This window comes from Numenius arquata, chromosome 3 (genome assembly GCF_964106895.1).
Source record: "Numenius arquata chromosome 3, bNumArq3.hap1.1, whole genome shotgun sequence".
Taxonomy (NCBI): domain Eukaryota; kingdom Metazoa; phylum Chordata; class Aves; order Charadriiformes; family Scolopacidae; genus Numenius; species Numenius arquata.
The window spans coordinates 63,798,009-63,942,187 of record NC_133578.1 but is presented as its reverse complement, the minus strand read 5'-3'; the positions used below and the strand labels follow the sequence as shown (position 1 = coordinate 63,942,187).

Genomic DNA, 144,179 nt, shown 5'->3' with positions numbered 1-144,179 from the left:
CTGTGAGGCAATTACATGACAGCCAACATGCATCCTGTTTCAGCACATGAGTAGGAAATGCACCCACATACCCTCTACAGACACCGCCTGCATAGTCTCAGTATGATTTATATACATCTTTAAGGGAAATGTAGACAGTACCCTACTATTTAGACAAATGCAATCAATAGCTCTAAACTGCACTATACTTTTTGATGCAGACTTTAATTTACACATGTAAAAAAATGAACCCTGTCGTACTGTAGTACTCCACGATGTTGAAAGGACTTACCATATCTCCAAAGTAGGAAATGCATCTGTCCCTGTTCTGCAGTACCTAAGAAATTGATGCTGAAGACTAACAGCCAGGGTCATGTTTACACTTTGTAACAGAGGATAAGTTAACTAACTCAAGGACTTCTATCTCTGAGCAGGCCAGCACATTCAGCAGGAAGAGTTTTGCATTAAACTTGGTTACATCTAGTTCAATCAATGTTTCGATATTTTACTGCACTGCATTGGAACCAAAAAAAAAAAAAAAAAAAAAAAGGTAAGTAAAAGCTTTAATTAAAAAAACAAAACATAAAAAAAACCAACCTCACCACTGATCTGCAAATAATACTCATGGGATTATCAAAAGTCACAAGATACTTCCCTGGTGACCTTGTGCTTTACCTATTATGCAGCCTCAGGCCAAGTATTTCAGTGTTTGTCTCTTGTATAAGTACAGCATAGACCGAGAAACTAAACATTAATTACAGGGGTCTCATCTTGCTGGTATCTTCCAAAATCAGCAACACATTTTTATAACTTGTAGTCACATTTTTATAGCTTGTACTTACTTCATAAGATGGTCTGTTGATAGTTGAGACTGGTGGGGGTTATTGCTTAGGGCGTAATGTGACTCATGGGATACAGGAAAGAGCATCTGGGGATTGTACAAGATTTAGTATGATATGTTCAGGAGAGGAACTAAAAGCAACGAAAGGGAGGGATCAAGATAGTTTGGGGAGGAACAAGCATGGAAAAAATAGAAGTATAAAAGCATAAAGGGGTCCCAGTTCCATCTATACATGTGGCTGGTTAGTACTTGTTTGGCCAAGCCCTGTGCTTGATCACCCCAGACCTATTGGGACAACATGCTCATCCTTGCTACTGGCTGCATCTGGGGGCATGAAGCTGGGACACCCTGCGTGCTTCTACCGGGCTACTGGATTCGGTGATCCCTAACACAAGACAAAAAAAGAAATCATCTCGACAGTGGGAGAGCCAAGTACTTTCTAATAAACTTTGCTTAGACCCTCAGATCACAGAAGCAGATTAACGCGTAAGGGCTAAGATAAGGACTGTTTAGGAAGCACAGAATGGCAGTGGGGGAAAATGCCCATACAGCATAGCCAAAATCTCTTTCCTCTGCTTGCTCATAATACAAGAGCTAAAGTGCCCTCCAGAAAGCTCAGGGAAACACTGCTAGTAAGGCCAATTATAGGTTGCGTACAGACAAAGTTAACGAGTTCCATAGCCTAGGAGTTCAGTAAGTAATAAGAAAATAGAAAAATGTCATGACTAAAACCAACATTTGCAGTTACATTAGCCAGGATGAAGTGAGTAAAACTATGAAACACAGCCAACAGAGCAGAAGTTCAGAAGGTATTCATTCCTGTGGTTTAGTCAAATACCTCATAGCAGTCATTTCACACTGTCTAGTAATACTTACTGAAGCATCTGACATTAACTAAACAGACCAGTTAATAAATTAGATAATTAGTCTCTTCTGCTGAATAGTATCTTAATATACCTCTCTGCAGATTTTTTCCTATTCCGCTTAAATAGTGCCATTCAACAGCTACGGAGTGAATGTCAAAGCTTATTTGCATCAAAGGTGATAGCAGTATTGGAAGAAAGCAAATCAGTGTATTTTTCAAGTTTACTGCACCTGTCATTTCTGCCACTATCCAAAGACCAATGTGACCTCACTTAAGAGTTATTATAATAGAAACCTCAGATATATATCACGTCATTTTGAGAAATGATATGCCTTTTGCATTATCTGATAGCGTGCATAACACTGGAAGAAAAAATACTATACAAAAAAAACATTCAGAAACATTTGCTTTGAAAGATTTTAGAAATAAAGTAAATAATAAAATCACTAATAATGTAAAATACATTAGGAAGGAAAAAAAATCAAAAGCTATCTCACTGCAAAACAGAACAACTTTGGATATGTCTACACAGTTTTTGCAGGCAGCTGAGAACTCCACCTGTTTTCTAGACATGGACCCCAGGAAGCTAAAAGCTACATTCAGAAGAAAGACTACAAAAGATCTAGCACCAAAGAGACATGGTTTCTGCATGATTCAGAGCACTGGCAGTGCACCCTCACCTGAAAGACACTGCAGGCATAAATACTTAGTAGCAGGTAAGTACCTCATGACAGATGGCTTCAGTTCTCTTTCTATGGAACTTTATGATACTGAACCGTGAAAGTGCTAAAAACTTGAATTTAATACAATACAACCAAAAATCTCTTCCCTGTGCAGCACTGACTAGTGAAGAAAATGAATAGAAGAGCAGAACCAGCATGTGTCAGAGGGAATTCTGACTGAGTGAGCAGTCACTTTTCCAGATATTTGTAACTTGTATGTATCCATATATATGCATAATAATAATAGCATCACTAATAATATTAAATTCACTAGAGATCACAAGTATTAAATTCTTTCAAATGAAACATTTGTTTATCCTTACAGGTTATTTTTACCTCCTCCTCAAAATCCTTTCTATTTAAACTAACATACAAACACAGGAATATTGATCAAGACACGTGAAATCACTATTCAATGTTTTTAACATTAGTTCATGTTATTACCTACATACAGATAATATAACCTGGCATCTGGACCCTTCTGTTATATTCTGTGGCAGACAAGGTATGGCATTACACAGCACATTAAAAAGAGCTTCTGCAGTTTTCTCCTATGCCTGAGGCCCACTATGATTTCTACATTATTTTTCAGTCACCCAGTGTTTAATTCTTCTATTCCGACATTGTCCTTCATATACCCATGATCCCAGAGATAAGCTATAAATTTTCTTTCCTAAACTTCTACCTGCTCCTCTGTCTTCCGTGATGAGAAACTCAGATCTAGCTTTTATTGACACTTGATTTATGCTAGAGTTTCCTCCTGTATACTCCATTTGGGCAGGGAACTGAGGGGCAATACTCCTTTTCTCAAGTCATCTAGTGCCCCCACACCAGCCCAGGCAGCTCAGGTAATGTTCTGCCAGTTTGGTTCCTGGCATGTGGTAAAGGTAGCTCCATGAAAAAGAAGCATCTAAGGGATTTAAAAAGCTGCAGTTCTCCCAGGATTTTTAAGTAGGCCATACGTCACTAGATTTTCATAGGAATCAGTAAAAAACACCACATCTGCCCCTAATGGACATGCTCCAGGGATGAAATGTAATTTGCATTGGGGAAGGCTGAACTAAGCAGCCTGTTTTGTGCCGTGAAGATCTCTGACCTCCCTACCAAGTCATACTTACTGTATGACTATATTACATGCCCTTCACGATGAGAACGTAACTGTTACATTGCATCATACATAAATCACATAAACTCCCATAAAAGATTATTTCTCATAGTTTTAATAGTCTACAGGCTGTAGAAGGCTTATCACCATTCAGAAATCTGGTCCATGCACGCTCTATGCTGTCCTAAATCATCCCAATTTGAGAGTCGTGTAAGGGAATTTCTGAACAGGACAGGTTTAAGACCGTGTAAATGCTTTATTCTAATAGAGCATTAGAAGAGCGCCTCTTGTAGTGGGTGTCTGTGTCCAGGTTTGGCAGCAGGGAGGCTGCAGGGGTGGCCTTTTTGAGAAGAGGCCAGGGGCTGCCCCGTGCCTGTGCACAGCCAAAGGCACCTCTGGAAAAACATATTTAAGGAAGGGCAAAAAATGCCAGGCAGAGAGGGAAGGAGGGGAAAAAAAAGAGTGAGAAACAGTAGAGGGAACCCCAAGGTCAGAGAAGAAGGTGCTCCATGGAGGAGAAGATATTCCCTGCAGCCTGTGGAGGACCCACACTGGAGAAGTAAGGAATGGCAGGGAGAAGCCACTACGTCCTGACCATTACCTCTCAACACCCCTTCCACACTGCTTTCTTCTTCTCTGAAGGGACTTGCACTGAATGTAACCTGCAGTGATAACAAGGGAAGAGGCAAGGAGTCTGGGAGGAGGAAGAAGGTCAAGTTGAGCCTGGGAAAGCAGAGAGGAAAGCTGTTGTTTTAATGTTTGTCTTTGTCCCACCACCCGCATTAGCAAATTTTTTAAAATTATTTTATTTGGCAATAAATTCAGTATTTTTTTCCCCATTTGCCTACCATGATAACTGGCAAGCAGTCAACCAGTCCTTATCTTAACTCAGGAGCTTTTTCATTCCTGTTCTTCCCATTTTCTCCCCCCGATCCTGCTGGGGAGGGGAGTGAGCAAGCAGCTAGGTGGGAGTCTGGCTGCTAGCCTAGGCTAACCCACCACATCTCTCAACTAAAAACCCCCAAAATAAAGTCCGCAAGCAAGAAAATAAAACTGGCCCTCAGTGTTTTGTTGTTTTTATTGAGATGGGTGGCTAAAACATTTCAGACACACAGAAAAATACTCTGCAGAGAAAGGCTATAGTCGCATATTTAGCACAGGACATAGTCAAAACACCGTGATTCTCCCCTCCCTCAAAGGGATTTGATTAGAGAATCACTCATAGAAGCTCTTTGAGAAACTGTAAAACATCTGAGAAGGTACAGAATGTATTAACCCCTGTCACTGTACAGAAAGGAGCTTTGTACATGAGGGAGTTGGAGAAGTGCCAGGGTACAAGTACTCAAATATCAGTGCGTGCTGAAAGAGGCTGCGTCTGTGAACTTTATCTCAGAGAGAAAGAGAAAAGGCTTCTGACATTATTAACATGAGTGTGCAGCAGCGATAAATCACTGAACTAAAAACTGACAGGTTCTGAAAAATATAGAAAGATGTTTCAAGACTTGAAAGTGGTTCTGCAGAAAAACTAGAGAAGGTTTCTGGAAATCAAATATAAAAAGTGAACATTTGATGGAGGAGTGCTAGACATTAAACCTGAATTAATTCAGCACAATGACATTACTGGATATACTTTGGAGGTTTGTTTGAGATAACAGCATAGTACTCAGAGCAGGAAAGAAAGGAGTAAATCTTTTCAAACTACTTGAATGGGCAGGACATAATAGATGGAAAATTTTAATCTAGGTTACTGAAGCTGCTGGAAAAATAACTACGAATCCACACAAAGCACTGTCAGAGTTCCATAAAAACAGAGCGAAACCCAAATGTAAGCTAATTTAAGGACAGAAGAAAAGGTAGATTTGGGAGGTTAGGAGACAACATCCACACCTCCCAACAATATCTACCACTCTTCAGAGAGTGGCAATCAAATAGAAGACAGCACTGCAGAATCAGTCTTCCAAACCACAGATGAAAATAGGGGTGAGACTCTTTGAAACCGTCAATATAGATATCTATCTTCTATTTCTTAGTGAAGAGTTTGTTTCTGTAAGTAGAAGGGCCATGGTGAAATCTTTGTCCCACTGAAGTTGAAAGTGAAATTTCTGGTCTTTATTATGTGAACCTGAATAAAATATATTAGCTAAGCTTTTATAAACAATAAATTTCTATGATTATGTACCTTTTATGCCTTTCAGGAAAATCATCAAGGTACATGTCTATCAGGTCACAAGAGTTATCATAATGCACAAACTGGACCTTGCATTATTGAGAGAGTCCACATGCTTTTTCACATGCTTTGACAAGTGTATTACTGCACTTTAATAGTTTTGTCCCAAAACATTGATTTCAGATCATCTGTCCTACTAAATGCCAAATCTGTCCTAGTAGCCACACCAGAGATTTTTGCCAGACAATCCTCCATATGCAGGAGACCGAGTGATGATCTTTGCCTTTCTAAGTCTCGCAAGGACACTCTAGGTACTTCTTATCTAAAAATCCTTCTGTAAGAAGGGTAAATGTTCACAGAAGGCACCTCCTTACATCAAAACTTGACTCTAATACTTGCAGAAATGGTGAAATAAGCTTTTGCTATTCTTTCAGTCAAGACAAGAGCAGAAGCCACAACCACTGACAGTACCAATCTGGACAATGGTTGTTTTCAATTTGTTTTGTAGGCAAAGACTGCTCTATTTTTTCAGATATTACAGTACCTAATGATTTCTTTCATACTGTTAACTCCTAAGGTCTTACCAACTCAATCAAGGACATAACACAGCCATAGAATGTATTAAGAGTTGCTATTAAATCCATCAAATTTAGCCATATATTAAATTGTTATGAAACCAATTAACTGCTGGCCTGAATTCATTTGGTCATACTCAAATCATTTCCTGTCAAACATCTGCAGAGGATCAAGTTATTCTTCATGGTTTTGCCATAAAATTTTGCTCTTACTTCTTTAATCCATTTCTTTCACAGACTCTCCCTGACTTTTTTTTTTGATCCAATTTCAATTTGAGGTGGAATGGTCTTTATACATTAAACGAGGAAAGTTTTTATACCATTACTCTCTGTGTATCAGTTCTGAATCCACTTCTATCCCAGCTATGCATTTTTTGCTGATGCTGTTATTTCTGCACAACGTTTTTGCTTGGACTCTCACCCTACTCCCACTGAAGTCATTCAGTTGGAATCTCCATCACTTCGAATAATCATTATACTGTGCAAAGGGAAGAAATATGCAACAGCTAGACAGTAGGAAAATAGTCTATTACTTTACATTAAAATACAGCTGGATTGGGAATAGGGCTAAACAAAATCAAGAATTCATGAAAACTAGCATTTTCTTTTTGGTCAGTTCTGTTGATCAAGAAGCTTGCAGGTTTTGCCTTTCTTTCAAATATATAACCCCGTTTTCTATTAAAACCTGCTACAGTAAACGTAAAGCAATAGCTTCTCACAAGTTCTAGACAGAAGTCTAGATACAAACTGCCCCAATGCAACTTAAGAAGTTTAGATGAGTAGAAGTTTAGCAAGGAGAAGGAAAGCAATTGAGCTAAAGACTTTGCAAGTAAACAAGAATCCTAAAAAGGAGAGACTGCAGATCCCATCTCTTCTTGCCAACTATATTTTTGCCCCTACTCCATGAAAAAGCATAAATCCTCTCCCACACTCTGGCAGACACTTTCCTCTGTCTGCATTTAATCAACATTTTCCTATTACAGGCTCAGTTTTCCCTCCTTCAACTTTTATCACTTGTCCTTCATTAAGAAAATAAATCAAATTTTCCTTATTCAGTTGTCTCATTTCTTCCAACTCAGTCTTCCTCCAGACATGAAAGAAAGATCACTTATCCGCTACGCCACCATGCACTAGCAGGTATAACTTGCTTCTTTAAGTGTTGTAAATACTAGCTAACATTTTCCCCAATGCGACGAAGTCAAGGGTGCCTCAGCTTGAGAAATGCTGTATGAAAACAAACTCGTACAGTGTTAACAAATACAACATGACAAAAGTATGTATGGTAAGAAGAAAAACCCACTGAAGTCAGAAAAATTTGCCCGGGCTTCAAGGAGCTTTGGGTGAGGTCTTTGATACTTGCATTAGTAGGAGACAGAGCTAAAAGGGACGGGAGAAATGGGATTCTTGAAACTGCCCAGTTTATTCACAGAGAGACTATTTAAGGTCATATCAAGCTATTCTCGTCTGTGCTTGTTCTGTACATCATAAATAACCACTGACGGGAATAATTACTGCTAGGGTTACTTCATAAAGAAGATACCATTTGAATTTTAGAATAACAGGAAATAGTGTTATATATTTAACTTGAAATAGATTTTACTGTCCACACTAGATGAGCTTCTCATGACAAGCAATATGTCATTTCACCAGAAGATTGGATCTTTGCAACCAGAAAAAAAATGAACTCCTCCTTTTCCCCTTAAAATATTTCAAATGCTTTCATATATATGACCTACATTAGGACAGAGTTATCAAGTTATTACATGCCTAATTATACAATAATACCAATTTGACCTTAAGTGGGAATTAATACTGCAAGTCTGTCTTGCAGCCAAGATGATATGAAATTATTATCACGTATATAGACACATGTGCAACTCTTGCACTACTCAACATGCACTCAGTGTGGAAGTACAGGCAATATGATTTTTTAATGCAGGTTCAAAGATTTCTTTTATACTATTCATGGTGGTATTTAGTGCTTACTGTATAAAGCGGTAAACCAGACCACAGAATTAAAAGCAATACCTCTGTTGTAGCAACTCTCCAATATTCCTGAAAATACCGATTTTGCCCTTCTGTTTAACTTAACCTTGGGAAGCAGATTTAAGGCACCGACTTAAAGAAAATCTATACAATAGCGAAGTTAAATAAAAAAGCTGAGTATTTTCAGAATATCACACAAGTCATACGTGTTATGATCTGACCTTCTGGAGCTGGTTTACTTGCATTTGTTTTTTCTGGATCCTTCACCTTGGATTTACTTGTTTCTTTTCTTCTTTCTATATCTTTAACTGAAAAGTAGAGGGGGGGAAAAATTAAAATCAATCAAACTAGAAACAGTGCAGTCAGAAGCATGTAATTATCTTCTTCCAGATAAATAAGTTGTATGCAACATCTTGCAATATGCTTAGGTAACAAACGACTGTTATTGGGTTTTCCCTTCCTCCAGGTTTATCCTTTTATGAATCTTTCCCAATCCTATCACCTTTAAAGTTCTCAAAAATTACTCTCCTCGCACAGGAGAGTCCAAATACAGTGACATCAGCACCTAAGCCCACACTGACAAGATCCAGCACCGGAAATATAGTCCAGAAAATTGGCAAAGCTAGCTGGGAAAAGTCCAGCATTGCAGAGTTCCACTTCAAGTCATTCAACACAAAAGCACATAAGCCAGCTGTTACATTATCCTCTTTAAAGAACCAGCTTAGATCCCATGCCCAAATTTGTGTTCAGGGCACCAAATATTCCCATGAGAGCAAAGTTGCTCCAAAGCTCAGACTTCAACAGTTTCCTGTGCCACAAGTGGGTGGGATACCTCCCTTATTACCTACCAAATCTCTCATAACAGCCAGGCAGAACCCAGATTGATTAGCAACTCCTAATATTACATCAGCAGCCAATATCACTCTACTCATAGTCTGAAAGATTCTGGCAAAAATCGTTGTTAAAGTTACATACTAGAAAAAAAAAATTCCTTTCAGAATTTCCTTAGAACACTAATTGGTGTCGACGCCCCAGCTGTCTACAATGGCCAGGAACAGATTAAAAGAATGAAACAGAGAATATCTTTCACAGAAAATAAAATTCTACTCCAATTAAAATCTTTAATTTATGTAGAGCTGGATTAAGACCAACACTCATCGAAGCAGGCACTGAGCCTTCGCCAGGATCAGAGTCTCTCAGTGCTACATTGTTAAAAAAAAAGAAATCAAACACCCATCGAGAGAGTGAAAGAAGGTTACCTGTGTTCGTAAACATACAATATAAAATAGACAAGACAGGTATTCTGTTGTACAGGAGTGGAGCCAAAGTCAAATAGATTTTGCTAATTTACCTAATGGTATATGGTCTCTCTCTAACAGCTCAGAGTGCTCTAAGTTCCAATCCAAAATATAATCACAAGACCACCCTAAGGTCTTTGGAAGACAACAAGCCATTGTCAAACATCTGAGTGTGACCTCAGCGTGACAACCCTCTGCAGAACTTACGACTCTTGCGCTCCAGATACAGAGGTAGGAAAACTGATGAAAAAATGACTGAAGTTTTAACTCCTCTCCTTACTAACACAGCACGTGTACCTGTATGTCACCTCTATCTTTAGCAAACAGTTGTGAAGCTGATTCAGGTCCACAAGCTGGTTGAGGAGTCAGCTTTTACCAAGGTAGACTTTGGTTATTAGCTGGGTTACAGAAAAAGCCATGAAAGTCATGATGACAACAGGTCTTACTCAGAAGTCTGGGTCTAACCCTTACCTAGACAAGTCTCCAACTAAAATAAAACAGGTAAAATTACCAGAATAATACTAGTCAAAAAGGTTGCCATTGCTTATCCTTTTAAGGGCATTCCTTTGAGAAAAGGCTAAGAGGAAGCTAAGGAGCTGCTTGATGGCCTTCTCTAATGCAGTGCTGTTGAGCAGCAAGTCTCCAAGAACACAGTACAATAGTCTGAAAATGCTCATAGGATACAAGTTGGTCACATCCTGAAAGAGATTTCTGGATTTGGGAAAGACATTTCTAACTGTGAGAATTCTCACCACAGAGGACAAACAGACAAGACGACAACAGCTTTACTCACATATTTACACAGACAAAAACTTATCTGGTGCATGTTTTTACAGCTGTGTTTTAAAAGGAAGAATTTCCCCAGTGATCTTTAATTGCATATGGTGTACAATAACTTACAAGCAGCACTAGAATAAGAAAGTATACCTGGCTATATAAAGAGGAACACTCTTTTAACAATAAAATTTTATTGTAGGCTCGAGAATTCTTTGTACATCAGTTACAACTCATCAGCATTAAAAACATACTTCCAATGCACTAAACCACAGGATATTCTCAAAGCTTTGTATATGTTTGGCCTTTTTTATCTTGAAAAATAGTGACTGCTTGTCAGCAAAGGGGAAAAAAAGCCATAGAATACAGGAGAGCAAAAAAAAAAAATTTATTTGTATGCATGCTGTATCTCGTTTTACTCGTGCAAGGCATCATATTGTCAAATGAAACTCCAGCCTCTTTAAGTACTAAATGTTTTCACCTGCAGCAAAGAAACAGCACACAAAATAGAACATAACTCCCATATTCTTAAATCAAGTTGCCAGCTCTACTTTTTCCAAATAGAGGTAGTTTTCTAAAAAAACAAAACAAACAAAAAAAACACAAACAAACAAAAAAACAAAAACAGCCACACATACTACAAAAGTTGGTGTAGCTTTCTGTAGGCTCCTCTTTAATGCTAAAGTAATCTGTGGTTTTGTGGGTTTCCTAAATGGGATAGAACTTAGAGTAGTAAACACACTAGAAGTGTGACGAAAAGCTAGAAGGACTTTGACACACACCACATCAAGCAGTCAGCTTATTTTATCTTGTGTCGCTTCTAAGAGAAAGGTGGTTTAGCAATGACAGTAGGAACAATTCAGCAGGCTTTCAACTGTACTTCCCAGACTGTAACATTCTTATCTTTAATCAACCAAATCTCCACTGACCATATTTAACTGATCTGTTTAAGATGCAGATCAAGATAAACCAGCTAAGACATATATATCACTATGATATAGACATTAAGAATATGTGTAGGTCAGATAAAGAGGTCTTAAGCATAATTTGCAAACATATTTGACAGCTGAAGACCAATAAGAATTTAGCCTTTCATGTACCATTGAACTAGCAACTAGTTGCCAGTTGGCACAGCTATAAGAATGTTTTAATAAAAAGTTGGACAAAGGGAAGGAAATTTTACAAGTATCGGAATTATAGCACTTCCCTTCTTGTTTCCACTCACTGAAGATTCTCTTCCATGAGATACTGGCAAATTTCATAACAGAATGAGGAGCAAAGGGATTCCAAACCAATGGAAACAAAAATAGCCCAAAGCAAGAATCTCCTGTGTAAAAGCAACTGGATCAATTCAGGCCTCCAGCTGTATCCGTACCAGTTAAAAATCTGTGGCTCTGATTAGCTTTACACCACAGAAGAAACTTTTTCCATTGTCCCCCTTTGTGTCAGACTTTGTTACAATTTTGTAAGTTATATTTAATAACTGACAAATTCTGCACATCAAGCCTACGAAGAGACTTACTTCTGAACTGGCCTTGTGCTGGCTTACTCTCCTTGTCTTCACTGAATGCAATGATCTGAAGGGCATAGTTTTGATCTGGAATAAGACCTTGAATAATTGCTTTGGTTGCAGTGTTTTGAAGAATTAATTGATTGGTTTTTCCACCTGTAAGAGAAAAGACAAAACAACCCACAAATACATAACTTTGGTTTTTTTTCATAGAACACTAAATGTAATGACTTAAAACTAACTCAAGCTCTACAATGACCCAAGCGTTCCCACTTTTGGGACTGCCCATACAGCCAGGCCAGAGGGCACCCCAGAAAAGCGAGAAGTCAGGCAGCCTGACACAGACGGTTTGCTTAGATAGAAACAAAACACTCCAAGATCAATCAATCATCCTGTGTATCAGGGCCCCCTGGAATAGCCACAGTGTCCAGCAAAACTATTAATTAAGAAAAAAAGAAGCATTTGACAAAAAGCCGTCAAGTTTGGTAACATCACACCCATAGGCTTTCACACTGCTCCATGATTGGCTGCCAGTTCTGACCCCATCATACCCATGTCATCTCTGAACGCTCTCTTTACCCACTTCCTTTGGGCAAGGAAATTCTCACGTATAAATATAAATATTAAACATTTATAGGTATGCATATATATAAAAATTGTATACACATATGTACAATATTTAGCTGTGTGTTAAAAGTGTATCTATTTCTAAGTTTAAATAGGTACAGAAGTAGTACCTCTACACAGATAGCTTGATAATAGCACTTTGTTGCCTATTTTACATTTCAAGTTTTCATTTAAAAAAAAATTTTTAATTGTTTTTTTTTTGTTGTTGTTGTTGGGTTGGTTTTGATGTGTTCTTTTTTAAGTTTGGTCTAAAATCTTTTTGGTCTTTTCTGAGGAGATCACTATGGGAGAAAGCCCAGGCTTTCTTTGACTGGAGGCCCAGTCAAAGCTCTTGACTGGAACACGGTTCTTATGTTCTCCCTTGAACACTTCCTCGACTTCCTTGCACTCTGCTGGAAAAAAGTAAAGACAGATGACACTGGCCTCAGAAACGCTGTTAAGCCTTAGGATGACAGTTCTTTCACCTTAAAAAAGAACATACAGACTTTTGTTTTACCTGAACTTGGAGTGACAAGAAGCTTATATCCACTGAATTGCCCTTTGGGGGCTTTCCAAGAGATCTGTACACTGTCAGGACTGACTACATTATATCTTAGTCTTGTTGGTGGGGACACTGCAAGTGGCGAAAGAAAACAACATTTTAAATTCAAATAAAAAGCAACTGTCAATTGTAAACAAACAAAAATAAACACATATAGGAAGACAACACAAAATTTTAATGATAAAGGATGCAAGTTATTCGAACTGTCACATACATCAGTTTATTAGTTTGTAAAATGACATCCCCAGGTGCACTACTTCCCTTAGAGGTACCTTTTATTTATATTTATCTCTTTATAAAAACAAACTAACAACCTAACAGCAGAGGACAGGAAGACAAACAGTGTTAGATGTTAAGACTCTAGTTTAGCAGGCAAAGCTGGTAATAAAAATGCTCTTTGTTAATGTATGGGAATTAAAATTGCTCTCCTTGCTTATACTGACAATATGCATTACCTGCCTCCTTTGCCTCACATTACCATGGGAGTTTCCCCACATTTAAGGTCACTCAGGGCCAAATTTTCAAAGCCTTGTGAAGACACAGTAATCAAGAGGAAAGATAGGCATGCACAAGGCAGAGGGAACATCAGCTGCTCAATTTGTAAACATGGTCTAAGCAGCAAACACCTGCCCAGCTGCAACCACTGCTTTGGTCTCATCAAGACTACAAGGCATGGACAGGCTAGTTGAGATTTAGGGAGGGGCAATCTGGAGATGGTAAGAAAATCTGCTTTATTTAAATTGTGCCATCACCTAGATTTCAAATAGAAACAGTAGGTGAAATGAATAAAAGCATGAAACGATTGAGAAAGAGGTGATATTTCAGTGAAGCAACACACAGAAGAACAACTGGAAAATCCACCCTAGGCTGTTAGGCACAATATTGCTGATATTGCAGTATGTACATTAATTAGCCTTTCACAGCTTTGTATCTCTCTGCTTGGGGAAGCTCTACTGATGTTGGACAACACTCTATAGAGGTTTTCTGCTCTGCTCCAGGGAGCCACATCCCTCCTTCACAGCAAGCAACCACAACAGAGCTGCTAGGTGTGTGACCTGTGATATCCAAGGCCGTCAATGAGGGGAAATCTTTATACATCTGAATCAGAACTAACTGCTCTAGAGGGAAAGCCTGGACATGCTCCTGTGCAACCTCCTCTAGGTGGACCTGCTCTGGCAGGGGGTTGGACTAGATGATCTCCAGAAGTCCCTTCCAACCCCATATCACTCCATGACTCTGTAAAAGGCAGCCAGGGAAGCTATCCAGAGGCTGAGCAACAGAAAGAGCTAGAAAATCTTAGCAAACTCCTCTATTAACCTTACACCTCCTCTTCCCACTACCTCCACAGCCCCCCTGCATTTTTCCCCTCATTTTCCAAACCCTTGGTGCCTCTACCATCACCACCTTTAAGGTTTCTGCTGATAAGTCCAAGAAATAAGGAAAACTATCTGAAGGCGAGAAGTGGCAACTTCTTCACCCTAGGGCTCTAGATAGCTCTTAACTGACTATGCTCATGCCCACAGTTTGTTAGCCTTCTAAATATTATATTTCTGAGATTTCAGGACTGCAGCACATGGAGCATCTGAGTCAACAGGCAGAACGTGCTATCCAACAGTCTCTGGCCTCTCCATTTGACCTGCTACAGTCAATGCAGCTCTGGCAATAGCAGCAGCCAAAGACATGATTACTTTTCCTGCGTGTTTCTTTTTCCAAGAGTGTGGGGGAAGAAGGAAGGAGAAGGAAAGAGGCAGGCTGTAGTTTTGAGATTTGGGGTGGTGCTTTTTAATGCCATCTAACATTAAAAAATATTTCAGGTCTTTGAAGTAAAAATCTGGAGGATGTATTCCCTCACATCCAGTCTCTCAATCCATAAGAGACAGTTTGCCAGAGCAGAGGCAGGTTCTGCAGTTCTCTGCCTTGAGGAACTTAACACCAGAACATAGGAAAGAGAGTACATGAGCACCAAGAACAGCTTTGTAACACCTCTGCACTCTCAAAGACTTCAGAGAACAAGGTCAAGAAGAAAGGCAAGGAAACAAAACAGCAGGTAGCACACCTACTCCGCACACTCAAAGCTGTCCTGATTCACAGCACTGGGCTTACACCCAAACAGTGCATTTCCCCAGTTGCTGAGCACAATCTTGTCAGACCTCAACCTTCAGATTGACTGTCACCTCCCTGAAGTTTAGAGAAAGAGAGGGTGCAAGTAAGAGTGTGTGCAGGAATCACTGCAAATACAAAATCAGTTCTTTGAAAATTTGGCCCTGGTACTGTAAAATGTTTTGCTGGACAGGTTTCTGCAAGAACATTCAGCATGCTATAATTGTCATAAAATTACGAAGACTATGGCAAAAATGTTTGAAAGCCAAGCAGACTGCAGTTATGAATTACAGCTTTTAATTCATTCTCAAGACTCATTCTGTCTTTGAGCTATACATAAATCACAATGAATTGGAGCTGAATGAACCAAGAGTAACAAATCATGCCTAGAAGTCTGCAAAATAGCAAACTTTTGAACAGTGACAGTATGCAAGTGTAAGAATGCTGCTCATTTTACCAGGATTAAGTGGTAAATTTGTATGGGGATTAAGAGGCAGAGCAGAGAGCAACAGACACCAAGGAATGACAAAAAAAATATCATGTCTTAATTTCAGAGTCCATTTTCTCTGCCATCTTCTTCCTTCCCCTGACATTCCATTCCATCCTACTTTCAACTTAACAGATTATGAAAGCACCTTCTAACAAAGAAGCATAGTTCTGGCCTAATTGCTATTAGCCATCACCAAACCAGGTAAATTTTGGGAGCCCCTAAAAAACAACCACAGATCTTACAAGCAAAGAAAGACACAATCACCAGAAGTTTTTCTGTTTACTACAGAGTTACAATGTGAAAGACTAGAAAAGCTTGTGCCAGAATAGTCTTTACATAACTAGTCAATTTGCACTGGGTACTTTTGTATCAAAGGTGGCAATGCAGAGGAATCGACATTCCCACACAGCAATTAACCATAAGGAAGAAAAGAATTATTCACCACACAGATACTCAACTGTGTCTTAGTTGTGCAAAGACTAACTTTCTGGCACAGAAAAGTACATATAGCTAAGGAAGTTAAAAATCTAACACTTGAACAGACAACGAAATATTGATGGGAATTACTACACATTCACCAACCTGAAGAGGGTATCTTTATTTCTTTGGACCTTTATTGTCTGTGGAACAAAATCTCACTTCTTGCAGAAAGGGAAAAAAATTAATCCAAGCTGAGTCAGTTAACTGATAAAAATCAGTATCTAGAGCTTGTTAAGTGGTTTTACAGGAATGCAAAAGTGAATGGCCGTCAGCAACATTAGAGCAGTCACCCAATACAAACAAGTTCAAGGCTTTGGTTTATGCCACCAGATAAACTAACACTCCCAATACATGACTCTTGTGGACAACTAAGGTAAAAGTGCTTTGAACTAGTCAGTATCTTAACGGAAAGGAAAAATACCATAACTTGCATATGTGCAGGTCTCCAAGACATCCAATACCCTAAGACTGCATACTAACTAAACCATGTGGCTTCCAATTTACTTTTGTCATAAGAATTGAACAGGTTAACATGCACTGCAATTACATTAGTAACACATGGAAATTATTGATATGCAAAGAAAAGTTTCCATCTTTAAATACAGAAGGAAAATTCTTAAAGCAAGTAACTTTATGAATAAATGGAAAACGTGAAAGTATTTTTCTTGCCCAGTATTATTTTTTGTGTGGTATATAACATAAATAGACAAAAGCTGGATTTTTTGTTGCTGTTGTTTAAGTGACATTACGTTGAATGAGGAAGAAATAGCAGTGCTGAGAGAATAATTGTTGTTAAGTAAAAACCGAATGGCACTATGTGGTTTATAAGGCGTTCAAGCAATAAATGAGATAAAACCACATAGCTCAACGCAGATAACTCCTCAGTTGAAGGAATAAGTTGTAGCTTCAGGCATGTTGACTTCAGTCTCCCAAACATATTCTCCTGTCCAAGAAGTCACGTTACACACCTTTACCTGAGCATCTTTGCCAAAGGAAGGAAACACAAGCTGGAACAAATACCAGCTCTTCCTACACCTTGGCAGAGTGTACAATTTCTTAAAACAGACAAACATACTGTTATGCTGTACTGAATTGTAAATAGCCAGCTGCATGAAGAGTTTGCTGCAAGGGGTGGCAACCTTGAGAAAAGAAAGGATTTGAGAAACATCTTATTACTTGAAGTGTAGCAAGAGATATTTTTATTCTGGGAACGTGGAATAGGGACTTCATATCACCTCTTTCAATAACATAACAGCCATCTTGAGCCAAGGAAATAGTCCACTTAGCTTTGCATCACACTGTTGACAACATTCATCAGCTGATGCTTGCTGAGAGTAAGGACAAGGAAAGTACTGGTTTTTATTCATCAAGTACACCAACTCTAGCTTCTGGGGGTGTGATGATTGTGGAAAAAAAACTCTCTCTGACCTTCATTTCATTGTATTAATAGTTTGACAGTTTTCTCCATTATATATGAGCGATTAAATCAAAGTTTAAAAAAAAAAAAAAAGAGAATGTTTTTCCAAGTTCAAGGAATTTTGCAAAACTTTCTGGAGATGGATCTCAATCCCCAGTCCTGTTTTGTAAATCTTAACCATATGCGTTAGGACTGAAATACACAGAGAAAGGACGAACCATATGCTTTGCTTTATTGGCTCATTAAGTCACAAACATTCTGGACCTCATTTCTGACCAGAATTGATGTGTTGAACATTGGGAACATGTATTTCTTCATTCACCTCACATCGCCCACACTAAATATTACTGCTTGCATATGTCCCTAAGCTCTGGAAGAGGCTTGTAGAATGCTTGCAGATTCTCAACCATCCAAGAAGATATGCTTCCCCAGCACGGGACAGCACTGCTACTTGCATTTACCAGAACCTGGAAAGCCTCAGGTTGCCCCTGCTCTCTGAATGTGCTCGTGAACAAGACGCGTTAGAAGAGACCCAGGATGAAATTCTGCTCCCAGTTATGTCTTTTCAGTCTCAGATCAAAGGGATCACATAATTATAAAGTTGAGAGAAACATCTTTCTTTAGAAATCACAAAAATGCATTGGCATACTTCCTCCCTTCTTCCCAAAGCAATAGGATAAATTTTCTCTAGAAGTCAAACCACTATCAATATGATCCAACAAGTATTTAAGCCTAACAATCTCAGCAGTACCTTCTAATACCCACAAAGGAGATTTTAAAAAAAAAAAATCTGCAGAAGTAGTCTATGACATTTAACAGTCTTGTGCAATGCTGTATGACGTAAGTGTTAAAATAGCTACTGTTCCAACAAAGAAAAAATATATCTTCCATACAATATTACTATCATATCTGGTCTTTCAAATTTACTCAATTACATAGAAGACAGTCACAGCAATTTCTGATTGATACTTTCATGTAAATAAGAGTAAAAAAGTGTTCCATATAACTCATTTTAAGACACCTGAATTTTCAAGAAGATTTTCACTAATGGAGATATTATGTTCAAAGAGCCCACATGAACACTTAATTCTTATCTCCCCCACCCCCAAGCTCAGCAGCAAAACTCCTGCTTCATTTCAGTAGTACTGGATCCATATCCTACTAAGCGGGCTAAGAAGGATGTAGCGCTTGCTCTTGGAATAAGAAAATCTATTTCTGCACATCAGAGTGAAAAGTTCCATCTTCTTATTTATGGCTTACCTTGGCCCTGGGCATCACTGATGAAGAGAGCTGTGACAGCTAAAAAAGCCAAGAGGAAACAGCTCTGTATCTCATACCGACCAAGCATCTTCTTCCCCTCAATACACACACTATCAGCAGGTCTGAAAACACATAGAACGAAAAGATTTATTAAACCTGCAAAGATAAGGCATCCACTTTAATGGAAAGGTGGATAAAACCTGGACTTCATTAAAAAAAAAATACGAATTTGCCACAGACATCAATGGAGCCAAGACTTCATCCTGACAGCAGTTTTACAATCAAAGCATATTTTACCTGAAAGAGACAAGAACCCAATTTGGGCTACTCAACAGTTCTAAAAATTTGGCCCATGTAAAGAGAAAATGGATATTCTTTGCTAAGCTTATATGAGTAGTGGAAGTAGAGTTTGCTGTGCATAACAAGGTAAAATGGGTGTCTCTATACAGTCCAGTGGTGCAAAAACTTTATTAAGATACCTGCGGTAGAGAACTCTGAAGCTTTCAGTAACAAAGTAGGACTAAAAGTCATCTACTTTATACCCAGAAAGCATCCAGAATGGGATGTATTTCAGGATTCTGTAATAAATAAATAAATAATTTTTAAAAAGAGGTAACTGCCCTGCAAACCTACCATAAAATAGCAAATATGTATACTCAATAGTCCCAGTGAAAATTATTGATCAGTTCAACTGAGCAATTTTGCACATCAGTTGTCAAAAAACGCAGAACTTTGTTCTAGGGAAACACAAGTCCTCTTCTCACTGTCCTCTACAGCCTACTCTGTTTTTCTTTTTTCTATCTTATTCAACTTATTCTGTGCTCTCTGTTTTACTACCTGGCACTTACAGTGACTAAAGCAGACATAGCTCACAAGGCAAGCAGACTATCAGCTGAGTAAGCACTAATTCTATTTGTAGGCAATGCCATGGCCAAAAATATTTACTCTTACTCAATTAGGCAATTAGGAACATCAACGCTTTGGAGTGCAGCACTATATGAGCACTCAAGGTAGTCCTAGGTGAACTAGTTGGGTTGAAGGAAGAAATTCCGATGCCAAAGAACAAGTTCCACAGGGGTAATTTGACTGCCCACAGAAGCTAGGTTAAGAACAGTACAAATTTCATTACCTGAACTTGGCCTTTAACACTTTCCAGTACAGTTATTCAACATACACAGAAGTACCTCTCAAGATACATCAACATGTTCATAACACCATGCTTATAAACATTTACCTATCATTCAACTTTACTGCACTAGTTTTAGTTGATTTTCTGGGCTAGGAAGAAGAATTTTTGCTGCCCTCTCCTGTTAGTATTTAACAGGAGAATTAAAGAGGTTTAATAGAACATTTCTTGCTGTCAACAAAGAGTCAGCATTTGAAGGCTTACTTTGGTAACTTTTAGTTCATGTAATTCTGTTTTGCAACTCCCTCCCATTTACCTCCCATGTCGTTTTCTCTAATATTCCAAAGATCCCATCATTGTATTTGCCTTCCATGTTTCCATTGTCTTCTGAGCAAGGCACAAAGCAAGTGGTTCAACCACTGTATAATACAAAAGGCAGACTGAAGTACCTGAACCATTATTAAATAGGTAAGAGGATAAGACCTACTTCTCCTTCTCTCTTCAAGTATTTACAGTTTGCCTGGACTTGGTAGGTCTACTGTTGCAAATCTGTTGTGAATGCTTGATATGCCACCTAGAAATATAAGGGGCTTAACCATTGTGAATTCTATCCCCACAGGAGATTACCTAAGTTTTAGCCAAATTATCAACAAATTTCACACAACTTAAACATATATTTTGAATTCATCTCTTGCAGTATAAACCTCTCAAGACAGAGGCAAACAGCTAAATCCAACATCAAAAATGTGCACCAAAAACTGTCTTAGGACACATCCTCCAGACGGAACTCAGAAACCTGAGCAAAGTGCCCGGGTTTCCTACTACGTGAAGGCAGAGCCAGACACCCTAGGACTGGATCCAGGCTAGCCAGCACAGTCAGCAGACAGTTGCCTAGTGACAGGCAGTAGGAAAAATTAAGATGGTTAAGTCTTAAACAGTCTGAAATGCACCCCTTGTGTATCTCACAGTGGGTATTGTATTCCTGAGTGAGGGGAGAAGCTTCAATCTGGAGCAAGTAAACACAGACTCTTCAAAGAACAGCATACAAGTCATTCTTCAATGCAGTCACCACTGACGATGTGTGGATTTCTTTCCACGTAATAACCCAGACATTAAAATATTCGCTCACAGTGGTGGCTCAATTCCCCATCTGCTACATTTGATATAAACCCTCATCCCAAATAAGGGCTACAAATACTAACTAGCAGGTAATCCTGTGTAGAAACATCCTCCCCTGCTGCTTTTAGAGACAAGCCATTGCACAGAGAAGGAAGATTTATTGGGATACATACAACCGGTGCTGGATAAACTAGGCACAAGTTCACCTCTGCAATGACCCGTGCTTCCAGGGTTCACTTAACTAGGAAAGGCGACCACCCGTCTGCAGCCACCTTGTGGCTGACATCATCTGGGAATAAAAAGAAATAGCCTCTTCTTGCTACTTTCTGTACATTTCACCTTTCACTAACTAGTTGGTACAGCAGCGATATGACAGAACAGCCCTGGCAGCAGAGACCAAACCCTCCCAAGCGAGAAGCCCTGCCCGTGAGGTGAGCCCCGCTCCTCCCTGTGCCCACAGCTCCTCTCCCAGCTGGGGTCCACGGTGGGATGCCAGGCAGCCACCCACCCACCGGGGTCTGGCACCAGGGCACCTTCTCCCCAGGGAACGACCTGCCTCTGAGGCCTCCCAGCCCGGAGGAAACCCCAACACCACCCCTGTGCTCCCCACCGCCCGGGCTGCAGGAGCGCACCCTGCCCCACGGCAGGAAGGGTAGAGCTGCCCTCCCGAATGGGAGCCCGGGGTTCATTTCTCCTGTCTCGGTAGCTCGTTATGAAGCGGGGCGACCCAGTTCCCGCCCCGCCGGGGGAAAGGAAGACCGCGACCTGCCCCGGCACCGCCGCGGCCTCGAGGGAACCACCGGGCCCGCCGCCATGGCCGCCGCCCCCACAGGAGAAGGGCGGGAAGGCGGCGGAGGGGGCCGGCGGCGAGGCGGGGACCCGCCGGCGGTGCCGCCACCCGGAGGGCGCGTTCCGTTCCCCTCTCCAGAGCCCTCGCAAAGGCGGCTCCAGCCCGGCCCGAGGGGCCGCGCCTCACCCCCCGCCTCGTCTTCGGACAGCGGCACCCACGGGCCACCCGTCGGAAAGCGCGTCCTCCCCTGCGCCAAGTTAAGAAAGGGGCAGCGGGGAGCCCGTTGTCACCGCCGAGCTGAGGCGAAGGACGGGCCCTGTGAGAGGCAGGGGCCGCCCGCCGGGAACCCCTGCAGCCCGCAGCGGCGGGGGCGGCCTCGCCTGCCCGGGCAGCCGCCGGGCGTGAGGAGCCGGGACGAAGCCATCTACCTCGGCGCCTTGCGGGAGGGAGGATGCACCCGCGGGCAGCAGCCAGGTTGTGGGGTTTGTTTTTTGGTTTTTTTTTTGGTTTGTTTGGTTTGCTTTTTTTTTTAATTAAAAGTAAGGCTTTTGTAGGAGTTTCCAAGGGGCTCCCCCTCCCTGCCTCAGGCTCGCCGCCCTCCACCCCTTCCGCACCCCGCTCTCCCTCCGGGGCTCCGCTCCGGCCGCCGCGGGGGAGTGCGGGCAGGTGGGTGGGAAGCGATCCCGCTCCCTGCCCCCGACCTCCGCGGGCTTTAACCCCCCGGAGCCGGCCAGCCCCCCGCCCGCCTGGCCCCAGCCCCGGAGCTCACACCGACCTGTGCGGGCATCGGCGGGGGGGCGGCCGCTGGGCTTCAGGCGGGGCTGCGGGCGCTGAGGGAGAGCCGCTTCCCTCCCCTCCGGCCGCTCGTCCCCTCGCCGCGCCGCATCTGATAAGGCGAAAGGGGTAGAGAGAGGAGGCGGGCAATTATAGAGCAGAAGGTGGAAAGAAGGAGGGGGGGCCAAAAGAGAAGAGGCATGAGCGATGCCTGCGATCCCACCCTCCGCCCCCGGGCCCGGCGGCGGGGGCCGGCCAGGTGCGCGGGGAGGCAGGGCCGGGGCGGGCCCGGGGGCGGAGGGGGATCCCGGGGCAGCATTGCATGGCAGGTGCTGCGCTTCCCGGTGTCCCCTTTCCTCTGGTTTTGCTACTTTTTAACTCATTTTCCTCTCCCCGCCGTTCCCTTCGTTTGAAATGATTGAGGAGGTGCCTGCTCCGGCTCGGAATGTGAGTATCCCCCGGTGCCAGGTATTGCGATGTGTGGATTAATGATTCATCGGGGAAATATTTATATTAAAGCGTTCCAGTAATTGTCTGGCTTAGTATAAACCTGGATTAAAAGCATCGTAGTACATATGCACGTTTTTGCCATATGCATAGATATTGGAATTGCAGAATCTATATTCATATAGAAATATGAGTTATCCTGTGGTATGCCCTACTGAAATTACAATTAAGACTGCTATTCACGAAGTTTCTAAGTCCCGAGAATTTAAGAGGTGAATGAAAATACTCATTACAATGTGCCTGGTCATCTGTATAAAATTATAAATGAAATCACTGAAGGACTGCAGTTAAGAAAGAGCAGGGGTGGGTGAAGCAGAGACGTGCATCCCTTTTTTTAATGTCAGTAGGAGCCCCTTTTTGGGGAGGGGAACACAGTCAGTCTCAGGGAGGTGACTGTGGCTAAACTCTGTAAAGCGGGACCTTCTGTTGCCGAGTAGGGCTCCCAGTCCCCCAGGCTCTTGTCCAGTCACAGCACACAGCTATCTTTCCACTGGAACTGCAGAAGCATTTGAGCTTTAAATAAACTATTTTAAGTTCATTTGTTTTCTATAGCAAAGGTTTAAAAGCATTCCTAGATCTAAAATCATCTCCCCAGATCCAGAGATTCTCTGCAGCTACTCGACTGCACCGCCAGCTGTGTGCAATGGCTAATTGTACCAGTCAAGAGAATAGCTTGCAAGATAACGATTCGTCTGAAGCAGTAGGATGTTCAGATCAATGATGCTAAATGTGATACATTTTGTACCTTTTCAGTCCCTAATTTATGTATTTAGCTAAACAATAACGTCCAGAAGACAAGGAAGCAGATGGATAGGTCTATTTCCAATGCCCTTGAAGCCTCAGTAAATGCAGAGAGACAAATCAGCCTAATCTATGACTGCTTGCTGGCTCATGTATTTCGGGGCAGGACAAGGGACAGCCTGCCAAAGGGAGACTTTGGCTCCCTATTTCTCTCTTTCTTCCCTCCCCCCCCCACCCCCGGCGTTGTAATGTAGTATGCAAAGTCCATGAGCACCATCCTGTGGCTGCATCTAGTCAGTGTACTGGGACTCACAGTAAAAAGCCTTGAGGATCTCACTGATCAATAAATAGATTCTGTAACTCTCTGCAGCCTTCAAATGACTTTAGTTTTTAATCACCCGTTTGCATCAGCAATGAGACTAATATTTTATGTAAGGTATATGCTTTCAAAGGTAACTCAGCTGATTTTATTAATATCACTTTATTTTCCTGATTTACATTGCTATTTTTACACTATTTGTCCAATTTTTACAGTGAATCATGCTTGTTACCATTGAGCTTTACTCAGCTTCCTCTGGAAAGCACAGTAGATTTCCTCTCATAATTACAAGGAAGAGCTCATGTTGTTCAAAAGTTCAAGCTAAAAGGTAAAGCTTCCTTAAAAGACTTCATGTAAGTTGCACATCTGGAAATAGAGTAAGATCACAATTTACACAATATTAATGTACAAATGATTTACCAATATTTCCTTCTTGTCTTTCTTTAAAAAAAAAAAATATCAAAACCACAAGAGTTTTGAGAAGAAATTTGCTGAATGTGAATTGGCCCCATGAATTTACCTTCCACTATTTTGAATTGTGATTTCAAAAGAGCAGCAATGATTTACAGCCACCACGTTTTAAAAGTATTCAAACCAACAAGATGTGAACTATCCTTTGCTTGGCTAGTGTAGATCCCACGAAATTTCCATAAATAGGATTACATGGGAATGGTATTGAAAACACAGCTGGAAACAATTCCACTAATCCAAGGCCAGTGCCACAAATAACAGAATTAGCGCGGGCTGGTGAGCTCCAAGTGAACTGGGCTGAATATCTAATAGTACAATTGAACCAAGTAATGGATCACTGACAGCAGTATTTGTGGGAACTGAACAGAAACCAAAACAATTTTGGGTGCCTGTGGGGAAGAATTGTGCTGTAATTTTCAATCCTCAGCTTTTTAGAATATCTTCTGCCTTTTAGGATATACTTAGAATATTTTTCTGACTTTTTATGATATTTTAATAAATGCAATGTTAATTGCGCCATTTTTCACAAGACTTTTAAGAAACAAGAATATCAAGTTTGGGGGCTGTTTTTAAATTGCATATAATTAAAAACTAATCAAGTTTTGTATTATTTTATTACAATGATGTTTTTAAAGGTGACTAGTGTTTACATATCCTAAACTAATGTCTCTTACAAAGAAATGTACATTTTTAAATGCCCTCTTTCCCCCAGCATGCAAAATCTCCAGTCACATTCAAAAATTTTGACTATGGATATCTATATCCATTTGACTTGAACTAGTCCCTAGGCCTAACAACAATTCCTAGAAATACTTCTTTTTTTTTTTTCTTTTTTTTTTTTTTGTTAAAAGAACTGACACAAAGATAGAGGTAATACTTGAGGTAAAGCATTGCTGACTTTTGCTTTAAATTTTGTAATTCTTATTAAATTTGATGGTACATACAATGGTCTTTGGTCTTTGCCAAGATCAGTCTGTCAACGCTTGCAATAATTAAGTGATTTCTGAAGTCATGTGCTGAGAGATCGGAGAAGGACTTAGTACTGTGTTGTTCCCAAATTAAAAACTCACAAAAAATATTTTAATGAAAAATGTAATTGTGATACACCATCTTTAACACATTAGCCATGCTTGCTTTTCAAAGTTTCTTGTCCTCAGTAGTTACAACGTCACAGTTATTTTGTGATATGAATGTGCAGTGAAATGACTTCTGAAAAGGGTACCTATTTTTTGTGAAATATTTTTTTCTAGTGACTTTCTTTGTGCTACAGCTGTTTCTCTGTTATCAACGCCACAAACGTGGCTTTTTACAGCTCTATTTTTAGGCAGGAACTGCCAGAATAGCCCAGCTTTGCTTCGTTATCGGTTGGCATGACTAATGAGTCATTTTCATTTCCTTGATACTTTTTAGAAGATTTCAGTGCTGTCAGCACTTCAGTGAGCTGCTAGGGTTATTCATCTGAAGCTTATTACACATAATGAGGTAAGTGAAAGGGATACGTAGGAAACCAGATTGATGCCATGGCCATTGAAGTGTAACTGTTCATGTTGAGGGTTGGTCCTGCTTCTTCAGTGAAAGGAGCAACACTAGCAAAGGGAGCATAGGGAGATGGAAAAATACAAGTATTTCTCAGTCATGTATTTTTTTGTTCATCTCTCGATATGAGGGTTCCAGAAGGTAATGGGAAGAATGACGAGTTTAGTGTTTTGTAAAGTTAGGTTTTCATTCTGCATTCAAATTGCATCCCTTTAGATTTGTGAGGTAAGATTCATCTACCCTGGGTTTACACTTCAGCCTCTGAGTTGGTTGCTGAGCCCTTTTCTGGCTGATGCTAAGGAACAGACATGTTACTTGTATGACCCTGGAGACGTGGGCAGGAGCTAAGCTCCCTCTTCTTAGCCTCTGGCAAGTGTAGCTTATCCAGATCCATTCAGGGAGGGACTTCAGCCACACGTTACAGTCCATGAGCAGCAGGGAGGCTGAGTTCAGCCTGCCAAGAAATCAGCCTCAGGCGCTAATTCCTACACCCGCAGCCTCCTTGCAGCTGCAGTGAAAAGGCAGTCCACCAGAGAAGTGATATTCTCCTCTCTGATGTTCATATGTGCTCACGCAGTAGGAACCCACATTACCCTGCTCGACACGGAGGGCTCATGTGTGCTCATTCTCCCTTGGGCTGCGAGGAGAAGGAAAAGTTTCCCGGTCTCCTGCTGGGCAATGTTCTGGATCCATGAGCATCAGACAGGATCACAGAATCGCTGGGGTTGCAAGGCACTCCTTGAGATCATGTAGTCCAACCCTCCCTGTTCAAGGACGGTCAGCTAGAGCAGGTTGCCAGGGCCATGTCAAGTTGAGTTATGAGTATCTCCAAGGACGGAGACTCCACAACATCTCTGGGCAACCTACTCCAGTGTTTGACCACCTTCACAATGGGGAAAAAAAAAAAGATAAAGGAAATAATGAAAAAATTAAACAATATTAGCCCCAGTCAACCCCTGGGGTACATCACTAGTGACTGACCTCCAGTTGGACTTCATGCTGCTATCACAACCCCTTGAGCCCAGAAATTCAGCCAATTTTCAGTTCACGCCCCTGTCCACTTACCTAGCCCGTGCTTCATCAGTGTGACAATGAGGACGTTATGGGAGAAAATTATTAATTTCTTTAATTTCTTTTTCATTAATAAAAATAAACAACACTGCAGTCAAAATGCAGCGTCTGTAATCACTGCTCCCACTTTGCTCCCAGACTGTATGCCAAGACTCCATCAACCGGCCTGAGAGAGCACTGCACTTGATGAGCAAATCCTGGGAGGCTGCGAGCACAGACGCAGGGGCTCCCTCAGGAGCAAAAGACCAGACTTTATGATGTTTTGATCTATCAGCATCTGGAGATAGGTAGGCAGAAATCCGGCATCAGGCCGGCAAGATGGAACACAGATTCTTTTTTTTTCACTGGGTTACGCTGCAGTGCAGATTAAGTTGCAGCCCACCAATGGTATGATAGAAAGAAGTGAGGGAAGGGTTCCCCCCATTTTTTACTGACTAAGCAGAAGACCTACAGAGTCCGGCTGTCTGTGCCAGAAGTAATTTTCTTTGGAATGAAATCCAGGCTGAAATGAATATATAAACCCAGTAAGAGCTGGAAGCAATACCATGGTGGTCTCTGTAATATATACCTTGAGTAATGAATGCAAGAGATGTCTGGAAAAAGGAGGAATTCCTTTCCAAGTAACATGTATCTTAAGCTATTACCTAAAAGAAGCAGAGCTTCTTGTTTGTCTCCTATTGAGCTTCTTGTCTGAGCTCCTACCCTATACACTCCTGAACAATCTAATTACCCATCTCTGGTCTGCCTCAATCTAAGCACTTTTCTAACACACGCATCCATGAGAGTAAAATTCTTGACAAGAGGAGCAAGATTTATTAAATGCTGTCCAATGATCGATTTTTTTAGCTTGTTGATTAAAGCAAAACTAGGAATTTTCAGTTTTTCTAATTTGCAGTTTTTAGGAAAGCATGTGTGTTCACTAGACTGAAAAATATAATTACGGAGTTGCATCCTAGAATAATATCACATGATAACACGCAAGTTATTTTTGGCACTGAACAAACACCTGAACAAAACTCTCCTTTAAGACAGCAGTTTATTCACAGATTTTATTAATCTAAACTGTTTTCTTTGTTCAGTTTTAAACAGCCTGGTTTTCTTTGCTGCTATTGTTTTAAGGGATTTGAAGTGGATGATGCGATTCAGAGATGGGTGCTTTTTTTCCCTACACGTTTTTTAGTGTTACAATTGGAATTTTCAGTAACATAATTAGTTTTCCAATATTTATTTAAGCATATGTTAAACATGTAAAGTTAGCTTTCCACGCATAAAATATTGAATTGATCTTAGCAGAAATTTTATAAAAGAGAAATGGTACTGCAATTTGTATTTGCCAAAGAAAATGCTATTATTGTAAAAAATTGCAGCCTGTATTTCAGAGTAATTTTATACAAAATGTGACTAGAGAAAGCCAAGAGAAATACAAACAAATTTGCTGCAAACAGCTCGATAAAATTACTCCCACTCAAATACTCACTGAAGAAATTCAGTATGCCTTCAGCTTTTGGATTTCAGGAGCATTTAAGCAGCTGAAATAATTGCCAGTAAATTAGTCCAATAAATATCAATACTAGGTATCAGTGTATTGGAAATCTCACTTTATCGAAGTATGAGAAGGAGAATTTACAGCAGTTTTAAACATATTTTTTCAGTTGTGAAGCAATAACAGATGGGGGCAGTCTTAGACAAAAATCTCTTTTGTGTATTAAACCTCTGTCTCTAGCTTCTGTGTATCCAGGGACTGTGCCGGCTTCAAAAAAACCCCAAAACTTGAATAGTCCCCTGCTTTGATCTACGTTGTGAGAGTCGAGTCAGCTGTGAAGAGCTGTATTACCCGGCTTCTGTGCAGAAGCGTCCCACTCAGCCAAAGCAACTCATGTAAAGCGCCCTTATAGAGAAGAAGGTGCTGCCATGGGATGACCTGTGGTGCTGCTCAGGATTTCTGTAAAGTCATAGAGTGGAACCTCCACTGCAAGAGTATGTGTGACTCTTGTCAACAAGCTGTCCCTGAGGCTGAGGTGGCCATTTGCTGTCTCAGGATTTGCCAAGAATTGTTAGTATAAAGAGAAGAATCATAGAATGGTTCGGGTTGGAAGAGACCTTAAAGACCATCCAGTCCCAACCCCCTGCCATGGGCAGGGACACCTCCCACTAGACCAGGTTGCTCAAAGCCCCATCCAGCCTGGCCTTGAACACCTCCAGGGATGGGGCCTCAAGGCGGCAAAGGTTTGTTTCTTCTCTGCAAGTGTTGCAGAACTAGCTCTCTGTGTTGCATATGCACCCAGGAAGTGCTTGGACGCTTCCCACTGAACATGATTTACGTGCCTTAAGTATAAAGCCAAAAATAACAGGAAATTACACAGGACAAAAGCAAGTGTATATACTAACCTTAAACAAATAGCCCGCAGTAATTGTGCTCCAAAGCGATTGATCTGATGACTTAAAGAATTATAGGGTATTGTGACAAAGAATGTGAATGCTGAAAAAAGGAGAGGCAGTAGTCTGCAACCACAAAAAGCAGATAACATCTCAGAAGCTTTGGGGTTAGGCTTTTTTCTTTTTTTTTTCCCCCCTCACTCTCAACACTCTGACACTGTATTTTATGCAGTTGTGCAAGTTTTTGCAGTATCTGGATCTTGCACTGAACATCACCTCAATCCATGTTCTTCAGAAAATGCAGTTAAAAATAGGACGTTCAGCAACACTCCATCCACGATGCTACTCCATTTCCCAGTGTCTGTTCATTGAACTGTAGTGACTGACTTTTCTTCTCAGGCTTTTTGACAAAGTACTGTAATCCACTTCATCTCTTTTTTTGCTGTTTCCTGTAGATTATCGCTGTTTGGGCCCTATTGTAATCCTTAATTTACTGGTGGCATCCTTCATAAATGCTAGTTTAAATGTTCCTGTAATATCGGCACTGACCGCAGTAATGTTCTTTATCTTACACTTCACAGAAAAAAGCTTGTCCAGGGCCTGTTTAAATTAGCACAGTGCTTAAGGTAAATCAGATTACAACAGGGCCTTGAGGAAAATAAAGCCTTGAAGAGAGCAGTGTTTCTTACAGCACAATCTTCAGAGACACTGGTGGAATAGTAGATGTTCTTCACTATCTAGCACAAACAAAATCGCTGTCCCAAGGTTTGCAGTCTTGGAAAAATAGCCAAAACATCTGCTTTAGGCCACTGGGCATTTCACAATGTTGATAATAATAATAACAACAACAATAATTCAGCACATGGGAAGGAGTTACTGCTGTTTGGGACATCTGCCAGCCTGTCCCTTCAAATATTAAGAAGGTTTGAATTGGAGCATTAGTGCTTAAAATCTGGAACTTCTGGATGCTTTTGCACTGAGACATGAGCATGTGAATCCTTGTAGTAACAAACCGTATGTTCCTATTGCTTTGCATATGCTGCTTTGTTAGAGCTAGTATTAGCCTGTGTAAGAGACTGAATATACAGACAATTAGACAGCAGATTAATTAAATCAAGATGGATCACGATCCTATTCTATCCTGTTCAGTTCTTTTTTCCCGATGCCAGCCAAAGGAATAACTTGCCTCCCTATCTCCCGTATAGCACAGGTAACTCTCCATAGGGACATCAGACTATTCTTTGACTGACATTAGTCTTTGGAAAGCTCCCCCTCTCCTCTTCCCTGCTCTCCATCATTGTTCAGACTCCAGCCTGGCAAGTCGACCTGGGAAGCTGAAGAGGAGGAGGGTGGGGTTTTGGGGCAATGAGCCTTCCTCAGTAAAATAATTCCTCACTGGACCTGAGATACGCAAACTGTAAGAGTCTATGATGAGGACTTGAATCTATGTAATGATAAAAGCAGCTTGGCTGGGATTTCACTGCATTCCATTAAAATCAAGAGCGAAACTCATTGGTAGGGAAGAGGGAGGATAGGATCAGCTTATTTCAAAAAGAGCTAGAAGCACCTTTGAAATTTGGGAAGCTTCAGGCTCAGCTCACACAGCAGCTCTCTATGAGAAGTTGTCCACCAGGTCGCTGTCCAGATGTCTGTCCATTAGCTGCCTCTGTGCTGTATGGGTACAAGAGGAGCAGGCAGTAACGATGCATTTTGTTGCTGACGCCAACTGTTAAGCATAAAGGTACATTTCCTAAAATCATGTTTCTGCTCTTCCCTACAGTCTGAAGTTCATTTTCTTTGCATTATATCTGCTGATAGTTTTAAAAACTTGGGTAGTTACTGCCTGCACTCTAAAGAAAGAAAGAAATAACTGGAAAAGGCAAAGAACAGCTTTGTTTCTCCAGAGCGGTACATTCTTCATGGATTTTATTTCCTAAAAAAAATTCCACCCATGGCCTTTTGCCATGTTCAGGAAGCATTACAACCACAAGATAGGGCAATTAAGCTCAGATTGCTTCTCTCCATTCTCTTTCATTTTCAAAAATTTTCCTCATAAAACTTATAAAATATTTCATAGTTTATAAAATTTTCTCAGCAGAGGAACAAACCGACAAACACCATCAGAGCGCAGTGCCGTGATTCCTTTCTGGGTTCACAGCATTAGGTGAGTGCCCAGCGTGCCACGCTTAAAGTAACCCATTAAAATAAGTGCCTGAATAAGACTTGGTGCCTTAGTGATGCCGAATAACCACCTCGTGTACCAGTGGAGCAGCAAAATTCTGTATTGGCATAGTCACAATGAGCATCTGCTCTCTTTTTTGTTGTCTTTTTTTTCTAGAGTGATTTAGAGAATTATCATAGTCAAATCCACGCTTCTCACATTGAATAATATTTCATATTAAACCAAGGCTGCATTTGGTGGGCAAGTCCAGTTCAGATTTACAAAATAATTTCCTAAATATGAGTTGACTTTTATCTTTCTGCTGTTAAAATCAACCTGCCAATAGAAGGTCAGACTGCAATTTTGCTTCTACTGTTATAGTCAAGTGCCATTTTTGTACAGTTAATGGAATTGTTCCTGATTTTCAAGTGGGTAAATAAAACAGAAGCTCACTGTAAATATTTATATTCACTATTGTCATTGGCCTCACTGCATTCTTACAGAATTTTCGGCACTATTTGTTAAACTAGTGTTAATTTTCTTCACTTGCCCAGTGAATGTGTAAGATTTATATGGCTTTCTATATGTGATTAATGTCAGTAATAAAATTAGAATCATTGACAGAGGTAAAATTAAACATCCAAACTCTTCATAATTCACAGTCTTTTCAGACGAGCGAAACCCACATTTTACAGTTGCCGTAGCTCCAAGGGTGCTAACCTGTCATATTTACTTATGAATTCCCACTTGTGTTATTTTACTAAAAATATTATATGATCTATAGCAATACTCCTTATTTAGCTGCGACGTTATTCCTCTGAAAAGCCTGTGGGCTTCCCGACGCTTGCTTTTTAGCCATAGGCAGGAATGTGCCGGACAAATCGAGCCCCGAACTGAATGTGCTATCGAGGGTGTTTTGTCCAACCGGCTTCCCCACCAACCGCAGACTGGTTTTGTGGCTTCGCTTGGGTAAACATGGCCCTGGCTGCGCGGCGCGGGGACGCTTGCGCAAGGCGGCGTTCTGCCGTTTGACCTCCACGTCCTCCCCCACGCTGGGCCGGGGGGTTGTACGGCAGCACCCCGGGGACCAACGCCCGATCCAGCCCTCCGCAAGCTCAGCCGGCAGCCTGGGGAGTTTGGCGCTGAGGGTCGCTGCTCGGGACGGCTGGGAGATAGGGGAGCTTGGAGAGCAGCTTGGAGAGGACCGTGGAGCCAAGGAGATCGCAGGTTGACTGCACACGATGGGAACCCGGCACACTGGTGACGAGAGCCTGCCAAAACTGAACACACGGGGTTGCAAACAACAAATTTACAGCTACAGAAGATTCCAAATACATAAGGGGTAATATTTTTCCACAGCCGTGGAGCCCAGGGATTGCAGTCGTTACAGGGGACTGCTGTGTCTCTATGTTAGAGGGTGTGTGCCTTGCTGCCCCTCCAAAGTCCATGGAGTAGAAGGGTTGTCCAGCGGGCAGCAAACCAGCCAAGGTCTCGAGAGAGCAAGTTTCAGCTCTGCTTCTCCACAGGGTTCCTGTGTGGGTTGTCTGTGGGAGTTTTACCTTCTCTGCCGTGGATGTAGGACCTCTGGTGACACCTGGAGAACAGTGGATGTGGGAGTGGAGCTCCTGAGGATGCGCTGCCGGTTGTAAAGCCTATTGAACAGGAAGATGTATAAGCCAGGTGGCAGGGCAAAGAGTCACAGCACGTTAGGTAACTGCTGGTGAAATCTTCAATGCTAATGGCCCTCTAAACACGTGTGGGTTAACAGGTATTTTTGATGAACTTTTTTTCTACGTTAGCACCTGAATTCCTCATTAGTTTTGGACACTGCCTCAGTCTCCCTTCTGCCGCAGGGGGTGAGCAGAACCTACCCTTGTACCAAGGGCTGAGATGTCAAATGCTGAGGTACATGACGGACCGTGGTGCAAGGGACACAGCAGGCAGAGCCGTCACTGAAGGGTATGGGGGGCATATAAATACCTCAGGACACCTACAATACTTGTCATATTGCAAGCAGTGGAATAAAACTCAGGTTTAAGTGGAAATACTCAGCTGCTGCTCCCTCTGTCCTCACCTGCTGTGGCTGCAGTAGCTGCTGCTCCTTCTTATGGGAGCAGGAGTCACTTGCTGGGACTCCTTGGGTGAAATTAGTACTTTTCAGGACAACTTGAAAACAATAACAGCCCAACAGCTGGAAGGGCCTGCTGAATCATGCAGAGAGTAATTATGTATGACCATTTATATATACCGATTACAGCTCAGCCATCTCTCCTCCCCTCGACCGGTGAGAGAAAATTCAGAAACAAAGCCCCCCTTGGGTGAGAGGCCACTTCACAGCTTGACAAAAAACATAAGAGGAAAAGAAAAGGAGATGCATTTATTGGCACATTTAATAATCGCACATCATCCCAGTCCATTCTGCATGATACAATTGTGGAACAACTTCTCGGAGAATTGGCTGGGCAGCCAGGAAGTTCTTTCCCATCAACGGTGCTAATTGAATATACAGCTGGGTAACTCCAATAAAATGCCCAGCAGTCAGACAGTTGAATTAGCTGATATTAAGTGGTGGTTATTAGGGATGTCGTTCAGTCGCTCACACATAGGTGTCTAGTGCCATTTGAAGCATCCTACAGTATTTAAGACATCCCCTGGGACTTGGTCTCTAGATGTGATTTCAAGGGGCATGGGCTTCCCCATAGGTCCTCTCTATGTCCCGTAAGAATGTCTCAAATACCCTAAAGCATCTCTGATGGCTCTCACCATTTACATACGTGCAACAGACCAAGCCCTTGGTTTCTGAGTTCAAATTCCAGTTAGAAAAGTAGAAGTAGAAGCCATCACCCTGCTGCGATGTTTTTTTGGATTATCTGCAGATAAAAGCACTGCATTAGCCCACGTGCCAAAGGTCATCTTTGCAATTACAAGCCCATTGTTAGGAGTTAATCATGATAACTACTGGAAAAGGGTATCATTGAAGAGCCTTTAAAACGTGGACAATTTGACCCTAATGATAACGTTTTCATTCCTGTATTATGCAGCTTCCTGAAGATCTGCACACGAAGACAGTGTTGTCTGTGTCTTGCGGAAGAGACGGTGAGAGTTAAGGCAAATCTTTTCTGTGCCTTCATCTTCTCAACACGGTTTCCAACTGAACCAGAAGAGAGGATTTTTTTCTGTGACTCTGTAGGAGATGAGGTCAAGAGGATTTATATTTAAATGGTCTCTGGAATGGAATTGTGATGCGGCTATCAGGAAGGTGAATCAGTAACCCTCGGAAAATAGTCTTTTAGGATAATGAACAATAATACCATCATGCAGATACATGTATAGTGGGTAAAGAAATAAAATTTAAAAAATGTAATACATATTTTATCATGAAAATCGAACATTTAAGAGGGTAACAGCACCCTTTTGTAAATGCTTCTTTTAGGTCTATTTTGTAATGGATGATTTGCCTGCTGGAGTGCAATGGAAAATGAAATATTAAGGTTTTTTAATATTCAACAGGATCTTGTTGATTCTGGCAAAACAAACAAAGCACACACACATCCCAAACTGCAGTAGCAAGCAAAAGGGTGCAGCAAGTTATCTTCAAAAAGCAGCTGGGCTGACAACGCTTATAAAACAGGCAACAGGAAAACGTAACACTAAGATCTTAAATACTTTCATGTTTCTTCCTTTCCAAGTTAACCCATAAAAGCAGTGGGTTCCATCTGCAATATTCAAATGAATTTTAAGAAAATCTTATCTTGTTTCTAGAAATACTTTGGAGTTAAAGCAAGGCTCTTGGAGAACAGAAATTAAATGGCTCCCTGATCCTGCAAACTACTAAGCACTTCTTCCGAGTGGAATCACTTAATATTTCCCAGCCTTTGCTCAACATCACGCTTAATTAAACTTTTGCTAATAAACGTGAAGAGCTCAGTTTAGCCCCGTTGCTGGACTCCATTGACAAAGCAGTGGTTCAGTCGTTCAGTCAAGAATGCTTATCTGCGTGTGTATTTATTTTTAGTCGATACACGCAGTGTTTGTGCATATATATAAATATTTTATAAAGATTTTAGAAATTGAAGATATGAAAAAAGTTTTAATTACTTCACAATGTAAATGAGAATTGCTTCTTTAAAGGAAATGTTTTGTTTGGGTAGTTGTTACATTTGAAACTGAAATATTTCACAAAAACATGTATCTATTATGTTCTTATCTACTGCATTTTATGCTTGAATGTTATTAAATGCAAAAGCATTAATTACAACTTTGTTTTTATTGAGAAGACAGGCTTGGGAATGTGAATTGTTAATTTAGTCATAAAATTATAACATTTTTCTGCTCTGTGATGCTATTAAGAAATGTAACGGGACAAAACCCTTTCCATATTACACCCTGTCACAGCACCTGCCTGATGGGAGCTCTTCTGGGTTCAACACTCATTTTCCTTCTGATTTAAAACCATCAACAAGAATTTTAAAACAAGCTAACAAGCTAACTTGATTTTTTTTTTTTTTTTGGCAAAAACTAATGGTTTGTACATACTATTTGTTTTCCAGCTACAATCTAGTAATAAGCATCATATTGCAGGTTTTACTCGGCTAAAATTTTCCTGGGGAGGCTCAATGGAGGTTCCCCTGAGAAGTGCAGGTAACAGCTAGTATTCCCTGAGGTATGTTTGGTTACAAACAGGAAAGCACAATTTCTGTTCATCACAAGTTCCACTGGAAACATAAGGGGGAAAAAGGGGCATTTCCTAATTGGAAAAAAAAGCACAGAATAGAGGGAATTTCTGTCTAATACAAGACACTCTAAAACCTAAAAGCATAAATGCTAATGATTCCATTCTCCAGTCATTTACAGTTTGGAGTAAAGACGTGAACTTATGTGGTTCTAAGGCCAGCTCTGGTTGGGAGGTTGTGCTCCAGCCGGGATGGGATGGAGGGAGGGAGCAGAGGGGCTGTGGTGGCTCATCCAGAGAACAGGAGGGAAACAACACTCTTTGGAGATCTCACATCTTTTCTCTCCGTAATCTGAGAAAGCCCATGAAAGCTACAGCCCATACTGAGTTATGAACCACATGAAGCTTTGTTAAGAATAGGTGTGGTGGTATTTATACCTCAAATGAATTTTATTCCCTTGGGAAAGAGTGGCTGGAAAGCTTCCCAGCAGAAAAGGACCTGGGGTGTTGGGCAACAGCCGACTGAATATGAGCCAGCAGTGTGCCCAGGTGGCCAAGGTGGCCAACAGCATCCTGGCCTGTATCAGGAACAGTGTGTCCAGCAGGAGTAGGGAAGTGAACATCCCCCTGTTCTCAGCACTGGTGAGGCCACACCTCGAATACTGTGTTCAGTTTTGGGCCCCTCACTACAGGAAAGACATTGAGGTGCTGGAACGTGTCCAGAGAAGGGCAACGAAGCTGGTGAGGGGTCTGGAGAACAAGTGTTATAAGGAGCGGCTGAGGGAGCTGGGGTTGTTCAGCCTGGAGAAAAGGAGCCTGAGGGGAGACCTTATCGCTCTCTACAACTACCTGAAAGGAGGGTGTAGCCAGGTGGGGGTCGGTCTCTTCTCCCAAGTAACAGGCGGTAGGACAACAGGAAATGGCCTCAAGTTGCACCAGGGGAGGTTTAGATTGGATATTAGGAAAAAGTTCTTCACTGAAAAGGTTGTCAAGCATTGGAACAGGCTGCCCAGGGAAGTGGTTGAGTCACCACCCCTGGAGGTATTTAAAAGATGTGTAGATATGGTGCTGACGGACATGGTTTAGTGGTGATTTTGGCAGTGTTAGGTTAATGGCTGGACTTGATGATCTTAACGGTGTCTTCCAACCAAAACATTCTGATTCTATGAGTATGGTAACCTTGTCTTATTTTGTTCTCTTACCTCAAGGCTTTGTTTGTATGATAGTTATCATTTGATAGTAAGGCAGCAGCCAGTTCACCCATTTTCCTGAAATCTCAGGCTTAATAAATAAGCACTGCTAATTTATGAAAAGCTAGTGATGATGGCCATGATAAAGAACCCCTCAAAAACAGACTAGTAAAAATGACAAAGAAAACAGGGCCACCAAGACCTTCAAGAATCAATTTTTGATCTGGAAGCAGAAAGTAGGACCATTGTTAACAAGGTGGCAAAAGATTTAGAAGAATATGAAAGAAAACAAAAGATGTCCATACATTCGCAGTTACTATTTCTGCTTTTATAAGTAGCACATATAAAAGTGAAAAATATAAGCCACATCACTCACCAGATAAAGAAAGACAAATTTAAAAAGTGTGATTTATGGAAACCTTTAATGGCGGTTTCATTGTAAAAGGTTAGAAGTTCTCTCACTTTGTTTGAAGAGTGGTGTGGTCTCGCTCTGCTTCCACATGTGACAGACACATGCTTTTTCACTTATACAAGTGGTCTAGTTGTAATTATGCACTGGGAAGAAAATACTCATAATTGCAACAATTGATTTCTCAGTCTGGCTTGCATTAGGCAAACATTTTTGCAAACCATATTGTCTCAGTTTTTCCTGTCTCTAAAATTAGAATAATTCTTATTTAGCAAAATTAAGATTAAAAATTAGTATTTAATTCCCAGTGTTACTTGAAATTATTAGAGCATTACCCCATAATGTGATCATTCCGTCTCCATCCACAGGGAAAAGGAAACCTCCATGCATCATAGCTGTCAGTGCAGATGAAGAAAGAAGTCAGTCACTCCCTCTTCTTCTTCCTCATCCTCAGACTTCTCTTTGGCGATGTCTATGTTCATACATCAAATGGGTACAGGGACCGTCCTCTGGTCCTAAGGCCAAGTGGCACAACAAAGCCTGCACCACTATCCCCAAATTCTCATTATTATTATTATATTATATTATATGTTATTCTCTGAAATACGCTCGGGCAATTTTCTCAGAGGTCTAGACCACGCTAAGGGGACGTGATGACCATTAAACCAGTAGCTGTGGAACGGCGTTTGACGCGTCCCTGCCACTCTGGAGTTATCAGCGAGGATATAATGAGTAAAGGAAGAAAACACCAAGAGAATAGTATACATATGGGATTTGATATTGATAATCAAATTACGTATCTTGCAGGAAATACAACTGAAGAAAAACAGGAGAAATATTGCACTGAATTAACGCTCCAATTAGCTTAACTGCTACTTGAATTTAATTAACTATTATATTGCTTGAAGATGTTCCATAAATGACTTGCAAATGTACACGTGTAGAGGAGTGGCACTAATCCATGTTATTAAGGCATAAAGATTTATTAGAGGATCTCACAAGATCTATAGTAGCCAAAAATGCGATCACATTAGAGACCGTCCTACAAAAACGCCTGTTTTTAATGAAGTTATTACTGCTGATGCCGGGGTTTTTTTTCCTTTCTGGTTTCTTGCTTCAGTCCACGCTGTGATATTCATGCACCTCTTGAAAATCCTCACTTCTGTGAAAAATCTCACATTTCCCCTGGTTCTTTGCAGGAAGGAAGGTGCTCTGTTATATTCCACATTCTGTCCCTCTGAAGCGCACGGGAGCTCGACAGTGACGCCTGTGGGCTGTCTCGGCGGGTACGTATCACTACGTGCAGCCAAACTGCAGTTTAATTGGAAATGACGCATTTCATAGCTTAATTGTTAACTTTGTATCCTTTCTTCCCAAAATACAAAATTTCAGTGCAGGGATAATTTGAATACCTTTGTCACACTGAAGAGGGAAAGAATTAATTAAATTCCGGGTTGCCGGAGAACACAATATGGAAATCCCCATTAAACAGCAGGCGAGTAACGGTGCTCAAATTGTGATAGAGACTAATGTATCTTGCAGATGAAAATGCCATCTCCAGTCTGTAACATAATGATACGCACAGATTTCTCCCTGCCCCCATTCCCACTCTTTTTCCTGAAGTCTAAAGTGCACTCTGTGATGCATTATTAAGCTAAATTCTGACCCAGTTTCTTAATTATCTGTAAGCTACGGGGAACTTGTAGCAGAATATTAACTAAGGCAAGAGATGTAAGACAGAGGAATCCACGATGGCATTAGAGAGAATCATTAGCATTTTGCTAAGAAAATCCTTCACATTTTAATATTTAACCTAGCCTAACACATAGAATTTATATTTTAAAGGGATACAAAGTATATATCCTGCCATGCCACCAAAACAAACCAGGCAAAAAAAGAAAAGAAAACAGAAGTATTTGGGGAAGCATTCCTGGATTCACAAAATCAAAAACTTTTAGCATAGCGGGACATTTCTGGGACTACAGGATGTTTTCCAACCATTCTTAGTGGATACGATGCACATTGTTACAACCTCATACAACATTATGTGCTGAACTACTTATTTTAGATGAACTCTGGAATATAATCTGCTATGGGTTATATATGTGTACCAAATTTTTGGGGGGTACAATGGGGATAAACCACTGTCACACTAAATGACACTTCGGAAGAATCTTTTGAACGCTTTTGTGCCTGGTAAGTATCACGTGAGCAGTTGCACTTGCGTACCTCCCTGCGCTGCTGCATATTAGCGGAATACAAGAAGTTTTCGTGGCGTAAAATCAACCGTGGATGTAGTGTGTCAGAAACAAAGAGCGTGGACTTCTGCCTACAAAGCTGCAGGCATGCGTGATTTTGAAGACTTGCTGTATCTCTGCTGTAAAAGTGCTTGAGTGAGTGAAAAACATACTGCAAGAGCAATATTTTTAGTGAGAACAATTTTTAATATAAAACATATTTCAAAATTATTTGAGGAAAAAATACTTTCCCCACCCCGAAACTGAAGGATTTGTGGTGTGCTCAGATAGAAAGTCAAGCTTGAATTGCAAAATTTAGACAGCAGAGAAAGTCTGCAATATATATTTATAATTTTGTGGACAAGGATGTGTGTTCAGTTCAAAGATCAAATAATACCCATGAAATCCAATTACCATCAGGCTGAGGAGTCACCTAACTCTGCAGAATATGCAATTTGGATATACAGTTTTAAAAAAGATTTGTTTCCTGAATTCCTCAGTGAAGAAATCCTGCTGTTTGAAAAAGAGTAAGAGCCAGTTAAATACAATGTTTTATTAGTAATAGTGTCAAACGCAACTCAGGTGGCAAGTCTGTAGTTGGCAAAACATTTGATGATTGGAAAGTGCTAACAAGCTTAATGTACATTCGAGTACATTGCTTCAATCTGAAGTGTACTTTCTCTACTGGAGCCTCTGGATGTATCATTGCTAATGCTAACACTGTGAACTTCCCACTTCAACCTGCCAAATATTATTCTTCTTCTCAGAATAAAGGTGTCCAAAATTTATCCCAAGTGATGAACAGCAAGGCTGAGACACCTTTCCTTTACAGATAAGGGAAAAACCCCAAATCAACATTTTATACTTGAGCACCTAAGCCAGCGCGTAGGCATCTAAATAAAAAGCCTGATTTTCGAAGGCAGATTTTGTACAAGTACCACACGCTTTCCCATTTGCATGGTTTTTCTTTCTAGACTAATCTGTGTATTGTTTCAGGCCCAAACATTCATACCAGGGTGCCCTCTACAGAGAACGGACACCTTTTTTTCATGCATTTGCAGTTCGTTTGTGTTCGATTGCAATCAAGCCAGCGTTTAGTCAGCTGTCCCTTGGCCCAAGGAGAGAGCAACTGCGACAGCACGTGCTCCTGGGACAAAGCTGGTCACCAGGAGGATGTTTACCAGCGTACACGTCATGCAAACCCCCTGTGACGTCCACCGTGTTTGGTTCTTTCATCTACCAAAGTGCTTTGAGCCAGTGGTGGGCTGTGAGGAAACCCGCATGTTCTCTTAGGTGGGAAACCATTCAGACCCATGCAGACATGGCTGGACAGACAACCTAAAGACCTTAACCTTGTCTCCGCCGGGCAAAGAAAAGTCCTTAGTGAAAATATGCTGGTATCTATTGTTCATTTCTTACCATAATCGCCAGTGCTATTACTGTTAAATGGAAGAGACCCCCCCCTCCCCTAAAAGCAAAATCATCTATTTAAGACACAGCAACATTCTGCCTCCTCGTGTCGTGCCGCTCCATGGTTGTTGCTATTTCTTTCACAAAAATATCCAGTAAGAGGTTTTTTTCCTTCTCAGGACTCTATTTCTTCCATCACTTCCATCACAATCGTTCGAGGGCCGGTCAGGATGAGATTGCTCACTGTCCTGTAATCCACGTGGAGAACATTGAGGCCGTTGACAGATACAACAAATTGGCAAACCTGAGGAGAAAAGCAAGCAGCAAAAAAAGTTATGTCCCAAGCTTTTTTTGCAGGGTTATTTACACAGACGTACGATCAACTCCCGGGCATGCGAACCCTTCAGAGCTCTTCACACCATTTCATTCAGCACTCAGGAAAAACACACGTCTTAGAATTATCTGGAAAGTTAATTTTCTGTAAAGTTTTTTGAAATATCACTGCAACTTTCAAATCTGTGGAATTTTGAAGTTCTATATTAATTATTTTTCTTATAACTGATATTTTTCTTGTAATAATGATATTTTCTGATATCAGTGGTATGCTTTTCAAATAATACGGGACGAGGCAGCTCTGGCCTTTGCAAAGAGTCTGTTATCCTTAGGTCGTCTTAAACATGTTCATAGAAAACATTTTAGACAGCTCTTGGTAGTCACGGTAAAAATATGCATCATGTTTCCAGGCTTAGGGTAAGGGCTGGGTGATGATTTCACTAGATTCAGCGCCAAAACCTCCACCGGTACAACAGGAATCCAAAGGATCCAAATTCTAGGAAATAATATCATGGAAGATTAAATCAGTACTAGGAAGGATTAAAATGTCACTGCCATTTTCAGGAGATATTCCTACACAGATTTAGTTCTTTTTACTTTTTATGTGAACAGGTTTTGGATTTTTTCGGCAAGTATGGCTCATTAATTCATTTCAAATATGCTAATATTTTGTTTTTAAAAGCCATCACAAATTCAAACAGTGAAAGTCTTGTATCATCAGAGGCCGTTTTCTGTCCAAAAACACTTGATAGAAATATTCTGACCAACAGCACTGAATATCTTAAAAGAGTTAATCACAGAAAAAGTCACATCAACATTGTAAAAAACTGACGGCGAAAAGAAAGATACCAATACCGATTCCTCAAAAACATGAAGCCTTCTCTGTATCTAATCACAATATTACAGTATTTGGTAAAAAGGCCAAAAATGTGTAGTGTCTAGATCTGTGTTTTTAATGATAAAAATATGGAGCTTAAAGCAACAATAATATCATCCTGATGTTTCAGTGAAAACAATACATTCACTAGAAGGTTATTACTCATAAGTCATCTTGAGTCTGTAAGAAAGAAGCTATGAAGTGAGTATCGTTAGAAATATTCATGCTTTATTTTATATTTTTACCTTTCCTATTTAGGCAGAAATGCAACACAGAAATGCGTGAGGAAGAGGTGGGAGGCAGCTCGGGTGTCTTCCAATGTGAGCTCTAAAACAGATTTTTCTCACAAGCCAAGTCATTTAACTTCTGTGCATCAGCCGCCTTCCCTCTCGAGTAAAACGTGTGGTGAAACTCAATTCGTATTTGTGCAAAATGTACAGAATGTAGCTATCGACGTTCCATTTAAGGAAAATTATAGAGGAAGCAAAGCCAATCCAAAAATGTAATATCTCATCAAAAAAGCCACTGATGATTTTAATCCCTGCTCCTGAGAGCCTCTGCACGGGACGAGCGGCGGCAGCAGCCCCTGCAGGGAGGGCAGACCTCTCCCTCGCGCCTTACCCCGTGCCCGCAGAACTCTGCAGAGCTGAAGATCCTGAAAGGCAGCTTTACTGGCGGCCTAAATGCTCACCAAAGTCATGCAATTAGCCATACCACTTAGCCAGCTTCCACGGCCGTATGGATGTGTCTTTCCTATACATTCATATGCTCTTTCAGCTGCAGGTAGCATTGGGAAAACGGTTCAGTTTTTGCATTTAAAGATATTGGTTGGAAAGGTAACCCATCATCCTCTGCAGTGCGCCTCAATTAGTACTGAGTATTAGTATAAAAGCCTATTCAGTTTAAAATGCAGATTATTGCAGTATCTATAGGTCTCAACTTCCAGCAGTATTTCCTAACGCTTTTTATGGCTTTCCAAGATTGTATCAAGTTTTACTGAATTATAGCTCTGGCTCCAGAATAATATTTGGGTTGATTTAAAACAGACCTGCAGAAATAACATTGTCTCTTCTGGCTTAATGCAATTTTTGGAAGTTGAATGGCTGACGTTTGTTTTACTGCTGCATATTCTCAGCCTTCTTGAGTTACTGGAATCCCAATGCATGGGACTCGCGTTTGGCCAGGGACAGGCATGTAAGTGTGTGATGGATAAATCTGCGTGCTGGATCACGTCTGGGGCATTCGGGGGTCTCCAGGGAACGTCCCTGGCAGAGGAACAGACTTCCCAGACCGGCCAGCCACTCACACCAGGGCTGCAGTGGTGTAAATGTGGATGGTACAGGCACCGCAGTAGTGAACAGCAATCCGGATGCCAAAGAGTGAATTTCTTACGCAAGACAAGAGTTGACACGTCTGCGTTCTCAATGTGTTTGTTTTAATGTATGCCCTTGGCAGTATTATTAATCAGCGATGGCTGAGAACAGCCCCCTTTGTGCCGTCCTTTGCGCTGGATCCAAATGGCTTATTAGTTTGACCATTTCCAGTGGACAGGAGTAGATGCAAAAAGTCCTCCCAGGCCAGACAAAAAGAGAAATGTAGAGAGGAGGACAAGGCACAGAAGAGCGTACCTCTGTCCTAAAATTGTATGAAAAGACCTATGAGGGGCAGGAGATGATAATAAAGAGCCAGTCACCCTGCTCTCTCCTTGGCCATCAGTTGGCCAGTGTCCCCAAGGGCTGAGTCTCTGCAAATTCCAGATCCAGCTCCCTCAGGGATAAAGAAATGTGGAGTCATTTCCTGCATCCTTCAGTCCTGATGAGGTTTGCACAGTCCTGAGCCCTTTCGTATGCTCAGTGCCTTTTTTCACCCAGCTTTCTTCTGCCCATCCCGGTTTTCCATCCCACACTGCATCCACGAAGGTAAATGGAATGCAGCGCTGCTTCGGGCATTTCGGCCGTCGCCAATCCTGCACCCAAAGAAAGCCCACATCCTGCACTGCTCTCTTGGTGGAGTTACAAAATGAGCGAGAGTGAGTGAGTACCCACAAACCGGTTCTGCCTGAGTTTATCAACATACGTATTATTATCTCAGGAATTTTCTTAAGGAGACTGGTTTACAAAATCGCACTGATTTAATGTTACATTTATAAAAACACATTTCAAAAAGCTCTAAGTGCTCAGCTCATGGCTACAGCTGTTAAGGGCTTTGTAACTATAAACACGTAAAATTTATCTGTTGGTTTCCACACATCAGTAACTCTAATAGATAATAAACTAAAGTTAAAAGAGCCTCAAAGAGCCTTTTATTGCTCATTTCCTCACAGCTCTCCAAGGGGCTTGAGAGGAGATAAGCATCCATTTTTATCCCTCAGACTTCAAGAAATGACAAAGCCCAGAATAAATTCCGACCATTTTGTTGGTCAGGATGTGGTGATCTAAAAACCACAGAAACAAAAACAGTTAAATAAAGTAACACTGAAATGAAAAGACTCCCTAAATTAATTTCAAATATTTAAATGCTACAGTAATAAACATTTATTGTTAAGTATTTCAGTTTCCCACCTTGGCATACAGCAGCCCACAGAAGCAGGGACAGCAGAAAAGGCACCTCTGTCTTTCTGCAGGTTTTCACTGGCGCATACAGGAGGTTTAACCAAATCCAGGTGTTCCCAGGAAAGGGAAAAATTCAACTTTGGGCTTAGTTTGAAAAGAAAGGATCTGGGAACCTATCACTTGAAGAAGTTAGAAAAGATTTCTCATGCCATTTATCATCAAACTGAAGAAGAGGAGGCAAGAAGAGGAATTATAATTAGCTGCCATAACGTCTAATGGCCAAAATCGGATTGTGCTGTACTTGGAGCTGCACAACCCTTCCTCCCCCTCACTGGTTATTGCTCTTCCCTCCTCTGCAAGCTTTGGCTGCCGGCCCCTCCTTGGTCTTGCCAAGATGCCCTGGAGATGTACATCCCCACTCCCCGATTTTCCTGCCGGGGCCAAACCCCATCCCCGCTCCCTCCCGGGGGCTGCCTGCACCGGGGCCGGGCGGCTGAGCCAGCGCTCATCAGGAGCTGCGGTGAGGATGACTGCGGGATGCTCCCCAGGGATGTCAGAGACTGGCTGCAGGCATGGCCGTGGAATTGCACAACTACCTTAAAGCCAATCAGTGAATAAAAACATTGCATACCTGCCACGGATTCTTCCTTAGCGTTCTGCCTCAGGATGACCTTAATATTTATGAATGCAACAGGAATATCATTTGAGGACAGGCAGTTAGCCTAGAGCAGATGCTGTTGGAGCTGTAGGCTTTGGTCACCCGTCCTTGGGGAGCCAGGCCTCGCTTGCTGGACTTTTTTCAATTTAATATTAAGAAAAAAAATCCCGAATAATTTTCCTTTCTATTTCTAGGCACACTTTTCACAAGAGTGCTGTGAAAGATCATGGAGAGATGGAAATTTCCTCCCCCAAGAGTTTGGTTTAAGTGATGATGGCAAAGTTCTTTGGGACAGCCCTAAAAAAGGCATTTAATTTTACAGATGCCTTGAGCCAAACCACTCATCGCTGGTTGCGAAGCAAGTAACAGCTACGCAGAGTCAACAGATAATGTATCTCAGAACAGTAGGAGAAGACCATGATTACACCGTCACTTTAATTTGACATGGAATTTAAAAAAAGCCTGAGAGGAAGAGGGACAGGAATGCCCCTGCCAGCACACAGTGGGCAGCGCGGCTGGGGGATTCTCCACAGCAGCAAACGCGTGCGCCCCGTTTCAGTGGCCATGGGTTAAGGCTGGAATTCTCAATGGATTTATCATTTACATTTCAGTGTCAGGATCAGCGTCTGGAATCCACTCTGCCTTTTTTTTTTTTTATTTGCTAACTTCTCTTTAAGAAAGAGTATAAACACAAATATAGGTCGAATAGGTACCAAAGAAATCAATGTTACCAAAAACAACGTAGGCTTGAAATTCTTGAATACAAAGCCAGATTATGCAATGACACATTAAAGATAGTGACAAAAATACTGGTTTTCAGCAGTACGGATATTTTACCCAATTATCTGGGCAGTAATGGGACCATTCAGGGTCTAAGAGTGCAAAGCACAAAGTCTCTACCAGCACACTTCAATTTTCTCCTCCATCAGCACCAAGGTCAACCAAACGGCAAGGTTTTCACCGGCTGTTTGACACTGATTGAGAGCTGCTCTGGCATCAGGTGTTAACAGCGTAGAGAGATGCTGAACACATTGCCACCGATTCATTTCCACTGAAGGTGCGAATATTACTGTACATGTGGCAACTGCATGAAGGAAAATCTTAAAAAACGCTGGAGAGAGAGAGTGAAATCCAGCCCTGCATTAATCTTTCAGTCCGGAGCAGCCAGGATTTCACCCCTGGACTCTGCACAGATCTGAAACAGATTTCTAGCTGCTGGCAGCTCAGACCAGGCCACGTCCTGCTGCAAAGCAGATCCCTTTGAAACCAAGGTTCTTCAAAAGTTATTAGGACATTGCAGAGAAACATGCAGTTGCTGGGAAAGCTGTGTGTGAATCAGGGCTGGCTCAGTCGTCCACTGTGAGACAGAGTGGAATTAACCCTTTGCTCTGTTCAGAATTTGCATGCGCACTGATTTACATACAGTTATTGGATAGTTTAGGACACGCTCCCTTGACTATTCTTTCTTCTTATTGTCTGGTGTGATGCCAAAGTCACACAGATAATTTTTACCTTAAGAAAAGCCATTCCCAAAATACATGGAAAAATGTATTGGGTTTTTTTTGGTCTTTTTAAAAATATCTTATTAGCATCAAATAGAAATGATGAATTCAAGCAAACGTAGGAGTTACTTTCAACCCTGGAAAGTTCTTCAGCAGTTTTCCTAAGAACTAAAATAAAAGCTTCTAAGTATAACTTTTTTCAGAGCTGTCTAAAGAAAAGCATATTTTGACAATTTTACAGAATAAAATTGATAGCAGAATTGACAATATAACTATTTCAAAAAGAAAAGAATAGTCCAATGTTAGTGTTTTTGCTTTTCTTCTTGCTAATGAAAATTAAATCCATTAGACAAACAGCCTGCTTATATTTCTGTTATAGAGATACCCCCAATAATTATAAATAAATGGGTTTTTTCATGTCCTACCAATCCTGCAGGGACAAGGATCAGCTGGCCAGTTTGAGTAGCTTGAGCTTATAATTGTTTCATTATGGTATTCTGAAACTCACTGTGATCTTCCAGAGGAAAGGTTCTCCACGTATGGTTAGCAAAACCATCTATTTTCTCTGTGTAATCTGCATGAGACCTGAGAGACCCTGATTCCTATGCTGTCGGTAAGAGCCCTTCCTTACAGGCACCTATGCAAAGTGGGGCTGAAGGATTAACATTTGGCAATTGTCAGTGACCAGGAGATGTCTTAAGCAGAATACCCAACAAATCAAGCTCTGCGCACTTTATAGATACTTTTTAAAACTCGGGGCCAGTTCTAAGATATAAAACTTACTGGTTGACTCCTGTGGTACGGCCACAGCTCTCACCTGTGAAGGTTACTGAACTGCTGAGACTGAGAAGGAAAAAGCAAAGGAAAATATCTTCTTTATCATTGTTTGTTTAAAAAGGCGATGTATCTGCTCTGGCTTTTCTTGTCTTGCTGACAGATTTCAGCAAAATTTGGAGAAGGCTTAGGTGCTGCAAGAACATAACATCTGAAACACAGCTTTCCAGCCTTCAGCAAGGAGGAAGAGGACATTCAAGCTTCCAACACTTTAAAGGAAGAGTTGTGCTTCCAATGTGATTTTCCCTCTCTCACATTCCTCTTGCTCCTCTGGGGATGCTGGGAACCGCTGCTCCCATTACTGCCTCCGGAGCACGACTGCGCTCTCAAGCAAAGAGATGGAAATCAGGGCATCATTTTTTAAATCTAATTTAAATATGAAATATGAAGGAGTTGAGAGATGAGCTAAAGTAAACACTCCCATCTGAGGCTGTTATTTTGTCACAAAGGGACAAAAATCAGCACTGTTTCTACTTTTTATTGCAGTTAACATTTGAAAAGGGGTATTTACAAGTGGGTAACCATTCAGGTTTGCTCTGCTGGTTGTGAGATCTCTTGAATAAATCTTCTGAGCTGATTACCACATCATCACCTTCTACCTCACACACTAAACCATGGGTTTGTACACAAACCACTTAGTGACAACACCAGAGAATGAGGTTTCCCTCTCCTTAGGGATTAAAGAACTAATCTCACTTTTAAAAGAAAAGTGGGCAAAAATGTTTGTTTATTAAAAGCTGGAGCAGTAATCTCATCTCGGACCCCACAACCCTTTCTGCCAGCAGAAAGGGACACCCTCAGCCTGAATTGCCAATGACTCTGGAGATCCTGGTATCAAACCTCTTCCAAAGGGGAGGAGGGTTCGCAGCAGGACTTGGTGCCTGCACTCCCACGAGGTGCTCCTGTCCCTCTGTGCCAGCTCTGGGGAACAACGCGCCAAAGCCAGGCACCGGTCCCTTTAATCTTGTGCCAGCAAAAATAAATAAATGGAAGGACTTGTCTCCAGGCAAAATAAGTCCCTGATATGCCTGACATGGTTGGAGGAAGGAGGCAATAGATAGTATCTGGTTGGAGGCAAAGGGAAAGAGGGAGATGAAAAGGAGGTGAAAATAGGATCAACCTCTCTGGCAGCAGCTTATACTCAGACCAGTAAACTGCAGCTGAAGTTTTCAAACAGCTAAAAGTCCCAGTGAAATCAATGGTAAGATGGATATTAGGGTAGAAGGAACAAGCGCAGAGGAATCAGAGGCAGAAGAACAACAGAGGAGGGCACAGGGCTCAACTTCCTTTACACTCATATACACAACCTGCAATTTACACTGATGCAGGGGCTCTTCTAATTTAATCGGTAGCCCTTAGCCATAAAGCAGAAGAATCTCCTGATCAGCAAAGAGCCCAGGCCACAGAGATGCTCAACGTGCTGCCACAGGAGAGCCTAAGACACAAGGCTAACCTCCTAAATAAAACCAAACACAGGCAGCACTGAAGTATTTGCTCCCACTCTGCTAAGATTTATATTGTCATGTTGGAATGAGGAAAAGAGATGAAAATCAGAGGTCCTAAAAGTTATGTTTCCAGTTAGATTTTTATCTTTTTTCTTTTTTTTTTTTTTTTTTAAGAATTTCTGCAATCTTGCTAGGATTAGTAAATCAAAGCTGGAACCTAACAATTCCAAACCTACTGCATGTCGCCGGAAGGTTAAAAAATCACGCAATGTTCTTTTCAACATAACTGAGGTTACTGGATGAAACAGAATAAATTGCAGCTGTGTGTTCAGCTCTGTAAATATCTCTAGCAAATGTGTAATTGGCTGTGGAGTGGGTGGTGTGGGAGTCGGCAAGTATCCAGGTCTTGCATAAACACTGGATTTTCTCTCTAGAGGGATGCATTTCTGTTCAATCTTTACACCAGTGTTAAGCTGGCCCACTGTCCCATCGGCGGGCTGGAAACTGGGTACCAGCAGAGCATGGTACAACACATAGCAGAGAAAACCAATTCCCTTTACAGAATTACAAACGTAAGCATATAAATCTGGGTCTCCATCTTGATCTGTGGCTGTGGTCTGGTATGGACGGTTTGCCTGAGCAAGGCTTCATTATGTACTTTCATTACGTACATTCATTACATCTTTTTTATTTTAAAAGAGGAGCTGAATTTTTTATACTATTGCAAACTCATAGGCATCTAATTTAAAAAATCAGAAATTAAACAACATAACAATAATAAATACATCTATAAAATATCTTTTATGACATAACATAATAATTCACATAATATAAAATTAAGTCACAGATTCTCAAAGGGTCTCACCATTGGTTCAGATAGTGTCTCCCTCCTCCCCCACTGATGGGAATCAATGGGAATTTCAGTGGGTTTTTTTTCACTGGGAATAGAATGAAACCATTGCTGTGCAAACTTCACAAATAGGAGTGGACAAATTAGAGGGGAGAAAGAGCTGACCTAATAGCCCATGAGAACAACTCGTTTCGGGGCAGGCAGCTTTCAGTCTGCACACGAGTCTCGGCTCTGCGGTGGCAGAGTTCCCCCAGCGGATTGACCGAGGGGTCAGACAAACGCCGACAGAGCAAATGGGAACTACTCACGTAGGTGAATTAAAGCTATCTGTAGATACCTGGAGGGTAATAACAGTAAGGACCTGATACCCTGAAATGCAAACCTTACATAAATAGGGAGGAGGGAAATATAGGTCACTGCTTCTCATGGCCCTAATTGGGAATTGGTGTGTAAAATGACCGACTTAATCTGAGCTCTAGTGGGAAATACCCACAGGTAAAGCGGAGCTGGACTGGGCTACATCACGAAAGCAAACCAGTGACTGCATCCTTAACTTTATAAGCATTTTCACTGTATACTGCAATTTCATACCTACCACAGAACAACTCTGAAAATGTTAAACGACTAGAATGGCTAAAGGTGGCTCTGGGTGAAATACTCCATCAGAAGCAGAAGAATATGGAGTCTTAGCTTAGAAATAATGTCTTTTTTATGTTTGGGTTGAAATTTTAGTTTGGGGGGCTTTTTTTCTGTGTTTTTCATTTTTTTTGATACCTATACCTAAACTAGAATTACTAAAAGAAAAACACACATAATGAATAAAGAACTTAAAAACTATATATCAGTTTACTTACAAGGTCAAATATAATTAGGCTAAACTAACTAAATGTAGTTCATTTAGAGCCAATATTAGTTAAAAATAGTCCCTAAATGAGCCCAAACAAGGGAGTTATGAGGGCAGCCAGACCTACGCGGGGCACCCTCAGCACCCTGCGGTATCAAGACTGTAACGAGCAGGGACGGTCTGTGCTGTTTCAGACAAACAGCTGCTCTCTGTTTGCACAGACAAAAGTGCAATTGTTTTTCCATGTGTTTGACCAGCTACACAGAGCCTTGGATTTAATGCGACATGTTTCCCGAATCATTCGCTTATATCATGAAAGGGAGCCAGCCTGTGTCTCGAGCAGCAAGAAGACAAGCCAGGGAGAAGGGCGGGGAAGGGTCTGCAAAGCAGGCGGCCGGGGAACAGCATCATCCCTGAAGGGCTCGGGACAGGGAGCTGTGACAGTCACGATGCTGCAAACCCAAGAGCTTCTGAGGAACCCTTCAAAGCTTCAAGCGCAATGGACATCGCAACTAACACTAATAATACAAAACGCTTTTCATCCTCAATTGAGGGCAAAAGCAGTTCAAAATACCAGCATTTTGCTGTACTGGCTTCTAATTTAATGTCTGTTTTATAGATACTTAGGATATTCTTTTTAAGGTTTCCGCCTGCAGCAATCCAGCAGTGGGATAAGTTTTTCAGCTGATGATCCTCTCCTTAGAGAGCCTGGGCTACCTAAGAGTGACCTGCAACAGCCAAAGAAAGCTCGAGCAAGGGTAAGATCCCAGCTGTTCTGGCTGGCACTAAATCTCGGCGTTCAATGGGCTACAGACCACGCTGGAATTTGGAAGCTGTATCAAAACACAAGCACAGCCCTGTTTTACAGTGCAGCTGAAACCAAGACTGCTTTCTCTCTCTCTGAATAGCTACAGCTGTAAGACTTCAGAAACAATCAAGAAAGCACTTTCATAAACGCAGAGTGTTCAGATATCTGGGTTATCCTGCTATACACCACCACTTACTTGAATTTTTAAACCAACTTTTTACTAAAATAATGGGGCTAAATTTAAAAAATCCACTGACCTTCAATTACAAATCTGCAGACATTTTTTTTTCTGAATTGTATTTGCTATTGATGAAAAGGAGCCAATGTACAGACGCAAGTACAGTAGGTCACTTGTTGCCCAACAGCATTTTAGGTGACCAGCCTAGAAACAAGTTCAATTCTAATGTCAGCTACACTGCTGTGAGCGCAGAAGAGCGAGCTCTGAGCTATTATGAAACTTTCTGTATTTGCATAAGGTTTCAGTTGTTGTAAAGAAAAAAAAAGTCAGTTTATTGCTCAGTAAAACTCTCTCTCTCTGTTAAAAGAGTCTTTAGAAAAAAATCACACAGAGTTATTGGAAATCTAATACTGTTCTGCAGGCCAAGATTTAGGTCTGGGATAAGCAAGCAAAACCGTGCTAAACCTGTGTCCTGTAAGTTTAGGGGAAAAAAAGGAAATTCGCTGTTAAAGGTGAAATTTATACTCAAAAAGCTAAACCAACTCCTTTTATATTTTACATAGGAATTCCCACTGCCTTAATTCCTTTCTCCATAGTGACTAACATGGGTCCTGTTGCTCAAAAACAGGATTGAAAATCAGAAAAAAATTTTCTCTGTTTTCTTTTGTGTGTGTAGTTTGTGGTTTACATCCTGCCGGAGCGATGTTTGAGTGCTGGCGCTGCCCGTCTGCATGGGAGGGGATCCGTCCCATGCTTTCTATACTTCAGGGCAGTGACTCTTCAGATGCAGAGTTTTGATTTCTTTATCATGTAACAGTCCCTGAGAGCCACAGCAAGCACCTCATCTCTAGTCCAATATAAAGCTGGCTGATTTATTTTAGGTTATTTTACGCCCACTGACTCAGAAGAACAGTAGTCCATTGAAGCAAGTGCAGTCTCGCACCCCATCTACTTGGTGGTGACTGTGCACTCAGAGATATCTGCACAAGGGTGGACTTCACTTAACCATCCAGCTGGGGCCTCGGAAGAGGTGTCTTCAACTTAAACATCTCTGTGTGGGAAGAGGCAAGGCAAACCAAGGAAACAAGCAGAAAAATGGAGATCCACCAAAAAAAGTAGGAATGTAGGATGAAATTCTGATGTCTGAAGACAACAGGAGCTTTATCATGGCTTTAAAAGAACCAGAATATCATATTTAGAGTATAATGATTTATTAATGGAAAACAGAACAAAACAGAGGAGAGTTTTGGTAAAGAATAGCAGAGACTGGAATATGGTGGCATTGGAAATAGAAAGTCTCTACCCCCAGGACAGTTACAAGCTGGGCAGGGGTGGCAGGGTGGTGTGTCACAAGGAAGTATTTGGAGTTAACACAAACACAAATTTCTCATCAGGAGAGGGAGGAGGATGGCTCAGAATGAGGACAGTTGTACAAGCTGTAGTCTGAAACTCAGTGGAGCCTGTGCCCATGTGACATTGCTGCATGGGGGTCAGTAGATCCAGTCTGTAAATTTGGATCTTCACGTTGCTCTGAGACTGGGAAACTTAGACCACACGCTGTGAACCTCAGTCCCAGGAGACACAAGGAAACTTTAGCAAACCTGGAGGTTTTTTCATTTGTACTGGTACCGAAATGGATCTATTCATCAGACTTTTCATTATGTCAGATTTGTTGGCATTTTCCATCCATCTAATCCCACTGTACTTTACAAGAATATCTATGTATTCTGGTAGGAAAATGGTCAATGTAGTTGCACAGAGGGTTTGTGACAGGGTAAAAAGAGAATCCAACTCCAAATTGTGTCTCCCATGTGTCCTCCCATGGGGAAGGTTCAATGAGCAGGCCAGTGGTACAGTTTCTAGGACTGTCCCCCCACTCAGAGAGGTCCAACAATGATAGGGCTTCTACCACGAAAGAGGAATAAAACAGACTGAGGAGCTGGTGCAGTGACGGGGCAGAAGAAAGACTGAAGAGCAGCTCATCCAATGCTGGGCTGGGATTCTCAACAACAAGGGGAAAGGAGGACTGCTGAGAAAACATTTAATGATTTCAATCAACCCAAAGACACTGTGCTAATGCAAAGGATGATCAAGGCCCTAAGGACTCTGTTGTTGCACTTGTAGTATTCTGTAATGAAAGCACAGGAGAGATTTGCCAAACCTTGTCTTCTTTTGGCAACCAGACAAAGTTCTGGCAGTGACACACAATGCAGCTCCCAAAATTACAATTTCCTTCAGCAAGAGAAGCCCCTAATTTGGTGAGAGGGCTGAATTCACAAAACTCCCAGACAAGAGAAGATGGTGCAGTATAGTTTGCTGCCCAGTACTCATAGAACTATGTTACTGTGACAATTTTGATGGCAATAATCACAGTATAGCTAGAGTAACACAGTTTTAGGATAGGTCCGACCTATTGAAAAGCGGTAACGGGACTCACTCGAAAAATTTGGGAACTACTCATTGAGATTAATTAAACACACCCTCTAGAAATGGAAACTTTGGGACAGTTACAGAGGCATCACCGCAGCTCACCAGCAAACTCCTTGAGCAAGTGATGACCACAGACCTAAAAGCGAAGGCAGGCATAGAGTAGGAACACCCAGGCACAGATTCATGCATCGATCAGGAAAGTACAGTGACTGCCATACATGCTGTTAAACAGTTGTCAGGGACAACCAACCACTAACCCATTTTTTTTGTGTCAATGGCAGAGTTGAGTATTTTCACATTCACAAATATTTGATCTCTTCCAACTGCTGTTGAATCATCATGCTACTAACACAGCTGCTTTACTAAATTTTTGTTAGTCTTTTAGAAAGATTTCTACTAAACATCAAATGGGAAGGAAAAAAAAAAGCATCCACACTGTTGATCATTATGTTTTTACTATGCTCTTAACACATCCTAATGTGACAACCACTCTTTTTGAGCATGACTTAGAAGATGTTCAAGGTTAATGGCTACCCTCCTCAGCTCACTCCCTCCAATCTCTGTGATGGACAGTGTCACATAAAGTCTGAGGTTCTGGGTACAGCTGCATAAAGTCAAGGACAGAGCTGCAACTTATTTGAATTTTCTTTGGTTTTGCAAAGCCAGACTTGATTTTACAGTAAAATATCAAATCAAATTTCTTAAAATTAGATTTCTCTAAAGTCATAGGCGCTTGAATACAGCTTCCATATTTCTATGGGGGAGAATGGACCATTATGTTATTGTTTATAATTAAATACTATCAGAAAATGAGGTAGTCATGGAGACATGTTTGAAACGTATATATACATTTATATTCAAGCCCTAGAGTAGTAGCATTCATTGCATGCAGTGCTATGCACATTTAGCTCTGCTGCCTCTCTATTTATGGACAAGCTATGAAAGCAGTTTGTCAGCAACTTTATTTGAGTGTTCACATTACCAAATACATTTCTTCTGAATTCACTCTAATGTAATTATCAAATTCAGCAGCACGCTGATAACACAGCTAAAGGAAAATACCAACCTGCCTCAGTGTTTTCATGCTGTAATTGAAAACAGATGGCAACTCGTGTAATTTATGCTTTTCTACAACCAGTAACATGTTGGTATAAGATAAGAATTCTAAGACTGAATTGCATCTGCTTCAACAACACCATATGCTAGTGCACAGTATAAATATTTATCCAAACCTACTTCATCTTCTCATTTAAAGCTCAGTCACATGAGACAGTGAAAGTACCCTTCGGATACCTTTGATTAGCACTGAAGCATGTCCCCAGTGCTTTAAAGGGTTACAGTCCCAGCACCAAACACTGAGGGATCTTCCCTTTCCTTACTAAGCTTCATGGAGAGGGTTAAATAGAGGATATTCGTTGTGCCTTCTTTCTATACTATAAATCCTAGTTTTCAAGCTCTCACTAGGCTGCCTTTGGGAGTTATGAAGAAGTTTCTCACTTGCAATGTCCAAGCTTCTTTACTATTCCCACTATCCTGTAATACATTGGAGATTGGCCACAGCCATAATTGGGATATTTTTTTCCTGGGGGAATAATTTATTTTATTTTTTAGGATTTTTAGACTGATTTATCTTGCTTGTCAAGCAGTTAAGCAATCACCATTTTTGAGGTCAGACTGGCAAGGACCACGGAATGGGTTTTGCGTTTCTCTGCAGCACGGGGTACTTCAGCCTCCCGAGAATCTCACAGTTCAAATATCTTCCTATTGCAGGAATTGAAGGAATTGGTGATTCCTCTGACATCACATGCTTTCAGGTTGCTTGTTCCCCCACTTGGCACCTTATAATGCATGCGTTTTAGTCCTTTATGTTACAAGCCTGTAATATTTTGTGACTGTGGCAGTATTTGGACTCTGTGAACTAATCAGATAGTACTTGTGTTCCTTTGATTGCAGGGAGACTGGGCTTGATTGATTGCCTTGATGGAACTGACAGTAATCTGCTCCATGAGACAGAGGCTACTCAATTACACTTGAGATTTGGCTCTTTTTCTGCTAGTGAAATCATTTGAGAACCTGGACCTGAAATAATAATTTGTGAATGCAGAGGATGATGGCACTGACACAAAATTTATGAGGCTCACCTCCTCCCTGAGCCAGCTTTTAAAGATCAGGAGATCAGAACCACGCTGAAATGATCCTGGCTGTATAGCCTAATCCCCAAGCAGAGCTCAAAGCAGAAGGGGTTGGTACCACTGACCATACGTGGTCCCCCAAGCACCCTGCTACTGACTGAAACGAAGAAGAACTAGAATAGGGTAGAAAAATGTGAGTGGCCATTGGCCGTTTATATGCCACAAAGACCTTAGGTGTAACAGCTATAAATACTAATTTGCTCATAACCAGTTTAAGGAGACAGACACTCTTTAGCATTCTGCAAAGGTTAGAGCTGGGCAATGATTTCTCCAGCTAAAGGGAAGAACAGATAATCAGCAAAAAGAGTGATTAATTTGTCTCTTTCACAAGCCTGACACTAAGCTAGGTCTGCTCAGTCTGTCCCACTCTGTTATAGTGATGTCCCACCAAATAACAACGTGCGATGCATAATTTGTTGTATTGGTCTCTTCTCCCAAATGAATAATGACAGGATCAGAGGAAATGGTCTGAAGTTGCGGTAGGGGAGGTTTAGATTAGATATTAGGAAGAATGACTTTCCTGAGAGGGTGGTCAGGCACTGGAACGGCCTGCCCAGGGAGGTGCTGGAGTCGCCATCCCTGGAGGTATTTGAGAAATGTGTAGACGTGGCACTTCAGGGCATGCTCTAGTGCCCGGGATTGTTGGGGGTTTTTTGTGCGTGTGTGTGGTTGGACTCGATGATCTCAAAGGTCCCTTCCGACCATGAAGATCCTGCGATTCTGTGATTTAAGTCACTAGTTTGAAGTCATGTAACTTTTCATAGAATACTTGTACCTTAAAAACAGAAACGAACTTACAGAATAAAACACTGAAAAGGGGGAAAAGGAGTTTTCCTGACAACAACTGGCAATATTTAGCAGTGTCACCCGCAGAGACCTGAATTTTGGAGCCAGTCAATACTGAATATTAAAGCAACCTGGGAACTTAAAAATCGTGCTGTTCCTGTCTTCCCCTGCTGACGACAGCAGACAGCAAAACAGAGCTGCAAATAACTTAGAAGAAGGCATTGCAACACTGACTCCTTTCATAGCCCCGCGTTGCCTCCAGCTCCCACTTGTTAATGCGCTTACAGCAACCACACTCTTCACAACGCTGTCACAGGCAACGGCACTTCATCAAACCGGGTCTAAAAATACTTTAATAAAGCTAATTGACAAGATATGTATTAAATTATTTGCTCAGCTTCATACTTGAAACCTCAGTTTGTATATGGTATTCCTACTTAGCAGTCCCAGAAGAAGTATCAAGACGTAAAGCCAAAACCATCATGCCCTCTCACACCGCTTCAGCAGACCACGCTAGTAGGGATTGTCTCAGAATTAAATTGTCTGAAAATTCCCCCAGAAGAGGATGTCACATATAATGAGATGGCAAGTGTTGCCACGCAGAGATGTGCCTGTGCGACGGAGCCCTGTGCATCCCGGCTGCCCAGCGCCATGCCCACTGCACAGCCACTGTGTGTGGTCACAGCTCCGTCCTCAGCTCATTGAGATTTCTACCGGGACTCCCAACTCACAGTGCTTTGGAGCAGGCCAGGAACCCAGCCAAGGTCAGACTGAAAGCAAGACACCACAAAGTCCTCCAGGTAGGTTGAGCCTGTAATGTCTACTGCTTTATATAATACATGGTAGCGTTTTAAGTGCACAAAGTGAGGTCCTACAATGAGATTGTAGGCAGCAGCCCCCTCTTAACTTGTCCAGCGTAATGCAAAGACAGTAATATAGTGCTCTCCAAGAGAGGTGAGAGTAAAATCACAAGCTTCACAAATAAAGACATTTCCAAAAACAATTACACTGGATACATCTCCTTAGGAGGAAAAACCCTGCTGCTACTGCCAAGAACTTTTCTACAAACTGCAAGGCCAAGTCTTGGCTCTTCTTCAAATTCTTGCCCTTTTCATCATCGCCAACTTTCCTTGTTAGCGCTTCTTTGGTGTAGCGCTCAGAGCAACACTGGCAGACAAAGGCCTCTTGCACCAGCCCACCAGAAGATACCCTGCCCAATGGTCTGCTTTCAAAGTGCCCCTCCTGCAGCTTCCACACAGGGGAAGGTTTATTTTCAAGGAGCCATCATCTAAAGCCTGTCATACGATTTCCTTTAAATTTGCCAGATTGAAGAGTTCCGTAAACAGATGGATTAAGTGACATAGGTTTTTTTAAAATTTCAAATAGCGCACTATAATTTACATACCTATTGCCATGGGAACACCTCAACAAAAACACTTATTTTCAAAGAAAATTGGCATTTCTTCACCAGGGGCTAAAAGTATTCAGCGTTTCTGAAAATGGAGCACCAATTTTGGTGTCTTAACAGGGATTCTCCTAATATATGGCCATAACGTTTTATGTGCAATTCTACTCTGAAAAGTGATTTTATATAAAGATAGCACTTTTGCAAATAATCAGACCTCACGCTTGTGCAAATTCAAGGCAATATATCACAGTTTCACTGTCTAAAATACTGTTTGCTCCCCTCTGAATAACAGACTATTTTACATTCCTATGTCTTGAATGGTTCAGGAAAACCTCTGTAACCCCATCAGAGTACGTGAGCACGTGGAGAGCAAGAATGGAAGACACAAGGCAATAATGTGGTACATAAAACCAGCTTCAGAGATGAAATATGAAAGAACCCAGCTTAACTGAGACGTACTAGTGTGTAGTTGCAGGGCTGTCAGCATGAAAGCAAAAGCAAAAACAAACCAAAGGCCCGCTATAGTCAGCTCTAAGCTGCGGCGTTCAGCAGTGAAATCTCTAAGATTATACATATGACACCACAGTGTTATTTTTACAAGTCAGGATTCAGAATAGATCTACTTTATTGCTAGCTGCTATATTCAGAGAATAAAAGATGCTGTAAAGTACTAGACTCCCAAGTTCAGGATCCAGAGCATACACATCAATAAATTAATAAGTCCTTTAAATTTTAGGCAGGATTACTTTTCAAAAATTATACTTTTCATATGAAAATTGTAACTGTGTATTATATTTAGGTATTGTATAAAACATATAAAAAATTCCAGCTCCCTCAGGAGTCAAGCAGTTTGCCAGCAGGATGTGTCAGGGTGCTGCCTGCACCAACAGGCTCTGCAGCTGCCATTCCCCCTCCCAGGGGTTTGCCTGCCCGTACTCAGAAAACGTAAATGTTTCAAAGACATTCTTACAAGTTTCATGAAAAAAAGCCCAGAAACCAGAAAGAGGAAACTCCTGCAGTGCACTCGCTAAGGAGGGTGCCATGGCAGTTCTGGCATCGTGCACTGGGCAGGATGGAGTTGTGGAGGCCCATGCTGCCTCCAGCTTGGTGAGTGTCAAGGTACGGCCGAGAGACAGCGGCGATGAGTGTGAGGGGAAAGGGAGATAAACTGGAAGGCAGGACAGAACTCACAGCAAACTGGGCTGCATGTGGAATACATCTGAAACCTTCATCTGTGTTGTTACCATACAATAAAACGTAACATAAGCTTATGATTTAATCTTTGTGTCTGGCCCAGCTGGGACACTGGAGTAGGTGTAGCAGTTCGTTTCCCTTTCTTGCTTTTATCTGTACTTGGCAAAATGCTTTGCTTTTATTTTTCCCACTGCACAAAAGAGTGAGTAATTCACAGATATATGCAGGACATGATCCAAACCTGCAGGTAAGTCAATGGGCTCTGCATTAGCAGTACAAAACCCTTCACATGGAATTTGTATTTATATATTCCTAAATCATGTATGGAAGTATTTAAACTCTTTATGAAATATGAAAGTATCATGTATTCCTCTTTCCAAAATGTCTCGAATCTTAACTGCTTTACAGTGAACAATGGGTTATGCTAGCTTCACTTTGAATAGGTATATCTGACTTTGGCTCTTCCGATTGTCCTTCCAAGTCTTCTTTGGTGGACTTGGCAGTGCTAGGTTAACGGTTGGACTCAATGATCTTAAAGGTCTTTTCCAACCTAAACAAATCTATGACTTCTCTGACTTCTGTATAGGCAAAGTCCAGAAGCTGCATACCAGCAACCACATAAATTGCGAAGTCAAGAGGAGGAAAGCTAAAATCGTGCAGAGTTGGAAAAAGGTGAAAATAACAAAAACCCACCCCAAAACCCACAAAAACCACAATCACCAAACCCAGCCAACCAACCAACTGAAAAAAAATGCCCAAAGGAGGGAAAAGATCAAGAAAGCAACTTGGAAAGGATGAATGAGTTTCATGTGAAAAAGGGACTTGAAAAAAAGAAACAGGAGGGGGGTAGGTGAAAGGTAGCAGAAATCACTGTGCACAAATGCCTGAAAGTGAGACAATGATCCTCAGCCCTGTAAATAAAAGCACCTCTCCCTCCCCAAGCACAGACAGCCCAAGACCTTCACTGAGCAGCACAAATATCGCCAGTAAATTGTCCTGTTTTGAAAACCCACCTTCATCCCAGCCGCGGCTGCTGGCCCACTGGGGTCCACAGCCTGGATGTGGCAGGGCTTGCTCCCCCGCACCACAAAGCCCCAGCCCACCGCGTCGCCGACGATCTGGAAAGAGAAAAGAAGAATGTGATCACCTTTGGACAGCTCAGTGAAATTCAAGGGGGTAACATCTAAATGGTTCAAGATATAATTTCAATATCTCTATACTTCCAACACACAGTAAAGGACGTTATGTACAGGCTGCCGTATCACTCATGGGAAAGGCTCTATTCATGAATCCCCTTGCTTTTAATGAATTTTTTTTTGTTGAACTAGGAGGATGTAAAAAGCGGTGCTTCCAGTGACTAGGTTCAAAAATGTCTTTAGGGAAAGGCTTTCCCTAACAGTGAATATGAATCAAAATTTCTGTCCCATCATAGTCTAAAAAGACCTAAGCAGAAGACTTCGATTTGGGTAGGTAATCCACTCCTGCAGTGCAAGTATTACCATGAGCACAAAGTCTAGATGAGTTTGTAGAGTACAAATGTTATTGGCTTTATGCAATTTTACAGTCCATTTAAGTCAGCAGTACTACATTGGCATAAAGACAGGATAAACAACTGCAAAATCAGACCTGAAATATGTGGAAGTACTGATAACAGAGCTCAGGATTTTAAAGCACAAACCTTAGCAAATGCAAATAAGCTCTAATTATCCCACCAGAAAATGTATGTTTGGATTACCTTATTCATACAACTTGCAGAAAATAAAGACAAATACTGGAGACATACCGTAAAAGTTTTTCTTACGTATGGGGCTCCAGGCATCAAGAGCTCATCAGCAGTCACGGGTCTCTTTAATACTGTGGAGGCACATAAATTAATATTCAATATAAGCATTCCTCTAGAGTTTTTCCTAATAAATAAGATAGATATGGTGTTAGGATACAACACCTTTTTGGTCCCACTTCCTGTACACTCTTTCAGTTCTTGCAGACTTGCTTGAAAGTAGTAAAAGAGCCAAGGAAAAGACTGCAGAATAACTCCTAGTACAAATGATGAGATCTTTGGAAAATCAGGGTTTTTAGCCAACAGACTTTGCTGTCTGCAATCAAGATCCATGTCCTGTATTGAAACAAGTGACTGACTTCCTTGGCATGGAACAGGTTTTCTTCCTGGCTTGCTCTGTGCATGTTGGGTGCTATTTCATCTGAGTCGGGTTTGAATCACAGAATTAAGTAATTCTGCTTGAGAATTAAGAAAATTCTGCTTGAGTCAGGAATTATCCCAACAAAAAGATTTCTGCATTTGTAGGCAGAGACATCTAACCCCACCTTATCCAGGGACAGCCCAGGTAATCTACAACTGGCTGGGATTTTACATGAAAGGAAATACCGGAGAGGTTCTGTAGGTGATTCCCTATTGCCTTCCCATGTAATGGGGTAATTTTCCCCTGAACAAAGTAAATGTAAAGTTCTGCAAAATCAAATTGATACCATTCTGCATACCAGTTTTTATCTGTCTATAAATGCTTCACAAGATGGAGGACAATGGGAAGATATATGTTGTTCACCATATTTGCCTGCTTCACCTCTAAAATTGTGGCTGCTTTTTTTTTTTAGTGATAAATAATTTTGATGACATCTGCCTTTTCAGTCACAGGTGGAAGATAAAATTTCCCACAGATGGTATTCAAACACATTCATGAGTTTCTTAATGACATTCATGGGAGCAGGGAGAATTCTAGCACACAAACCAAGATGTACTTTTTTTCTTTCCCGTGGATTTTGACAAACTGTCATTTAGCCAGTGTTACACTTTGCAGAGCATGGCTGGTCAACGTAAAAAACCTGAATGATTACATTCATTCGACAAGTCAGAATCAGGTAAATCATCCACACAGGACTCCCTTGCGTGCCTCCCCTCATTATACCTCCAGAAACTTTTTTTTGTTTGATGATTGTTTTCTACATGACTGGTCAAGTCATGACCTGGGTTTTTTTTTAAGCATTTTCCTGCAACAGAACCCATCTACAATAAATATACCTCTGTCTTGTGTTTATTAGCATGCAGTTCAGCGACATACTCTGGGTCTGGTGAGCAGGAAACTATTTGTGAAAAAATCACTTTATAGTCCAGCAGAGGATTAACAATTCCTCCATAACATTTACATCTGACAGCCTTATGTTAACCTAAGTGAGATGGCGTGTGAACCTGTATTTGCACTATGGAAGAAATTACCCTACATTGCTGGTAATTGTATAATTCTTAAAAATAAGTCTGTTTATAACTCTGTTGCTGTCTTCTTTCAAATATGAGTGTTCTAAAGCTATTTAGAGTTTGAAAATTAGTCCTAAAGGAGAGTTTCTTTAAAAAAATAAAAAATTTATGCAAGGGCAACATCAGCCTATCCTGTTTCTTTCAGTGTTGTGTAATCAGCTGCATTAAAATAAACTTGTTCTCACTACTCATGGGTTGACACTTCATATATAATCAGAACCATAAATGAATGGGATAGTCAGCATACTTCAGATAACACACGCATTTATGGACAGCGTATGAATGCTGCTTTATCTGTCTCAGAAAATTTTCCAGGATGTAATTAATGGTGTAGCAGGGCCAAAGATTTCCCCATACAAAATCTACCAGAGCATTTCTGGGAAGTATACCTGGGAGATACTTTGCCAAAACAGGATACTGTGGCACTCTTCATATAGGGGCAAACTTTTGCTTTTAGGGGTAAACACATTGGAAAGTGGTGCCAGACACCCAACAGCAGCATACTCCGAGGATGCAATGACCACCAGCAGTGATGTAGGGGATCTGGTGTAGGGGGTCATGGCTTCTGCAATCATACTGAGTCTTTCAAATTATTTTAATTTAGAGCCTCATACTGAATGCCCAGCAGAGCCTAAGGAGAGGGAAGGAAACGTGCTAAAAGGAGAAAGAAAGAAAATGTCCCCATAACTATGCCTTTTTTTCTGATGGCCGCTCTGCACAGGAGGAATGAAATGCACTTTAGCTCACTTGTCTCCAGAGTAAATTGTCAATGTTTTGAACAGGATTCATATAGTGCTTGAGGGATTTTCTAGTAATCATTTCAAATGCCAGCATCCCTTTGAAAGCATACCATAGCTACTGAAGCCTTCCCCCATTGCACAACGCTCCCCACACTGTCAGCACAGACCCGGTAAATTTGAAATAATAAAGAGCACGAAGGGCAGCAGGGACTCTGCTTTGAAATTCAGAGCTGTTTCTAAGGAAAACGGAGAGGCTGGAAACAATATCTATCCTGGTCTCTTTTTCCTTTCCCAGATGTACAGTAAGAAACAATTTTAAGCAAACTGTGGAAGAATGGGTGTGTTTAACCTTCCGGCATAGGATAGGAAATCCTTTCAAAAGGAAAATAAGCTCCAACACTACTCTTACCTTCCTAAACAGACCAGTGTAAGACCTAAACAAAAACCCCAAATGTTGAAATAGTCCCTAACAGACTGAAACAATGCTGCTGTTGTTTTCTGAGCTGTATTATTTCACAGCAACTCAAGTGGCCACTGGATAGTTAAACTCTCCTCTGACTTGCACTAAAGGAATGTCTCTAGGAGGAGAGTTGAATCGGTTCAGAGCTTGGCAATGAAGAGGCAAATCTGTGTCTCTGACTGCATGTCCTCCTAAGAGATAAACTGCAGCTCAAACCACAATTATGGGCTTGATGTAGAGATTATTGGAGGCAGACATCTGGCTTGTGTTCAGCAGGACTTCAGGCTACAAGATGTTAATAGTCCCCTCTGGCCTACAAAACCTGTGGTGCTGTGAATTTTTAATGTATCCTTGAAAAGATAAACTTAGATGTGATGTTGGGCATTCTTCATGTGGCCTCCTCCCCAGCCAGATGCCTGCGCCCTGGCTCCCGTGCATGGTAAGCGATGCTGGTGCTCACCAGACTTCGGGTTGCAGAGCACTGGGGGGCTGCTGCTGAGTGTCGGGCTGCTGCTGAAGTACCCGCTGCTGCCACAGCTACTCATGCTGCTCCTCCGTACTGCTGACACGATCTTTATCTCCTTGGTGGGACTCACTAGAAACAGAGAGAAAATACAGAGAGAAAGAGAACTGGTATCAACTATTGAACCTAGTTTCTTTAAAACAATAGCAATAAGCCACACTTTTGCTGACCACACTGGGAAGGCGTTAGCGTGTTTTACACAGAAGAGTCACTGCATGAGTATGATATACTCATGTATGCTGTAGCTAACATGATGGCTGAACTGCTCCCATTGCAGTGTCTTCTAGGAGGGATTTCAATATAGAGAAATAATTTCTTCCATTTTTCCTTCTACTTCCCATTTATTCTTTTGGTTCTTGCTAGATATTGCTGTAGAGCAAATGGTGCAGGACCCCTTCCCCTCACTTTTACTCTTCTCAAAAACTCCACATAGAATATATAACAAATTACTTTGGGCTTGGTGGGATTTTAAGCAGTTCTGTTTGTTCATGGATACTGATTTTTGATCAGCATCTGACATCACTCTATTGATAAAGGCACAAAACCCTCCCAAGGAGCTAAAGATTTGGTAAATTGAGTGGATGGACAATCCCTTTGAACAATGACACATGACCCCCTGCCCTGCTTTTTTCAGATAAACGCTGAAACCCTTCACCCAAAAAGGATTGTTTGACATCCCATGGAGTCACCCTATCAACAGCAGTATAGTTGATGAGTCACCTGAGAGAAAAGTGGTGTGTTTTCTGTTGTCATGGTTCTGCTTGCGCAGGCAAAACGGGCTGTCATGGCTTTCTGGCATCAAGCGAGATTTCTCTGTGAGGAGCTCCATTAATCGCCGTCGCCGGCGGAAATTCATTCTGCACTGGTAGAGCAAGTTGCTGTCCATAAAATGGTGCTTGTTGGACACTGGGAAAAGAAATGGATAGAAGGTCTGTGCCTGGTAGGACTGAAATCAGAGCACTGCAATCTGCAGTGTGTGCACTCACGCCTCACTGGAAGGAAGCAACACTGAGAGGGCTCCTCTTCCCCTCTGCAGACTCAGAAGAAGGAGAAGGGTGGTCAGCTTCACATGGGTAGCCTCGATATACATGCTTTTATAGCATGATAACAAAGCAGAAACTTTAGTGGCCACTGCTGAGAGGAATCTTTTACACTACCTTGATTAATGACAAGCACTTCTTTTTGTCAAGTGGAAATGGAAGTACTTTATCTTTCCGTGACGGGCTGCATAATGGTCCATCTCCACGCATGCTCCTCTGTATGCCGATTGGTGCTGCTGGTCACTACATCGAGCTCCCTACATCGAGTTTTTTGTAAATTCATCAGTGAAGGGCAGCCCCTGGGGGCTCTGACTGACTACCCCGCTTGGAGCTCCAGGGCAGCAAAGAATCGAGACCTGTGTATTTATTTCCTCTGTCTTGTTCACCACAGACACCGTGTCCCAGACGCTTCCTGCAGGCCACTTCCTCCCCTTTGCACGGATACGCAAGGTTTGGGAACAGGCACCCGGCCAAAACTCATTTTTTACATAATGAACAGAAGTCTTAATTACAACCTGTTTTGACACTGAGAGCAAATCCCAGGTTGCTGGTGTCAGAGCAAGTGCGCTGAGCCAACCCGCAGACTGCAGCATCGCCGTAACCTCTGCGTGTTCACTGCCACTGATGCTGCATCTTAATAGCAACACAAAATGCAGCAGTTGGATGGAGCTCTGTGCCAGGTCCTCGAAGAGCTCTGACTCCTTCAGGGCTTGACGGCAGGAAAGCCCTTTGGAGCACTCCCTGCATTAGTACTGCAGCGTCTTAAACACCTGCAGTAGACGTTTTGGCTGCATTTTCTACACCTTCACCTAGTGATCACATTCCACAGAAATTATTTCTCACAGCTGACCTTTTCCATGAAGGATCTAGATTCTGGATTCACCTAGTTCATAAATTGCATTTCTTCTGATACTAATTGTAAGTACTGGTGGGTCATACATATTTATACGTAAAGTGTAAACAACAACATAGATATGCACTCCAACATCGGCCAAGTCTTTGAGTGCATGACCCAGTCATTTGGCCTCAGCCTTCTACCGCAGCCACCAAACTTCCACCTTGGTCTCAGCTCTGCCCAGCACGTGGTGTCCAAAAGCAGCAGAGCCCAAGGTGCTGCAGCAGAGCCCAAGTTGCTACACCAGTTCCAGAGTTTGGAGCCCTGCTGGACTGCTTTCCCTTTGTCTTCATCCTCAACTCAATCTTTCTTGCTCTCATCCCTTTTTAATACATCCATGTGTCCCAGATTGCTCACCATGAGCCCTGAAGAAGTAGACCACATACATGTTAGCCTTGCAAAAAAGGCTGTATTTAGACATAAACTTATGGTATGTCATTTGGTGCATATGAGCTGAAGGAATAGCCTCAAAGAGGAAAAAGCCCAGCCACCTTCTGCAGCAGCTGGTGGTCTCAGAAAGAATATTTATGGCAGCGATGTCAAATAAGTTATCATCATCCAGACAATAAAGAAGAGGCTGGTCCTAGCCATGGTCCTCGGCACAGTCCTCCATATGGATACAGAAACTGCCATATGGAGTCAGACCATGAGTCCATCTTGCAAAGAAGCACTTCTCTTGGCTGCCTGGGCCACTGTCAGAGAGCGGACACTGTACAAATGGACTTTTGCCTTTGGGACACCAGGAATAATCAGGACACAGAAGCTTTCTCAACTGCCCGTGCTTGTGCCTGAGCTGCCACGCAGACTCTCTGCCCCAGATTCCCACAGTGTAGCATAGGCTGCAGGGCATTTCTTTTACAGTTTTGGTAAAAGGTAGAGTTTTGAAATTCTACCTTTTTTTTAATGAATAAAGCAGAGAGGTCATGCCAGTTAGCCAAACTGCAATGTTTCAAGTACTATCTACAGAAAATACCCCTGTTACCTACATTGTCTGGTTCTGCCAAAGAGCTTCCGAAGAGCCAGGGCCTCTTGGCGTCATTTTGGTGCTAAACCTGTTGTTTCTTCAAATCAGCCGCGTGCATCTTCAGTGAGCACAATGGCTTTGCTAAGTCAAATTTAGCATTGCAAGCAATTCATTGCTATGTTCTGACATGTTAAATATTGCAGGCACACACTGCTGCTGTGCTATCATTTTGGACACGTATAGTATGAGATACTATTAAACAACACTTACTAACGACCACTGTTTTTGAAGAGTGGAAATGGAGGAGAGATTTGGAGATTTGCCTACATCCACCAAAGGATTTGCTATCAGAGGCAGAGTTAATACATAGGTGTTCACAGCTATCAGTCTCATTGTCATATCACTGACACAATAAGTAGCAATATCTACCAATATCCTACCACATTACTAGAATAACCTAATGCAAATACAAAAAAAATTTCCTTTTTTTTTTTTTTATGACATCTTAAAGAGTTCCCTTAAACTTAAAAAGACACTGACCTTGATCTACAAGATCAGCACATTACTTAGATTCATAATCTTAAATGAACTAGATCCCCACTAATACTCCCTTGGAAGTAGAATTACTGTTGCCAACCATTTGCAATGTAAGAAATATCAGTATAGTTTCTGATTCAAGTTAAATATTATGGCACTACAATTCTTAAGTAAAACTATTCTGCTCTGTTTGTGTTATTAACTGAAGTGCTCTGACAGTCCTCAGAAATTATGATAATCAGAGATCAACACACACTTGTGTTGCAGACATCCTAAAGCACTCTGAAATTCAAGAATCATTCTTGACTATGAAACTATATAATATAAACTTTTTTATGCCGAGATACTAAACATATTTTAGAATAACAATACTTGTTTTGACTGAAATATCATAACATTACATATTTACAATAGCGAAGTTTAGGTCTTACATTGACATAATTAATCCCTCCTGTAACTATTTCAGTCCATGGAAGGGTGAATTTTTCTACAATAAATGAATACAAGTGGAAAAGATAAAACCAATGATTATATGTTGCAGAATATTTGTATATGATTTATACAACAAAGGGTTTGTAGCCAGAATGTTTATTACAAGTAGGATTAGTACAGAGTCTGGAGTGCTCATTGATTTTCATAGTTTAATTCCTCATTTCTACTGATAGTTCATATTTCATGTGAGCATGTTAGAATAACAGCGTGCAGCCTTGGTTTGGGCAAATAGCGTATTTGTAGCACCAGGTAACTTTCTGCACATTCCTTAACTAAAAGATAATATTTATGTACATTTAAGGAGAAGCTCAAAAAATAAACAGGAGTAGTTAGCTCAAACTGCCTCCTTGTACATACATCATGAAATAAAATATCTCACCAAAATTATTGGTGTGCACCGTGGGGCTATATTTGTTGTTTTTTTTTTTTATTATCAACTTTCTTACGTATTCATGATTTGGGATGAAATGTCCATTCTGGGACTCTGCCTAAGGGTGAGTCTATCTGGAATGGTGCGGAAAAAAGGGATTTCCAGACCACAGATCAGAAGGAAGAGGTTGAGGAGGAGGAGGCAGATGCCGGTGCAGGCCGTCTCTGAATTGCTCCTCAGGTGCAGTGGCGGAGTTACAGCGTTAACCAGGAGGAGCTATGCGTGCCCTCGCCCTCAATAAATCACAAGGACGTGAATGCTGGAGGCAGAGCAGGCACAGAAGGCTGGGTTTGTTACTCTTGGTACACACCGGGTGAGAGGTAGCGGAGCAGACATGGGTGCTCTCTCAGCTGCTCTAACAGTCCGTGTTTCGCTGCAATCAGCAGAGAAAAGGGGGAGTGAAAAACTTTTCCAAGTTGATTGCACAAAGCTGAGAGGGCTGCACAGACTTGCTTGGGAGGGATTTCTTTAAAGGTAATGTCAAGGTTGTTACCTCGAGCTAACACGGAATGTTGACTTAGGCAGCAGCAGATAAACTTGTGGTGCCCCAACAAGGCTCCTGCTCCCAGTATCTGTCCCTCTTATGGAAGCTTCTGCCTCTGGATAGGGAACTGACACCCATTTCAGTTTGTCTTAAATTGTCAGGCCATGGCTGACAAGGATCAGGACCTGTATTTGTACATGATGGGGGTGATGTAAAGAGCAAGACGGGGTGACTTCACGGGTTTTTCAATCCAATTTAACTCACCGGTGCTCATGTGGCAACATGTTCATGTTAAAGTGTGCACCTTATGAAATAGAAAGAAACTGTGCCAAAGAGAGTAAAGAAAATACACGGTGACTGGCAACCTGCAAAATCACAAAAGTGAATCAAGAGAACTTCTGGCCCTGTAAGGAAAGGCACCAACATTAATTCATAGTCACCGATGTCAAACTTTGAAGGTACGGTCACAACCCACTGGTCTAATCTTCCGCAAACACAGGCCACAAAATTTCTTCCAGAAACAGAACGTAAAAACTGTCTTTTAATCCTACTAAACTATAGTTTAATCTTCTTTTAAAAGTAGCCTGTAATGACCACTTTACTCTTCCCCTTCCAAGCTGTTCAAGCCTTCAGTCACTTTCCCTGCCAGGCAATAAAGATTTAACTCGAGGCTAAATTTGTTTGACGTTAGCTGCTAATCCCTGGACTTTGACACACCTTCATCAGAAAGTCACAAAAGATCTGGTCAGAAATCTGTGTAAAGAAGTCAAGCCTCAGACACATCTTCGATCAGCTTAATAAACAACACCCCTTAAGTTCTGACTCTTTTTTTAGCCATCCTCAAAGCCTCTTCAGATTTTCTTTACCCTTCCTAAGATGCGGCTATCAGATGGTATGCTCACGGTTACAACCTCATGCCCCTTCTGTTACTTGCTGTCCTCCTTTCTGTACAACTCAGGCTCACAGTAACAGTTAATGCAGCCGTACAGCACGGAAAGCAGAAACTGGGAACAACTTGTGCCCCGTGCATCCTCCTTCCCCTGCACAGCATTGATTCACACCAGCGAGCGGAGCCTGTATTCTCATTTCCTAGATGTATTGCCTTCTAGTTATACCATCAGTTATAGGAAAACACACCTCTTTTTGGGTAATGACCATTTAACTACTAGAGTTCAATTATTTGTACACTGTCTCATCTATTCATAGAGTTTGCAAACTTAATCGGCAAGGATTTTAGCTGGTGATGCCCCATTTACATTACTGTTAAGAAGAGAAAAATCAGACTATTTATTTTGGCATTTCTCAGACGGGGAGCACCTAATGTTGCAGCTTTGGTGGTTCTTGTGCCTGACTGCTTCACCGTTTCTGTCCAGATACATAAAATATAAATTGCAATGTCCATGCAAATCTTCTTTCAGCTTCTAATTCTGACATAAAATCCTGGGATCTGCAACAGGCTCAAACAGCCTTTTCTTTTCTTCTTTTGCAAGGAGGCTGATGCAGAGCAGAGAGAGAAATATTAGCTTTACATTGATTTCATAGAACTGAGGAGGCTTTAGAAAGTACAAAAGCCTATTTTAATAAATGGTGTGACTCATGCCTTAAAAATCAGGCCATTTTCATAACTGGCTTTTCCCCCAAATCCCTCCCACCACTTCAACTCCCCATGATTTTTAACGCTAATAATCTGTGTACATCTCCTCCGCAGCGATGAATGCTTTCTACCAGCCGAAAGCTGCAGTTCCCAGTAGGCCAGACCCAGCGACGGACTCCAGCTGCTCTGCACGTCCTCAGAACCACAAGGCTGTCACCAGGCGAGCCCGCGCCTGGAGCCGGGGAACGGCTGCTCCGCGTCAAGGGAGCGCTGGGAAAGAGATCAAAGTTCCCCGAGGAGCCGGATGAGCAGCTTTTCTCAAGAGAGCGAAGGACATGTTGAAGTGTGCGCTTGTTTGTTTGTGTGAGCATGAGCTTGCGCTGGGGTTAAGAGGAAGAGGTTATAAAAGCATTAGCAGAGTATATGGAGTTTTCAGCGCTGATATGTCATGTCTCTCCTCACTTAAAGACAAAAGCAGCACTGAACTCGTTCCAGCGGTGTACAACACATTCCCAAGCCTTTCCCTGCACGAGCCAGCGGCCCCAGTCTACTCGCAAGTATACTTTATCTTTTCTCTGAGGTAGTTTCCTAGCTGCAGGTGGAGGGAGGTGATTCTGCCCCTCTCCTCCGCTCTGTTGAGGCCCCACCTGGAGTACTGTCTCCAGTTTTGGAGCTCCCAACGTAAGAAGGACATGGACTTATTGGAACGGGTCCAGAGGAGGGCTACGAAGATGATCAGAGGGTTAGAGCACCTTATAGAAGCCTTCCAGTACCTTAAGGGGCCTACAGGAAAGCTGGAGAGGGACTCTTTATTAGGGAGTGTAGCGATAGGACAAGGGGTAATGGTTTTAAACTCAAAGAGGGAAGATTTAGATTAGATATTAGGATGAAATTCTTTATTCTGAGGGTGATGAGACACTGGAACAGGTTGCCCAGAGAAGTTGTGGCTGCCCCATCCCTGGAAGTGTTCAAGGCCAGGCTGGATGGGGCTTTGAGCAACCTGGTCTAGTGGGAGGTGTCCCTGCCCATGGCAGGGGAGGTTGGAATTTGATGACCTTTAAGGTCCCTTCCAACTCTAACCATTCTGTGATTCTATGATTCTGAACCTTCACCTTCACTGGCTGCAATGGTCTGCACCTTCATATAGCAAGTCATAGATGACCATACCAGTTTTGACCTCTAAAGTGGCAGGACATTGCCCCAAAGGAGCTGACGTATGCAGGATGATGAGACACACACTGGTGGGCTCCAGGGAGTGACAGGTGGTTGCTGGTTTATCTGAAGGAGGGCATAGCCTGAGCTGCTCCCACCAGCACCCAAAGTGTGCCTGGGGAAGGGCCTGGCTCCAGCCTTGTGTCCTTTTGCTTCCTCGCTCCCCTCTCCTAAGCAGAACCAGTGTTTAAAAGGGAAGGAAACAAATCACCACTGTAAAATAACGGTTCCTTAAAAAAATGCCTCTCTCCTTGGAGAGCAGCTTGCTGAGCCCGTCTCCTCTGTGCCTCAGGCCTTTTGCCAGCTCAGTTTCGGTCCCTTGCCAGAGAAGCAGTGGAAGTGTGTGTGTCCACTTTGGCTTCCGCAGAGGAAGAGTGAGCCCACGAGCTTGGAAAACACTGACCAGCTGCTGAGACCCGCATGGGCTGTCAGCTGGTCCTCACCCCAGCTCCATGCTGACCACCTCTGCCACACAACTCACCACTCGTGCCCATCTCTCTTTCACTCCTGCCTTGCACCAGCGCACGTGCGGCCAGGGGAGAATCACCGACACTTTATTCTGCATTGGACAATGCTCTTCCCACTCCTCTCAGAGCCTTCCTGTTTTTCTAAAGCTAATCTGGCATCTGCAAATGCATTTTAATAATGGCACCTATTCAGATTAGTTTCCTTTTACACATTGATGAATTCCACCTGCTTGGAGCTCCCTCAAGTCAAGGAAAGAGACTACAGATGTTCAGCGAGCATAGGGCCTTGGGTCTTTGATTCCCTGCACCACATAAACATAACACTTGCACTTCCACCTTTTATGAATGTATATATGCTATGTAGACTGTAGATAAGACCACCTGCAAATGTACTCAACCAGCATGTCAAACTCTTGGCAGTGCAGCTGTACTAAATGGTATTGTTTTCTCACTTGGATTACAAGGAATTCACTTTGAACGGGCAATGGATCTAAGCTTGAAATGCTCTAGTTTCCGTCAACTCTCCCATATAAAACTGTAAGGTAGACCTTGGCCCTGAAATACGAGCTGTTCCAGCTCGTCCTAGCTAAGGGTGAAGCCAGTGTGTCTAGAAGTAAGTAGGTCCTGGACCTGTAAGTGAGTCCAGAAAAAAAGCGGTGGTATAATTAGAAAACCTCATCTCCTGAGCTGTTTCAATGAACTGTGGTATATTCATGTCGTGCAAAAAAAGTCTAGACAACTTTTCTACTGCCTTTAAAGCATCAGGGTTACGACAGAGAACTGTCAAAATTTCCTTGGGAACTGAAATACAGACTATCCTGCTCATATTAAAGTGGTATGTTCTGCTCAGTGCATTAGCATTTCGTTTCAACTGCCTTAAAATAGGTATGCAGATAAAGTGTTTCTATATACATATTGTCTTTCCAGTAGGTTTGCCATCTATTTGCAGCCTATTTTCAAATACACGCGACTTACTCTAGCATGAAAAGCCAGTGTTGAATCACACACATTTCAGCAGTCTTTTCAGTTTGTATATGAGGATTTATCGTCTTTAATTTAGCAAGTTTACAGAACATAGCCAACTGCTTTTCTTTGCTTCCAAATAAAGTATGGAAAGTACAGTCTGTGGCAAGGGAAGCAGAAGATGAAAAGGCCCATCTGGGTGTCTTTTTTTTTTGTTGCAGCTGTTAAAAACTGAAACCCATTCTCTGTCAGAAAAATAGAATTTGGTAGTTAATATGAAAAGAAGTGTTCATGTGTTATTTACGTAATGCATAGAGCATGTGGCTCTTTCAAAAACCAAACGAATTCCTGCTTTATCTAAAGGCAACTGCAAGAAGAGCACAATGAGAAGCTGACAGAATAGGAAGATGGAAGACTATATTCACATGCAAAATTCTTACTCTCCTACTTTCCTACCAGGGCAAAATCATGTAAAATATGCCAAGTGGTCTCCAGATTTAGCATAAGCAGTTGAATTACCATGGGTGAGGTTACTGTCCCTATGTATGGGAACTGCTGAGGAAAAACTGCCACACAAATAAACAAGTGAGTGCCTCCGCATGGCATCGGCTCAGGGGGAACCGGGCTTATAATAAAAACAAAGTTGTGTTGCAGGACTTCAAAGACTAACTGAAGGCTTGTGGTTTACTGAGATAAAATGTAAAAATGGGATGTTTTCTAGTTTTTTGCACAGAGTATACACAATGACTGCTTGGCTATATCCAACAGCTGATGTAATCCAGGTGTTAGATCAACTGGAAAAATTATATAAAAAAATCTATGTGTTAATTATGGAGGAGAAAACCTATGACCATTTAATTCAATTATTTATGGGATGGTTCAATGGCTCTTATAAATTGCTACCTGCAGTTGATATTTCCAAGAAAAAGGGTTCCAAAGAGAAATCTCAAATCAAGGAAGAGGTGTATATTTCACTTTTATAGCAAGTTTTTACTTACAAAGTAAGAAATGCCAGCTAATCATAAGCAATTGGATGTCTAAAGTAAATGTAGCAACACATAATTTACAATTTACAGAAATTTTAGATGAGGGAAAGCTTTTCAACAAAAGCAAAAGAAATAATACTTTGTTAGCTATTTAATCTATTTCTACAATTATCATAAACTTTCAACTGCATCATGTATCTTGATGTTTAAGACTAAATGCACCGGTCATCTTGTTAAGGGAAATACTTCTGTATAAAGGTACAGAGTCCTTGCAAAGAACAGGGAAAATTAAATATATGTTTTAAGGCTTTTCTGCAGCAGCAGGGAGATAGCATATGTCAATATTTACTGTTCTCACTAAGTCACTACAAAATGTTTGTTTTTATCTCTGAAAGTAATTTTCACAGTGAAGTTTTGCTGATAAAAGATTAACTCTTGAGAGTGATAAGCACCTGCTTGTGTGCTAAGTCAGCAGAACATGTGCCTGCCGTCAACCACCAGGTCTGGCCAAGTGCAATTAACTCAATAAAACTTTTTTAAAGCTGAAAGGTATTCTAATTGGAGGTGGGCACAGAAGACACTAACATCATGCCCAAGACATCTTACCACATATTTGCTACCATTATAAAATCTTAGCATCATTGAAATGTTTCAAAGAAGATACCTGCTAGCCACTCATCTCCAAAAGAGATTTTTCCACTCCTTGCTCGCTCAGGAAAGCAAAGTCTATGTCCTTTCCAGAACCCATCACACATGTGTTCTTATACTGATCTGAGGCTGGGAAGCTACACCCCGCCCCCTGGAGCAGTGGGCAGCCATGCAAACTGCTTCATGCTGAACCATGCAGCGGCCGCGGCCTGAGGATGGTGCTGGAGGGATGTCAGAGAGGAAATAACACCAAGCACTCAAAGGTAAGCAGCAGCTTGGGAAATAGACTCTGCAGAAGAGAGAGAGTGTGATCTGGCATGGGAAGGGGAGCAGCTCAGACCCACATTTCTCATAGGCTCTACCAGGAGAGCAGCACATGCCGTACTGTCTGAGGTACTAGGCAATCACTGCGTGCTTACACTCCACAACATATTGAAAAAGTATTTCTAAATGTGCTATGATTTGGTTGCTGCCAGAGAGGAAATGCAAATATTCATCTTGCAAAGTGCAGGTGCTATCCTAAGAAGGAATAGGTTCCTTTTAACAGTATTAACCCGATTTTAAAATGGAAAGTGTTTATCACTTGAGATTCCAGACCTTAAACCTTTCTGCAAGGCATGCAGATGTTTCTGCATACCCCCAGCGTCCATACCCAGAGAGTCCTTAGAAGAGGAGAGGACTTAGCCTGTCACGTCGGTGGTGCTCTGCTGCTGGGACTGCAGGTGCAGCATAAATGCTGCAGCAAGTGGGAGGCAAAAAATGATGCCAGAAAGAGCTCTCTGGATACCCTCTTTCCTCTTTGGACATCTCAGCATCTCTATTTTCCAGACAGAGCTGTGACTGTGCGTGGATGCTCATGCTCTCCTCTGCCTACCCTACCCTTAGCCCATCCTCGCTTTGGTCTCATCTACCCTGGAGCAGGCAAAGAACTTCCTTCTCTTGCTGCACATGAATTTTGACCACAGTAGCTAATCAGTCTCACCATTTCCATATGAAGAAGAACTAGGAAAGATCCTGTCTCCTGGAGGAAAGGCTTATCTGTTAATATTACAAAGCTGTGTACCTCACCATACTAAAAATGGGCTTTTCTACAGAGGAAAGTGTTCTGTGCACCTCTTGTCCCTGCCCTTATTGAATGTGCATCACCATGTTTATAATTGTTTGCACAATCTTTATTCCTATATTCTGGCAAAGACCATCAGTGTTCACAAATGCAGAATGACCACTGGCAATTACACTGCAAACACAAGCCTTCAGGAAATGTACAGTGCATAACACTCTGCTACATTTTTATTATTATTATTTACTTATAATTTTGTACCTGGGAGTACCAGTCCATAGGAAAGGACATCTGGCTCCTATTTGTGAAAATGGTGGTTTGTGGGTTACAATTTGCATGCGCCAGTGGGATTTTGGAAGGAAGCAATTCAGCACTTAAGCACACTTCATCATTCTCATGTATGGCAGGGGAAATATGTATAGTTATATATACCCAAAGAGATCAGGAAGATTATTTTTAAACTGAAACATTTGATGTTTTTACAGCATTTATACAATTCCTCTTAAACCGCTGTTTTCCTTTTCAAAATTAGCATCAGTGTTTATTTCCTTTGTGAAACCTGGTTTGTGTCTGACCAATTAAAGTGAAGATAAATGTGACAGGAAGCTGTTTTGAATACAGTATCTCAGCTGCAGAATAGAGCTTCTCTGAGTAATTGAAATGAAAGTCAGTATCAGTAAAAATAAATTGCGCAATTCAATTGTGGCTGGAAAATTACTACTGAGATTGGCAACTTGATGCAACTATTTCTATTACTTTCTATTGCATTAGGTAAGGTAATAAATACTTCATAAGAATAGTAGAGCAAGCTTTATTTTATCCCATATTGTGGCTATCAAACAATATTGCTAGATTGCCTTTAGGGCAGGAAAATGTTTTATTCTCCACTCCTGCACAGTCGAGAGTCTTTCTGGTAGTTCTGCCAACAAGGATGCCAATTAGTGTCAAGTAATATCTTGGTACTGCTGCTGAGATAGAAAACAAAGGGAGCATAGTATGGTGAAATTAATTTACTGTTCTAAGAGATAGAAAAATACCTTCTTTTTTTCTCTTTTTTGTAATTGGACCTAGAACTCAGTGAGATGGGGTGGGGAGAAGAGAATACCACTCCTGCCATTTGACAGTTTGCATCCCCAAGTTTGCATCTGTACTGGGAGCATCTGTACAGTTTGCATCTGTACTGGGAATTCTCATTTTGAGCTCTCTTCTTAGGGGAAGCCAGCACTACATAAACCTTCAAAATGTGCAGATCATACCCACTTGCTAAGGTGAACCCCAAACCAGCTCTGTGTTATTTCTGCTAGTACTTTCATCAATATTCCTAACTCTATCTAGACAAATTATTTCAGTAAAATCTAGAGAAGAATGAAATCTCCTGCTTAGGAGGATGCACAAGGCATGTCCACTGGTAAAGATAAATCTCAAGGACATAACTCAGTTTTATTTTACTTTCAGCTTCCCCATCAAGTCAGTGCGAAGTCCCCACTGAGTTACCTTTGCCCCAATAAAAGCTGAGCGAGGAAGACGACGATACCTTGAAGTGAGAAGGCCACTTCCTCAGCAATCAACCAAGTCCCAGCACCCCTTTCGAGGTCACTTCATCAATTTCAAATCTCTAAGACAGCCCTTTGCATGAGCTCTTGACTGCTAGAAGAGGATGGGCAGGGGATAAATGTGCAAAACTGGCCAGGGCAATCCATGAAGGTGAGCGGGGCCATCATCGCTCAGGAATCCCCCCTGAAACTCGTCTTAACAGAGGCAAAATTATTTCCCTGATGATGTGCACTGCTGATCATTTGCTTTCATTAATAAAACAATGGTTGATGTGCAATAAAAGCCACATCCTGACTTTCTTAACTCTGGAAAGATTTCAATAGCAAAGTAAATCCAGCTTTGCACCAAGTAGCAAGTCCTGACTTTATTTCCTCTGCAAAAATGTCAATAGCAGCATAAATCTCACTTCTGTATTTTATTTTCTTTTCCTCATTTTATTTAAGGAAAGTTTATGTCGTATATAATACACAAAAAATGCTTGGGTAAAAATAGGAATGAAATCATTGATGCTATAAAGAGGAGGGGTGGCATACCTTCCCTGTCCGTCAAGCTCCAAGCAGTTGGACCTTATAAATCATAGGAAGCACAGGGGTAATTATAGAACTGGAAGCTGATTACTGTAAACATTCAGAAGTAGCTCCTAGTCGTTGGAAGCTAGAGATAATGTAAGCAAGATTACAACCATGAAAGAACTGTGCAGGTCACTTATGCCCCCATTTTTCTCTATTCCTTAAAACTAGGTTTTCTGATAAAGCAACAAGCAAACTAGTCAATCTAGCACCTTGTATATTAACAACTTGTTAATATCATGAATTGTTTGTCACAATTAGTGTTGATTTGACAACATTCAGATCACCAGGATCTGATTACTTTCCCGTTGTGCGTTAAGCAACGTAGCTAACAGCTACTGCCAGCTTGTTCTGTCATCTCCTGGCATCCCTTCATCACTCCCAGAGGCCCTGCACCGTGTTTACGGTGGAAAATGCCTGGTCAAAGAAGGGCACATGCACTGAGAGTAGATGATGACAACATGTAAAATGGGTTTTAGTGCCAGAGTGTTCATTTCTTCACCCTCGGAGCAGTATGGAGAGAAAACTCTGTTTCCTCTGTCTCCTCCACCCTTGGACCTCCTTGGTGAAGGTGCATCTGCCAGCCACGTTGTGCTGGACCATGAAGAAATGTTTGACTTCTGCCTCAAAGATGTTACACCACCAGGACAAATATAGTAACACTTCACCTGAAAGCAATACCCTCTTTCTTGCCCAAACATACTAGAACAACTCTGCAACATGACCAAGAGGAAAGCTGCTTTTCTGGCATCAGATTGTGCCCTGCTCCTGTCTTCAAGTAGGAAAATGTACAGAACCTGGTATTTTTATTGTACATAGAAAATTTAGCTTATTTATTATTCTAATCCCTACTTGATCCTTTACACAGCTATTTACCTCAATTATATGTACTGCTGATAACAAGTTCTACAAGTTAGTTACCACAAGTGTAGAAGCATTGATTTTCATCCACATGCTTATGTTGTTGTTATATAATTCCAAATTCAAACTAAAACAACAAGCTTTTGAAAAAGCCACCCTTTTATTAAATAAAGTTACCTAGACTACTTCCTGAAATTACCTAAAACTTGGCCATATTTGACAAGAGCCCCTCCACATTATTTGTCCTGAAGAAAGTACTACAAAAGGTGTAGCTTTTGCTACCTGGCAGTAAATTTCTCACCGTGCTGTATAATCCCGTGCTCCAAAAGTCTGCGGCCGAGCTGCTCTGCTTCAGTCCGTGTAGTGGCTTCTCCTTCCTGGATCAGCCAGTCAATGAACTCCGATGCCACGAAGGTCCGTTCATACTTGACTCCTTCCTCTTCCCTGGCTTGCAGAAGAGTATTTTCAGAACTCATCAGCCTGGTATGGGGGAAAAAATTGGAAGACTTATTCTGGCAAATCTCACTGATATTAAGCAACCAGATGTGAACCTTTCACTGACTTACTAAATCTTTCCTCAAGCTATCAACCTAAACTTAGGATGTGAGTTATAATTGCTTAGTCAAAAAACGTAGGCTCTGTATCCCTGTGTGAAATTAATGCTTTCTCATTTTTCCCTAAAAGAAAACAAGGTTTTCCAGTATCACATTTCCCCTATTTAGTTCTTTAGCTTCTCTAAAAGTTAATGCATTATCAACTTGGAAACAAAGTCAGCCCAAAAGCACGAGAACATGACTAATGTGTTCAAAAATTCCTAATTAAGTTTTACAGTTAGCAGGATTATGCCCCAAAGTCATTTAGATGGTTTTGAAAATTCTCCTCCTAAGTCTTAAAACAGCAGCAGAAAAATTCAAGAGGAAGGAAAAAAGGTAGTTCTGTGGTTTGGGTGGTTGATAAATATTTAGCGTCCAACACCCAGTGATGCAGCTGCAATCAGTGAATGACACCTGAACACATTGTGACATCTGAGTCTCTGAGTCTCTGTGCCCCATTCGGCTCCGTGTAACACCAGAGTTCAGAGGAACATCCTGACATCTCTCTAAATCTCCTAGAAGCTGCCATGTACCTGGCTTAACTACACTAATAAAATTCTTCTGCATTGAAGTAACCTACAGAAATGACACGGTATTAAAAAAAAGAAAAAGCTTCAGTATTTTGTTAATGCATAAGTAAGGTTGACAGGTTGAAAGAGAAGACAGGTTGAAAGAAGAAATGACAATTGCTCCCTTTCAATACAGAATCCCACTTTTATGTTGTTGTTGGGAGACCAAGCACTAGAGATCCTTATTTATTAATTTAATTTCTGTTCATAATTATTTTACTTATTATAGGCTAATAACAAGATTAATGGTAAGACTTTCAGAATAATAGCTCAAGAATGGCATGGTTATTTGTTCCATGTAAGACTAATAAATCCTCTCCCTTCACCAACTATTTTGAAATTAAGGGCACAACTGAACAACAACATGAATATTCTGGAAGCGCTTAATCTTTGCCTTTCTAATAAAAAAATCTGAACTTCATGTAAATCCATACATGGGCTATCTTTTAAACTGCCGGCATGTCAAGAGTTCATGGAATATAATGTCACATCCTTTGGGAGGCATCAGAAAAATCTGTGCCATGAGAACACAGAGAAAAGTTTAATTTGAAATTACAGTGAGGAGGTTTGGCAGGACCCAGCCCTTGTGATTTCACCTCAAAGATTTATTCCTTTGACTTTAACAAGAGCTAACCAGAAGCCTGAACTAACTGGATCTGACCACCAGGCAGCAGATCACCAAACCAGGCAAAGGCTGCTCAGCCACAGCTGTACATCAGTAGCAGATAAAATGGACTGCTCGTTTAGATGTTGGTGCGTCATTGCCAGCACCCCTGAGCTGAGTAAGAACTAAGAAAGTCAAAATTAGCTGAAGTCAGGGATGAGGCCAAAAGCAAGAGTTTGTGCCACAGGGACAACGTGTTGACTCCAGAATTCTTGCAAAGACTTCATTCTTTTTTTATATTTTGATTTACAATCATGTGCCTGCGAGGCAACGTTTTGTCCCACACTAACCACATCTAATACAGACAGAGCTCCAAGGGATCATCTTTAAAAGTGTTTCGTTCACCAGGCTTTTTTTGCCACCAGAAAAAAAAAAAGCAAACCCAAAGCTTGTGTCTTTCTGCACCATCTGCTGCAAGGTTATCCAGAATCGGTTACCCAGGCTCTGCGGGCAGCAAATAAAAAATCCTTAGGACTGTGTTAATTGTTCTTTGATAAGTCTATAATTAGTTGACCAGCTCATTGAAGTCGCAGATAGAGAGGTCCTTGAAAAAGAGATGCTAATCATTAGATTTTTACAGAGACACAAAAGAAATTTGGAAAAATATCAAGTGGAAAAACACTCAGCTTGACATTTCACACCCTTCTGTGTGTGCCCAGAATAGCACTGCAAAGGATTTGGACTTGTGAACAAACAGACACGACAAATTGATGGTTTAACAAACCCAGAAACAGCAATCCATAGACTTACATCGCTAACTGAAGTAAATCACTGTAACTCCATGGCTGTCAACAACGCTGTACTAATTTACATCAGCCAAAAAACTGGCCTTTCGTTACCCAGAATTGGAAACTGCCTCTATCTCTTCCATTTTATCCTTGTTTCCAAAAAACATGGGACTATTCATGCCAAAACATATTCTTTGCTAAAAAACAGTGTTATCCTGCATTAAGGGAATGTATTTAGTCAAACACTGAAATTCAAACCCTTTTCAAAAGAAAATTTTATCCTTGTTTTATCTAAATAACTGCACCAGAGGATAAATTAACCACTGATGAGTTAAAATGAAAGTGATTCAAAGAATGCAGTCTCAAAGTTATCTAAATGATTTCCTGAAATTAGAACCATAAATCTGCACTTCTTCCACTGTGAAATCTGTTTGAAAAATCTCAGTTGAAGTCAACGTCATGAGATGACTTATAGCTCCTACACCCGACTGCACCAGAAACAACAATCCTGTGTGCCTGACCAAAACCTACTGAGAATTGCAAACATCATAAAAATAGGATGCCTGCACAACTTGATTTATTTTTTTTTTAAAGCTATGAAAGGTCTGTGCTGGTTTTATTTAAGATTTGCAGGGAGGGTCTTGTTGAACAGGAAACATGTTTATCTCATTTGATCTATCTGGTCAGTCCTGTAGAGTATGAAAACTGATACCATCTTTGGACCTAATAAACTATTTAACAATTTTCAGACAAAGCTGTAGGAAAACCAGTAGGTTTCAACTCTAGCTATAAACTTGAATGTCAAAGAAAGGATTACCAAAGTTCACAATAATGTCCAGGGAATCTGAGCTGATTTATGATTTTTAGTGCAAATAAAGGGGAAATACAGTTAGAGACTGATTTTACATCTTCAAATGGCACAAGTACAGCCACCGAAACATCCACAGTTGGTGAAGGAGGTAATGTCACAAGAGAGGAGAATCTAGGGTACAAGAAGCTTTGTGGTCACACAGAAGGGAGACAGGTGAGAGCTCCTCACTGTGGGGACAGACCTAATGTTCCTGAGAGAGGACAGGGCACAGGGCATTTACCCAAAACAGCTGCCTGAATGCAGGGAACCTGCCTAATGCCTCCATTCCTCTGCCCGTGCAACAACCTGCTGATCCTCCTAAAGCATTTTGCTCATTTTACCCATTGAGGGTACAAATCTGCATAGACCGATGTTGGATAACACGTCTGCAATTTTTGGCAAGCACGAACTACGCTGGCTTCTGAGCATAACAGTACTCCAGCCCTAATGCGGTGGGTGGAGAAGAGCAGGAAATAGTATTATAATGTCTATCTTAAACTAGCAAAGCCTAGTGAAGATCAGCAATATCTACAAAATTAGACACAGATTTTTAAAATATGCTGGATCCAGATAGATTTCCTTTGGAACAGTTGCATTTCTCTTGAAATTAGGCCTACAGGCATTTTGATAAACAAGTTGAATATACTGGTAAGTGACTTGCCGTCTGTGCATGAATACTGTTCCGCAGTTGTTGCCATTTAATAACTATTTGAATTGCATTGAACTAATATTTTCTTTCTCAACACTATAAGCAAACTGATACAACAGCTATATCACACACACACATTTCTTTGCAGAACTCTTTCCGTAGTAGTCTGACTTTCAGTATCAGATTTTGAGTTTAAAATGCATCCAATGAAACTGTGAAGGTGTTGCTAATAAGCGTGCATGGAGAAGGGACCCAATGAAATCCGGGTGCTCTGCACGCTGGATTTGATGCAGTAAACAAAGTGAAGCCCAGATAGCCCAGGTATGCAGTCTTATCTTCCACGAATATAAAATATTTCCAATGATCCATGGAGAATTTTGACTAGCTTTGATTGTCATGGACTGGTTTTGAAATGCCATGTATTTTTAATCTGTACTATATTTAGCACTCAGGGCTGGTTTTAAAAGTTTTTGAACCCTCTAGATACGTTGCCTAGGAGCAACCACCTCATGAGGATGCAGTTATATTTAGATATAGGTGCTGCTTTGGGAATTAACTCCTTTTCCAGGACAGGAACAATCTATACTGTTATAAACACTTTTCTGCTAATATAGAGTTGGACAAACTGGACACTAGACACGGGTTTGGAGTCAGTTCTTCATGCAGAGAAATGGGGATGGAAGCAGACACTGGAAGAAGAGAGTTCTTCTGACCACGGCTCCTCTCATGCAGAGGACTATTATCAGCCTCACCAAAAAAAAATTATTTTGCTCACAGAAGAATATAAATAGAAATATACAAAACAAATAGAAAAAAAGGTTTACTACTGTAGACGCACCAATTGGCTTTACATAATATAGGCCAGGCTTGTGGGCACTGCGTGTTATGGAGTCTAAAGGAGCAAATGCTGCACTTAGTAAGGCACAGGAGATTTTGGAGACGAGTGATTCAATTAATCTGTCCCAGGGAATCCAATAGAGGATTTTTTCCAGTGGTGTATTTTCTTATATCTTATACAATCATTATTTTTACTTTAAATAGTCACAGTCACTGAGTCTCAGGGAATTCGATATGATGGGTGCAAGAAAAGGAGTGGCATTTACAATTATTGGTTTATAATTCAGTTTAGTTGCTCTTTCACCAAATTGACCTTCAGAGCCTTCTAACCTTGAAAACAATATTTATCATAAGCTTTTAAACTTGGGATTGTCCTGAGTGCTTTATTCTGAGGGAAACAAAATTAGTCCAGGCAGAAGACATGGCTGCTGCATGCTTCTGCTCTAAGCAAGCAGGAGAGTGGGTGGGATTCAGTCTGGAAGAATACTTCAAGCTTTTTGGTAAGTAACACATCACAACTTTTGCATTAGTTTGTAGCATATGTCAACATGCATTTTATTCACTCTGCTTGAAAGTACTGTGTCACAATCTCTACATCCTGAATAAAAATGCCATTAATTATAGATTGAGAAGTATGCTTAAGCTGCCTAGTTATTTGACGGAAGTAATCCAGTGGGATATTCAGTATCTCAGCATAATCACCTGTTTCAAATCTTAATTAGATGTTCTTGGCTGGGATTTTTTTTAAACTGTATTTAATATAACCTTTCTGATGTAGAAGCTTTGCAGACTGGAACACTGAAGATTAATTTCACCTATTATTTAAAATCATACCTCTTGGTGAAAACACACAGTCTCAATAGATATGTAGCCACTTGTTCAGTACATGTCAATGTACTAAAGGTTTGGGTCTTGCGATTACAATTTTACAACCATTCATTAGTAATTATTTTTACAGAACAGAGTTCAAGGGATTAAATTTACACTGGGTTGTCACATAGGATGTATTTACAACACAGAACATAAGAAAATACAATTTCATTTTAAACAAAAGTGGACATGGTAGAAAAGAGAAAGAAAAATGGGAGAGAGAGAGAAGGGTTAGCAACTAAAGTCACGGGAGTACCCAGACCCACTCCTGCAAGATTTGAAAGACTCTCTCTATTCAAAAATAAACTAACAAGTATCATTTGTCTCCTATTTGCCTACTATTAGCAACACATTATGGATACAGAATGCAACATACTTTTCATACAGTCTTTGTCCTCTCATGAAGACCTTCACCTCATTGTCAAGTGGAAACGTCCCATCATCTTTTCTGAAGCGGTAGAACAGTTTGACATCTTTGAATTCCTTATGCTCATCACAGACTGAAAGGTAAAATAAATAAAACAATTCATAGGAGTTAAGGAGTTTAGAATCCATTTAGCAGGTATCACTGCTTAACTTCAAAGCAAGCACATATGGAGCCTAATCCTCTGTATTTCTGAGCATACAATTTTATTCAGTTCTAATAACTGATGAAAGGCTGGAGAAAACTTTCAGACAGGTAACCAAATTTCTGCATGAGGGGGATAGGTGTTCATCAGTTTTGTGAGCACTACTGTGATCTTAAAGAGCAAAAAAACACCCACCTGCTACATACCCGGGAAACCTTCTGATGAAAACAGTCTGTTAGCTTGTTTGTTTAAAAGGCCACCAGTGTAGAACACCCAGTAATTTAAATGGCAAACTTCTTAAAGTTTCTTGTATCAATTGAGTGATGCTGTAGGAAACTTGAGACTCACTGCAGAAACAGTCAAAATCAAAGACTTCCGCCCTCTTAAAATTGTCTTGATGGGTCTGCTGTGCCAGCTAATGAATGGCAGGTACAACAGGAACACAATGCAAAATGCTAAACAACGTTTATAAGAGAGCAGGTGACAATGGGATCCTGTAAACGCAGAACAGAGCTCCAGCAAGGACATTAATGGGAAAGATATCCCAACCAGGCTGCTCCTAGCGGAGTTGTCAGCCACACACAAGGCCTCACCTTCTGCACCACAGCAGCAGGAACTGGTACCCCTTCCACTTGACACGAGAGTTGAAAGGATGCTCTGAACATCCTGCAGAACCTGATCGAACCTCTCTGAATTTGCCCTAGCTGACTTCACAAAAAAAAAATATTAAATTTAAGTGCAATACACTATTTTATTTATTTTTTTTTAAGAAACACCTGCTCTATGTGTAACATATACACACGTATACATAAAATTTGTATGGAAGTTACAGTGTGCAATTGGATCCTGAGGTAGAAAACATTTGAAGATTGTTAAAGCTTTAAACAAGCATTCAGCGATAAAACATCTATTGCTCAATTAAATTAAGTCACTCAGGCGTCCAGGCAACTCTTCACTGACATTTTCTCAATAGAGGATTAAGTAGTCAGATTTGACTACCCTATAATTACTTTATTCTTTAACCATCTACCGTGAGTCCCAGTTTCCATAACAACCCAGAATTTTAATTTAATAGCCAAGCAGAAGCTGTAGAAGTGGCACTCATTCAATATGTGCATTTCTTACTTTAATTAAGGTGTCGTTAATGTATTGCAGATAGCAGCACTATCGCTGCACGTACAGTGACCCCTGCATGAAGTCAACATTCATCTGTTCGCAGTTGCTCTGTTTTCTCTTAAAAAAGAAACAAATGGTACATTTTGCCTTTTTGAAATGGGTAATACTATACGCTTGAAATCAAGGGCTTGGATCTTCTTTGTTTGTGTGCTTCCTAGCCTTTTTATGCACCAAAAGGCAACTAAATGCTATTACTGAACTGGAAGTCTTCTTTTCATCAGCGTAAATTGTTATTCAAGAAGCTGAAAGGAACAGATCTCCAATAGACAACAAGTTTAGGAGAAAATTAATCAGGGCACAGTCGGACCACTAACCTTTTTGCAGCTGTACCAGCACTAATGTTTGTGCAGCTGGTGTGAGGGACAGGGCCGGAGAACTAATCCACGTGAGAAAAATGACCTTTTTTTGCTGGCTGATTTTTCAGATGGGTTTTTCAGCTGGAAAACTGTGCTCTGGGGAGCTGGGAGGTGAGGACAGAGAGGAGAGAGGGGACAGGATCCAGCTGGGGCTGCTCTGGAGGCAGGGAAGCAGCAGCACTATCTCCAGTGTCTTCCCCACCTGTTCTGACATGGGGAACATCACTCCACACCTCTTCAGCCTCTCCGTGTCCCCCAGGGGACCTTGTGGAGCAGCACAGTTCAAGGGAGATGCTCCCTTTCTGGCAGGGTAAGGATCCTACTTGTCCTATACTTGGTTGAAAAGCAGGAACGGGATTTCCCTTTGTTTCACAGCAGTCAATAAAATTTAGTTTAGAACTTTTTAGCACCTGATATTGCACTTACCATGGTGGATAATGCTGTGATCCATCAATTTCTGCACCAGTTTAATTGCCGTCTCTCGATCAGAGGCCTCTTTATGGTCAATCAGCCAGTCAATGAGCTCTTTGGCAACGAAGCAGTTCGGGTACGTCTTAAGGTGGTGACGCCGATCTTTAATGACCTTCTCTTCATGCAGTCGGAGCCTGGGGGTCAAATCACCACATCGATATCATGTGTAAAGAGCCTTTGTAACTAGCAAGACTGGGACAAGAGTGGAGCAGAGGCACCCAAGCCCTGCTCACAGGATGGGCTTTGCTGGTGTTGGATGGAAGAGTCTCGGTGACACATGCAGCGCTGGTGTCTGACCACCAGGCAACCCACAGGAACCATTGTTTCAACTTTAAACCCTATACTTGGGAAAACTTGTTTTCTGCTCAGTGGAAAAGATTAACAAATGAAAAACAGCACAGAATACTAACCCCATTAAAATACTTCCTGCAGGTCAATTAAGCTGTCAATAATTTGTAATTAATTTTCCCACATTACCACTAATACGTTCCATGTTACTCTTTTATTTTGTGGTATCACTGATGTAGATTTTTTTTTTCTTAAATCTCCTTTTTTTTTTTTCAGTTGCAGTTTCTTAGTTTCTTCCTTGGTTGGGTAACTGCATTTTGCCTCCAGCTGCACAACAAGCATAGCATTTATGATTTAAAATTTAGGTGCAAAGCTGTTCCAACACAATGTTATCTAGCATTAAAGAGTTGCCTCCTACTCTAAATAAAGAGAAACTGATTTCTCACTCAGGAAACTGTTGGTAAATACTATCATTCTGCAAAATCTCCCCCATCGTCTTGAAAGCAAGTTGGTTGGCTGGTTTTGAGACACTTGGGTCAGAATGCAAGACCCTGATTAGAGTATTACCTTATTAGATCCTGATTAGAGTATTACCTTATTAGTATGGGGTTCTGCATCTTTATTTTTAGTCATTTTTTTCCAAATAAACAAAATGAGTAACATTATTAATAAATTAATGGATAGAGGTTTTAAAAAGTTTTTTTTTAAGTTTTCTGCTTTCTTGTTTCCATTTTAATTAACGATTTTAATAATTCTGTTTTTATAGTGCCATGTCTATACAACAGTTCTGAAGAAAGCATAGAAACCACAGCACTATGCTCCTACCACAAACAGAAGTATTGCTGTTCATTTTGAAGCGGCCGGGATCCTACCTTGTAAATACTCTCACTGACTTCAAAGAAGTTATGAGTAATGCTATAATAATAATTGTAGGGGGTACAACTATCTGTATTTCCGAGAGAGGGAGATATAGCGCAGAAGGGTGCTAACATGAGCCTCAAGAAGCACAGAGCAGGAGCCCAGTCATAAGACCAATATTCCTCTCAATGTGATTCCAGTGTGAAACAATTATTTCTCTTCGGAATCAAAGAAGGGGGAAATATCTACCAAAAACAGTGAAGAAAATATTACTAAGCTTTAAAAAAGGTTTACATAGGCTTCTACCTAAAAATAGTAGCAAAGCAATGTTTTTGTTTTTCATCATTTAGCCTTGAACTGCACTGGAATGCTTAAACCGTGATATGAATTCAAACCCAGCTTTGCAAGCATCATAAAAAAATGAACACTTTTATATTAAAAATACTGATAAATCAGATTAGTATTCTGGAAAGAAGTGCTAATAAATATCCCATGCATTGTGAAATTCTCTGAGCTAAAATACCTTTGCTTAAAGCATATTTTCCAGATGTGCTCTAGCAGCTGTTGCCATACTTAGAAAGAAAAGCCTGTAGTTTTAATTATAGAACATGCAATTATCAGTATGTCTGACTGAGCTTTAAATTTAAAATATATTCCAGGTTCTGTTAATGTTCATCCAGTCCTATGTTGCACAATATCTGCAAGAACAAAAATAGGGAAAGAGCGTATAATACATATGCAGGCGGCTCAACCCACCTTTCAGTCATCAGTGTAAGTCTAAATGGATAGAGTTCATGTGGCACAAGAGGGAACCCCCCTTCTATGAATTTCTTTGTCCAAACTCCACATAGGGGTTTGTCAGAAGTGGCCTGGTATTCCACAAATAAGTCAGTAGCCAAGAGCCCCAGAACTGAGTATTTATGTCTTAAATTCTGACTGAAGGCTTTCTTGCACTTGGTGGGCTTATAAATATTTCAATTTTTCTTTCTTTCAAAAGATATGGGTTCCCACTACAACTTTTTTCCTTGGTCAGAGCACTTACAGGATATCACTATATACCTTTTTGCCTATATCCATAAAAATCATGGAAATCTCATTACCTTAATTATCTCCAACCACTTGCTGAAGTGGATCCAAACTTGCTAAGAGGTTATGAAATCATTAAGTCAAACAGAGCATGACCACATAAGCAAGAAACCTGAAAAACCACATTTATCCACAATTTCCAAATGGAAGTGGGAACTTCTCCTGCAGTCTATAGCAATTGTATCCACACTGAATTATGTCCAGGCTAATTTATTTGGAATAAAGATCAGAAAGGGAATTCAGATTTTGTCCCTGGTAGTGTATGCTGTTCTCTTTGTCAGGGCTCCCTCACCTCTACAAACCTGCTAAAAATCAAACTGTATGGAGGAGAAGTAGCTCAATAGATTGAAGTTGCACCTAGTGTAAACTACAAACATAAGTGCCTCAGGTAAAGTTATGGAGTGTATATTGCAGTATGCAAATCAAAAATTTAGGCAGGAATTCTAAAAATGTGTCCTTGTTCAGAAATATTTGTCAGCCAAATCAGATGGGATAAAAAGGAACAAAATGTAGTGCTGAATGCAATTATACACTGGAACCAACGCTCAAGTGAAGTGGTAAGTTCTTTACCCCTTGGCATTGGGAAACAGGCTTCTCACCAAAAGACCTTGATGTTTTCCCTTTAAGTAACGTTAACCATTTTCTGTCAGCTAGCCTGCATGATGACTGGAAAAGACCTAACTTGACACCAGTCACATTTCTCTCGCCAGAAAAAGTTTTTCTCAAGAGCTGTTTAGAAGGATTAGTTCACCAACAAACCCTGATCAGTTTGAGGGGAGGAGGAGAAGAGAGAGGGCAAACAGCAAGGGGTGGTGAGAGGACACCTTGATTCAACAAGCCTTTGAAAAGTTGTCCTTCTTCCTACAACTTAAGAGCTTAACACCAGAAAACAATCTTGTGTACATCAGTACACCATCTGTATATAATTCCATATATTATTCAAGATTACCTGCCAGATTTTGCGCTTGGGGCCAGTCTCCCCTACCCGCGGAAAACAACAGGAGAACTAAAGCATTTGAGCAATTGCCTGTGAACTGTCACAGGCATATGCAATCCTTTAATATTCACAAATTGATATTCATGGCTCTTATTCATGCTTACAACAAATACAGACAGTCTGCATTTGCAAGCATGCGTGCCAAAACAGTTTTCTTGGGGACTTGTCTAAACGGGAGTTGCTCCTAATTAACAACATGTAGGGACTCTTACTCCAAATAGAAGTTCCTTCCTCCTGCGTAGCATGGAACGGGCCAACCCGGAACACCCTGCGTGTTCAGAGTTAATCAGGAACAATGTTATTTGTTGAGAGGACATTATGCATTTTCTCTGCCAACTGTCAGAAAAGTCATGATAATGGAAAAATCAGAATCTTTGCCTAGAAATGAAGCAGGCGCTAACTTGGGAAGAAACTGCTCTGGCATCTACATGAAACTTGCATTTTGTTTTCCACCAGGGAAATTATGCATTTTGAAGTTTCTTCCATCATTTTCTGAACCAACAGGTAAGGATTTTGCAAAGGCAGTGCCTGCACAAGAGTCTAACTTTCCCTTTAAACCCCAGAAAAAGCCAGCCTGCTGGCTGAAGACTGCAGTGATGTCACCAACTGGACCATGGTCCAAATATCTCACCCAGCTATTTCCCTCTCTTAAGTCTAGTAGTTTGTGCTTGGCTAACATAGATCTTGCAGAGCACCATCCAGTCCTGATTTCTATGCATGAAAAGACAAAAAGCCTCCTGCTCTTCTTGGTAGTTTTCTGAATAATCCATCTACCATTTCCAAGTGCATCCTATATAGTCCCTATGTTTATCCTAGCAAGGCTCAGTGAAAATGTGCAGGGGACAGGTTGGTTCCTGACAGTCGATAGACAACATGTCATGAAGACTTTCATATTGTTCTCCACTCGTTTACCACTTTTAACCTTCCTGAAGAAATCATACACACCCATACATACGCATATATCATAGAATCATAAAATCATAGAATAGTTTGGGCTGGAAGGGACCTTTAAAGGTCACCTAGTGCGACCCCCCTGCAATAAGCAGGGACATCTTCAACTAGATCAGGTTGCTCAGAGCCCCGTCCAACCTGACTTTGAATGTTTCCAGGGATGGGGCATCAGCCACCTTTCTGGGCAACCTGTGCCAGTGCCCCACCGCCCTCACTGTAAAAAGTTTCTTCCTTATATCTAGCCTAAATCTACCCTCTTTTAGTTCAAAACCATTACCCCTTGTCCTTTTGCAACAGGCCCTGCTAAAAAGTCTTTCTCCACTTTTCTTCTAAGCCCCCTTTAGGTACTGGAAGGCCGCAATAAGGTCTCCCTGGAGCCTTCTACTCTCCAGGCTGAACAACCACAACTCTCTTACCCTGTCCATAATATTTGTATGATATGATATATTTGTCTATATCATGTATCATGATATTTATTATATATATTATCTATATCACAGAATACATCATTATAGAATGACTTATTTTTAATGAAAGAACAAAATGTCAGTGAAGGCACCATTTAAAACTGAGATTCTTAGTAGAACTTACTAATTACTGAACAATATACATTGATGTTGTAATTAGTCATAGCACGAAGCATGTCATGCCCCGGAGTGCTCAACCGCCACTGATGAGTTCCAGCAAGCTCACGGGTTACTGCTGCATTACAGCTCATTGTAGCATATATCCTCCATTTCAGTGACTATCCCAGCCTGAGCACTGCTAGTCAGTACGCACTGAACTACTACAGTTTTACCACCTTAAGGTAAATTCTAAACAAAACTGTATTCAATCCCTTGGAAAATAATAGTGATATGCAGAGGAGTAAAGCATTGCAGGTGGTTTCCGCCATCTTCAAATTCATTCACAAGTTTTATATATTTAGAACTTCTGTCACAGGATTTACTTATTCCCAAGTAAAGTGAGTCACAACATCCTTTGTGACAATAACATATGGGCAGAAAAAAATATGTTGCCAAAGATAAGGACAATTCACAGTGGCTAAAGAGCATGGGTTTTCCACACCTCTTCTCAAGGGACATCAGAGGTGCTCTGCTGGCAGGTAGAATTGCCCCTTTCTGTGGGAAACAGAACAGGTTTGTATATCCCAGAGGTCACAAAGTTTAGCTGTTTTCTGAACATAAGCATATGACCTCTCTACAGGTAGATACTTACGAAGGGATGGCATTTTCCAAAGTGTCTCACTGACTTCCAAGCATAATTCCCACTGGAAGTTAAAACTCACAGTCAGATGCCCACCCAATTCATTACAAAATAAGTGAGCATATGGCAGCATTTGTTTATATATACACACCCAGGAAAATACAGAACTACATGAAATGTTCTTTACACTAAAATTTTGCCTTTGCACTGTCAGCAAAAAAAAATAAAAAATAGGTCACTGACAGTATAAACTTTGTACACAGAGGCAATCGTGAAGATACTCTGCAAATGCGATGTGTATTGCTGCGACAAGCATTTCCAGCTGGGCTTGCCAAGTCTCAGCTGAAGTGTCAGTGGTTTGCCACTGCCTGTTCCTCTTTCTATTTATGCTTCAGCTCTGCAATCACTCAGTTCTGTTACTTGATATTCACAGGAGTTAAAATACCCTTTAAAACATGGGGTCATACTGGAAATAGGATGAAGATATTTCTGTGTTGGTGACTGTGGCAGAGAAGGAATTCTACCATCTGAAATAGGGTTTGAGAGAGTATCTTCAAAGCAGCTCCTGATATCAGTTCTCATCACTGCGTTTATCTCCACTTTTTTGCCCAGAGCCATGTTGTCAATGTGAGGAGATGCCAGAACACAGAGACAGATAAAGAGATTTCAGATAAACCAGCTCTTGGCGCACTGCAGAAGAAAGTTCAAAGCTTCCAAAGAAGTGGTGGTCTACCAGTGCTCCTGTGGCTTTAAATAAAACATTGGGGCTGCCTCTTTTAAGAAGTCTTTTTTTATAGAAATGCAGAAGGTAATAAGGTTACTGAGCGTGCACCCGAGAGCGCACAGAGACATCCCCAATACTCATAACACCTTACTAACACCAGAGGGGGTCAAAGCAAGCTCTGGGGAACAGACCGAGGCATGGTGCAGGGTTTAGGATTAAATCAAAACAATGTCTCTTCCAGACACTCATCCAGTTCACAAATTCAGGCCAGAAATTCAGACCCACAGCCTCCCTTGTGAGTACTCTATGCTGCAGAGGAAATTAGGTCTGTGTGTTTGTATTGATCTGTCATAAAACTGGAGACCATTGCAAAACCAATGTTTATATTTTTGAACCTCAAAGGTGTAAAATCTGAGCCTGTATCTGGTCTTCATTTAAAGCAACGCAGCATAACATTGTGGATCTGGTAAAACAGTGATTGCAAATAGGATCTTTAGGTGACTTTTATATCAAGTTTTGGAATCTTTATGTTGGCATTTCTCTAGGGATTGACTCCATAAGGGAAAGAAATGTGCTCAATGGACTGCTGACTCCCCTCCACTTTTCTCTTTAGGCTGTGATATACCCACGTGTGAGAGTAGTCTTCCTGTGTCACCAAATCAGACCAATATTTGTTCACTTCTCTTTTTCAGGAAGCAGGAAAACTTGCAAGGTATCTTGCAAGGTTACAGCTCTAACAACACTTTCTCCTCATGTCCACAGGAAGCTGTGAATCTCCCTGCCTGCCAAGCCATTTCACTTTCATTTCTTTTTTAATCAAAATGTGTAGAAACATGAATAATACTGCCTGTGCACTTGAACCTTGAGAACTTCTGTCTCACTGGAAAGCATAAAACTGAGTTTTACAAAGATGAAAACACAAAGTGCAAGCAAGTTATTACTTCACCTGCTCCTAGTCATAAGGAAAATAGAAGCCTGCCTGTCTTGTTCCAGCCGCTTGCCAGAACTCACAGTTCTCCTCCTCTATAAGGAAGTCAGATAAAATTGCGCTCCTCATTCATGTGGGAATGAGCCCTAGCTCGTGCACACATGGGACAAATGCATGCAGGTCAAGGTCTATGTGATACTACTGTGTGGATCCCCAAAAGAACCGATGTATTTTTTTGCTGAAGAACAAGCCATCTTTGCTTATGTCCATCAACCAGGTTTTATTCACATTATTTTTCTGTGTCTTCATTGCAAGGATCTTGTTAGGCTTAATAAATCAATAAATACTGCGGGGACTAATTTTCTTGGGGATGTCTTCCCAAAACTAAACTGAAGACTTCTATCTTAAACCTCGAAAATTTCAAAGTGGAGACCAAAAACCATAGGACAACTGTTATAGACATCCCTTGACTGGATTAACGCAGTAGCCAAAGCCCACCAACTCTCATGGACTTATGCTGAAAATCACTCTCAATAAAGGAAGTATTTTACGGATAGAAAACTGCAGTGTAGGGCTCATGGGAGGCCAGTGAAAATCAATTGTGTCAGGCAACATATACCTGTTATTGCAGTAATACAGTTTGGAGAGGTGAATGTTCCTTTGAAATGCTACACGGGGCAAATACAGGGCAAATACGGGTCAAACAGCCCAAGCCCTACTGCTACAGCTATTCCCACCCATCCATCTCCCACAGCATCTGGAGAAGAGCAGATCCACAACCCCAGAAAGCACCGCAGTACTGACCGGGTTTGCACTGCAAACAGCAAAAAGGTGTTATCTGCTGGAGGTAACCCAAGACATTCATGGGAGAACTGAAATTAGCCAAGTGCCTTATCTCAAGTGTAGTTGTGACATTTGTCCCACCCTGTCAATGAGTGACAAATAGTTTTCCTGAGACATTTTATAGCTTTGGGTAACCCCTGATCTCAAAGTCCTTCCAGGCATGGCTGCTCTCAGCCTGAGAACCGCAGACCTGCAGGAGTTCTTCTCCACAATATTTTACGCTCCTCAGAGGGTCACCAACTGTTTGCTCTCCTTTCAGTGGTCCTTGGCAACCCTGCTGAAAGCAGGCAAAAGATTTTCTGCCTTCATCACTAACAATGTGTCATACTGCAGTAATATATCATTTGCTTTTAGCAATTGTTTTCCATCTCTACGCAAAACTCTTAACCGACTACTGTGCTGCGTAATCATGAGTGTCACTAAGCAAAAATAGCCAGTACCTGGCAGGTAATAAAATGAGTAATAAAATACTTAGTACTATGTACTATTGTTACCAAACAGAATTTTATATTGAGGCTATGATTCAAGACTTTTTCATCCCTTCCAACAAATATGTAGGTTCATCTTAAGATGAGTATAGATGCAGTACTCTTTTAACATACAGTGTGTTGTATTAAAACCATCACACTTTGTTTATCTCTTCCCATTGTAAATTAATAGCTTCTTTTTTTTTCATGTTTAGTGTAACTGCATTAGTGGGCTTTATTTTGAAGGAAGCTGTGAAAGCAGCAAGTTAAAAAATTCTGACTAGAAAAGGCACTCTGTATTGAATTTCTTTAAATAAAAAACTTATTAACATATTTGGGCACTGATCCATGCTTTTTTTTACCTCCTATGGCTGGCAATACTGCAATATGCAGGATGTTACTCTGACAGAAGATGTGATTCAAGGGAGTTTTTTCCACTATCTTCCAGAAGACTATTGAAATCCACTGACTGACCACTAAATTGTAAAACTGGAACTGATGCAAATTTTTAAACACTGAAAGTAATGATCCATTTGACTGGATCACCTAGAGGTGATTAAATTGTTAGCGGGTGACGTTCACAGTGTAAAAATAGAAATGGAGGAACAGGTGAGACTATAAAATGCAAGGTCGTGCACTAACAACAAAATGCTCTGCTGAAAACTGAGAACTTGGAGACTGAAAGCAACAGAGAGTAAGAAATAGCTGAATATGCAGTAGCTAAACTTTCACTGGCTACAGGCTACCAACAGGCTGAGACCATACTAAAACCAAAGGCAATCTTAGGTTGTACTCACAGAGATGCTTCCAGAAATGATGGGAAATCCAGTTGTTCATGTCATTGTATGTGATACTACAGGACATGCTCTAAATATGGCATATCATTCATGCCATCCTCATTCAAGAATGATAAACTCAAGGAGATGCAATGAAGCAGCACTACGCTGGTATGAGAAAATATGAGCCAGTCTCATGAGCAGAGACAAAAAGATACTGGCTTGGGAGTCTAGCCTTATCTAAACAAAAAGTGAGAGGAACAGAATTGTTGTCTATAATGTTTCAGAGATTAATCTATAATCAGCAGAGTATAAGAAAAGCTATTTAAGTGATGCTGAGGGATCCTAAGGTAAAAATTAGACAAAGTTTTGGAGCAAAATTTTCTAATTGTTACTTGAGGCAGAAATGTAAATAAATTTTAGAGAACTGTAATAAATATACCAAAGGATTATATGTTATAATATTCTGCAGAAGACTTTCCACTCATGTGTTTTATAATTACATGACTTCCACTGAGTTCTACAAAAAACATTGGGAACACTACAGGGTGGAGGAATATCAGAGGCTGGCCTTTGAACGCACTTTACCAGGACTTGTAGCCTTTTTAAAGTCCTGTTTTATGTCAGCTGCAAAAAAGAAAAGTTCAAGTGGTGCCTATTATTAAGTTATTTGTTATTTATATTAAGGTTTTTAGTAAAATTGGGTATGCAGACACATACAGACATTCTTCATGTGCTTGCCAAAGCACAGGAGCTGTAAGTACGAGGAGAGATGTCCGTATTTGTGAGCACGCCTCCTTGATTTCTGCAACAGAGTATTGCTTGGTTTTCATTTTTACTTTTCAAGCATACAACAGTCCTTATGGGGCTGACGGGAAGGGTAAGTATTTAACCGGCCTGTCTCTATTCTACAGTCAACGCCAAACTAGTGGCATGTTTTCCTCCAACATCTGAGGGAAATGCTACGACCTTTGCAATGTACAAATGTGTCAAAAAACAACTGGGGATCTGCTGTGCAGAAACGCCATCAGTTGGCGAGCAGCATGCAGAGAGGCCAAGGGCCTGGTCTGCTTCCTTGCTAAATCAAAGCGTAGAAGCCAGAAGGATCTGCAATAGCAGAGGATCCCTCTGCCAGCTCCACAGCCCAACTCTGCATTTTACCCTTGGGTGAAGTCTCTACATGTCTGTACCCGGCTGGCTTTCCATGTGCAACACCCACTCATCCCGCAGAGACACAAATCACCGAGTTCGCAGGAACCTCCAGCCCCTCATCTGAGATCTTGTGATGCTACCGCAAAGAACCTGACTGTATAGTCATAGTCACCCTCATCTTTTCAAGCCTGGAATTTGTCTAATTTTATATAGGGACATATGATTTTTTTAAAAAATATATTATTGAAATAATATAGAGTATGCAATTATTAAAGAAAATAAATCGAAACAGGACAGAAGCCTAAATAGACTCATGTTACAGCCTTTTTCAGTTCCCCTAAGTTGTCATGTTTGCTTAAGAAAAACATTGCTTTGAGTGTAAAATATAAGCCAGTATGACCTTCACAGCCAGCTGGAGGCAACAAATCAGTATAATCCTAATTAACATTCTGCTCATTTCATAGAATCATAGAATCATAGAATGGTTAGAGTTGGAAGGGACCTGTTTTTCTTAAAGAGAAACCTGTAACACCCAGTAAGGTTTCACTGCGAGTGCCAAATGAAAAAGAAGAAATGAATCACTATCTACAGAGAAAAAAATGAAAGATGTCTCGAAAAGCTATTGATTGCCCCAAACTACACTGAATGAGTTCCAAACGCATATATTCCAAACGGTAACAATGATTTTACTCAACAATTCTGCAACATAATACTACTGGATTCGTTTTTTAAACACAAAAAGGATTGATCTCTGATGTAAATGTTTTAATGATAAAGAACCATCCTATCTGCTTTAAATCTCTTTCTTTATCTAGGTCATACAGACACATAACATGAAGAATTACGGTATATGAATTTAAGGGGATTACTCAATGGCATGAAGTTACTCACTGCTTAAACTCTGGCAGGCTAACGAAGAACTTCATCAAGGAAAATGTATTCATAAAAATCCTAGTAAAAGCCTAATTCTATTTAAAGGATTTTAGCCTGGGTATTGTTTCTTTGGATGAGCTCAGCATTTTTCTACATCTGACACATGATAAGAACATATACACAGCTGCTGCATAACCACTCTATGAATAGTTCCTTCTGTCAGGATGCTATGAAGGATCTTGTCTTGTTTGATTAGGCCTTGTAAAACGTTCACAAGTAGATGAGCTTTGAAAAGATAAATATTATAGAAGTGTTCTTCCTCTGGTCTTAAGATTAAATTGAAATTTTCCTTCAAAATAAAAAATAAGTCAATAAAGAGCCCAGAAAAGTTCTGCTGCTCTACTGAACATCTTGCTTCCTTTGCTGGGCCATGTGTTTGCCATTTCTCATACTAGGCAAAAAATTCTCCCTCCGCACATGCAGAAATCTCAGTGAACAGGTATTTATGTGCTCTGACAATAAATTCAAACTGTGACTTCGTACTGCTTTAATAGCTCAGAACATGCACCCTGACCTGTATTCACCAAGTAACGGCATCAGCTTTACATATGGTATCAGCCTCAGCTGAATGCTTCAGACTTAGATTACAACAATATGGTTATGTTTACAGCACACTCCAAACTCTGGGTCAGGCCTGAACTTGAATCCAAAACACATGTTGCACAGACATGTTAGGGAGAGGCTTTAGACGGGCAACACGACAAGAGGAGGTGAGAGGTTAGGGCCTGCACTGTGCCTTTACACAGGCTCAGATACTCACCTATCATCGGTGTTAATGGCCCAACATCAACACTGTGCGTTAACCCTAAATCCAATTCATTTACTCAAGACAACCCTTGACATCACCTGCCCTGAAGAAAGGCAGGATCTGTAGGAGCCTGGGTATGGTTGCTCCCCAGATGGTGCAAACGACCATGGTTGGGCAGGGGGTCCACAGGCACTTCTTGTTGTAGCTACCCAGACACGTGGAGACATGCTAAAGAGCATGCCAATGTTTCGTCCATTACTTGCCCTGGCTACCAATGCACAATACAAACAGTGCCAATTAGGTCTCAATTTGAACATAACTACAATGAGCTTTCCGAATGCTGGACTATATAAGATTTCAGTCCCTATGCAAGTTGGCTGTACATATATGAACTGCTGAAACTGGAAAAAGGTTTGTGGCTGCTGAAGACATGAAATCATTGATCAAGTGGCCAACGCCTTTCTGTGCCTTTTTCCATGGGTCTATCCCTTTCTGAGGTGGAATACCGATATTTTACATGAAAAGATATGCTGTGTACAGTCTTCAGTCTGCAAGCAAAATGTCACAATTTTCAGTCCACTGGATCTTTTCCTTAGCCACTATATGCTTAAATAAATTCTTCTCTCCATGTTTATTGTGCTTCTCCTAAACAGTTTACGCAATCCTTTTTTCTTCCTCCTTTGCCCCAGTAATGTGTTTCCCAAGAGTACCGTTGTTACTGGCCTCATATAAACTCAGATGTTCCATATTCATCAGAAAACAAATCAACACAGAGTACAAACATATTTCATGTGAAATTATGTAGGATACACTGTTTCAGCTGGTATCGATTTATAGATTTAACCAAAAGACGTCATACGAAGTTCTTAATACATTAGTTTGGAGCAGCAATAGCCCCTCTGTAGCGGAACAAAGTGAATGCAAGCAATTATCTTTCAACCACCACTGTTTGATTCATTACAGTAGGCCCAAAGTATAGTACTTGGAAAAACACCACTTTATAGAAATTTAAAATGATTGGATTTTCCCCCCTTATTGAATATTTTTAAAGGATCTAGGCCTTGCAGCGTTGTGCTAAAGCACAACGGCATACAGAGAAAGCAACAAATCTCATTGTTTCGTGGGTGTTGAAAAAAATATTACTATTTTCAAAAAAGTGGGATAATGGTTGGGCACGTGCCTGATTTAATCATGTCTTTGATTGCATCTGTAAAGGCAAGGGAATGTATCTCGTTACCTTCCAAACGGATTATTGGATAAGATATGCCCCTCCGAGGGAAGAAAGTGTTAACAGTTCCAGTATCTTCTTCCCTCAATGCGGGACTGAAAACCCACTTTCCACAAGCAAAGCTGGAGCCGCAGGACTATGGAAAAAATGGAATTTATGCACACAAATAAACTCCCAAACTGGGCCCATTGTGCACAGCGTGAGAAGATCTGAGAGTGCTCGATCTGTTTGTTGTGTATCACTGTGCAGGCAGTGGGAACAGAGGAGCAGGTGGCTTGCCCTGAGATTGCTGTTCCTCTTGTAATGCCAACACGATGTAATGCCAACACGATGTAATGCCAGCAGGTTTTCTTGCACTAACGTGATCTACTGGCCTTCCAGCATGTGTTACTCTGTACACTGCCCCCAATCTTTTCTCTGTTCTCATCCTTCAAGGACTGATATAAAACCAGCATGTTCTAAGTATCCGTACTTTGGGTTCTGTCCTACAAGTTCTTAAGAAATGGATCTACAGATAAGCTCACAGATACCTTGAAAATCTCTCTTGGTGGCAGGAAGAGTTGTGATGTTGGCATCTCGTGAATATCACGTGATCTGGGGTAAAATCCTGGCCTGACTTAAGACAGTACAGTCAAGGAAATCAGGTTCTCGCCTTCACATCTTCATAAAAATCTCAGTGGAAACAGAGAGATTTCAAAAATTCTTGGGCATTCATTTGGAAATTGATGCACTTCTTGTCCTTAAATTCACTTGAAAAGTTGGACAATGTGAAAGGAGTGGTACTGCATCCATTGGACGAGCTCATCCAGCTGATTTTGCACTGAAGTAGGCTAGGAAGTATTCTCAGAAGCCCTCCCACCAATGCAGCTGAGTGGATAATGATCTCTGGTTACCAGCCAGTAACAAAATGCTGATAACATCAACCACCACAGCTTAAAGAAGACATCACACTATGTCTTCATGAAATATAGAGTAAGCCAGGTTGGGAGGGACCTCTGGAGGTTATCTGGTCCAACTCATACTGAAAGTTAGTCCAGTTAGTCCAAGTTGCTCAGGGTCACGTCCAGGCAAGGTTTTATTATCCCTGAGCTTCTCTGGGCCCCTCTTCCAATTTTTCACTTACCCTCACTGTGAATAATTCTTTCCAAATATCTAATTAGAAATTCCCTTGCAAATTTTGCCTACTGCCTCTTGTCCTAACCCTGGGCATCTTGGAAAAGACTCTGTCCCTGTTTCCCTACATCTTCTCATTTAAGTAGTTGCAACCAGCACTAAGATCTGGAGCCATCTCTTCTCTGGGCTGAGCAGACCGAGCCCTTGGCATCACCTTGTACATCACGTGCTCCAGCCCGAACCCACCCTGAGAACCAGCCCTCCTTGGGGCTTGCTTCTTGTACGAAGACACCTTTTTGCTGTCTATTTTAGATAATAGCATAATTTTGCATAAATTAAGGTTAAATAAATAAATTAAGGTTATTAAAATAAGCTTTTAATAAACCTGGCTTTATTTCTTTTGTTCATCATGCTTTTAAGAACCTACTTTTATCGCCTTGTCTAATTAGACAAGCAGCAATATGATACCAATGGCTCCTATTATGGAGTCATTTTTCTTGTCACAGAGTTCTACTTATTAATTTGACCTCATCTATTTCTACCATTTCCCAAAACACTTGAAAGGTCTGAATTTGTCCAAATGCTATTAGTTTTGAAAATACTTTAATTGTCCAAGACAAGTCTTTAAGTTTCTAGCCCCAAATAGTTCTCAAAATGGTATTTGTACAGTCTGTTTTGGGATTTGTACATATAACGCTGCTATGAGCTTCTTCACATCACAGTCTCCCACTGTTTGCACTGACCAAGCAACAAAATAGCCATTTAAGCTAGGAGTTACTCTTTCTACATCTTAGTAAAAATAAATTAATTTCAGCTAGAGGGAAGTATAAGTTAATTATATCCTGAGCGTCAGGAAACAATTAACAGCTTTCTATTATATCATCCTGATTTCTAAGCTATACAATTATATGCTACTGCAGAAAAGGATGTGTAATTATCAAGAGAAGGATCTTTTCTGCAAAAAATGAAAGGAAATTGTTCTCCCACTGACAATCAGTGCTATAAATAATGCGTAGCTAATATCTTTTCAGAAGCCATTTCCATTATTTGCAATCCTAACTTTGAGTGACGTGTCTCACTTCTCTGGAGATATTCAAAACCCGCCTGGATGTTTTCCTCTCCAACCTGCTCTGGGTGAACCTGCTTTGGCAGGGGGGTGGACTTGATGATCTCTGAAGGTCCTTTCCAGCCCCTAAAATTTTGTGTTTCTGTGATTCTGTGTTGGCCATATGCTGACAGATTGTCCTACCAAAGAGGATAAGCATAAGTGCTGGACTCTAATTCCTCTGACAAGCACTTACAACTTCAGCTTCCTGTGAATATTCTGCAATACTCATTGGAATGAAATTAAAAATCATTGTTTTTATGAACCATACTGTAATTATGCCTTGTGTTTGGTTTGTCTCTTAAATCAGAGCTGGGAATGGCTTGTGAATACACAAAGGAAGACGCAGTCTTTCTTTAGGCAGCCCCAAGGCTTTAAAGACATGAGTAACAATGTGAAGAGCAACGGATACAACATACGAACACTTCTTTTTAACTCTTGCCAATAAACTCATTTGGCCCAATGTGCAGGAAAGTGGTGAAAACACAGAGCCAGTGGGTTGTACAACAGTTCAGCTGAACATTAATGGAAACATTATGGCAATATACCCATTTTGGCAACGGCCCTTAGTGTGCGAAGCAATGAAAAGGAACCCACATAAACCTCCACAACTCCAAGTCAAAGGCCACTGTGCTAGATGGCAGCTGTGTTACTGGGAGAATCCTCTCAAACCAGGTAGATTATATCCTTATGTCCTTATATAAGAATAAATATGATAGTGTTAGTGCTGCTTATCAGCAGAGAACTTTAGTCTCTGAAGATTCCTCATGCAATGCACCTCCAGGACACCTACACCTCTCTCCCAGAAACTTAAAGTTCTGTTCCAAGTTCTCCTTCTCTATTATCTTACACCCCAAGGTTTCTTCTATGCACTATCCTTGACAAACATCATCTTATCTAGCTGGAAAGCTCTTGGAAAGATAGTTTCCGCAGCTCTTGACCTCAGTAATGTTGCCCATCTCCCTTATTCCTTCCACTGATGACTCCTCTTCTGTCACATGAAACACAGTACTACCATGCTTATCTTCACTTTCAAGCTCCCACCTTCACTATCACCGTCTCTCAGGCAGTGTTGGCTTTCACTCTGACCAGCCATTTAGTTCCAGTTTTGCCATTCAGTTTTAAATCTTCAAGTGAGCATCTTTGTGCTTGCTGCCTTAATCCACAGGAGGCACCCTCACTCAGACACCCCCAGAGCTGTCTGGATGTAGCCCCCCAAATCCTGTCCAGCATTGCTATGATCTCTACAAAAAGCTTGACATCTAAACAGGGGCTGGGCAGGGAAAGAATGGGTGAAAGGGGTGAGAAGGGTCTCCTGGACTGGTATAGCTGTACTTTAACATCAGGGTTTGACTCCATGAGAAGCCAGTATCGCTGTGCGGTCCCCCAGTAAAAGGGGGGGTCTGTGGAGCTCCTCATCCCCTGACGCCAGGCCAGCCAACCTTATCCCCTGCACTGTCATTAGCATTAGTTTGTAATAACCTGGCTGAGCTCCCCAGACTGCTCACCATGGGGTTGAACATGCACCAATGCAGGTGCACCAGGCCAAGCAGCAGCAGCCCCAGTCCAGGGGAGTTGGGTGGCCCTTTTCTGCAGCAGCAGCTAGACACATCGGCTCAATGCTGCTGTAAAACCCATAGCATGACCCACAGTCCCCTGGTTCTTCACAGAAACCAGAAAACTCTCACCTGCCTGCAAATTGCTGTGACACAGCTGTGGTAGCCCATGTAATCACCCACACAATTGCAAGGAAATGGAGAATTATGGCCTTGTTATGTGAAAACCAGCTTCTATATTTGCTCTGAATTAGCAAGCCCAATCAGGCATATTTTTTAATTATTTGTAAATGCGCCTTTGAGATCTGAATGCATTTACTAGATTGAGGCGCTGTTAAGAAGCAAACTATGAAGACAGTAAAATTATAGGGCTGATAATTAAGGTAGGTTTCTGAAGCAGCACTGTGGTGTGCTAGTCATATAAATTACGTAGTACAAATTTTAAAACATCTGACATGTCCGTGTTTGTCTCTATTCATGCACAATACCCTGACAAGAGTGCAGAAGCAAAGGTAAAAACCTTGAAAGAGAAATAACACAAGCAAATCGCAAACATAGTTTCTATTTAGTATCAAGATGTGTATTGGGCATTTAAACTCCACATGATTTTTACAGTCTGTCTTCTACTAGAGTCTGAATTTTTTTAATGGAAATCCAGTAATGTTTGACCCATGTTGAGTTTAGTTTAGGCAAATTAAGCACTGAGGGGGTGGCCAAGCAAACCCAGCAGTGGCTGCTGCCACCGTTCCCACTCTGTCCTTGACCACACGTTTCTGCTGGCTCCCTCACTCCAGTGCTGGCACCGGTCTGACCTCACGCTGAGCCTGTTTAGAAAGTTAAATTTATCTTATTTGGCTTCAGCTGCTTTAGTTCTCTGAACTTCTGATCCCAGACAAACGCCAGCGTGCAGTGCAAGGGCAGTGATAAGAGCGGGGCACCAGCAGCCTGCACTTAGATCCCCTGTATCAGAAAACCACAGCCTTAAACCAGTGACATGGGGTAAGCCGGCACCCATTTCTCCCCCCGTATTTCTTCAGAGAAAGCTTTTATGCGGTCGTGCGGTAAATCGGTTTGTAAAACTGACCCAACTGAAACATCAGCCATCTAAAAGCCCTGCAGGTCTCTGTGTGGTGATGGTCCAGAGATGCATAAGCCAGTCAGAAGGAGGGAAAGCACAGAGGAGGGAACCAGGAGGAAGAAACACCTATGTTGGTGTGTGTACAACAAAGAGAGGACCACTGCTTTCCATGGCAGTACTAGCCTGAAGTTTTAGCCATCCAAACTATTAGCCCTCTCCACTTCCCTAGCTCCAGGCGCACCTGCATCCCTGTGTAGCTGTACCATGACAAAAAGCTAAGCTGAGGAGCAGAAAAATACATGTAACAAAAGCAGACCTGATGATGATCGCTGCCTGAGGAGGTTCCTTTGGCTCCACAGGTTTCTCTAGAGCCTGAGTGACCCTGTGACACAGTCTGTGCGTTATCTTTTCCCTTTCTCCATACTTCCGTGCAACTCAATGCTTGATTGCACATTGTATCACATCCACTCCTGTTATATAGCACTCTCCTGGTAGTGTAGGCTTAAATATTTTATTTTTCTTTAACCCTGACATCAGTTTTATTCTTTCTGCTGCAAGTAGTAAAAGCTTATGCACAATAAAATAATTTCTCCTTAAGGCCACAGGAAAAATGTGGGATTCAAGGAAAAGGTCAAATCTCCAAACAGTTAAAAAAAAATAAAAAACTGTTTACAGTTACAGCAACTCATGACTGTTGTTGATATTTATGAAATTGATTAAAAATCCCTTCTCAGCTTTCCTTCTGCTAGCTAGTGGAGGAAAACTGCCTTTGTAAATTTGTCTCCTCATTCTAGTATCATGGAAACATAGAATCATAGAATTTTCTAGCTTGGAAGGGACCTTTCAGATCATCAAGTCCAACCATCAACCTAACACTGACAAGTGCACCACTAAACCATGTCCATCAGCTACACATCTTTTAAATACCTCCAGGGATGGTGATTCCATCACTTCCCTGGGCAGCCTGTTCCAATGTTTGATAATGCTCTCAGTGAAGAAATTTTCCCTAATATCCAATCTAAACCTCCCTTGGCACAACTTGAGGCTGTTTTCTCTCATCCTATCGCCTGTTACTTGGGAGAAGAGACCAACCCCCACCTGGCTACAACCTCCTTTCAGGTAGTTGTAAAGAGAGATAAGGTCTCCCCTCAGCCTCCTTTTCTCCAGGCTGAACAACCCCAGCTCTCTCAGCTGCTCCTCATAAGACTTGTGCTCCAGACCCCTCGCCAGCTTTGTTGCCCTCCTCTGGACTCACTCCAGCACCTCAATGTCTTTCTTGTAGTGAGGGGCCTGAAACTGAACACAGTATTCGAGGTGCAGCCTCACCAGTATTGAGTACAGGAGGACGATCACTTCCCTAGTCCTGCTGGTCACACTATTCCTGATACAAACCAGGATGCTATTGGCCTTCTTGGCCACCTGGGCACACTGCTGGCTCATATTCAGCCAGCTGTTGACCAACATCCCCAGATCTTTTTCTGCTGGGCAGCTTTCCAGCCACTCTTCCCCAAGCCTGTAGCGCTGCATGGGGTTGTTGTGACCCAAGTGAAGAACCCAGCACTTGGCCTTGCTTAACCTCCTATCATTTGCCTCAGCCCATCGATCTGGCCTGTCCAGATACCTCTGCAGAGCCTTTCTACCCTCAAGCAGTTCAACACTCCTGCTCAGCTTGATGTCATCTGAAAACTTACTGAGGGTGCACTTGATCCCCTTGCCCAGATCATTGATAAAGATGTTAAACAGAACTGGCCCCAATACCGAGCCCTGGGGAACACCACTTGTGACCAGCCACCAACTGGATTTAACTCCATTCACCACCAACTCTTTGGGCCCAGCCCTCCAGCCAGTTTTTTACCAATCAAAGTGTACCAACAGTCTTAGTTGAAATCAGTGTAACTAAGGATCCTTGTGAGACTGTACTCAAATAGGTTTAAGCTGTATTTAACTCCAGTGGTTTATACATTAAAATTGTTTAAAATATATGGTTTATGTGTTCTGCTCTTGCTTAAGAAAACAAAAACCAACAGCCCATGACTAACATGAAGCGCATCCTTCACCCAATGAATGCCAGCAGTTATGCTGAGACCTGAAGCTTTGCAGTTTCTGTCATTATTAACCTTTAGAGCCTCAATACAGTTTTTCGTCAGGGATCAGGGACACAAACCAAACCTGCTTAGCTCTTGCTTCTTACCCAGCCTTTCCTCCTCTTTGCCAGTTCTTCATCAGTTTAATCTCTTCCCACAAAAGTTTATTTTGGGGAGGTGACAGTATTCAGCCCCAGCCTTGAACACAGGAAAAAAAGTATCTTTCAGTTAGCAAAAATACTCACACAAGTCTTCTCTGCCAGGAAGAAAGAGGCAAAAGACTTAACACATCCACAATACAAGGGTTATGAAAATAAAAAGCAGAATAAGTGGCAAGAAAGGTAGAAGGGCCCAGAGCCTCAGGAAGGAATGTCTGCTTCTGAGACCAGCCCCTAAGCTAAGAGCTACCACCCAAGCCAGCACTCAGTTCCTGGACACTTAGTGAGGGGGATGAAGAAGTCTATGTCAGGAACTTAGCTGGACTGCGGAGAGGTTAATGTCTGCTGCTGTGACAATACCCTTCACTTTCTTAAGTTTGACATCACAGAAAGCACTGAACTTCTTAAAGTTTTACACTTCAAAAAGGACTGGAGTCTACAGATATAAGAAATACCTCAATTAAAATAAGATGCACTGATTCCTTCCTAGTCCTTATCCATTTATCCAATAGTGAAAGCTGGTTTCAGTCTGATCTCTGGCCCTACAGATGTGACTTTGGAGGGAGAAAAGAGCAGATCTTTTTCTGAACATGGTACCCAGAGCTCCCTACCCATCCCAGCACACACAGTATCACCTCTGCATCTCCATGATTGGGGGGTATTTTTCTCTGTGCTTTTGGGATGCCACTCTTGGGCTTGGTGCCTGACCTCCCAAACCAGAAATCCCAATATTGACAGAATCTCATTTCGGTTCCTCAAGTTCTGTGGCTTCACATAGACCCTCTCTCGCCAGCCAGAGCCCGCTACTGCTGCAAGAAACCGCTACCAACTACAGCCAAGATTTCTGTTACAAAGGCTTTATTTTTCTTCTGAGCATACAGTGCCTACCCCTGCCGGGACTTGATAAATAGCTAGATAAATTCCTACATGCTATCACTACACAAATAGTAAATAATAATGACAAGTGACAGGAGGACTTCTCTGCCACGGTGCCAGCCTACGGCCACTGCCCCCACAGGAGCAGTGATTGTGTAATAACTGCAAAGCCAGATTGCCTTTGTCACATTAATTCTGCCTTCCTTGCATAAGCATCAATATCAGAAGTTTCCTTTACCTGTTCATGGGAAGTTGCTCTAATGTAAAATAAATAAAAAATATTCTTGCATATGCTACCCACATCTAGGATCCTTTGCTTGCCTGCTGATCTCTGCTAACCTGAGACTAAAGTTAATGATTGACTTCATCTGGAGTGGAATACATAAAATATACAGTACAAACCACTCGTACAACATCCGCCTTCTTGTGTACATAGCGAAAGAGCAATTGCTATTTGCACATGCGTTGTTAACTACTTGATCTCTGAATTGTGCTTGAGGAAAGCTGCTGACAGGAATGACTGAAGTACTAAAAGGCAGAGCTTCATGGAATGAGCTGCACAAACAAAGGTCTTACATCTTGATTTCTAGAAATGTTGAATAGCCACAAACTTTGTTGAAGGACATGAGAAATTGAGATTCCTGGCCCAGGAATCATATATACATGTCACATGTATATATATATATATACACACACAAATATATAAACCATATATCCTATGTCATATATCATATATACATGCATATATGAATGTATCTGTGCATGCATGCATGCTTATATATACATATGACACTTGATGTCATTAAAATTAGTACAAATGGGCAAGACTGAAACACATGAGAAGGTGCATCAGGTATCAAAGATTCTAGAAAAATGAACATATTAATCTGAGAAGTACACGCTTTTTATAAAATTTAAATAATTTGTATTAAATAAAATATATAATTGAAAGTGATGTGATTGGGTAGAGTTAGCAGGAAACTTCTTGATTTCAGAGTGCTTCATTTTGCAGCTTTACCAACCTCCACTTTCAAACCTTTTCTTTCAGTGTATTTATTACTCTGGTGGCACTTCACAGAGAAGATTGCCAATTTTTTGGTTGCTTGATTTTGGAAAACAATTTAATGAAAGTAAAATTATTTGGACAGAGAGTTCTGGAGCACTCTGTTCCACAGAGATCTGATGATATAATCTTCTGTGTCCTATCCACCCCAATGAAGTCAGCAGACAAGAGCCTTCCCAAGTGAAACGACTGAAAACTACTTTTTCAGGGCTAGTTTTGAGCCTGATCAGTAGCTCTTGGCTAAGGAAAATGCAACCACTGGTGGAGAACTAAGCAAGTTGCAAGAACATGGTGCAGGTGGTGGAAAGCACAATAGCCCTTTAGGTGGAAGTACAATATTAGATTGGCTTAGGCAGATCAAAAAATGTCATCTAAAAATGGCATATCAGTTTGCTTAATATCTGAAGATTGGTCAGGATCTAACTTGAGAGGAAGTGACCTCTAGACAATTCTATATCTTAAATCCTTACCTTCCTTTTAGTGTATAATCTTACACAGCTGTAGTAGCACATCACTAGAGTCTTAATATACTTTCAAATACAGTGAAAGCATTTAATAAATTATATAACTATATGGTTAATATATTCCTATATTATAGCAATATATTAATGTTAAGGCTCTCTTGATTACATATCTCTAGAAACATTGTTATGTGCACTGGGTTCTTTGCACCTTAGAATGCCAATGAACTTTTGAACCCTACCACTGTGAAAAAAGGTTGACTATTTATTGCTCAGAATAAGAAAAAAATTATAGACCTGTAGGTGCTATCATCCTTCAGAAGTTAATGACTCTGAAAGTTATGCACGTCAATATATTAAGAAGTTTTTTTAAAGTGATAATCCTCCTGAAGTGAGACCTTCCAAAGACCAGTGAAAACTGGTTTTGACTTTTCTCTTGCAGCTTCAAAATGTATAGCTGTTTATCACATAAAACCTCTTTTGTAAAATGAAACTCATATACAAACTGTGATAAAAAAAGCAACTGAATTTCTGTTGAACTGTATCTTGCACTTTGTCTCTTCTGAAAGACAGAAAAATCTCTAAGAAACATGCTTCATATTTCCCTAAGCAGAAGGAAAGAAGATGCTGAATTATAAGAACTATTCTATCAAAATCCCTGGCTCATCTAACAAGTTTCCTAATTATTTACTCAACTATTTAGCAGAAGTGTGACTCGGGAAAGGTGTTACTTTGTGTAAAGGCTGATGATAAAGAGGTATCCAAAATGTCTCTGCAGAGACATTAAATGTCATTGAAGTTACACGTACTACAGAGAATCACATCATATATACAATGGCAATTTCTGATTTAAAAGAAAAAAAAAGTGCTCTCTTAATATTGCCATTTGGTCAACTGAAGCCTGAAGATACTTTGAATGACTAGCCACATTTTCTGCAAGAAATGAGGGACAATCTGGCATCAAGAAACAATTAGCAGACAAGGAAGATTTCAGGCACCCCTGACTTGTAAGACAAGCAGCCAGCAAGTATATCAAAACATGCCCATTGACACTCCTTTCGGTTGCAAGATCAGCTCTAACTAAGTTAATGCTCAAACCCAGACAGAGATACTTTAATCCTTCTGCTGAACAGTACTGAAATGGGCACAAACTCTTGCCTTTGACTGGGAGGGAAATGAGCTTCCTTCCAATAAAACTCTCATTGACTTCAGTAATGCCGTTATATGTTCCTGATCGTGCCCATCTCTCGCCTTGCTCTTCCTAGTCTCCTGCATGGCAGCAAGAACCTGCCAAAGGGCTGTTCTGAAGTGCCACACCATTGAGATCTCCAGCTTTGTTTCATCAGGCTGTCAGCCTGGTAATTTAAAGGCCCACCAAGAATCAAACTTCAGAAGTCCTCACTTTAAAAAATATGTTTCTATTAACCAAGAGTTAGGTATTTGCTTAGCCAGCTACTCAGTATAGAGGTAAAGGACAGTGCTGGATGTAAAAATTTACCATGTTTGCTAAAAAGTAGCTCAGGTTCCTGTTACTTTTTCCATAAATCACTCCACTCATGGACCAGGATTTACGTCACGGCCTCATCTCCCACAAACTGCTCATGACTGAAGCTTGCAGGTGCAAGCCCAGAGCAAGTATGTGCCAGAAGCCAGCTCCTCAGGTGTCAGCAGCATAGCACACACCGGGGCAGAGGCTTCTGACCTCACAAAGGAAAAACACAGATCATAAGCAACTGAAGGGCAGGGGCAAGAACGAAAAAAGTCTTTGGCCTCCTTCTTCTCCCTCCGCTAGCCAGCGTGCACTTGCCCAGGGAGGTGAAGGGGGCAGAGCGCTTCCATCCCCACTGCTGGCACTGCCCCTGTGCAAAGCCAGGCTCACCAAGGCGCTGCTCAGGTGCCTTCAGCCCTCACTGCATGAGGAGGTCCCTGCCAGAGAGGGACAGATGTACTGCAAACAGGGCACAGGAACAGGGACCATGAGGCAACACATGAGGCTGAGGCAAGACAGGCAATAGGAACTTTGTAAAGAATTTAAACCAAGCAGCTCTCATAAGTATTTGAGCTTAGACACACGTGCTGTTTGGTCTAGTACAAGAGTGCTTTAAATACCTACATTTGGTTGGGTTTATGTAAGCAACGCCCTGCTCGCTGTTTCGTTTTACACTTTTACTCCTAAGTTATGCATTCACCTCGCAGTATGCAACACTTGCTCATATGCACTTTCACCCAAATACACACATAATCACCTGTCTGGCTGCATCACTCCTGCTGGGGGCTTATCTTGCATTTGTAAGCATCACTAAGAATAGGGTACAGTGTGTTTCCTTGAGTGCATGTGTGTGCTGGTTTTCTATCATCTGTTTGCCTGCCCAAAGGCTGCTGAGATAGCCTGTCTTTGATCCTGAAAGCCCTCCACGTTTTCATTTAGTCTTAACAATTATACACTTATCTTGGACAGGAAAAGGGAAACTTTAAATGCAGGGTTGGCTAAAACTTGTCTACCAGCCAGCTTTCTATCAGATATTTCATGGCTTTTATTGTCTGGAAAACAGAAGAAAACTAACCCTTTGCATAGAGTATCCTGACAGAGAAACAGAACAAAGCTAACAAAAAACTGGGGGAAGAAAGACAATTTTGGGTGCAGTTTCACAAGACAGTTCCAGCTGACCCAACAGCTCACTGCTGCCAAAATGAGAGATGTCGCTTCTTCTCCACTACCTTCTCTTCTTGCTCCTGGCTCTGCATTCCCACCATCTCTCTCCTGTGGGTTCCAGCAGTCAGCAGATCAGAAAACTAACCTGCCCACCAGATCTCCACATTGGATCTGCTCCAGAGAAGTACAAGAATTACATGAGCAGGCACGAGGGAGGAGGTGGGACTACACAGCCAGGAGTGAGAAGTAGGAACAAGGTGAGGGGGAGAGCAGATCTCCCCGTTCAGCAGTAGCTAAACATGCAGGCTGAGTTGCTCATGGAACCACAGTCCAAGGAGATCTAGGCCACTTCCTACAGATTTGCAAGGGAATGCATGCCCATAGGTAGCTTCACAGGATGGGAGATAATTATGTTGTATCTGTAGATCATCCTGCCCAAAAATAGCACCATGTTTAATTACCTAAATAAATAAGAAAACAAATGTCATCCTTGATTGTGATACTAATGAGCTGATTTTAGGAGTCAGATTTGTTAAGTTTCCTCAGTCTTTTCCTTAGGGAAGGAATGCAAAACTTGTGCTTTTACGTTTCATTATGAGGTATATAGAAAGACTTAATGTGATCTTAATAGAAATGTTGTATTAGCCTTCAGTCTTCAATTTCTAGTGAGATTAATTAGGAACAGGAGTATTCTTATCAGGTACCTGGATGAACAACTCAGCAGTAAGTCCACCCTGCAGAGCCTGTGTGCTGGTACACCCTGTCACCTTAGGTTTCCCTTCAGGCTACTTTGAAGAGGAATCTCAAGCTTGGAGCAGACATTGGTGTGTACGGGAGCCAAACCACTAAAACAAAGTTTTTGGGGTATCCATCCCAAACATGGATACCACTGGTGTGCATCATAGGGTCCTTACTATGTGGATGCAACCAGTAACAATGTCAGTGTCTGTATTAGAAGCAACGATGGCATCTCCCAAATCAAGCAACGTTTCTATACTTTTGCAGTGTTTGACTGGCATTTGAGCAAAAAAGTTCACAGAAAATTCAAGCAAAAACGAGTGGGAAAAAATTTCTACAATCTCTTTCAAGTTACACATATAACACACAATAATAGGATTTTTTTTCCTGAATCGCAAGATGTTCCATCAACAAGCCAAAAGCCTTAACATTTCTTTTTCTCCTCTGTAGTGCATGGGTACAGATGGCATACTAAATACATCACAGAAATTTAAAACTAACTGAGTCAGGCATTTTTGTTAACGGTTTCTGTGCTGCACACAACTCCAGTCGCACAGCACTGTTAATTACTGCTGGTGCGGACAGTAGGAATCCCCTTCCATCTGCTGGGACCAGCTGATGCAAAATACAAACGAGCCCTTCGGATAAGGAGCCCCCCTTGAGTGACACCGCCCGGCACGGCCGCAGGAGCCGGAGCGCACACGGGGGGCTGTGCGGGAGCGGTTCCCTGCGCTGTGCTGGTTTCTCGCTGGAGTGCTGAAACACTAGTGCTCAGGGTTTGTTTGGGTTGGGGTTTTTTTTCATCTTTAAAGATGCAACTCTCCTTCTGCATCGCTTGATCCCTTCAGAGATCCAGCAGCCTTGCCCCTTAACGCCTCCAATCCCACGCAGGAGAGCAAAGGTCCCCGGGAGCAGAAGACCCCCGAGGCGGTGACTTACATCCTCGGGCTCGCAGCGCCGGCTGCAACCCCCCCCCCCCCCCCTCCTCCTCGCTGCGGAAAGCGGGGCCGGAGCTCGGGGACGCGCTGGAAGCCGGGCAGGTGCTCTGGTGCTAAAAGGAAAGCCCGAGGGAACAGACCCTCGCCCTCCGCCCCGTAGATCCCTGCTCTGCCTTCACGGGGGCTGCTGCTGACCCCCGGGGACGTATCCCCGGCAAAGCTGGGGGACGGCACCGCTTACCGGAGCTGCTCGCCGGTGAGCAGGACCTCGGCCATGTGCTCCAGCTCCGTCGCTTTCTGCTGCATGCCCTCCTCCATCGCCGCCGGCCTGCGGGCACAGCACCGCCGGGTGAGGGGGGACCGGAGGGACCCGCCGCCCCCCGCCCCGGCTGCGCTGCCCCCGCTGGCAGCTCCACCGGGAGCCCTCCTGTTCCGGCCCGGCGGCCGCAGAGCTTGTCACTGAGGGGTTGGGGGGACAGCAGCTGCCGTCCCCCGCTGCTTCGGCTCACCTGAGCGGGGCAGGTCACTTTTCCCCTCGGCAGGCTCGGATCCCCCCCCTTCCCCGCGCCGCTTCCCGTGTTATTGTGTCACAGGCAGGCGGAGAAACACATGGCTGCAGTCGCCGCAGCCGCAGCCAGGCTCGCCGAGGCAGCAGCGTCCCCCCCCGGCTGTCACTCGGCAGGGTCGGCTCTGCCCGGTCCCCGCGGGAGAGGGCCGGCTCCGGCTCCCCGCCGGCCCCGCTGCGGTGAGGGCAGCTCCGCCGCTCCGCCTGCCCCGGGGCGGGGAGGGCGGGGGGAGAAGGCGGCCGCGCACGGAGGAGCGCGGCGCTCCCCTGCCGTGGCGAAGTCCCCGCGGGCTCCCTTCAACGGGGGGTTCCAGGGAGGCAAAGCGGGGTCGGGGTGCGAGGGTCGGCGCTGGGCTGCCGGGGCCGGTGGGATGCTGCGGCCGCCCGCTCGGGTAGTGCGCGCTGCGCCTGGCAGTTATCCTGAGCGATGGGGGGGGAATGGGGAGGAATGGGCATCGAGAAAGCTATAGATCCGGATTTTCACCCTCAAAATTGCTGCTGCTCTCCCACCACCATGATTTCTGCTCACCTGCTCCTCAGGGGCTGTTTTCAGACGTTGGTCCCCTGTCCACCTCACCTCTTTGTCTCCAGGCGACAGTGGATGCAGAATTCCTGAAAGGGCAGAGGAGCATTTCTCTCACTATTTAGTCTTGGCAATGGGAAGTAAAGTGCAAGGTCATGAGCGCTGTTTGTGAACATTTTCAATGGGGAAAAATCCCCAGCCTTTTTAAAAAAACAATCTAGGAGGCATCTTCTGCAGTGGCCCAGCCATGGTTTTCATTTACAAACCCGTGCAATTAAAAGATACACGGGCCTTGCCTACTCATTGCCTTTATTTCTGCCTGCACATACTCTGTGTGCATGGAAATTGCGGATGCTTAAGTGTTTGCAATATTGTCATCGATTCAGGACCAAGACGATAGTTTCAGAATCAAGAGAAGAACTAAGGGGGAATCAAATGAACCCAGTAGCAACCAGGCAACAATGGGAAGAAGGCAGTTCTCTGCACAGCCCTTAGTACGCCTGTGGTATTTATTACCAAAGGAGGCTCTGGATGTGAAAGACGGGACTTCAAGTCAAGTTAAAAATGGACAAGTACTTGGAAAAGAAACCTACAGAGGGTTCCTAAGCAGACAGCAGCCACATCCAGCTCAGGAAATTCTCTCTGCTAAAAATAATTGGAAGCCAGGCAAGCACTTGCAAGACGTTTCATATACGCTTTCCCTGCTGTTCCCTGCGCATCTGCTTATAGCCACAGAGATGAACACCGGACTAGATGGACCTTTGGTTCAACTCAGTATAGTTGTTTTAATGAGCACCTTTGCAGGTCTCAAAGAGCACCAGAGATCCATGAGTGGCAAAGGAGAAAAACAGAATCTGGCTTCATTTCATTCACGGAACCAGCCAGGGAGAGAGGACACCTTAAACACTACAGCTTGAGCTCGCTTGCTGTAAATTCAGAAGACGTGTTTAATCTGAATATGCGCAAACACCCTCTAATTCCACTCATACTGAAAACATACAAAGTACAGATTCACAGAGCTGGAAACAAAAAGGGAATTGAAACAACCATCTCATCTGACCTTATCTTTAGGACAAAGAATTTACACAGCAATTTTTATCAAGCACTTTGTCACATGACTGAAGGAAAGATAATTTCAGGAGTCAGTTATTGTATGTTGCAGACCATTTCTGGGTAAGCCTCAGCTCCATCACCTTGGTTTGGCTGATTCACCACTGGGAAAAGGGGATACACCGTTCTCGGCTCCGACAGCACAATCTGCAACGTGTCTTATGCTAGTTGTCCCACTTTTAGGACCTCCGCTTGCTGCAGCTCAGTTCACTGAACAGGCAGAAGAGTACCAGAAAGTGGAGAGTTTCTTCTGGGCTAGCAGGCAGAGCTGTGCAGGTGGCTGTAGGGTCCAATGAGCACCAGAGCTGGCACCAAGGTGGCGTGGGCCTGGGCAGCTTGGAGCAGGAACAAAAGAGGAGGAAGAGGGAGAGGAAAAGGGGGAAGAAGCTGTCTTTAGGCAGTGACAAGCTATTGGCTTGACTCAGGGTGCTGTGGAACTGCAGCCTGAAATGCGTATCTTCCCTTGCATAGTCTTACAACTCGGGAAATGCAGGCCAGCACAATTTCCTCTACTGAATTATTTAATAATTATACATGGCCATGTTTGCCTTTGCACACTGATATTCCATTTGTAATTTGTTCCACATGTTCATACTGGAATTTCTTACAGTTACAGTGTGCCTAAGAGAAGGGAATTGGGCATCAGTCACTCCAAGCCTGCAGTCACCCAAAAATGGTTAATTAACATAAACCCAAAGGGTCATGTTTCAGCCAAAAGCCAGTAATGAACTACATAAAATAGCCTGTTTAGATGTTTGTAGCTTGTTTGTTTTTAATGTACAGACTGCTATAGAATATAAGGTCTAGTGAAAGATTAAATTGCCTTGACCCTTCCTCCCAGGGGAAACTGGCCACCAAGACAAAGACGCTCCTCTAAGAAGTGGGACAGCATGTGCAGAGCCTGAAATCCTGACAGCAAGAGAGAGAGAGGCATCCCTCTGAGATAACCCCTGGGAAGCAAATTGATTTCTTTTTTAAAAATAAAGGATCAATTTTAGGAGTTGGTATCTATTTTAGATATACTTGACATTTTACCTTAGCATGGCTGGAGTTAAGGGAAGGTAGCTAAGAGGAAGGCATTCCTCAGCCAAGAGCATGACAGATCATTGAGCTAGAGCCCTGGGACACTTTAAAACTCACCCTCCACACCATCAAGAGAGTAAGAAGAGCCACATAGGTCTGCTGGAGAGTTGGTACCACAGGCATGAGGGAAGCTCAAGTATCTTCCAGTGACTTCTGATGACACTGGAGGCCTTCTGGAATGCAGTAAGGTATTGGGCTACACATTTGAACCCCCAAGGTCATGACATTCTGTGGAACATCATGCATGAATAGGGACATTGTATTAAGAGTACTGGTTTTAGAAAACATTCTAGTAATTTGTATAAACTTTCTTATCTCACTGAGTAAATGCCCAAGTCGTAAAACGCTAAATGTTTACATAGTGAAATAAGAATATTGCTTTCACTGCTTTAAAGAATATTGCGTGTGGCCTACATTTTGACTTGATAAATTAATCTGAGATTTGATAAATTAATTCTGTAGTCCCACTAATTAATTTTCTGCAAGCTTATTTCAGCATGCGACACTCACATGAAAAAATTAATGATATTTATGTATGCACTTCTCATTTCTCCTAAAGCGTTGTTCCTGAGTCCCATACAAGGTTGTTTGTCTTTCCTTTGCTTGGATGACCAGAGCTTTTTAAACAGGAAAATGACAGACAAATGATTAAGGCATTGATCACCTCATGCAAAAGATGGTGAAGCACTTTGGGAAGAAAAGAAATTAGCAGGTGAGCTGTTCGATGGGTTAACAGTTTGGCTTTTCCTAACATCTTTTATATAAAAGCCAGCATTATGTAAACATCAAATTCAAAAATACTTGTTCCCTCTTACTGAGGAAGACACACATAAAGTAGGGTTTTGGCTTTTAAGTTGGCCTTTCATTTACACAGGTCTTACAACACTCATGGAAAATGACTGTGGGGACTTTTTTTCTATATCCCCATGCTTCTTTGCAAAGAATGCTCCCTGGTCTTTGTGTTTCAACTGCTTCACTTCCTTAGCACTAGGGGCCTGGCAAGGGGAACCAGAGGAACTACCAGGTATTGTCCAGTCTCCCCTCCTCATTTCAGGCTACGTACAATAGTGTTTCCCATTCTTGGCAGTGCATAGATTACATTCATTGCTGCTCATTTGCTGCTTGAAGTTCGAACAACTTAAGTTGTCTGCTAGACAGAAGAATCAGCGCTTGTGTGATTCAAAGGACTGAATGCATCTGGCCAAGCTAATTTTAGTCTTGTGATAAACCACAGGAAAAGTTAGTAAGTTTTCAGCAAAAAAAAAATGGTACGTTTTAAACTTCTCTTTTTCTATTCTAACATCCAAGTTCCTGCAAAAGCCACCATAGTGAGATAACAGGAGGAATTTTTCACAATGTGTCCAACATTTCAGTCTACAGTGAGACACGTATCTGCTTAGATTCTTACATTTCATGCGACACTGACTTGGTGATCGTTATAATAGTGAGCTGAAGTGCAGAAAAAAAGGCATTTTGATCCTGAGATAGGCAGAGACAATCTGAAAGGGGCTTTCTAACCCTGTCCTTACTCAGCTTTTCCATTTTGTGTCAAATGTTCAAACACTCACTGGGCCAGAGACAGTGAGGTTCTTGTGCAGACTGATGGCTAAAGCATGGCCAGGAGACGGGTACATGTTTTAGTGCTTGCTCCTGTGAACAGATAAATATTTTATGGAAACAAACAGCTTCAATGAGAAAAAAGATCAGAAATTGACATCAGACCAGCAGACCCAATAACTCAAGTTGACAGTATGGTCTGCTAAACCAGCATTTTGCACTACCCAATGCCAGTGATGCCATTTGTCCTATATACTCTATAAGTCCCTCTATTTATCTATTATACCTGGAATATTTTCTATTTTCTTTTATTTCATATATTCAGTAGTTTTGTAATAATTTCTAATTTTGAGCATCACAAAAAAATATACCTGTCAAAAAGCACCTTTAAAACTGGCAGAAACATTAATCTTTCAAGATCTCACATATTTCCAGTAATTCTTTTTTTTTTTCTCTTTATTTTATACTGCACTTAACTGATAGCAATTATGAACTCATTCAGCTTCAGCTATGTCTACATCATATGTTTAGCCCAGGTTGTAGTCCAGGGCTTTTGTAATATCCAGTTTAGTGCATGGGCTGGGAAGTGTGACTAAGAGCTGAAAGGAACTGCTTTCTCAACCACATCTCAAGTGTGAAGACAACACCTACTAGCCAAGTGGTAAAATCCAGCTTCTCAAGCTGGACCCCAGCTCTGTCTGTGTTAATGCGCCCTGATGTCTGGTTGCTGGATCAAAAAGGTTTGCTGAAACCGCTGTGGCTTGAACTGACAGTTTGACTCTGTGCTGTAACCAGCCCTCACCACTCAGGAGCCTTCTTTTTTTTTCTCCCTTGGAAGACAACACCTAAGAGCTGAGACTCAGGCTAAGACACTGTTCCTTACTAGTCCTTTTCTATCTGTTGCTGCTTCTCAGCCCAAGTTTCTGCTGGCTGTTGCTCTTTCCACGCTGCCCGTGAAGGAGCACACTCTGCCTCAGGCGATTTGGCTCCTCTGTGCCCTGGAGCGAGCAGCACAGCCAGGGTTTGGGGTGGGTGGGGGGTGCAAGCACACAGTGCGCACCTAGCTGTGGATATGTGGTTCTGGTGGCAGGAACAGACACAAACAGCTTGACAGGATGCCAAACAGCTGCTGCCATGAGATACAGAATCATACTCCCCTATGATTGATGAGGCTTGTAATAAAGAAAACCTGTCTTTGTCAAACAGTACTCTATAAAGCAGAGGTTTCAGCGTTGTCTCCATCCTAAACCGCATCACATCCTGTCGTTAGGTGAGGCTGCACCGCACACAGAGACATCCCGTGGCTGAGGAACCCCTGCCAGCGAAGCTGCTACCCTGACTGACATTGCAATGCCACCATTGTTGCAAGACGTCAGAAACACTACAAACTGATGGCACCACTCAGCTCCACTGGAATAATCACCACCAGCAGCTACCCTGGCTCGCCCAACTGCGGTCTGTTTACATCTGTGAAATAAACCGTTTCCAGCAGATATGTGTTTAATCACTCTGCCACCCTGTGGTTCTTTCAAGAATTTAAGTGTGAAAATGCCTGTTAGAAAATCGCTGTGAACTGATGCTCAACAAAAGAAAAGGACTGTTAAAAGAAGCTAATGGTAATTTTATAAGGGAATAATCTTTAGACAATACAACTTTTGCACAGGATTACAAACACAGACTTGACTCCATCATTAATTTCCCTCCACAATGAACAACAAAATAACCATCCAATCTAGTAAAAACGAAAAATCAAAGCCAGTGAAATATTAGATATGTCAATATTTTCTTTTATGAAAGAGCTTTGCAAGGAAGTGTTTGTCTGGGACCTCCTGGGTTCTCAAAATATTTACAGATCTCTTAGAGTGCTGAAACAATGAGAAAAACTCAGTAGAACATGCTTCTAAAATAAATCAGCATATTGTGCTGAGATACATCAAAATGATCGGGTATGACCAGTCCCTTTATTGAACCAAAGAGAAGGTATTTTTGGTGCTACAGAGAACTAGAATTCTTTATGGAGAAAGAGCTTTGCTGCGGCTCTGTGCCAGGGAAACTGAGTACCAAAGGATCTGGTGGAAGTAGGCACCAACAGACAAAACTGGGATGAAGAAGAATAGCAAGGTTTTCTCAGAAGAAAGGGTTTCTTGAAATACAGAAACTGGTAACAATATTGATAAAGGCTGAACTGTAGTGGGAACACTGTCCTACTCTCAATTTCTCAGCAGAAAAAAAAAAAAAAAGCATTCAAAATCAGTCTGTAGTTGTGTCTGGGAAGAGAACTTCACCAAGATGCGTTCACCCAGGGAAGAGGGGTGAAATGAGGCTAAAAAGGTAGATGAAAGAGCTGTGAATAGAAAAGGAATGAGGAAAGAAGGGAGACTTGAGCTGAAGAAAAGAGGGGGAGACAATTAGGAAGGGAAGAGAAGCTGGAAGGAAGACAGCAGCAACACAGCCAGGCTGAAGTAGGAGGTGGAAGATATAAATTGTCTTTGTGATGTCCCTCAGAGCTTTCCCCCTCTGTATTACACTGTCTTCACAGGGGGATGCTGCCTGTCTCCACAGCAACCAACATGCTCCATCTGCATTGACTCCTCTCTCTGGAGAGGAGCCCTCCAAATTGTCACTCTTAAAGATGTCAGTATAGAAAACTGGCCTGGCAGTATCTCAGGAGACCCACTTACTGAACATCCCCACCATGGAATAGGATCGGCTACACCTGTCCTTTTCCTGTCACCCAATTTGGCAGGCAGATCCCAGTGCCCACTCCCCCAGGAATGCAACTTGCACTGAATTTTTAATTAAAGATTTCTCTCTCTTAATTGCTTTTGATGTTTCTCTCATTCAAATTGTTAAATCTGGGGGGAAAACTCATTTAGGTCTCCAAAGAGTGCTTGAAGGGCAGTATGTCCCCTCAGGCCTCACACAGCTTCTCTTCTGAAGCAGTCCATGATGGGAGCAGCCTCATCACCACTTACCCAACAATTTCCTGGGGAAAGGCAATTCTGTTAGGAAAGGTCCATGCCAGAGCTCACGTCCCAGTCTCCAACACCTAGAGAGGAGAAGATGAGAGGACAAGGATCTCTGCTAACTGTATGAGCAATGAATTTATTTTCTGAGTCAAGAGTAACTGGAGATCTGAGAGGTCAAAACATCCAATGAACGGAAAGTTACTTCTATTGTCCTGGTTATAGCTTACCACATGATGTCAAATTGTTCAGCATCTCAAGACACTGCTATCCCTTGTGATATACTCACAACTAATCATTACTCAGAGTTGTAAGAAAAAAATTCCAGCTGCTCCTTGACACAGTGATCACAATGGAAAAATATTTGGCTTCGTGACAAGCTCCAGCATTCAGCAGCAGGAGAAAAAAACCTACAGATGGCTAGGATCTATACAGAAAAAAACATCAAAAATTGATACAGGAACATTCATGCTTTAGGCATAGGCCCTGGTAATACCTGATGAGGGGGGTTGATGGAAATCTTCAGAACAAAGTGTTTCTTGCAGAGATGTCTCCTGAGTTTTATCCACTTTCATGGCAGGCAGACGGTTTGAGACAAAGAAGGACGTGGCATTAGAAGGACTCCTAGGTATATCGGGGAGCGGGATGGGAAGGGGACAGCCTGCTCATCTAACATTTCAGTGCCAGGAGGAAAGTTGAGAATGACAAATTTGAGCCAACTGGTAATTCTTGGATGGGTCCAGCCTGGGATCTCATTATTCAACATGAACGAGGGTGAGACTAGAAGACCCTACAAGCAAAAACAAGAGAAACAACTATAATTTAACAGTCAGATATTTGTTCTGCAGTTCATATATCATGCCAACATTAGTGTTTTGAACAGAATTCTTATGATGTGCTCATTTGTATTGTTGTTTGAATTTTTCCCTGTGTAAGGCTTCTGCTCCTTTTGTTACATGAGCTTTTTCTCTATTAGCTTCTTCATGGTCCTCATTTGAGTTTTCATCCTGCTATTTTTGTCATTTTCCTGCACTCCTCTATTCCTCCATTGTATTCTTTTCACAAATAGAATTTTTTACGCATCTTTCTGTTGTGGTTGGTTTTTTTTATATTTTGCATAACATGGCTATGGTTTTCACATTAATTAATTAATCTACTTATTTATTTTAGATTCATACAGATATTATAGGTATGGAGTTTTCTGGGATATACTTGTAATGCTTAGCCCTAGCAATGCATCAAAAAATAATAATAGATTAACTGCAAAAAAACTTTCTGAGGTTATTACTATATAGATATTAGTTAATCAAGAAATGAGACGTTATGATATAACTTGCCAGATGACACATACTGGTGTATAGTATGTCACTATTAATAAGGTCTCCAGACTGAGCCTTGAAATTAGCCACAAACACTCTACACAGTATTTTTTTAAAATTACATTTAATTCCATTTATCTATAGACATTTATCTTCTAGGTACTACTGATAACACTGTTTCAAATAAATCCAGCAGCAGATTAAATTTTAGGACCCATAGTAAAGTACCGCTGTTAATTTTGCCAGCTAGCAACATCAGCTGAGTCTGAATTACAATTTTTGCTGTGGTAGAAGCACTCTGGAGATCTATCCAGAAAATGGAAATGGAGCAAAAGATTTTCATGGTGCACTCATGCATTAAATGACATGAATGCCTGTCATATTCTCTAAATCTAAAAAGTCCCTATAATTAACATATTCTTGAAAAAAATGTCCTGCTCCTTCATGCCAAGGTTAAAAGAAATCATAGCACCTTCCCACCCAGCGCACCAGCATTTACACTTACTCTGTAGCTCAGAATGTCCTGGCTGACTGGCCGAGACTGGGAGAAGCTATGAATATAAGCTGGGCACCAGCCCATTCAGGTTTTCCTCCACCTTATCTTGAACGACATCAGTATGGCATGACTGATCCTCCAGCTTTGTTTGCAATCACATATGCTGTCCTTGCAGAGAAATGATGAAATAACAAAATAGGCTAAGCGCTGGTTGTCTCATAAGCATTGGGCATCTGGGTTCTTGTTTGTCACAGCTGTGAAATTCTTGAAGTCATTTCCTAACTGTGTTGATGATGTTTGTGCCCCCGCTATTTTGGCATGTGATCTCCAGTTTTGTGCTCAAGTGTTTCTTCTCCACTGTTTCCAGCACAGAACGAATTTTATGTCACTAAGCACTCCAAGCTATTGTAGAGTTTGCACAAATATTTAAGTTTGGTTACAACTGTTTATCTTCTCCTAATTTGAATGTAACTATTTTGCATCTCCCGGTTGGCTTATTAAGAATGACAAGACAACACTTATCTGAGGTAGCAATGAGCTATCTACTTATTCTACTAATTGGCTGAAATTTTCCCTGTTTGAGTCGTGGACTCATTATCTTCTGCTTTGTGGTGCTTTGCTGGCTGACATCATCAGGTATGATAGTTTAACTGGGACATGATAATACAAATAAACCAATGCCTGGAACATAGAATATGCAAGTCACCGCTTTGCTATTTTAGCTGTTCATTAAAAAGAAGAAACTTCAAAAAAAATAAAAATATGTCTAACTCAATAATCAACTCCAATGGTGAGCAGAAGAGAGTGTGCTCTGGTGATTTAGAGGATCTGAGTTCATTTAGGGTCCTGACTTATGACTAAAACCTGAACATTGTGATTAACAGAAACAAGCACATATAACCTTTACGAATTTGTCTAACTCTTCTGTGGATCGCACTCATTTTGACTTATACCACGTCACATGTTCCACAATGTGTTGCACAGAAATGTCTTCTCTCCTGTTATCAATAACTTTCTGTCCATTTCAGCGGTATTCCCCAGTTCTTACATTTGAGACAGACTAGAAAATCATTATTCAAACTATGTGTGCACCATGGATTTATACAATGCACAGTTATGTTTTCTGGTTTTTGTTTGGGGTTGTTGTTTTGATGTTTTTTCTCTTGTTTTCGTAGGAAGGAAATGTAGCACATTCATGGTAGACAATTATTCTCCCAGTGTCTCACAGGAGTGTGATGTGCCGAAATGACATTCAGAGCTCTTGTGCTCTAACTCCATTCACACCTTTGGGTCCAGCTGCCACGGCCACGTGGTCTGTGTTGAGACACAAGGGGCACATCCACTGACAGGTATTTATAGACAATGAAAAAATATCATTTAATGGGTGAAAATATAACATATATGCTAATTTTAAATACTACAGATGGCATTTCAGTTGAAAAAATAAATCCTTGAACTAAGTTTCGTGAGGCTTTAATCAAACTGAGCCTCTCTTGTGGAATAAACTCCAAGAACTGTAACTGTGAATTGTGTAATTTTCACCAGGCTGGTAACATGCTAGGGTATTTGATTTTGGTGCTGTACCAGTTTTTCCAGTGCTGGCTTTATTACCTTTTCATTTACACAGCTAACTAGGTTGTGCTTTGAAGGACATTCAAAAGTTTCTACTGCCTACATCTTTCTTTGACATTTAAACACCCCATTTCATGTAGCCCAGTTTTGTCACTGCATTTTACTGTAGAGCTCCCAAGCATTCAAACTGAAATCACACCTGGGAAGTCATCCTCCTAATGTGCTGCCTGATGGCTAGAGCCTGACACCGGTCATGTGCACTGCTGTAACTTATGTTATGTTATCTTGCAGTTCATTGTTTTATGTCTTTGTGGAGATTTGGAGTTATTTGAACTTCCTTTCTTTGATTTGTCACAGCTGCCCTTCATTTATTTTGCTGTTCAGATCCTTGATGTTTGAGTCCTGGGAAACATTACACAGGGCCACAAACTTCAAAGGCAAGAATCTAATAATCCTCAACAATCCATTTTCTGTTTTGCTAACTTCACTCAACCAGATTCTGTTTACACTAATTTCCATTAACATTAGTCAATTGAAAAACTACACCAAAGCTAATCTTGCTTGAGACTTGACTTCATTCCCGCCTTCCCTCCCCAGCCCAGCTGAGGATACAGGCTATTTAGTGGTTCAGTCTACTTCTCCCTTACACTGAGACCTGTTCCAGGAGGTGTACCTCTCAGCTGTACACTCACAGCAGTCACTTAAAGCCTCACGTGCACTTGGGGGGGACCGACTTCAGTTGGTGATCAGTTAAGTTGGGATGGCTGAATTAATTGCTTCCTCAAGTCTGTCTTCCACTCTGCTAAAGGAGACTTTCACCTCTGCTTGTACCAGGATGCTACATGCTCCTGAACCCTGACAGTTGCAGCCCATCATACCAGCTCAAAGTGAAACCAGTACTCTTTTATGATACAGCAACTCCAGACCAAATAAATAATCCCACAGCATCATTATAAAATAATTTTAGGATCCCAGCAAGCTCCTTTACCATAGCATGCATTTCCTTATAAATTGACAGTGACATTGATTTCAGCATCTCCTCATTTTCTCTGCAATCCAAATTCATTACATGATTCACCTGTATTTCAAGAAACTAACTTCCTGAGTTCCTCCACAAACCAGTTTCTGTCAGTTAGGTCACTGCTCTAGAGCATTCTCACAGAAAACAGAAGCATAATGCAAGTTGTTTCCTGAGAAATGAGATATGTTTCCTACAGATTTATGTCCGTGATTTTGTTGATAGGCCACTTGGCTGCTGCCTCTCAGAATGGATCAGAGCTGTTTTCCCCTAAGTAGGGGCTCCAATATATTGTCCAGCCACTGATTTCCACAAAACTTCTTAAGAACTTTACCTGCTGAATTTGTCTGAACTTGAACAGCAACTTCCAGAGTGGCAAGTGAGGGACACGCGAAGAAAGATGGCAGCCAGCAGAAGCATAAACGTTTTAGCTCCTTAGGAAACAAGAAAGCAAGCATCTACAACCAGAACTACTAAGATAAACAAAACTGGTTGGAAAAATAAATAACTAGTACAAATGTTCCTGACCACAGATCAGTGCCAACTCCTCAAACACATTCTGTGATTTTCTTCCCATTGGGTTTTTGTTACATAAGATACGAACTCCATGAGTTCATGCGTTGGATTCAGTTCTTTGGCTATATCAGAATCTCTTTTTTTATTCCACAGAATGAAAAGGAGAAAGGAGTAGAAGCAGGTACGCAAGGTGATTTGAAAATTGGACAAATTATAAATTAAAACCAGCACAATTAAGCTGCTATTTAAACAGTGACTGTGTGAGCATTTACTTGGTAAAACAGTGATTTTCTGGTTTACTTTAGAGGTGTGCAGGAACAGATTTACATTAAAGCAAAATGTATCAGTCTCAAATAAGGCTGTATATATATCAGTTCAACACAGCAGTAGACACTAGCCAAAGTCGGAGTGTCTCAGGTTTCCTGTGTACACAATGACTGTATTTCCACCTTCCAATAACTGAAATAAAACATGGAATATGATAGATGGCTGAGTCTTTGAAAAACACACTGCACATGTAATAGAGGTAACTGCCTCATTACCTCAGTTAGTTTTCTCCAAGGGCAATTGCCTCACTGGCACCGCTCTGGCAAAGGACCTTCTGAAGGCAGAAGATGCTTGACTTTTAGTCCCATGTAACAGCAGTTGCTCTCTGCTGGGTGGGTACTGAGCCAAGCCAGCTCCATCCCACCAGCTCCTGCTTCTGGTTCCAACATGAATGTGGTACAACCTCCTTGTCTGGGTCATTTGGTGCAGGCTTATACCAAGCACAGAGGGACTCTGCAAGAGGATATACACAAATTAGGAGCACAAAGTCATTATTTGTTAACTAACGCACACAGCAGACAGCTATGACTAACATGCTACTAGGCCAAGTGTTAATATGATCCACAGCAAGAACTCTGTGTGTTTGAGGAGCTGGCTATCCTGAATGAGGCGGGGAAGAAGCATCCCATGCTGCTCTGTGCAGAGAGTGGTCTTCTGAGCCTCAGCTTTTGTTTGTTCTTATGGTTTAAGAATGTCAATAGACTTACTTCTGAATCTCTGAGCTATGGACTATTTCCACTGCAATAATCATGCTTGCCTGTGGTTTTTACTCATCTCTGTCATGGCTTTAGCTCAAGCACTTCCTCACAGCTTCCTCAAGCAGAGAGAGCACAGCTCAGGCCACAGTGTGACACCCAGGCGAGCCCTGAGCCATGAGATGAGATGAACCCTGCCGCGGGGGCTGCGCAATCCCTTTCCTAAGGCATCATGTGGTGACAAGAGGTGGCAGATACTCGCCCTCAGTCAGGCTGTCGCCACAGCTGTTGTGACAAAAGAAGCAGGGGTGGGTGACGCCAGTGCCTTCCCACCCACAGCCAGGCCCTGTAATGGTGGTACGGGCAGTTGGCCTCCTGGTGTCAAGGAAATACCTATAGGGTGCTGCCTCAGAGCTGGGCAGGGACTCTCATATTGGGCCTGGTTTAGTTATATTTTATAGATATATTTTATTTAGGGCATTTTGTGGATTTTTATGGCATTTTTATTGGCATATAGAGGGATTTTATTGCAGTCCAGCCTGGCTCTAGCGCAGCCTGGCAAGAAATCATAGAATCATAAAATTGTCCAAGTTGGAAGGGACCTTTCACATCATCGAGTCCAACCATCAATCTAACACTGACAAGTCCACCACTAAACCATGTCCCTCAGCACCACGTCTACACATCTTTTAAATACCTCCAGGGATGGCGATTCCATCACTTCCCTGGGCAGCCTGTTCCAATGTTTGATAATGCTCTCGGTGAAGAAATTTTTCCAAATATCCAATCTAAACCTCCCCAGGCACAACTTGAGGCTGTTTCCTCTTGTCCTATCACTTGTTCTGATGCCGTGAAAGACGAAATCAGGACTCAATAGTCAGGATGACTATTAAGCAGGTATCCTTTATTGCAGTGCTGGACGCACAGGGGATCACTCCTCCAAATGTGCGTACCAGACAGAGTCAGTTTAACAACATATATGCACACCACACATACATATTCATGCAAGGACTAATTAACATATTCATTAGTTTCCAATAATTCATTACCATATGCTACCTCCCTCTTGGAGCCCCCCATTTGTCAGAGATGATAACATTGTGCTGGCCTCACAACTGCTGCCCACATACATACATGCCTTTATCGTAGCTCTGCAAGGGGGTAAGCCCCTGTTTGTAGTCAGCCAAGCTATATTTGCCAACTCATACTTAGGTAAGCAAACCTTCAAGCCATACCTAGACTTATTAATTCAATTCCTTGGGAGAACAGACGAACCCCCACCTCGCTACAACCTCCTTTCATGTAGTAGAGAGCGATAAGGTCTCCTCCCCTCAGCCTCCTTTTCTGCAGGCTGAGCAACCCCAGTTCCCTCAGCCTCTCCTCATAACACTTGTGCTCTAGAACCTTCACCAGCTTCATTGCCCTTCTCTGGTCACGCTCCAGCACCTCAATGTCTTTCCTGTAGTGAGGGGCTCAAAACTGGACACAGTATTCGAGGTGGGACCGGGAGGTTTGTCCCGCATCAGACCGTCTGGGCTGGGCCGAGCTTCGCCAGACGGGAACCGACCGCCACTGAGCAAAGCGATTCCCCTCAGTGTCACCCCGGTGTTGCTGCCGCCCGCCCCTTCAGCCACGGCCGGGCTCATCGCAGTCAACCAGAGAATCAACCCAGCCGGCGCCCGCCTCCCTCGCCGTCCCGCCCCTTGCCGCCGCGGGCTTTCTGAGCGGCTGGGAGGCAGCGGCGGGCGCCATGCGGAGCCGGGGAGAGGTGGACGCGACGCTGCAGACGGCCAAGCTCAATCCGGCGGAGCTGCTGCCGCCCGTGCATTGCCTCAGCTTCGGGCCGCAGGCCGGCTCCGGTGAATGCTACCTCCTGCAGCTGGAGCCGGGCCTCTGCGCCGAGCTGGAGGCGGGACGGAGGTACGGGCGGGCTTGGGCGCCCCCTGCAGACCGGGGGTTGTCGCCGCGGGCCGGGCCGCGCCGCGCCTCAGGGGGCCGCGGCCGCGGCCCGGCCCGCGGCGGCAACCCCCGACGCCTCGTTGCAGTTTGGAGCCTAGTGGCCACCACGGAGACCCGAGGAAGGCTTGAGGGACCGGGACAGGCCCCCCCCGGGGCGAGAGCCTGGAGTTTTTCCCGTGCGTGGGGTGGTCGGGTGGAGATGGGTCAGGGCCGCGCTTCCAGGGGCCGCCCCCTGTCCAATCTTTAGCGTTAAGTAACTGACAGGGCTCTTAAACGTGTTGGGTTTGTTGTTTTTTGGTTGTTTTTTTTTTTCCCCCAGATTTTTATTCTTCTTTTCTGCTTCCTATTGTCCCTGAAACCTGGCCGAGTTAAATTGGAAAACTAGTAACAGCTGTAGGAAGCTGGACGAAGAAACCATAACCAGCACTTTGTGCTGGGTATTTGTAACACGTTTAGATTATTTCAGCAAAATAATTGTATGTATTAAAAAAAAAAGACAGGATGTGGGGATGGTTTATGTATCCCTACAGCGTGAGTCAGTGATGAGGCCAGAATGCAGCTTTGGATCCTGCTCTCAAGACTATTCAATCCGATAGAGTATTTAATCAGAGTATCAACTTAGAGTTTCCCACTTCTGTAGGCTGTTGTATTGCTCACTTTTCTTTCTTTTTTTTTCTTTTTTAATATAGAATAATTGCTTCTGAGGAGATCAAAACTGAGGAGAGCTTCTTGCCAGGCATGGGAAGATAGATGGCTAAAAATTTGGGGTTAGGGAAGGACGTTATGTCTTTAAAAAAATCCTACAGATTTTCAGATGTTTCTACTGGAATTCTTGAGGTCGGGTGGATGGCAGGGTCCCTACAAGTTAGACAGACAGGACAGTGAAGGACGTACAGTATTAGCCATAGGCATTTGGTGGGACATCTAACTGATCCAAGAGCAGATTCTGGATAAGTTTTTGATACTGTTTTAAAACTTATTTATTTGCTGCAATGCCAGTGACATAATAAAAATGTTTAAAATTGTGCATTAGAACACCCTCTAAAGAAAATCGTCCTCAAGAGATGTATGTTACTAAGCCTGTCCATACTCAGTGCAATATTGATAGTGTCATTGGTTAGAGGCCTGAGTCATGCTGAAGACCACTTGGGGCACAGCTGAACTTTGTTGATGCATGCAAGCTTTTGGAAGCAAGATGAGCAGTTTGATTAAATTTAATCTGAGCACTTAATTTAGTGTAGCCTGGGAGGAGCTGAAAGTTCCCCTGTTGGTGTTATCATGTCCTCACTAAGAATGTGTACTTAATCAAGTATGTGAGCTCAAAAGGGGGTTTTGCATTAATTCATTGTACTGAAATGTTCTAAAAGGTGTTTTTCTTTCCTGCTTGTAAGTACTTGCAAGAAAATGTGTATGTTTTTGAGCGGGAATTATCTGAAGGATGCTGCACAACAGACACAGTTTCTGTTTGCTTTCTCATTTCACAATGGGCCAGTTTCAGTCTTTGTTAAAAGTAGAATACACTATTTCAGTTGGAAGGGACCTACACTGATCATCTAGTCCAACTGCCTAACCACTTCAGGGCTGACCAAATTAAAACATGTTGTTAAAGAACAATTCTAGTTGTAATCTAATTTCTAAGATTAGTGAACTAGTTCAGGCTTTAAGCATCGCCTGATCAATATTTTAGGGCTTTTTGTGTGAAAAGGCAGGTGAGGAGGTTTGAATGTGATCTGCATAAACCCCTTGAATATTTGTCTTTCAGAGTGGGAAAACTGAAAAAGGAGAGGAAAAGCATATATTTAGATTAATAGATATATATTTTAGATTAAGTTACAATTACGTCTTTTTATTTTGGTATACTGTGACTGCTGCTACCAAATAAAACTGCCGTTTATAACTTCTTAACCAGTGTATAAATGTGAAAATATATCATAAAAATTTAATAGGTGTTCATCCTGAAAAAGAGATAAAAATACATCTTTTGTGCAATTTTTTTTTCAGCCTGGTAATCCGTGGTGAAAAGGATGAACAAGCAGTGTTGTGCAGCAAAGATAAAACCTACGACATGAAAATAGCAGATACCTCAAATATGTTGCTGTTTATTCCTGGTTGCAAAACTCCAGAACAGCTGAATGCAGATCAAGCATCTTGTGATATTATTCATTCACAGGTATGTCTCTCTGGGTTTTTGTTTGTTTGCCTTAATTCTCTACTTTCCTATTCTCTATAATTTCTTGTATTTTATCCAAGATGCTTACGTGAAACCCGGCTGGGATTCAGTTGCCTAAACATAGGCTACTAATGCCATTTTAGATGCCTTGTGGTATTGGTCTAGCTTTGAGCTGCCACTCCAGAAGGACGTGAGTCTCCTGTAGGTTCTTTGTATATTGAACAGCCCCAGAAGGATGCCTTTATAAATACGCTTTATACACAGGGGGCATGTTATACCTTAGGGTATCCAAAATGGCTCTAGGGCCCTTCTTTAGGCGACTGAACTTTATCCATAATGTATGATAATTATTGTTTCTAAGAAGTTAAAACTTCAGTTTATTTTCAGTGGATAGTAATTACTTGTGGTAGATATTAAAAGCTTTCAAAGAAAATCTAATTTGTCAGTGTTAGTAACTATTTTTAAAATAAGCTGTTTGCAAATTGATTCTTAGGAGTGCTTTAGCCAAAAGGTAGATTATACCATGTCATGCCTGAATATATATTTTTTTTTAAATACAGGAATGTATTCCAAAGTGATTTATTCAACTAGCATCTTGAAAGATTTGTTGGAGTGAATGATTTTAGAGTGTTCTACTCTAAAATTCTCTACTCTTCTGAAGCATAGTTAATAAAATTTTACTAAAAATAGTTAGGCAAATGTTATTTTTAAGTCAGTATTTGCTGTAATGGATATAATGACATCATTGAGGAATAATCGGGCTTGTACTTAGATGAACATAATCAAACCAACATAATTTCTTCTGTGAAGTCAGCAGTTCAGCTAATAGATAAAGTTAATTCAAACTAAAGAGATTAATGAGAAAGTAATATTATTCCATATTCTTTTTGGCTATGTTTAATGATCTCACTAGTCCTCTGAAGTCACACACGTCAACATAACATAAATGCGATTTTGCTGAGGAATTATTTGTAGAGTTTTATTTTTAAGAGCTTTCTTAATGTTTTCAAAAACATTATGTGGTGTATTGACACTGCAAATTGTGAAACATAGTATAAGATACTACGTTTACTCAGGCATTTTTTTTCTTTTTCTTTTTTTTTTATTTTAACTTAACTGCCTTTCTTCTGCAGTCTTGGTGCTGCTCTTTGTACCACTTGCAAGAGTAATACTCGTAGCCAGAGCATCTGCCATTTTATTCACCTCACACAGACCAGCTCCAGTTAAGAGCTGTGGTTTATAAATTAGAATTACTTATCTTTTTTTCTATGTAGAGTACCTTCTTGTTCGTTACCAAATTGGTCAGAAAAGAACTTGGCAGGAAAAAAAAATCCAACAGTTGCATAAATGCTGTTTGATATGGAGGGGAAAAAAAAGCTTAAAAGTTTATCAGGAAATTAGTATTTACCTGAATTTTTTGCTAAGCAAGCCACAGAATAGTTAGATTAAAAACTGAGAGCTTTATTAGAATTTGGATAAGACTTCTTCTACAAGGGGCTAGTGGTTGGGTCAGGAGTCACAAACCTGGAGCCTGTTCTGCCTCTGCCATTCTGTACCCACTTCTGTTGGTTTGGTAAACAGTAGAAGCAATGCTGAAAGGTCTGTGATACACTGTCCTCTTCAAAGAATCTTCTAGGAAGTCTGAGCTGTACCCCATGAAAAACCTCAGGATTACTCTGAAGGTAAAGTTTTAGTAGGTTAGCATTGTTGAATCAATTACGCCTAAGCTTCCTGTTTCACGCTTTAGATTTGTGAATTGAATCAGAGTAAGGAACAGAAATGTCTTGTTAGTTGTGTGCAAGTGTAGCTTGGTGTCTCGTTAATGTCTGTTTCATTTGAGCTTAGTGATACGATGATTCATTAAGGTGTAAAAAGACCTTGAGGTAGATCCCAAGCATGGGAAGAAGTGGGGAAGATGATAGAAACAGGATAATACAGGAGGGGTTTTATGGCAGAAATATAACTTACTGTTAAGAGAAAAAGAAATGTTGATGAGAATTGTGCAGGAACACATCCCATGTTGCTATTCTATCATTTGCATATAGAGATGAGTTGTTCCCTTTGACATATGCACTATGAGCATATTTTTATCAACCAACAGTGGATTTTTATTCTTCATTCCCTCCAGTAAATTTTTTAATTGAAAAATATTACAATGATTGCTTCATCTTTAAGGTAATTACTAATACATTCTTGTTGTCAGTGACTAGATTAATACTTTTTGTTGATAATTTTTGTTAAGCTTTGAATCCAAACAGATTAAAATGTTTTAAGAGTCACTGTTTTTGCTTGTAGATTGCTGGCTTCTCCAATAACTACTGGGAACTAAGGAGATGCCGACCTAAACTGAAGAAACTGAGAAAGCTTTTAATGGAAGATCCATATGAAGGGCCGGATGGTCACAAAGATCAGACTTTGACATTTTCAAAGGTCAGTCAGCTAAGTAAATTATTTTCTTGTAATTGATAATGGGCAAATTAAAGTGAATATACATTCTTAACTAGAAAAATACCTTTGCTCCCATGTTCCACAGTGCTGCTTTGAGTTAAGTTTTTAAGCTTACTATTCTAAACAAGTTAGTAATTATTAGCACTTCCACCAAGTAGCGTGTGTAAGCGACCTTTTTTTAGTAAAAAGAGGATCTAATTACTAATAGATTTAGACTGTGCAGCATATGATCTCAGCTAAAAGGCTTATAAAAATCCTGGAGTTTTGTTAGGTGGGTTTTCCTTTTGACTTCAAAAAACAGAAACAGTTGCTCTAAAGTATTTTACGCTGAGGCTTTGCTGAAGCTTTTACTAACAAACCATCTGTGTGTGCTTGCATGTAGAAACACAGATGTTACTTTTCTCCCTTCGAGGAAAATGCTGCCCCTCTCTGGATGATTAACACTCTAATTTCTGATAAGTTTCAGAATCTTTCCCCCAGCATTGGCTTTTTCCCCTTTCATTTTTCCTACCTATTCTGGTCTAGGTATAGAAGGACATAGCAGCAAGATAAGGGATGGCAGAGGGAAAAGGGCTTAAATTGTCTAGAAATTCCAAGTATTGACAAAGGCTAGCAACGCAAAAAGATGTCATATGCAATAGTATTTACTGATAATATTAAATGAATTTTATAAAAAGATGTCAATGTCTCCACAAACATTAGTGCCTAGTTTGAAGACTGATCTTCTGCACTTGTTTTGGAGAACTAGTAGATGTATCTGATAAATGTAGATGAATCTTAGCTATGCTACTGGTAGAACTTTGAGCTGAAAGCACTCTATGGAAAAGCTCTTTTTCCTATGAGCCTAATTCTCACTGGAATCCCAAGCAATACGTATGTAGTCAAAATTTTTGCTGTGTTGTTTGCTTACACTTAATATTTATTGGGTGCTGGCAACAAGTAAGCCATCTTTAATCTGTTTGTAAACAAACTACTGTGTTTTGGTGGCTTACTGTAAATGTCCCATGGCTTATATACCATAAGAACTATAGCACTGTAAGGAGTTACTGTAAGGAAGTTTGATGCATAGTGACGTGATTTAACAAACTACAGAAAAACTTAGAAATAGGCTAGTACACAGCTTGCTTAGGATGCACCAAATTAAAATCCTGGATTTTATAGTGAGATGGCAAGGCATATTAAAATGATTGAATGCATCTGAGTTAATGTATTTAATATATTTCTTGTCCATAGCAGCAATTTCCAGATAAGGATATGATGCAAGTCAATCCATTTCACTTTGTTTGCAAGGGTGATGTAGCTGATAAAAGCATCATAGCTGAGAGCAGTCATTTCTTAAAAGAGCTGTTGGAGTGCTAACCAGGCCTCAGAGGGAACAAAAGTCAAAGGCTCCTGTCCAGGGTCTTATCTGAATGGCAGTATCTAATTTGCAAACACACTTGTGTACTAATCTGGGGATATATTTGCTTTAAATTGCTAGCAGTACTGTATAATATGGTCATCATGTGCTGAAATACTGATGTAAGTTCGGTGCTGCTTAGCCTGATGATGTTTCAGCATACTGGCTAATAGGAACGGCATAGCAGGAAGAGGAGACTTTTCTGTATTTATTAAATGCTTTTTTAACATATGGATGTTCCAAAATTAGTGTTGGTCTGTTCCATTTGTGTTCCCATAGTCTAATAGGGACTTAATCCAATTTTTTTTTCTTTTCTGAAAGGAAATATTCTTACAGTATAATCAGCAAAACTCTATTATTAGAGTTCATTAAAAAGGCTATAAGGTGAACAAAGGAATTGATGAAGCCCTGCTTCCTATGGATTTAAGTCTGGTGTTCCTTCACTTCACTCCTCATGATACCTTCTGTTCCTCCCATGTCTCCTAAATCTTTACCACAGTAGCCACAGCACCCTCCCATCACCCAAGTACCTGTTCTGCAGGGAGCTGTATGTACTGTGGTTGGGTCTGTGCTATGCGTCTGCTAATTGGTTAGCAGGCACCAAAACATAACTGTTGAGGTTATGCTGGAGGAGGCTTGCCGTCACTGGAGGTACTACGCTGGAGTTCTGACTTCTGTCCATGAGTGATTCTTGTTTTGCCTTTTCTTTGAATGTCACAGATTAAAATACGTGATTTAGGAAAGACAGAATATATTCACTTTTCATTCTTGCTGTGATACTGTACTTATGATGCCTACTTGTGCTAGTTTGACAGCCTGGGAATACAGGTATATTATTTATGCATGGCACAAAGACTTCCCTGTAGTTAGACTGCTTTTTATATTGAATAACTCTTTGAGAAAATGTTGTAAGTTACAGGAAAGGTTTCAGAGAGTGTGGTAAACCTTAGCAAATTCAGAGTCTAGGGAAAAAAAATCAATTTTCTAAGTCTGTCTTTCATTATGTCTTATAATGCATTTAGCATGCTTGCTGAAGCAAAGGAGGAGTAAGGATAACCTGTTTTATTTCCTTCTTTTTCTCCCTTGCTGCAGTATACAACAGAAGATTTGTTAAGTCTGATTCAAGCAAGTGAAGAAGAAATACTGCATCAATTGCAGGTTATAAATGCCTGCAAAATTGAAGGTATTCATCTCTAAAGAATATTATTGCCTAATAGGGAAATAACCCTGCTTTTTTTCCCCCCCGAAGTATTTGTGTCTCCTTTTTCTAAGGCCTGTTCCACATCCTTGTCTTTCAAGATGCAAGTTACTTCAGAGTACTAAGATCTGTTTCCATATTTTCTATATCCTTTGCTGCTGTGAAGCTGATCAAAAAGATAAAACAGCAGGCATTAACCAGTCTGGCTCTTTCCAGGTTAATTCCTTCTTTGCTTCTCCAAACACTGGCATCAGAATATCCTACCCATAGCATGAGTATTTTTTGGCCGGTTGCCATCTTCATGGATGAGTGGGTGCTGCATTCTACAGTTCTAGAGGCAAAACCAGGTGATCCTTAGGTAACCTCAGCCCTTTCATAGTCCTTTCTTCCTCCCAGACTGGGTTTATCTCAGAAGTCTTCCTACTGTGTGAGGCAAGGCTGGAGCAAGTGCCTCACCTTGGGACAGGTCCTACTCATCCTTTACTTGGCCAAGCCCAAACTCTTACCTGGACACCAGGTGGCAGCAGTCCTAGAGTCATAGAGTAATATAGGGCAGAACTGAGTTATGGTGGTTATCGGATCCAAAGCCCTGGTTTAGAACTTGGTGCTGGCAGCTCAGAGCCTCAGTTGGTTGAGTTCTGAGCATTTCCAAGGATGGGGATTGCACAGCCTCTTGTCCAGGCTGTTCCAGTGTTTGACTATCTGCAAGGGGAAAAAATTCTCCTAATAACCAGCTGGCACTTCCCGTGTTGCAAATTGTGCTGGTTGCCTCCTGTCCCATCACTGAGCACCACTGGGAAGACTTCTGCTCTGTCTTCTCTATACTGTCCCATTAGGTAGGTGAGGAGCTCACTGATGACTTTCCTTGTTAACGGCTGTGCAGCACCATTGTACCAGATCTGGAATTCTGCAGACTTGGCTGGATGTGAACTGCCACTTTGCAGGGACAGTGCAGTCAGTTCTGTTCATGCAGTTCTGTGCCTGAATTAATTACTAGTTTTTCCAGATCTGATTCATCTTGAGATGGGATTTGTAGTGTTTTTGTATCTGTGGCAGTTAATCTACATAAGCAGTTCTGAATAATTGAGATAATTTTATTTATTTCTCCTTTACATTTGCTCTTACTGTTCTGTTCTTTTTCTCAATTTTAATCCTGAGAAGGACAGAATGCTGTTGCTGTACTTTGTAAAGGTGTGACAATGTCCAGACTCCTGTAATGTATCTTCAGGGGAATAGCATTAAGGTGTTAATGTTTTCCACTGTCTTGTGGTTTTCTGTTTGGCAGGATGCTGGCGAATTTTAGAATTTGATTATGAGATGAAGCTCTTGAATCACGTGACTCAACTTATAGATTCGGAGTCCTGGTCTTTAAGTAAGGTTCCTTTACGTACCTGCCTTGAGGAACTTGGATCTTTAGAGCCCACGTAAGCAATTACTTTTAGTGCTGAAAATTGTCTGCAGTCATTATTAAGTATTACCAATTGCAATCATTATTAATTATTTATTAGAATTATAGTCTTACAACTCTAGATTCAAGTTACTGTGTTGTTAATGTTATATGTTCTTTGGCTCTACAATACACAAGAGCATTAGTGCTTTAGAGAGACAGGTTAGTAAACTGATTTTAGTGTCTATTGGTAACATTTCCATTGATTCAATAGTATAAACATTGCTGCTGAATTGTAAATGAAGGAAGTAGCATGTACTTAAGCTATAACTTGCTGACCACCTTGAAATACTTGTTCTGAAGCTATAAATAGCCAAAAATGTTTAGTTTGCCTTTTGTGTAATGTCTGAGATCGTGATCTATTTTCTGATATAATACTTAATTCAGATCTCAAAAGCTGAGTTCATTGTATTGCCATTTGGAGTTGTGAAACAATTTAAGGTTATTGTTCAGATAAGGTCTTCAGTTTACAATATGTGGCGTTTTCCATTTATTTGGCTTTTGGCTCAAAAGAAATCTTGTTTTAGTATTAATGTCTGCAGTTAGGCTATAAATTTATGCCAGGGGTCTAGAAGAGTACCTGCTGTTCCGTAAGGGATAATTAACTGCCAGGTTTGTGACTTGCATCACTTCTCATTGGAAAAAAGTGACATTGCGAGAGTCTCTTCTTATTCTCCTTACACCTTTTAGTCATTGCTAGTTATAAATAGAAAGTGGAAGAAACTTTTGGGGATATCCATCTGTTCTTTTGTTCTTTTTTTCTCCTCGTTTAACTTACTTCTAAGTTTTTATCAATTAGTTCATTTCAGCCATGAAGATGCGTCCCATCCTCCACTCTCCTTGATTTTTTTACTTTACCTGTTACTTCATCTTCTTGGTAACTGTTTCTGTAATGTCCTAATCCACAATTTTGAAACCTGATTTCTGATTTTTTTCTTCTCAGAGAGATGATAGAACATATTCTTTTAAGCTATGGAAGGAGATACATTGATGATGGTAAGCTTGGGGAAGCATGCATGTTTTCATTTTGCATAAAGGAAACAGTTATTCATGAGTAAATGCCGATTTTTGTGAGGATGGCACAAACAAATGAATTTGCTGCAATGCCAGTAAAAGGAGGGAGCAGTGAGCTAAAAATCAGTAAAATTGTTAGAGAAAGTTTCATAGGAAAAAGGACTATTAAACTGTGTAAGACGGGAGAATCGGGAACTGTCAGAGGTACCTGAAGTGATTTATTAGATGTCTACAAGCCATAATTTTGTGACTGAAGACAGATCGCTTTTAAAATTTAGATGGAATGTCTTGGAAGGTCTTGGATAGCACGTGTTTAAGCAATTAATTGTGCTATTGTGCATAGTCAGTGGCATCTAGATCTCCCTGAATTCAGCTTGCCTGAAGTAGATGTCTGCCTTTGGTCCCTTGAACTGTGTCACAATATCCATTGATTGTATTGACTAATACAATAGTCCTATTATTAGACTGAAGTCGCACTGTTAGACTGAAGTCCATACAATACTACTTAGAATATTTAGGCAGGTTGCACAAGGCACAAGTTTGAATTGCAGGAAGTCCAGATAACTGAAAAAGTGGAAGGAAGTGTTTATGCTTGGCATCGTTCAGAGAATTTTAGTCAAGTCAGCGTGAAAGAAAATAAATTCTTGTTATTCCCTTCATCATTTCGTATTGCAAGGGTGATTAAAGAAGAGAAGGTTTTGTTTGATTGTTCAGCCGCAGACAGCAAACACTTTAATACAAACCATTCAGAAATAGGAATGAAAGCTGTAGGAGAAACAGTGTTACTGTGAAATGGGAAAAGATGGGGGGAAATAAATTTCTTGATATGAATGAATACTGGAGCTTGGACAGTGCTGCACACACATATAATATGCTGCTTAATTTGTTTTTGAGAATGAGAAGATACCATCATTTATCCAAAGTAATACCGAGTCGGGTTACTCATTGAGGAAAAGAAAAAACAGAATACTTGGTTCATAGAAGACTGAAGAACAGAATGGAAATAAGAGGCTGTTCTCTGTTCTTTTATCAAAAAGCAAGAACCTAAGATACACTGTTTTTTTTTTATTTCTCAGCAGGGGAGGTTTACTTTGAAATGCATGAAGATAAAATATGCAGAGCTATAGCACAAATGCTTTTGCAAAATGCAGTTAAATTCAATCTATTGGAGTTCCAAGAAGTCTGGCAACAAAGTGTCCCTGAAGGGATGACAGCAAGGCTTGATCAGCTTAAGGTAAAAACATCAACAGGCATGGATTCTTCCGGGGGTAGGCTGTTAACTGATTTGTGTCATATGTAGATTTCATCGATTAATGGGGATTGACTGTGTTATTTCTGTCAGCTTTTGAGTTAAAGTACAGCTTATGACATCCTTTATGAGCATCAGTAGTCTGGAATCATGCCAATTCTAGTTTCTGTAAGTCTGGCATGGTTCACTGAAGAAAATTTGCAGCTGTACAGTTAATACTTGTAAATGTGACTAGAACAGAAGCTGAAGCTGTTGTTGAGCAGGCTGTAGTGACAGCCAGTAGAGTAGCAAGCGCCATGGAAATCCTTCTGCTCAAAGGAGACATAGTTGTTGGGACTTATTGGATTTCCCCTTCCCTCCTTGTCATAAAGGAGATGATAAAAACTGCCTGTAAAAGAGCAACTTTATGATACTTTTTCACTTTGCCTCTGGTAGTGCAGTTTTAGGTGGCTTTGGAGGTGCGAAGGGCAACTTGTATGGGTTATTGCCAGAAAGGAGGAAGTTTAATTGTTTTGCCTCTATTTAACACTTTCTCTCTGATGCTGATCTACAGGGCTTGGCTCTTGTGGATAAAACCTCAAGGCCAGAGACCATCTTTCTGCTAAAAGTAGAAGACTTACCTGAAGACAATCAGGAAAGATTCAATAGCTTATTCAGCATTCGGGAAAAGTGGACAGAAGTGGATATTACCCCTTATATACAGTAAGGATATATTTCTTTTTATTAAAATATAATTAGTGTTATATTCTTCCCTTTTTGCATAGCTGACTTCTTACCAGCTATGATTGCCTCCTTCCATTTTAAGTGAATATGAGCTATATGAATAGAATCCCCACCCCTGGGAACTGTAGCTGGATTCATTGGATTTAAACTTGTGTAAAAAGCTGATCCTCCTAAATTTAAATGGGCGATAACTGTGTTTTATTTGATTGAGGCAGACTTAGCTCAAAGGATGAACCTCCTGACATTTATAGTAAGTCTATTTACAACACAAGAACTATAGAGCAATAGTGCTTCCTATACTGCATCTTTTGGTCTTTTGGTGGTTAACACACACGCTTACGTGCTATCTGGAAGCCCAGCTGGGGTACATCTGAGCAGATACAGATGGTAACCCAGAAGTAGCTGCATCAAACCTTTATGAGTGCCTCTAAATTTACTGTAATATAATTAAGTATTTCAAAGCTAACCATTTTGCTAGATTTGAGACCCTTTAGGGAACAGTAATAATAAAAACCAACTAACTCCCCCCTACCCCCAACCCCAAATCCTTGTTTCTGAAGTAAATAATGTAGATTTTCCTGTTACTTAAATGTCAAGCCAAGTCCTAAACTTTAGGTAATTTAAAGCATTATGTGACAGTTACAGTAGTTTTTTGTTGGTTGTTTTTTTTTCTCCCAATACCTTAATCCATTTTATTGCTATATTTACAAGTATTTTACGGATTCATTGTGTATGGGAATATCTGTAACGCCCATGTCATCTGCTTTCTTCCCTCTGTAGAGACCTGTGTGCAGAGAAGCAGACGGTTGGTGCTCTTTTGACAAAATATGCTCGCTCCTCAATGCAGAATGGTGTTAAAGTTTATAATTCTAGAAGACCCATCTCATAACAAATACTGTTTTAAGAACTGAGGATACTGAATGGAGTAACAGTGAATGTTGCTTCTTGTTGCCTTCTGGGGAAAGGACTTCTCAACTGGTATGATAGTGTTCTTGAATTTCAGGAGCTAAGCTTCTTGCATGAGTTTTGTTTTCAGCTCAGGTAAATAGAATGTGAGGGCATCTGCCTCTTCTAGGAAACTACAGCATCAGCAGCCCACCCTCCCTTTGCCCCCCTTCTTTTTCCTTTGTGTCTGCAGTTAGGCCAGGAGGCAAGCTACTTCTTGAATACACTTTAGCTGTCTGTCCATAAACTGAAG

At 41.4% G+C, this 144,179-nt stretch overlaps 3 protein-coding genes across 5 annotated transcripts in view; 1 reads left to right on the top strand and 2 right to left on the bottom strand.

The window, feature by feature from the left end:
• The window catches only part of COL14A1 (collagen type XIV alpha 1 chain), a 120,474-nt gene extending 101,649 nt beyond the window's left edge, over positions 1-18,825 (bottom strand). The window contains exons 1-4 of the mRNA XM_074145978.1: positions 18,738-18,825; positions 12,946-13,062; positions 11,835-11,978; positions 8,462-8,548 (exon numbers count right to left, since the gene is read on the bottom strand). Of these exons, the coding sequence (XP_074002079.1) occupies positions 8,462-8,548; positions 11,835-11,978; positions 12,946-13,062; positions 18,738-18,825 (436 nt within the window). The remainder of the gene's footprint in view (positions 1-8,461; positions 8,549-11,834; positions 11,979-12,945; positions 13,063-18,737) is intronic.
• A 19,932-nt stretch (positions 18,826-38,757) lies between these two features.
• Positions 38,758-116,371, bottom strand: DEPTOR (DEP domain containing MTOR interacting protein). The gene is made up of 10 exons (XM_074144752.1): positions 116,137-116,371; positions 115,869-115,955; positions 88,575-88,753; positions 86,424-86,547; positions 80,589-80,767; positions 66,252-66,437; positions 65,469-65,603; positions 62,321-62,391; positions 61,551-61,655; positions 38,758-41,950 (listed from the first exon to the last, which is right to left on the bottom strand). The coding sequence occupies exons 2-10, from the start codon at positions 115,943-115,945 to the stop codon at positions 41,822-41,824; spliced, it is 1,185 nt and encodes a 394-aa protein (XP_074000853.1). The 5' UTR covers positions 115,946-115,955; positions 116,137-116,371; the 3' UTR covers positions 38,758-41,821.
• A 14,731-nt stretch (positions 116,372-131,102) lies between these two features.
• Positions 131,103-144,179, top strand: part of DSCC1 (DNA replication and sister chromatid cohesion 1) — a 13,962-nt gene continuing 885 nt past the window's right edge. The window contains exons 1-9 of one of the 3 annotated variants that reach the window (XM_074145359.1): positions 131,103-131,294; positions 133,335-133,503; positions 135,799-135,933; positions 138,443-138,533; positions 139,834-139,972; positions 140,939-140,991; positions 142,089-142,243; positions 142,812-142,960; positions 143,762-144,179. The exon at positions 143,762-144,179 is cut by the window's right edge and continues 884 nt beyond it. In XM_074145359.1, coding sequence (XP_074001460.1) covers positions 131,125-131,294; positions 133,335-133,503; positions 135,799-135,933; positions 138,443-138,533; positions 139,834-139,972; positions 140,939-140,991; positions 142,089-142,243; positions 142,812-142,960; positions 143,762-143,870 — 1,170 coding nt within the window. In that variant the 5' untranslated portion in view covers positions 131,103-131,124 and the 3' untranslated portion in view covers positions 143,871-144,179. Of the gene's footprint in view, positions 131,295-131,345; positions 131,510-133,334; positions 133,504-135,798; positions 135,934-138,442; positions 138,534-139,833; positions 139,973-140,938; positions 140,992-142,085; positions 142,244-142,811; positions 142,961-143,761 lie in introns of those variants that run through there. The other 2 variants (XM_074145358.1, XM_074145360.1) reach the window with 2 other exon arrangements.

Coding starts and splice junctions, on each gene's coding strand:
- DEPTOR (XM_074144752.1), bottom strand. CDS start 115,945: ATGGAGGAGGGCATGCAGCAGAAAGCGACGGAGCTGGAGCACATGGCC. Junction 66,438..80,588: donor GCACGGGATTATACAGCACG/GTGAGAAATTTA, acceptor TTCTTTTCCCAG/TGTCCAACAAGCACCATTTT. Junction 61,656..62,320: donor ACGTAAGAAAAACTTTTACG/GTATGTCTCCAG, acceptor TTCTCTTTCCAG/ATCGTCGGCGACGCGGTGGG.